Source organism: Mus musculus, chromosome 16 (assembly GCF_000001635.26).
Source record: "Mus musculus strain C57BL/6J chromosome 16, GRCm38.p6 C57BL/6J".
NCBI classification, from domain to species: domain Eukaryota; kingdom Metazoa; phylum Chordata; class Mammalia; order Rodentia; family Muridae; genus Mus; species Mus musculus.
In genome coordinates this window covers 49547116-49691294 of record NC_000082.6, presented here as the reverse complement: position 1 = coordinate 49691294, position 144179 = coordinate 49547116, and the positions used below count along the sequence as shown (strand labels likewise).

Below are 144179 nucleotides of genomic sequence, written 5' to 3'. Positions count from 1 at the left end.
GTATGTTATTCAAATCTTATTCAGTTTACAAATGCAGATTTGTTCCCACCAAACATAAGGGGTGATCACAGCTTATATATGGATTTTAAACTATACACAAATCTGCTGAACTTGGCAAAGCGATTCAGATACTGATAACGCTTCTCGGTCCGAGTAAAGGAAAGGAAGAGAGAAGAGATAAGTTCTGTTGAATATTCTAACACACAAACGTGGATACAAAGCTAATTATTTTTTTAATTACTTAGGTATAGCTATGGTTTGAATATGTACCCACAAAATCATGTTTTAGACTTTGTCCTATTGGGTGGTAGAGTCACATGGGAGGCATGTAGATGAGGGGGAGGCAGCCCTCCAGTCTCACGAATGAGTAAATGTCTAGTAGAGAAGAGAGTTTACTCTGTCTCTTCAGCTATAACGTACTTGCTTTTCTATCTTCCACTATAGGCTGATTCACCTGAGTGATTTTTCCAGATGTGAGGCCCCCAGGCTTGGCAGCCTATAGAACTGAACGATTTACTTTAATTACCTAATCTCAGGATTCTGTTACAGCGGCCAAGAGTGGATTAAGTAAATACATACAATAAACTTCAATCACAAGTTATTTTGTTTTTCTAATATTCCCAAATTCTGTATATTAGATATTTTGATATTAAATATGCACAGGCAATTTTTTAGCATAATCATTACAACTATGTCTTTGATTTTTCTTCTTATTGTACTTAGTGTCACAACTTTCAATGAATGGAATATGCTCAATCTTGAAAATAAACTGTCATCTTAAACTGTGACTTAGAGTTTCCCATCCAGTGTGCTGAGAGTCCTGGGTCAAATGTAGAAGAGATTCTTGTCCAAAGCACCAAGCCCTAACGTGCTCTATTTCCCTGAGTTAGAAAGGGAAATGATTTTATAACCCATTCCCTTGGGATTACTTCAATCTGCAGGCAGTTGTTTTCCACTAATGGAATTCTTCTAACCCCATTAAGATTACACTTAACTGTGTCAACTAATTTTAACTCTCAAGGTGGGTAAATATCACCCAGTTGCGTTATATTCTTCAACGCTTTGATGGGCTCAATGATTTAATTTTCTTATGGGAAAATGAACCATAAGTGTGAAGCATGGAGTATGTAACATCAGTATAAGTTATGGGAGTGATTATTTAAGGAATTCAAATAGACCTCTCTCTCTCTCTCCCTCTCTCTCTCTCTCTCTCCCTCCCTCCCTCCCTCCCTCCCTCCCTCTCTCTCTCTCTCTCTCTCTCTCTCTCTCTCTCTCCCTCCCTCCCTTCCTCCCTCCCTCTCTGTCCCTGTCTCTCTGTCTCTCTGTCTCTCTGTCTCTCTGTCTCTCTGTCTCTCCCTCTGTGTGTGTGTCTGTGTGTGTGTGTTAGGGAGAGGAGCTTGAGGTAGATGACTTTTTTCAGATTTTTTCTTGTATGAATATATATACATGTATATGTATACACACACACAGTTAGCAAATCTTAGGAGAAAGAACTTTTAATCTGGTATATATTCTAGGACATAGGCAGCACTACAAAGCTTCCCCAGAAGGGAGAAGAGTGCTAACATTTACATATATAACATATATATATATATATATATGTAAAATGTGTGGTGGTTTGAATAAGAATGGCCACCATAGGGCCCTAGTTAGAGTGTGTATGGCTTTGTTGGAGCAAATGTATTATTGGGGGTGGTCTTTGGAGTTTCAAATGTTCAAACCAGCCTTCTTCACTTTGCCAGCAGATCTAGATGTAGAACTCTCAGCTACTCTCCAGCATCATATCTGCCTGTATACTGCCATGGTTCTTGCCATGATGACAATGGACTAAACTTTGAACTGCAAGCCAGACCTGATTAAACACCTTTCCTTATAAGAGTGAATATGGTCATGGTTTCTCTTCACAGCAATATGACATTGACTGAGGCATAATATATGCCTTAGTCATATTTCATTTTCCTCTCCCTCTAACTTCTCCCAATTCCTCCAGACCTCCCCTTCCACACAGATCTACTCCCTTTCTGTCTCTATTAGAAAACAAACATATTTCTAAAGGATAACAAGATATAATAAGTTAAACAAAAACATTGGAATCTGACAAAACAAGCAGACGAGTAGGAGCCCAAGAAAAGGCACAAGAATTAAAGACTCACTTATCTGCACACTCAGGAAGGTAGATGACTTTGCAGATTGCATTTTAGTGCATGACCACAATGCACAAAGGGGAATATAGGACGATGAAAATTGATTCCAGGGAAAATATGTTCTTAACTGGGATAAGTGGCAACTAGAATTGTGGGAAAGGTGACAGCAAATCTTAGGAGAAAGAACTTTTAATCTGGTATATATTCTAGGACATAGGCAGCACTACAAAGCTTCCCCAGAAGGGAGAAGAGTGCTAACATTTATGGCTTTGTCCCCCTGTATGCTTTGAGCTTCTCCAAGCACCAATAAGTAAGGTAACTCATCGGTGAGAAAGATACAGCTATGAAAACATCATGCAATGCTCTTAATAGCTGGGGAATGGCAGCATGACCCCAGTGAAAGAAGCCAGTATCAATTTTTAAGACAGCAGTTGGCATTAAAAATTTAGGTTAGTGATGAATGAATGAATGAATGAATGAATATGTGAATGAATGTGTGCATCTGAGTGCAGAGGCCTACAGTGTCCAGAAGAAGACATCTGATCCCATGTGTCCTGGGAACTGAACTTGGGTCCTCCGCAAGATTAGAACATATTCTTAACTACTGAGCCATCTATCTGGCTCCAATAGTTGATAACAAATCCCTGTTACTCAAAATGGAAAGACAGGAGGATGTTTTGAGAATTCAAGTTCTGCCTGGTCCATATATTGCATTCCAGGTCAGCCAGAGGTACACAGTGAGAATCTGGCTCAAATCAGGAAGGAAGGAAGGAAGGAAGGAAGGAAGGAAGGAAGGAAGGAAGGAAGGAAGGGAGGGAGGGAGGGAGGGAGGGAGGGAGGGAGGAGGGAGGAGGAAGGAAGGAAGGAAGGAAGGAAGGAAGGAAGGAAGGAAGGAAGGAAGGAAGGGAGGGGGGATATATGCCCACCAAAGTCGATATTCTTATATGTATAAAGAAAACTGGTAAGATGTAAACTGTCAGACAGAAATAGCACATCAAATAACTCTCCAAATATTCAAATATTCAGCTTAAATCCCCAATGAGGCTTCCAATCCACCACAAATGATAGTAACACTTTGATTTGGTATATATTGGGTACTAACAAGCATTGATCTGATTTGTCAGAGTATTGAAGGTTAAGTAGAAACCCATTTATTTTTCAAGAGCCAGATTTAAAAGATCCAATTACTTTATAGCCAGGGACAGTGGTTTGTCTCTGGGAAAAAATTAATTTAAACTGAAGAGTAAATAATAAATGCCATAGTAGAAACCTCTCTTAATGAGGCTCCCTAGAGCCTAACAAAAATGTATGTTAAATGCTACCTCATGTGGAATTACATACCTTCTGTGTCCAAGCCTGGACCTCAGCGCTCAGTATGCAGGCCTTTCTGATTGGCTGTTTTACAAATAGTTATTGACATTTTGTCTTGGGTTTTAGAGTCCGTTTCCAAACTACCATTTTATAATAAAATATTAAATTTAAATGCATATTTTGTTCCATCATCTTTAGTGGGCATTGCTTTACTCTATACTTAAATGGTTTATGAGTAGAAAAAGTTCTCCTCTTTTGAATATGTGGGTATTAGAGCCCAAACTCATACATACATTGCCACTCAGTTGTTTTTTGACATTGACAGAGAGTGGGGTTTTTTGTTTGTTTTTTAGCGTTGTTGTCTTTCTTTTTTTTTCCCATTTTTTATTAGGTATTTAGCTCATTTACATTTCCAATGCTATACCAAAAGTCCCCCATACCCACCCACCCCCACTCCCCTACCCACCCACTCCCCCTTTTTGGCCCTGGCGTTCCCCTGTACTGGGGCATACAAAGTTTGCGTGTCCAATGGGCCTCTCTTTCCAGTGATGGCCGATTAGGCTATCTTTTGATACATATGCAGCTAGAGTCAAGAGCTCCGGGGTACTGGTTAGTTCATAATGTTGTTCCACCTATAGGGTTGCAGATCCCTTTAGCTCCTTGGGTTCTTTCTCTAGCTCCTCCATTGGGAGCCCTGTGATCCATCCATTAGCTGACTGTGAGCATCCACTTCTGTGTTTGCTAGGCCCCCGTTGTTGTCTTTCACAACAAAGATTTGGTTACAGATACTATGTTAGGCACTGGGGATAAACCATAGAAAGACTCATTTGCCTGGTCTCTGTGCCCAATAGTCATGTTTTATTGTGGAGATCTATTTCACTGGAAATTGCATTCATAGTAGTGTGTGGAGGAATAAGTCAAATGTGGTGAATATTTTGTCTTAGCTCCCTACAAAAGAGGTGTCTATTCTTCCTGTCTACTCCCATGTCTTGTGATATGACCTCCATTAATAATCTCAATATCTCTTCTTATTTCCAAAGGGTTAGAACAGTTAGAGGGATCCACAGAGTCAAACTTCAGAGCCAAGTTCTTGGATCCACCATTATGGTTATGTGCCCAGTGAGGCAGGAGGCGATGCCCTCCAGCCCTTAGCATAGGAGTGCAGGGCCATGAACTGACTTCTGTTTGTGTGTATCTGTAAACTTCAGTAAAGTCTGCAACACATTCAGCCAGATAGTTCTGTAACCTAGAAATGACAGGAATCTCTGATCTAGCCACCGAGAATTCAAATAAAAGTGTGTTTAAGTATATTCTAAAGAAAATTCTCCATAATAGCCCCAAATCAGAAGCATAAACATCTCTTCTTGCAACTTTATCACAACACGTCCTTTCGCTCAGTGTTTCTTTGGCATTTTCTGTATGCCAAGCATACACTGAAAAAAATATATAATGCAAACTCCAGGGGCATACTCATAATCTTGGCCTAAGATTTCCCTTATCCATGACACCCTGGGTAGAAATACTTTGGCAAGAAGAGTTTATAGCTGGTTGTATGTAGATTGTGTGGCTATCTAAGCCCCCAGGAAGATGGGAGAGCTTTCTCACCTGAGGAACAATAGCAAATGGCTTTTCCTTTGCCCCAATAGTGGTCAAAAATACGTAAACATCTACCAGCTCATTCCTTTTTTGAAATTAATGTGGAATTCTTACACTTATTTGGTCCATTTGCTGAATTCAGATTCCTAGTTAGCTTCAGTGAATCTTTTGGCTGAGGTCCGTAAAACTGTTTGTTTTCTTTTCTCTTTCTTTCCTTCCTTCCTTCCTTCCTTCCTTCCTTCCTTCCTTCCTTCCTTCCTTCCTTCTCTTGCTCTCTCCTTTCCTCCTTCCCTCCCTCCCTCCCTTCCTCCCTCCCTCTCTCTCTCTCTCTCTCTCTCTCTTTTTCTTTCTTTCTTTCTTTCTTTCTTTCTTTCTTTCTTTTTTTGGTGTGTGTGGGGCGGTGGCTATGCTTTGTGAATTTGAAATAAGATTGAATGTCTGGTAGAAAATGCACCTCTTCTGTGCTCTGTCTTCTTGATATTCAACATTTATTCATCCTGAAGAAGCCACATTAAGGAATGTTAAAATATATGTTGTAAATATACATTTAAAGAAATTGAATTTACCACCGAGAATGCATAAGTTAAACTGCCTCTCCTTTGAAGTCAGAGAATATCCACTGACAATTTGCCTACTTCTTGTTTTTAAACCGACAGTTCATTCTAAGACAGACACTGACCGTTTTCTTTAAGGTAGCAGTGTTGAATATGAAAACCTCACACTTTACTTTTGGAAGGCAAAGGCTGATTGTCAGAGTCTTTGCTCTGCTCAGGTTCTGTGAGGAAGTATAACACTTCCTAAATATGGTTGAGGAGGGAGTGCTTCCCCAAGTCATATTTGAAATCCCCCAGAGGAGTCGGCTGGTTCAAAGGAAACACCAGCTCCCTTTGTCAAAAATAAAAAAGCAAAAAAGGTCTTTATTCTTACTTGAAATACAATGATGACTTCCTCATACTTTTCCCTCTAGATCTGATCTTCTTTTAGGCTTTTGTCTACATTGTTCCCAAAGTAATCTTTCTGCAAATGCAAATATGGTCTTGCTACTCTCTTTTCATGGTCCCTCTATTCAGGACCGCGGCCAAATTTCTTAGCTTGTTATATAAGCCTCCCGGGACAAATTCAGGCTTTGTGAGGCCCGAAGCTCATACAACTGAGGGTAGGAATCATAAGAAGAAATACAAAATTTTGAATTCTAATTCAGCATCTGGGCTTTAGAAAAGGCCATTTTTTTCTAAGGATGAGCCCCCATAAGGCATTAATTCCACCAGTCTCCTGGTAAATCTTCTCTATTAAGGGAATCTCTTAATTATCTTAAATGAGCTGAGGTTACGGGATCAATAAATAATGAGCAGAATGAAGGGATAATGTAGGCTAGAGTAACTGACAAGCTGAACTTCCGGATAGCCCAGTTATTGCTACTAAAATCAAGTCATGTGATTGCTGAGTCTGGCCAGGGAATTTATCCCTAACACGAAAGAAGTGCACTGAATCTTTCTTACAGTTACCTTGAGAGAGGAGCTATTGGGCCCATCATTTTCTGACTACATTGATGTCAAATAGGATTGATCCCCTGCTTGCTTGAATAAAATTAAGTTAATTACGTCTCTACAACATAAACAGTCACAACATGCAACTCCCGGTAGCTTCTAACTTCCTTCAGTAAACGTCCACTCTCTGGATGAAAATAGTCTAACGGTTTTCCTAACAGTTCTGAGGAGCCACATTATTGGTAAAACCTAAATGATGGTTGATTAGATTTGATATCTCTTACAGTATTTTCTGGCTATGTAGTTAATGCAACTAACATCATGCTGACAGAGCCTGTGGTTAAGTCCTTCATACCAAAGGGTCTAGTTTTTCCCCACTTGAGGCTGGAGAGGGTTTAATGACAGGAGTTGCTAGAGCTATTTTATCATCATCTTTCTTCCTCCATATAGACATCCATTCTTCATTCTCTGACTCCTGATCCCCTGTTTGTTTTTCTCTGCAGACTTTTTTTTTAAAAATGAGCAGTGAATTCCTTATTTCTGTGGTGACTTTTCTCTAAAGTATTTATGCTAGCTTGGGTCCTCCAAGAAGCAGAGGCCAAAAATGGGATTAGACACATAAGAATTTTATTAGGCTGTATGCCTGAGATAGGAAATTGGAAAGAAGTTGGCAGAGACTAGGACAGCAGTCATACCCTGGTACAATACAGATGCCAAGAGAAGAATAAAAAGAAGGAAGTTTGGAGAGAACAGACTCTATGGTGCCAGGTGGTTTAATGACCTCATTTAGAGCTGGAAGCCTTACATGTCACCTTGTATGCCCACCAAATTAATATACCTATGTTTGGAATGTGTTGTCTCTAGAAGCAAAAGTGATTTCCAAATGTCTTCTTTCTTCATGTAGGAGATGTAAGATACAAAAATTTGTATTTTGCAGAGGTTGGAAAGATGGCTCAGTAGAGAATTGCATGTCTTACTAGCATGAGAATGAGAGTTCTAATCCCTAGTGTGACCACAGAAGCAAGGCAGGTGGGCTTGGTAGCTTTTCTGTAATCCCAGCAATGGAAGGCAGAGACAGGGCATCCTTGGGGCAAGATGGCTTTCTAGACTAGCAGGACTCATGAGATCCAAGTTCACACACACCCACACACCCATACCCACACATACACCCCCCCACCCCCCATACACACAGAGAGAGAGAGAGAGAGAGAGAGAGAGACAGACAGACAGACAGACAGACCCTGGAATGGAGGCAAACACACCATACTGACCTGTGATCTCTATATTCACATACATACACCCACACACATACATACATATACATGGAAACTAAATAAACTGACCTTTTTGTAGGGGAAGGAGTTGCATTATCATGTTCCTAATCACTGGATCCTTAACACTCTATTGATGTGACTGGTACAGTTTCATGGTTCAGTCTCTCTCTCCACTGTGCATGCACCTTAGCACCATATCCAGTCTAGTGACAACCTCTTGCTCCTTTTCCGTCAGCATTATGTCATGAATGTGATAGATCAATTAGATGTTCTCTCGGATGTCCTGTGGTATGGAATCCATGTGCTCTGTCTGTATGGCTTGCAGAGGAGGAAACATTTTAAATGAAGATTGTTGTCTATCTGTGTGAATGTAAGCTCTTAACTGAGTTTTTGGTTTCTTTTTTGACTTTCTTGGTTAAGATAGGATAGGATGCATTCCCCCAGATGCAAAGCTGCCTATTGTGTGTCTGAGACCACATCAATTTATTCTATCAACCATACCACCCCATAGCACAGGAGCTACAATCTGTGATACTTCTTGGCTACATTTGTGATAGTCTACAATAACTTTCCAGGTCAGTCTGGTTTGTAATGAGATTGGGCTAGTGTATTAAATGATGGTACGAACCACCATAGGAACCACCATGTGTGTCCCCAACTATGTAGTGCAGATACACCTTTTATTAATTTATTTTGCCATATCCCTCCACAAGACAATGTATTACTTTTAGTTTAGAATTTTAGAGCTCTTTCTGAGGTTCCGTTCGGCTCTCCCCATCGTGAGAGCTCTCTGCTGTCTCAGAACATGGTGACAGGAACATTCCACCTGTTAATTGTCTAAATCAGAGTGAATGCTTTTAGGGACATGACATTCTTTCCTCCTAGGCTTCATCTCTTTGTCCAGTCAGTGGGTTACGGATGTAAAAACGTGTCATGGTCTGAGGACTGGGCAGGCGATTATGGCTGTGTTAGGCAATCACTCTCAGCACCCTCTCATCCGTTCTTGTCTTCTGGCTGTAGTTTTAAAAAGCACGCTTGTTATCTGCCAGTCTGTTATATAGACATCCATGCTGAATTAACCATTTCAACCTCTCCCTGTAGGTCAAAGCTTTGCCAGTGATTGTGATAATTGCAAGCACCTGGAACACACAGGCTAAATGCTGTCATCAGGATTGTACTACTTGAAAACTTCATCATCTTCATGGATGTTAATCAGATGTGGCAGCTTCTGGGCTTATAGTCTCTGGCCTGTTGAAGGAGCATCACAGAACTCTGTGTCCCTGCCCTATCATCACATTCTTGATAGTCTTTGTAAAGGGTATGCTCTCAGGACCCTTCTGAGAAACATAATGTGATAGGTCTTCTTGCCTTTTGTCAAATATTTGTTCTACATATCAACTTTCCTTGGCCTTTTCATTCCTTTACCTATTATCTGCTAGGACATCTTAGGTATTTCTATGTGGTTGCTTATTGGTCAGGCTTCTTCAGCCACTGTAACTTTAGCCATTCTAAGATCCTTGCTTGAGTGTTAAATCACAAGTCTTAAGAATTAATCCCCAAGCCATTGAGTCCTTACATACTGAGTTATATATTCCAACTGCCTTGATCAAGCACTTTCAGGATTCAGTTCTGAGCGTCACTCCCTGGCTTCTGCTTGTATGATGTTGGCTTGTATGCATGCAGACATTCCTTCAGATGAAGAGGGCCTTTGTTGCTCTACAACGCTTTGCCACTAGCATCCTGAATTTACACTTACAATGATTAACAATGATTAAAGTATCGTTAGCTGATACTTTTCATTGACTTTTGTTTCTCTCTTCCACGTTCTGCTTCATCTGTTTCTGAGGTATTTAAGAGGCATCCCACCATCTGGGCTTCCTGTTAATTTACATATGATTATATACAATTTAGGACAATAAAATTAAAAGTTGATGTGGTTCAGTGAGTACCATGAGCGTTAACCTTCCTTTCTTTTCTCATTTCTATTAAATACGGATTGATGAAAAACAAGAATTACCCCAAAAACAAATCACAGGGAGCGGTTTCAGGATTCTTTTCTTCCCTTCGAGATGGTTGATTAACATTTCAACTCTAGGCTGACGTACAATTCCAAAATAATAAAACCCAAATTTGCCTACTGAGATGGCCTTTTCAAAATGGGAACTGGGGAACTGAGTTCCTATGCAAAAGCAATTAAATGGCCTTCAACAGGTAACTCAGTTTCAAGATAGCTTCCTTGGTGTATTCTAGAGCAATGAACTAAGCCCTGAATGAGAAAGAGAAGGGACAATAGCACTCTGTCCTGGAGGACACTTATTCTAGTTAGCCTTGCAATTGTCATATATTCCTTTAGAAATCTTACCCAAATATAAATGGGCATAAGATAATGACACAGATTAAAGTATTTAATTTCTGTCTGGGAATTAAAATGCAGCATAGCAGAAGAAACAACGGGAGATGAACAAGAACAAACCAAGATACACCTTGTGACCGGGCACCAAATCAGCCTTCGATTTGTTTAATCTTCATGTCATTTATACTTGAAGAGCTGGCTAATTTGCAATATTGTTTAGAGAACTCAGAGGTATCAGAGTGAAGCCAGTTTTTCCAAAGTAAAATTAGTTGGGAAGATAAGAAAATCCACCACTTAAAATAAATTGGCTCAGGGACTTGCTAAAACTCAGGACGGAGCTATATCATAAATTAAATCCTTCTTGGAAACTTAGCTTTGACTTATCAGTAAAGATAAAATCCTCATCTTAGTGGGAAAGCAAAAGATAGGAGTTACTTGTAACTTTGATTTTTCTGGCGACAATGGCACTGTTTGGTAATTAAAGAAATGCACAGAATTTTAAAGTGAAAGATACATTGAAGTTATAAAAATAACCAATTTTCATGCCTACCTGCGCTTTTTATTATTGGTTTAATAAACTAGCAGCTTTGCCTTAATGTATTCAAAATCTAATGTTTGAACTCTGGCCTCTCTTTCTTGAGATCTTGGATCACTGGTTGGATCACAAGTTATCTGCCTCGTGTTTGTGTCTTTCCTTGCCAGACTTGAATAAGATGAAGGAACCCTTATTCTTCATCTCTCCAGCTCACTTGGAGCAGGCCTAGTCAGAGAGAACACCTCATGGGGATGGAATGTAGATTCCCATTGCTTTACTCTAACTGCTACTGAATCAACAACTTAAAATCATAGTGCATAGTGCAATGAATCAAGAAAGGTCTTGCTGGGTAGGAACATCTTGATTAGAGATGGATTCTCAGTTATGAAGAGAAAGGAACTAGTACAGCTACATCCGACTTTGATGTAGTCTACGAGAAAGAGAAGATTTGGGAATTTAAGAAACCCTTGAGTTATTTGACTCAATAGCACAGGCATGCCCTGTATGCTTAGCTGTCTATGGATTTACATGACTGATGTGGTCAATAGCGTTTCTGGCAACTGTGTTGCTGTATGTATCAGTGATCATTATGTGACTGTCAGCAAACCCACCTGACATAAGGTGAAGGGAGGGATGATTTGTTTGGTGTTGGCTTTAGTGAGATTTCATCGTGGCAGGGAAGGTACACAGCGGGGACAGCAGCTTCTGTCAGTGTGTGGAGCCTGTGGCAGCCTGTCAACTGTTGACAGGTCGGGAAACAGTGTCTGGAATCAGTGTGCGGTAGTCATCTTCAATTCAGATGTCTGCTTCTAGGAATGTGCTTCTGCTAGGGAGGCCCTACCTCCTACTGGTCCAACATGCCCCACAACAGCGCTACCATCCAGGAAGGGAGTGCTCAAAACATGACTGTATGGAGGTACATCTCAGATCTTAACTGGGGAAGTACAATTAGCTAAGAAGCCTTTTAGGTACTTAAACTAGCCTTCAGTGTTCCTCTTTAGCAAACCTTTTACTACCTTTCATATTTCTTTTTAAATTTATGTATTCACTTTACATCCTGATTGCTGACCCCCTCTCCTGGTCACCCCCTTCCACAATCCTGTTCTCATATTCTTTTTCCTTTTTCTCCTGAGAGGGTGCAGGTCCCCTCTGAGTATCCCCGAACCCTGGCACATCAAGTCTTGGCGGTGCTACAGGCATCCTGTTCCACTGAGGCCAGCCAAGGCAGCCCAGCTAAAAGATCATATCCAACAGACAGGCAACAGCTTTTGGGATTTCCCTTATTGTTTGGGACCCACATGAAGAAGTAGCTGTGTATCTGCTACATATGTGTGTGTTGGGGGTGGCTAGCTTCAGCCTCCATATGCTCTTTGATTAGTGGTTCCGTATTTGAGAGCCACAAGGGTTCAGGTTAGTTCTGTCTTATTAGACATGCAGGCTAAGTGTCTTGTTGCTATGCAGACGTCTGATCCCATCAATCTGTAAGGATATTCTAACTTACAGTGTTTGGATGGAGTCTGTTTAAATACATGCTTAAAGTTGCTACAGCTGAGTTCCACATGTAGCTAGGAGTTACGCCATCCTCCCAAGAATGTTACTGGTTACTGCCTCTATCTAGCATCTTGCTGTTATGGATAAGAAATCATAACTACCATCCTGTTCAGGAATACTGCTTGCTTGTTTAACTACCCAGCCCTGTGATACCACAAGATGTAAATGGTATTCCCTTAACAACCATTTGGCTCCATCAATCTTGAGCGTTCCACCTTACCGTAAAACAATTTTTCCTTCTGAAGGAAGAACTCAAAATAAAATCAAGTGCCTCTGCCTTCTTTCACTCAATGGCTTTTTAAAACATCTTATTCTTTGAGCAAGGGGATCGGTCTTGTCTTTATTGCTATTTTCTGCAAGTCTAATTTTAACTTCCTGAAGCAGTCCTTTATTGGTTTTAGTAATAGCTAGTTTCCTGAAACCACATCTGCATTGTTTAGTCTGTCGCTATGCTTCCCTTCCTGAGCTTCTGAGGTGTGCTGAACCTCCTACCAGTCCCAACTGTCTCTCACCATGGTGGAATATCTGGCACCCGAATGCAACTGTTTTGTTGAGGTTTCCTTAGGACCTGGCACACTTTATGATGCTCCTGACATTCTTTTTTGGGTTGTAATAGATTTGGTTGCTTTTTTTCTTTTTCTTTATTGCCTTTTCCCAGGGTTTCTATTCTCTCCCAAATGTAATCATTTATGGACCAAGTGAATTTAATTCAGGGAGAAAATACACTTTTTTTTCTTTTTAAAGGAAGCTTCTTTTAAAAAATCCTGCTTCATTCTTTACAGAAGAATTCATCAGGCAAATAAAGGACTTAGTATATATCTTTTCCCTTCAACACTCTCTCTGCATAAAACACTGCTACATCAAAGTCAATGCAAACTTTTATGTAAATAGAATTTTTCTATTAGTCTGTACAATAGAAAAATAATTGGATCCAAATAGCATGTCCAGTGGTACATAATTAATATTCCATTAAATATATGGTGCTTACTTAGACAACACTGGAAAAGACGGTTGGGGATACTTAATGACAAGGAAAAATGCTCATGCAATCACAAAGAGGGTTTCAAGATTATGTAAAGAATACAATGTCAGTCTTCTAGAAATATAGCAAGGTGAATCATGTTAACAGCAGTACCACCATCAGATTATTATGGTATTTGTTCTTTTTCTTTCATTTTCTAAATATCTTGAAACTATATAGTATTTTAAATATAAAAAATTATATTTGATCATTTTTATTGTAGATACACATATATCCATCTTAGGTTGTTTCCTGGTTAGATTTCTCTTTTATTCTTATACCTGGTTTTAAAACCTATTCAAGTCTCATCTATCAAAGATAATGAAAAGGACAGAGGAGACAATTGTTTCCTAAGTAATTCTTGTGTTTTCCTGCTGGCTGGCATTTGAATCTAGTTGTATGGCAGGTACCAAGTACTCGGTTCTTTAGATATCAAATGTAGACATGATCTCACACTAGTCTTAAAAGGTATTTAGCATTTTGTAAGTGCAGACTCTGTAAATGTAGTTCATATTGTCTAACAGCACAGGTTGGTATGCCATAGGTGGCAATCTAGCGCCTCTAATGACAAACTCATAATCTTTCCACTCTAAGCCAAACTAAAATAATGTACCAGCCTCCAATGTAATGATGATATTTATTTTAATTTGTTATTTATTTATTTTTCTTCATTGGGGGTCCTGTGATCCCTCCAATAGCTGACTGTGAGCATCCACTTCTGTGTGTGCTAGGCCCCAGCATAGTCTCACAAGACACAGCTATATCTGGGTCCTTTCAGCAAAATCTTGCTAGTATACGCAATGGTGTCAGCGTTTGGAAGCTGAGTATGGGATGGAACCCTGGATATGGCAGGCTCTAGATGGTCCATCCTTTTGACACAGCTCCAAGCTTTGTCTCTGTAACTCCTTCCATGGGTGTTTTGTTCCCAATTCTAATAAGGGGCAAAGTGTCCACACTTTGGTCTTCGTTCTTCTTGAGTTTCATGTGTTTAGCAAATTGTATCTTATATCTTGGGTATCCTAAGTTTCTGGGCTAATATCCACTTATCAGTGAGTACATATTGTGTGAGTTCCTTTGTGATTGGGTTACCTCACTCAGGATGATGCCCTCCAGGTCCATACATTTGCCTAGGAATTTCATAAATTCATTCTTTTTAATAGTTGAGTAGTACTCCATTGTGTAGATGTACCACATTTTCTGTATCCATTCCTCTGTTGAGGGGCATCTGGGTTCTTTCCGGCTTCTGGCTATTATAAATAAGGCTGCTATGAACATAGTGGAGCATGTGTCCTTCTTACCGGTTGGAACATCTTCTGGATATATGCCCAGGAGAGGTATTGCAGGATCCTCCGGTAGTACTATATCCAGTTTTCTGAGGAACCACCAGACTGATTTCCAGAGTGGTTGTACAAGCTTGCAATCCCACCAACAATGGAGGAATGTTCCTCTTTCTCCACATCTGCTGTCACCTGAATTTTTCATCTTAGCCATTCTGACTGGTGTGAGGTGGAATCTCAGGGTTGTTTTGATTTGCATTTCGCTGGTGATTAAGGATTCTGAACATTTTTTCAGGTGCTTCTCAGCCATTCGGTATTCCTCAGGTGAGAATTCTTTGTTTAGCTCTGAGCCCCATTTTTTAATGGGTGTCTTAGTCAGGGTTTCTATTCCTGCACAAACATCATGACCAAGAAGCAAGTTGGGGAGGAAAGGGTTTATTCGGCTTACACTTCCATACTGCTGTTCATCACCAAGGAAGTCAGGACTGGAACTCAAGCAGGTCAGAAAGCAGGAGCCAATGCAGAGGCCATGGAGGGATGTTCTTTACTGGCTTGCCTCACCTGGCTTGCTCAGCCTGCTCTCTTATAAAACCCAAGACTACCAGCCCAGAGATGGTCCCACCCACAAGGGGCCTTTCCCCCTTGATCACGAATTGAGAAAATGCCTTACAGTTGGATCTCATGGAGGCATTTCCTCAACTGAAGCTCCTTTCTCTGTGATAACTCCAGCTGTGTCAAGTTGACACAAAACTAGCCAGTACAATGGGGTTATTTTATTTTCTGGAGTCCACCTTCTTGAGTTCTTTATATATATTGGATATTAGTCCCCTGCCTGATTTAGGATAGGTAAAGATCCTTTCCCAATCTTTTGTTTGCCTTTTTGTCTTATTGACTGTGTCTTTTGCCTTGCAGAAGCTTTCATACAACAAGAGTCACCATTCTCTTGCCCTTTGATGAGGCTTCTTTAAATCGAATTTTACTTTTTATCTTGAGATTAGTATAGATACCCATGCACTTGTAAAAAAATATAGTAAGGATTCAGTATCTTTTTACCCACAAAACCCCAGTTAACATTGTACAAAACTGGTACAAGATCATCACTAAGTTACTGACATGGATATGGTCAATATACAGAGCATATCCACCACCACAGGGATCCTTCACCTTGACCTTGTCTAGCCATGTCCACGTCCCTCTTAATCCCGTGGGACTACTGAGCTGTTCCAGTTGTATGCTGTCATAATGATGCATGCTGCCTGAATACAATTACACAGTATGAAACCTTTGGGGACTACGTCTTAAAACTAAAATTTATTCTCAGGACACTCACGTATACTGTTGTATGTAGCAGTTGTTGGTTCATTTTTATTGCTGAGTTGTATTCCCCTAAAGGATTATCTACATTGGTTCCAGGTTTGGACTATGAATATTGAAGCCTCTATACTATCATTGTATAGGTTTTTGTATAACTGTCAGTCTGAGATGAAATTTTAGTAGTAATTATTGAGTTGTATGATAGTTGTATGTTTTGTTTTAAAGAAACTAGCAAAAATGTTGTTAGACATCATTAACAGCAGTGTACAAATGACCCAGTTTCTTACTACCTTTCCCACAGAGTTGTCATTAGCTTTTATAATAGTCATTTTGGTTGGTGTATGGTAATAGCTCATATGTCCAATACTGTTGAGCATCTTTTCATACAAATTTTCTTACGTTATCTTTTATGAAGTGTCTCTTTGTGTATTTTGCCCATTGTATTATTGTGTTCATTGCTTTTTATTGTTGAAATGTGATATTCCAGATGCAATTCCATCACCACATAAGGGGCCTACAGAGAAATGCTTTTCCTTTGTCTCCCAATGTAGTCTTTTTCCAACTGAAGGGTTTACATTTTAACAAAGCCCCAATCACAAGATTTTTCTTTTCTGGGTCATAATTTCAGTGTTTAATCTAAGGAATGTTTATCGGTTATACCAAAGATTTCTCTCACATTCAAGAAAAGTGTGACAATTTTACATTTGATAAAATCATGCCTCATTATGATGGAGTTACATATTTGAGAAAAGTGTTATTAGGAGTTATTAGGAAACTTCATTGTTTCTGTTGTTGTTTTGTTTTGTTTTGTTGTTTTTTGTTTTGTTTTTGTTTTTGAGACAGGGTTTCTCTGTATAGCCTTGGCTGTCCTGGAACTCACTTTGGAGACCAGGCTGGCCTCGAACTCAGAAATCCGTCTGCCTCTGACTCCCGAGTGCTGGGATTAAAGGCATGTGCCACCATGCCCAGCAGGAAACTTCATTGTGAGAACACCAGAAAGTGTAGTATATAAGCCTGGATGGTTCAGCTTTTGGTATATGCCTGAACTGTCCAGTTTAGCTTATTGCTTTCATGACATAAGTCTGCACAATGTCCTACTGCGGTGGACACTGCAGGCAATGGTAAATATTTGTATACACAGGGAAAGAAAACGTAAAGGAAATATATTGTAGAGAGATGTTTTAAATTACTAAATATGCCAGGGCACTTATGAAGAATGGAGTTTCCATGACTAGAAATCATCATGAGTATGTGAGTGTGTGAATAGTGGGTGAGCACAAAAACCTAGGACATTACTGTGCACGGTGTGTGGACATTATATGCACTGTACCCTTGGGCTATACCAATTTTATAAATGAATCTTCTTTCAAAGTTAGTAAACTAACTTTGGCTTGCTATATATTTTGGCTTTATAAACATTTACATTTCAACTGTCTGACATAAACACAATGTACAGGTATGCAAAATATATTCTTTGTTATTTTCCAATCCACGGACTATTTTTCTAGTTCAATATTTTAATGGTTAATTTTTTTAGCATATTTTTTAAAAAGCTACCACAAAATGTGTTTCCTTTAGGCTACCACCAAATCAGGGTCATGGATCACTGATGTCCTTTGCTCTCCCTCCACATTTTGTCCTGGTGGAAAGTTTTCTTCAGGAGCAACTGTCAAAGTCATGTCCACGTTCTATGATGAAAGGCCTTTCTTCAAGAATGTCTCCCAACACACTTGGCTGAGACTGGTTTTATGTAAACGTTTTCAATAAACAGGAGTGGTTGACCCTGAAGATTAAAAGTATGAAATAGTAAATACAAAATCTGATAACATAGTTGTGTATTCGTATCATCAGCAAATACTGTGCAGTGGATGCCATGGCTTGGGGCTCTGTTTTTACATGACTGACAGCACAGTAGGCTTCCCTGAATCACTAACGCTGGTGTGATACAATGTGATGGTGTCCCTGGCCAAAAGCGATATTTCAGATCTACTGTAACATTACAGCATCTCATAATACACAACCTATCACTGACTCAAATGCCTTTTTTGCAGTGTGTGACTGTTTCTAAGTCATCACATCTTGGGTCATTTTAGCCTCAATGCTAGAATCAGTCATTTCTCAAAAGAACTGTGGTTGTTTTTAAAGTGGGTTTGAAACAGAGACAGGGCATCTAGATTGTTGCTGTCTTTGCTCCTAGGTTCTATCAGTCAACATGACAAATAGATCTGTGTTATACCTATCTCCAGACTAACATTTGCAAATGTGGGACTACACATATCATATGCGAGCATATATAGTTGTATTAATCTAAATGAGTTCATTATTGCATATCAAACTATGGTCTGGTCTGTTACCACACAGATAATTTTAGCCTTCTGACTTTGCTTGCATGAAAGTTCTCAGTGAAGAGACCTGGTTCCTGTTCTTATCTCTACTGTATGGGAATGATCTTTATGAACAAGAGTCCTGGGTGCTGGTTTGTTTGTTTGTGTGTTTTGCATTAGCATCAGCCTGCTCATTTCCTGAGTTACTTCCCAGTCTCTTCAGTGAGGGTGTTCTATACATTAGCAATACATTTTAGGCTCTCTACACAGTCTGCAATCTATACAGAGACTACTGGACCTTGTAAATATTTGTATTTGTGTATACATGTTTGTGTTATAAATTTCTGTGAGTTTTACAAATGGAATGATATGCACCTATAATCAAAATTATGCAGAAGTGGTGCCTAGAAAAAACTGTTCACCCATGTAACCTGCTTTTGTCTGGTAACCATGGCTCTTTTTATGATCTCTATCATTTGGGTCTTATAACTTGGATCATAATTATGTAGCTTTTCAGGCTAGAGTCTTCTATTTTTTTTTAGTAAGCATATAAGGTGCATCCAAGTCTTTCTGCGGTGTGTGAGAGTTCAGCTCTTTTTTTAATCCCTGATTAGTAGTGCACTGTCACACATCATGGTGGTTTACCTAACAACCTATTGAGGGATAACTTGGTTTCTTTCAGCTTTTTTTTTGTAACTGTGACTAAAGCTGCAATAGACACCGACAAGTAGATTGTTGTGTAAACATAAATGCAAATCATTTGGGTAAGCGTCTACAAGCATGATTGCTCGGTTATATGGTCAAACTATATTTAGCTTTGTAAGAGGATGTCAAACTGTTTTCCATAATGACAGTACACTTTTGCATTCCCATCACCAACAAGTAAGTGTTTGTTTTCTTCTATGTCTTCAGCAGTGGTTACTATTGTTAGGTTGTTTTTTTTTTTTTTTGCCATTGTAATTGATGTGTAGCTCTTACATTTTAATTGTTAAAAAATCAACTGGAAGACAGCTGGGTCTGTAGGCAATTCAGGAGAATGAAAACTAAGAAGTTCTTCTCAGCTACTTATAGACAGGTGTTTGGCCTTATAGAATGATGATTGCCCTCACTGCTAAGGAATGTCTTCTAGACTCATGCTAACACATGTTTTCAGGGTTTCCTTATCACAAATGTTTGGATATCAAAATGAAGTTCATCTATAATGTGCCTGGGTGTATGAGTTTTAAATAACAATACAATGCTTTATTACATTAAAGAAAAGATTTAAATATTAGAAGTAATTCAGTGTGGCAATGTGTGTATACCCAGCTCCAATTTCATTAAAGACAATCGAGCGGTCAGGTATTAATACCTTAGTCTTGAGCAAGAAAGCAAGAATAGCCAACACTACTCCATGACAGACAAGGGTGCCATGCGAAAGCTATGGCACCTCAGTCTGCTGTCACCACTGAGTGGCTTAAACAAACATTCACTTCGCCTATTCCCAAAGGCTTGAAGTTTCAGGTGAGAATGATAGTCAGTACAGTGGGATGCTAAGGGATTCCTTTTAATTTAAAGAATAAAATTCCTTGTGGTGTGCTCACATGCTGTAAGAGGGTCAGAGGGTTCTTGTGCTCTCTTTTATGAGGCCATTAATACTATTAATGAGGATTATTCTCTCTCTTCTTAAATTATTTCCCAAAGGCTCATTCATACCAGTGCATCACTTTGAGAATTAGGGCTTTGACATGCATTTCTGAGAAAGCCTCCACAATCAGGATGGGTAGATACTAGAATATATGGAAATAAATGTGCTCATCTTGTAGCCTTGTGCATGAGTAAAAAAGGTTGTTTTTTGTTTGTTTGTTTGTTTGTTTGTTTTGTTTTGTTTTGTTTGCATGCTAAGGGAGAGCCTTGCCTCAGTAGAAGTAGAAGTAACATGTCAAGCTAAATGTTTCTGAGGTGGAACCAATGAGAATAAGGTTCTTAAAAATGACAGCAGTGTGCACATGATGCACGAATTTTTTTCCTACTGCAATACGTGGTATGATGGTGTCAAGTTTCCTGTTTTGAAATTCTATCCAGGCTGGGACGTACATTTAGTCCCATATACCAAGTCAGAGAAGGCCGTAGTCATCCATATGCCTCTGGGACTATCGAGTAAATTCAAAAAGGACACTTAAAATATTGGGTGCTAAATGGTTAGAAATAGTGTTGAAGTGATTGCTGAAAAATAAACAACTCCAAAAACTTTTATTGTTATTTTTCACAGCATAAAGTTTTATCCTTGTACTAAACAAAAACAATTTAAGATGGCTAAGGATATAAAATTTTAATACACTTTTTTGTAGTGAAATGCAGTAAGCTTTCCATATGTTCCTCTAATTTGATAATATTTGGCATCTAGTCGCTTAAAGGGAGTCCCAAGTCTATGATACATTTGCAATCTGCCTGGAGTTTTCGCAGTAATTGCACATCTGCACTTTTAACTAATATGTACTTGGAAGTGCTATGCTACATTGAGTAGGTAGAAACCAGAGAGTAAGTCAATTATCCAATAGTTTAAAAATAATGCCTTTATCGTACTTACGCTCCTCTCTGTGCAATATTCCCTTAACTTACATTGACTTTTTTATGTATATATGTAAATTTTCAGTATTTTATTTAATAAAGTATTGACTTATTTTGTAGTAGATTTGACACTCTAGGGGACAGATGGACACACACACACACACACACACACATACACACACACCTCCAGAAAAAAAAAACAACCCCCCCAAAATGTACAAGAATATTTCCTGAGTTGGGATTTTCTTGTAGGTATTAGATTACCTGGAGTGCTTAGTCCTCTACTCACCAAATGCCTGAGTCTCCACATCTTTACCACTAATCATCAGAAAACAAGCAATGCTCCTAGAATACCAATATGTTCCCTAATTTAAAAGCCTGACTTGTTGATGGTCCCACAATTCAAACCCACGTTCCTGCCCTTTTCTGGGGGGAGTAGTGTGAGGTTTGTCTTTTGAGTCTGTTAACACTCCATATGTAGGTTCTCTGTTAACTTTCTGGTGGCATCAGGAGAGGTGATAAAAATTATAAAGGGTATTGTGATAAAGGTCCTTGAGGAGTATGCTAATTGTTAGCAAAGACTGTCAGCTAAGTAAAAAATTAACCCAGATCTTGTATTGTTCTTGTATTATTGGGGGTTTGTTGTTGTAACCTTATTTATAACGAGAAAACCAAGAAAAAAAAGTGCAGTGTAAGCATGTACTATATGCCAAAGGCTATCTTGATGATTCTGCCTCTAATCTTCATAAAAAAAGAAGCCTCAGAGGATTTTACTGTCCTTATGTAATAACCACTTAACAGGAGAAGAGACTGTTGGAAAATAAAATCTGTCTCAAAAGAACAAGGAGAAAAAGTAGACATTGGAGAGCTTGTGGAATTGCTTGTGGTCAGGAATATTGGGGAATTGGTCGGCAGTGAGCACTATTGATTCGTTTTTTTGTGTGTTTGTCTTTTTGAAGATACAAGGCATTTGTGAGATGCTAGATACACAGGCATTCTGTCTCCTCCTCTTGGTTCAGGTCCCATGACCAACTTGCAGGAATATTCAACTGTTCAGTCTTGCTTCTTGCTTCTAGGAACAAGTATGTCACCCAAGGCTCAGGATTTGTGACCCAACTGGAGCTGTCACTTGGCCACCATTTAATAAAGAGATTTACACACGTGCGACAATTAAATGTTTCAACTTGAAAGATGGAAGAAGGTCCCCTTAGCTCAGATTAATGATTTGGTGCAAATGAAATAAAATGCTTTCTGAGAGCCTGTGTACAGAAAATGTCTAAGTGTTTGTTTTATGCAACACCCTTGCATGATCTGTGTTTAAATCAGCTGGTCTGCCGCTTTGACTCAGGAGCCTCAAAGGTAGCATGTGGGAACACACTCCTAGAAGCTCAGCAAAGTCCACTGTGGAATTTTAAGAGCTTTGCCATCTGTTAATACAATGATTGATAGTGTAAAACCAGCCAGGACAAGAATAGTTATACCACAGAAATCAGCAAATCCGGCAAACAAAACCCACGCTCCCTCATCCAGATGCAATTGTTAAATATTTATCAGTAGACTAGGGTTTAAAGATTGATTCATTCCACTGTGGCCACTGGGCTTTATTTACTTATATGCTTAAGGGATCTTGGATTTATTAGGATTTCTTTCAATGATTTAAAATATTTGGCCATATGACAATTATGATATTAAGGTGAGGGAAGAAAGCCCATTGCTTCTTTCCAGGGAGATTTCAAGAGCAGAGGGCAATGCCCATCACCATGTGCCTTATGTTTTAAGTCTTTTATTATTTTAGTGGATCCTTGTTCTTTAATACTATTGTCTTCTACTGACATGGATTTGATGTTAATGTTTTGTACATATCTTTATAAAATATGTACTGCTCTACACATATTTGTTCACTTACAGAAATGGTTTAGCTTACTCTATTTCATATTTTTATTACTGAAAAATAGTTTTAACTCTTCTTACCTTGATTATTACTGGTGACTGATCGTCTCCTGGGATGATTGGGACAGTCAAGTTTCCCATCATACATTCCCATCAGCAAAACGATTCCCATTTGTCACATTCTTACCATCCTTTAATAATTAATTTTGCTTTCCATTTCCAGGCTAATGGGTGTAAAGTGATATCTTTTCCTAATTTACATTTCTCTGGTTATTAATGAGCTCAGGGATCATTTTATATTCTTGCTAGCCTTTGGGTTCTCTTCCATAAATTGCCTGTCAGTATATTCTTGGTACAGTTTTATTTCCCTCTTGGAGTTCCTGTCTCTTTATTATACATTTTAGATATTAATCTCTTATCAATATCTCCTACTGCAAGTATCGTAGAGAAAATAAATTAAAGGTCTTTGTTATCTAGCTGTGTATCTGAAGACAATAATTTCATAAATTCAACGTGCTCATTTCTTTCCTTCCTGAGATCCTTACCTGCCTCTTTTATCAGTCAAGATTGATTAGACTATGTTGCAGTAGCAAACATCTCCCAGATTTTTATGGCTTCGAACTGGCTGCACACTTGGGTGAGAAATGAACATGTCAACTATGGATCAACACGGGGTTTCTGCCTGTCATGGTCACTCAGGGCCTGATGGATAAGCTATTAACGTAAGCATTGCAGAGACAAAGGGAAGAGGGCGTTGAAGGTACTGGTATCTAAATTAATGGGTTGGCCTGGAAGTGATAGGTTTTGCCCACAACTTTCTGTCCAAGATGTGTCATGATGCCTTAGCCAGTTTCTAAAGGGGCCAGGAAGCAAAAATCACACCATTTCTTTTGAAACTGGTCACGATAAAAAGCACTAACATTAACCTCCATGGCACTAATACGGGACATTACCTTTTTCCTTGAAAGTGAGAGATTGTTGCCATTTCTTGAGAAATAGCATTGAAAAACCGATTCCAATCAGTTAATCAAAGTCAAAGTTCCTGCATCTCTGAATGAGAATCATTATCTGGAGAGTTATGACCAAAGATGACTAATTGCCCACTGCTCACATGGCCAGTACATCTTGAAGAATCAGGAAAAAGTGGCTTTAGTAAGAAGATGCTCAGGTGGGGAAGGGTGGAACATGGTGTAGAGCAACTCACAATCCTAATATCAACACGGGAATCCCACGGGTCCTGAATGCGGAGTTGGTAGTTTCTAGTTGGGACTCAGTGATACATCCTGGGGATGGGGACACCTGCTCTCCTGCCCTCAGCTTCACCATTGGGAAGTTTCTTCTTTATTCTTTGTCATCCTAGGCTGCATCTGAGGAGACTATTGCAGATTACGACCCCATTTTATAGTTGAAAGCTTTCTCAAACTTTGTTTTAAGGACCAGGTGCCTGGCTGGGTTCTCACTTGTTTGAGTCCAAGCAGTATTCTGTGCCAATAGACACATGCACAATTCTTAAAATTGGGCTGCCTTCCGTAAGTGCTGGGCTTGAATGTAGGTTTGGGTGTGGAAATCTAAGCCATCATGTCTTTTCACTGAAAACAAACTCTGATCTGAAACAATTGACCACTGACTTGGTTCTTCTTTGACAGTAAATTCTGAGAATTACTGTTTACCAACTAGAGAAAACAGTGACTCCCCAACTCTACTGCTCTCAGACTCCTTGAGATCCCTCCCCTTTTTTAATCACTTTGACAAACCAGTCAGTGCTCTCTTGAGTTATTGATTCCTTATGCATTAACAAATGCAGACAATGGTAAGCATTATTTTATTTTTCAACCTCTTCCCCACAGATGCGATCTTATCAAGTACCTACACAGTCTAAAAGCATCCATGGTGTCACAAGTGACAATTTTAGGGAGGGTCTCACTACACTATAGTATGAATTGCTACTTTTCCATGATCCAAAATTTACTGTCTTGTCAGCTAGCTACAGGGCCAATGACAAACCATTTGAAACTTTAGTTAGCACACCTTTATTTTTGAGTATGTACTTAGAGCATGATCCAGACATTCTTCCCCCAGGATAGATGGTGAATGTAGCAGATAAGTGTAAAGTCTCCCTGAGCACTATAGTATTTTTCTTTGACTCTCTCTCTCTCTCTCTCTCTCTCTCTCTCTCTCTCTCTCTCTCTCTCTGTGTGTGTGTGTGAGAGAGAGAGAGAGAGAGTGTGTGTTAATTGGTTGATTTTCTCTTAAAATCATGTATTTCTTGGTGAATGGCCAAAAGGTATCATATTAAACTATTATTAGAAGACTATCAAGATTGAAATTATTAGTATCTAAAACCAAGAATTGTAGCAAATTGAAAAACTTCTTGATATGATGTTCATATCATCATTTTTCATACTTGTATAAAGGATGGGTAACTTGATCATATCTGACTTTTGTCAAATTTACTTGAATAATCAGAAGTTTTCAAGGAGTTACAATGAAACTGCAATAGGCTTAGCTTTAATTTTTTTTTGAGAAATACTCGAGATAAGCGAAGCATATGATGCTCTTTTACTCTAGAGATTACAGTAGAAAATGGATTCTTCCTTAAGGCAGGTGGGCTCTAAAGCTAGTGTCGTGGCTAGAGTTTATTAAGCAGTCAGATTTAATGTAGCTCTCTTGGGCAAAGATGGCAGATGGAAATGGTAAAGAAGTCTAGGATAGATAGAGAGGGCCTATTTTAGCCCTACTTAATACAGCAATGAGCTTGGCATCGAGGAGACTCAAAATCTCTAATAATTCAGGTGGTGAACACCAATAATTAGGTATTAGAATACCCTTTCCACAGAACTGGACCTGATGGGGTCTGATAGGCTCTCAGGGACAAATGTAAAATTGTTCAATTTTTGCAGACATATGCTCTCTTTGTTTGTTTCTCTATATTTTTCTAATTCTCAACTGTTTAAACATAGAAAGTCAGGTTATAGATCATACTTGGCCACGAGATACCTATCTCTGATATGTTAGGTTTTTATTTGTTGCTGTGACATAGTACCCTACATAACCGATTCAGAAAGAGAAGAACTTAGTATTAGGCAAACCTTTTGGAAAGTCTGGTTTAGGATTGAGTGTTCCCCTTATTTCCAGCCATGTACAAACTATGTCAAGAGCATGTGACAGCGAAAAGCTGCTCACTCATGGTCAGGGAGCAAAAGACAATAAGATACAATAGGGGTCTCAGGGTCTCTAAGGACCTTTTCCTAGGTCTTCCCTCTTAAAGGTCTTACCACCTCACAAAAGAGCTACTGTATGGATCCATCATTAACACATAGACCTTTGAGGTGTTGTCAAGATCTAAGATATAGTTTAAAACAGCCAGGTCTTCATAGAACAATAGAAAATGAGAGCCTACAAGGCAGGAGAGGGGCAGTTCTGGCTAAAACTCACCTTATACGATAGAATGCCTGCTAAGAGATCTAGCCTTAGACTTTTCCAGCTATGCAGAGACAGGCAGAAAACACACGTATTTTTTTTTCTTCTTTCGCCCCACAGCCAAGTGACATCATTTCTGAGAAACTCAAAACCGAGGAGAAGCCCTTCAAATTGGATCTTTAAACAGGAATGCAATTAGGTGATTTTGAAGTTGGCTGGAAATAATTACTGAACTGGATGACTTTTTTTCTGTATCCGGGCAGTCGTGGGGATTCAGCACGAAGATGAAACTGGTTATAGAAAAAGGGTTCCTATTATGTTATTTGCGACTTGGCTTTCAAATCCGCACCTGGCATACAGAGATGCTTGGACAACAGCCAGTGGAATTAGAGGCACTGAGCATACATCTCTCTGCCGGTGTCACCTCCGGCTGTCAAGTTTGCATACTGCTCATTTAATAAGTCTCTTCTCCATGTATATATCCAAACATATGAGAAGTGATAAAGTTGCTTCACAGTTCCCAGATATTTTTTCTTAATCTCTACATACAGCACAGATAAGATTGTAATTTTTAAAATATTTTTTGAATAATTTTTAAAGTTTGGATCTTGGATGTCCTTCAAGGTCTCCTAATGTAATATTTATATCTATCTCTATCTCTATCATCTCTATCTCTATCTATATCATCTATCTATCTATCTATCTATCTATCTATCTATCTATCTATCTATCTATCTATACTGTGGGTTCCCAAGACAGTAGAGCATTGCCCATGCCCCAGTCATCACTCAGAGAGCAAAGCTTGACCAGCTTGGTCAGTCAACAGGGTCTCAAACGAGGGAGTGTGGATTGAAAAAGAAAAACAGAGAAAATGATAGCCTGACTCCAGCCTGGACTGAGGCTGCAGCTGTTTTATTTCTCTACAGCCTGCTTTTATATCATTCCAGGTACATCCAAAAACTATGATCAGTTCTTAGATCAAAGACAAAGTAATCAAGCGAAGTAGTGAACAAGGAGATCACACAAGAAAGTAATCAAGCAGAGTAGTAAGCAAAAGGATCTCACAAGGTAATAGTTAAGTAAAGTCGTGAGCAAAAGATCGCATAAGGTGGTAGTCTAGCAAAGTAGTAAACAAAGCCCCATGGTCACTGTTTCTAATAGTCTTATCTGAGCCCACTTCCTTGTCCAAACCAAGTGACAAATACCGAATTCCTAGAAGCGGCACCAAAAGCTCTCAACACCTCCGTACTCACCACTTCCTGAGACCTTGCTCTCCACATCTTTTGCATCCTCTGCATCCTGAGGCCACAGGTGCACAGTGGCTGATCTGATGGGGACTCAGGATCCACACAATTCTTACTTCTGTTGCCTTGCTTGAAACTTAGTCACATTTACCAACCTGACTAGCACAGTGGCTTTTGTAGACTCTGAAGAATGTCTGTGTTTTAAGCCAATGCTGATGATACCAAACCCACAGCTTATTATCATCAATATTTATGTGGTTGGTAAAAAAGTTTACACTCTCTAAGGTATAAGAAGAAGAGGCAGGAAAATCCATTATGATTATTGGAAACACTCAGATTTTTTTAAAAAAACATTAAGAGTTTAATTATAAAAATGAATTTCAGAAATTTTTTGTATTTGCTGTTGGTTGTTTTCTTAAATCTACTTTTATTCTATATGTACAGGTATTTTACCTGTGAGTGTGTGTCTGTGTTATATGCAGGCAGTACATGTGAAGGTCAAAAGAGGGTATTGGATTCCCAGGAATGGGTCATAGACAGTTGTAAACTACCATGTGGCTGCTGGAAAGCAAACCTGGGTCCTCTGGAAGAGTATGTAGCCAGTGCTCTTAACTGCTGAGCCATCTCTCCAGCTCCTGCTGTTAATGATCCTTGATGCAAATACCAAGGACAAAAATACCCTCAGACCTTAAACTAATATGTGTAAAAATTTATTTGACTCTTTTAATGTCTTGTGGCATTTGTTTTATTGTTATTGTCCTGTTTTGATAAGCAGGAGCAGCAATCTTGCACTTCACATCTGATACATAATAATGCTGAAGAGAGCCTGCTAGGGCTTGGTGCTCCAGTTTATGTGCCTTTGGTCTTTACCTCTTTTCTGTTGAAAGGCTTCATGGGAGGTTTTTTGGGGTTTGTTTGTTTGTTTGTTTGTTTGTTGTTGCCTGCTGCATACACCGTTCTAGCAGAGGTGTGCTGGTTTGAGGCAGACTGGTGCATGTGGATTAAAATAGGTTGTATCTCATGCAATTCTTAGGGCCAAGAAAGACTGGATTCCTGGATGTAGAATGCAGCAGTCTTGAGAGCAGTGTGCATATCATCCTTTCTCACAGTGTGCGTGGTGTGTGTGTGTGTGTGTGTGTGTGTGTGTGTGTGTGTGTTACAAAGCCCCTCAGGATCTAGTTCTGTTTGGAATGTTTTTTTTAGTGCTATCTCGTTTCTCCTTTAGAGTAGTTGAGTCTGATCCCTTAATACAATGACCAGCAAGATGTTATTAGGGCTTGTCAGAAAGGCTTGTGCCTACTTCTCAGAGATTATATTTCAGTATAATCGCTTTCCATGGAATACCTAGGAGTCGAGAGTAGCTACATCAACCATTCTGCCTTGGTGCCCCGTCTGTCTAGTTATCTCACATTGCTCACATTTATGCCATAGCGGGTATGAAGATTAGACTCTAGAAATTGAAGTTAATGGAACTAATTGCTTGATGGCATAAGCTGACCTGAAGGTTTCCCGGGGAATGTCACTGTGAGGTCTATCATGGTTCAGAGTCACTACGAATCTTGCACTTTCCCAGAGGATTGGGAGTAAATAAGGAGAATGAAGTTTCTGAATAAAGGATGGCCTGCTACAAGGAGACTCGCCTTGTCCTTGTTAGAGCGAGTCTGGGAATTCTTCAGAGTTCTCCGGGGAACTCCTCTCCTTCAGCCCTTAACAAGCCTGTCAGTACCACTCAGCTAGCTTGTGCTCTGATTTCCCTAATTGTCATCCTAAAATCCTAAACCCTGGGGCTTTGGGTGATGTAGACAGTAAATGCTTTATGAGGTAAAGCCCTTGGATCCTTCAGAGCATGCATGCTTCCCTTAATGAAAAGCAGCAACTTTCAAGGTCAAAATTGTAGTTCAAGAGGCAGCGTTGAATGATCTTATTAGGCAGAGGTTCAGAATGTCCTCAGAGCCATAGCTCTCAGGGACAGCCATTTCCGTCACTTCTCCCAAAACAGGACCTTAGGGTTTCCTACTGGTTATCAATGTTGAAACTGCCCTGTAGTCTTATTTACCTTCCTCCCATAGTGAGATCATGGATGCCATTTTGCAGTAACTATTAAGTCCTGCTTTCCTTGTCTGCCTAGATATAATTAATTTTTAAGTGCTCAAGTTGCCCCACTGCCGTAAAGGATGAGCATTGTCTCATATAACACGAAGGACGGAGAACTCAACCCTCTGATCACAAGAATCTTGGATCCAAACCTCTTGTTACCTGCTCCCTGTGATTGCTCCGGAGAGCCATGGCGTTAGGTTGTATTTTCAAGGATGACGTCATGAGGACAGAGATGGAAATAGCGTTTGTTGTATTGTTGGTGATACTTTTGATGCTTACGAGGGAAAGTGAGCACTACACTGTTTTACTGTACTGTGTTGTGTTAAGTCATTGGCTTGGGATTGTTCAGGTAAGGCTGTCTTCACTCAAACACCAATGGATCACAAAGGCACAGAGCAAAGCTTGTTAACAGACCACACTGATGTTTTTTTTTTTTTTTTTTATCAAAGAGAGACCTGAAAAACAACATTTGAATGTTTATGTTGCCAATCTATGGGCATTGTTTAACATTGTGGGCTTTCTATACCTAGAACTGCTTCCCACCCAATTGAATGGTATTTATTTAACTTCATACAGCAAAATTCTTCTTCTTTTTTAAACTATTTTTTCTAAATTTTAAGTGCATTGGTGTTTTGCCTGCCTTTATGTCTGTGTGAGGGTGTTGGATCCTCTAGAAATGGAGTTACACAGTTGTAAGCTGCCATGTGGGTGCTGGGAATTGACCCAGGTCCTTTGGAAGAGCAGCCAGTGCTCCTAACGGCTGGGCCCCACTTCTCTAGCCCCTAGCAAAGTTCTTCTTAATGATGCAAAAAAAAAAAAAAAAAAGGAGATAAAAACTGGTCAGGCCCAGGGACCCCAGTGTGGCAGTTCTTAGAATATCCTTTGTGGACAACAGGAGTGCTAGAGGAGAGTTCTGGTTGCTGGTTCTTTGTTATCTCTTTGGCCTGGAAGCAATGTCTGAGTAGGTAACTAAGACTAAGAGGAGGCCCCTGGAAACCTCAATGGCTGTGCCAACTGGACTAACCAGCAGCCCTCTCCTGTCTTAGTCTCCCTTTATATTGCTGTGATAAGACATCATGACCAACCTGGGGCCATTGAACTACATCAAGTCCAGCAACCTAATTCCGAGTTAAAGAATACTCAAAAGCAGAGACAGGTTCTGTTCTTTTTTTTTTTTTTTTTTTTTTTTTTAGGGATTTTCTTCATTTACATTTCCAATGCTATCCCAAAAGTCCCCCGTGGGCCCCCCCCCCACTCCCCTACCCACCCACTCCCACTTCTTGGCCCTGGCGTTCCCCTGTACTGAGGCATATAAAGTTTGCAAGACCAATGGGCCTCTCTTTCCACTGATGGCCGACTAGGCCATCTTCTGATATATATGCAGCTAGAGACACGAGCTCCGGGGGGTACTGGTTAGTTCATATTGTTGTTCCACATATAGGGTTGCAGATCCCTTTAGCTCCTTTGGGTACTTTCTCTAGATCCTCCATTGGGGGCCCTGTGTCCCATCCAATAGCTCACTGCCCTGCTCAGGTTTTGTTCTTAAAGACACCCCAGCTTTCTTGCAGTACCCACTTCCCCTTTCTTTAGAATATCTCTAGATATAGATTACTCTTTTCCTCCCTCTAGTGATAACACACCTTCATCTTCCATCTTCCACGTTACATGTTCCATCAGCACATGTTTCTGTTACCCACTATCTTCTTTCTCTCTCTTCCTCCAGAGAACCTGAGTTGGACATATTCGGGGGGTTCATTCTATTAGCCATATCATCTATTTTACATGTGTACATCCATCTTCCTGGGTATGCATTGGAAGTCTCTTCAAAATGTACTTCAAGAATACACAGAATGAAAATAAGATGAATAAGCCTTTCCAAGTTCTTATTCTGAATTTGACACACTGGATTCTTATTTCACGCACATTCCTTATGATTGCATGTTAAATCTGTTGGTTCTAGTTCTATCTGTACAATAGATGGCCAGCTTGCTTTTCAGAATCTCTGTTGCCTTTCATTCAGACTGATAATTGTAATGCCTGGTTTTAGTTCATAGCATGTTTTCACTATCAGTTTTTTTTTTTTATTTGTATCTCGATGTGTGTTTGTGTGTATGTTCAACGTCACTGGAAGTTTACTTTTATAATTTTTAGACTTGAAGCTAGATGTCAGTTCTTCTGAGAGAATTGATGCTTGTTTTGTCAGTATCAAGAGGTACGACTTATCCAGGACATTAAAGTCTGTACTTGGAATTTTCTTCAACAACACAGATGACCTGCATTTCTCTATCAAACCAAGAGGCAACTGTGTAGTTATGTGTTCTCAGGGACAAATGAATTTCCATTTTGCTTTATTTACCGTTAAGTGCTGCTACCTGCACAGCTTTGAGACTGAACTCAACAGATACACATACAAAAAATCTGGGATCAGGTGGCCTGAGCTGGTGGAGCTGCAGCAGCTTGGGAGAAATGTCCTGGCTTTATTATACGAAGTCAAAGGAAGAGGCTTGTTAACTAATCTTGGTATGACATCTCTGTAGGGAAGCAGTTTTAGCTACAGTCACTTGCGGTGGAAGAAGCTGCTGTCAGTACTTCCTGTACATGCTGTTGACATTTGTACCAAGGGAAACCCTTGCTACTCCTATTGGGATGAGAGACTGGTGTCCTTCATATGGCTATGCTCAGAGGCACACTTTGGTACATGGTACACTTGCTCCCTACAACTAAGTTTGAGGATGTATGTTTTCTTGATTTTATCTTTTTTTTCTCCCTTGGTGCTCTTTCTCTTTGTATCTTAAAGGTATCAATATTTCCTGTTGGATTCTCCAACTGCACTGTGCATAGGGCTTAGTAAGCTCCTTTACTCAGAGGAAAGCACATAAAAGAAACCCAGGAATCCTCACAGACCAGCAGAGACTGTTAAATCAATTGTGGTACCATTCTTACTGTCCTGTATTCTTTATTTTAAATGATTTGGAAGTTTTATATTCTCTAATTTTGTACCAGTTTATTGATGGTTCATGAGTGATTTTTATGTTTCTATTCGCTTTCTTATGTTTAATTGAAACAAATTGTTTAGGGCATTTAATCAACATATTAGTACAAATATAAATGTTGGTAACTATTATAATGCCACAATTTTCCAAGAGTTTCCTACTAAAAATTAAGATTGTGTATGGGTACTCAATTAAGATTGAGAAATGGGTACTTTAACAGAACTAATTAAAACTCTATCTTATCCCAACTTGGAAAAGCCCTTTGTGGATGAAAAATATCACGAACAAATACACAACCCATCGACCCACAACAAAAAAAAATTGATATCAAGTCGTATAAGGGTGTATGATTTTTCTCACTGTCTTCTTGGAGCCGACTTGCTGCTTGCTCTAGTTATGTTTCATCCCTTTCTGGTTCACTCATATTGCATTCTGCTACTACCTTAGTGTTTCTTTTATTTTTCTTTCCCCTGTTACCTAAAGTACTAATGTTAGGCTGCATGGAAGGTTCTTATGGAAGGATTTGGTCCACTAGAAAGTAGGCACGTGCATTTCTAAGGCTCACGTTTATCCTGTTCCAGTGAAAGGTGCTGAAAGACTAAAAACTTTCCACACATTCCCATCAGAAGACCTTTGCCTCAGCAGCTGCCTTGGCTGTATCTGCTGACTCTGAGGAGTTTCCCCTACACACTAACTTCAACCCCAGCCCTTACATGTCAGCCAAACCGGATGTGATGCTCCTGTGAACCACTTTTGTTCTTTATTTTCTAAAATCCCTTTCTCGTTAATATCATTCAATCCATGCTATTCAATGACTGCCAATGAGCCAGGGTGCTACGGTGATAATGGTGACTAAATAGGACCCCTTTCCTGGAAGGGGCCTGCTAAACAAGTTAAAGAGAAGTATCTGACTTCCCTGTGATTGAGACATTGTTTACATCCTTTAGTAACCAAAGAAACAGACTCTCAATTGGTGGTGAGCCTGATCTCTTTTTTTTTTTCTGTTTCTCTTTTTTTTTCCTTTTTTTTTTATTATTAGGTATTTTCCTTGTTTACATTTTCAATGCTATCCCAAAGGTCCCCCATACCCACACCCCCAATCCCCTACCCACCCACTCCCCCTTTTTGGCCCTGGTGTTCCCCTGTACTGGGGCATATAAAGTTTGCAAGTCCAATGGGCCTCTCTTTGCAGTGATGGCCAACTAGGCCATCTTTTGATACATATGCAGAGTTCCCGGGTACTGGTTAGTTCATATTGTTGTTCCACGTATAGGGTTGCAGTTCCCTTTAGCTCCTTGGGTAATTTCATTGCATACACTAGCAAGATTTTGCTGAAAGGACCCAGATATAGCTCTCTCTTGTGAGACTATGCCGGGGCCTAGCAAACACAGAAGTGGATGATCACAGTCAGCTATTGGATGGGTCACACGGCCCCCAATGGAGGAGCTAGAGAGCCTGATCTCTTGAGAGGAATAGGGAAGCAATAATGTCAAAGGTCATCAAACTCATCTGCAGGTGGCAGTGTAGCATGAGAATAAGGTAGAGCGGTAAAGTGTAAAGGCCTTTTGCATAGCCTTACACCTTGGCAAAGAGGTAGGCTGGAACATTCCTGCCAACGGTCAACTAAACCTGGCTGGCACCCCTGGCAAAGGTATGGCAGGTGTAGACTCAGAGGCACTTCTAAGTGTCTGAGAGTAATCCAAGACTCATTAGAATACTAATACTAAAATAAATGCTAACTAAAATATTTTTGGGTGGAGCTTCAAGCTGATAATGGGACATATAAAGTGTAGACTTGTATGTAACAAAACATGAACTAAAAAGTCAATGCTATGCAATGAGGCAAGAGTTTAGACTTTTGGGACATAGACACACAACTCCATTCACTAAGGAATGAACAATTGAGATATTAAACTTTCTCTCTCCTGGGGCCTGCCTGCTCCCTTGAAAGAATATCCTTTCTATGTCTGTTCTCTTACTTTGCTTACCGCTGTCTAATTTGCTACTGAATTCTTTATGCCAGACACAAGAACCTGGAATTTCCTGCAAGCACTCACCACATGCTAAGGTCAGCCATTTTCAGTGAATGTCAGTAAGATTGCATTTCTGAACACTAAAATTCCCTCTTCAATATGCAGAAATAGAGACCATTGATGTCTGAGCTCTATACAAACCACAACATTCTTATAGAATCTCAACTTTCAAAGTAGCGAAAGAGACTATGGTAAATTTCTAACTTAAATAAGAAATGGCCACATATATGTTTTTATTATTTATGAAAATTAGATATTGAAATTTGATGACCAGTGTAGTAATCAGATGCCCACCCAGCACCTCCAATGCATGCCAGAATCTTCCTCTGAGATTTTCTTGGACTTGTTAGAATCCAGAAACTGAATTGACCAATAATCTCAGGGTTATGATCATATGCCTTGCAATTTCCTAGTTCTGAGACTCTGAACTTTTAAAAACCATTTAATAACAAATGATTATTTTTCAAAGCACATCACATGTACTCTACCATTATAGAGGTCTAATTAAAACAAATGTTTTTCACGAAATGATGAAGAGAGGAAAATAAGTTCCATGTGACTGAGACAATCGTCACATCCTCTGGAAACCAAAGAAATCTACTTCCCACTCCGGGTAGCTTGGGCTCTAGAAAGAAATAGGGAAATAAGAATGTTGAAGGGCACCTGATACACCTGCACATGGTAGTGTGGGAGGGTAATAGGATAGAGGATATGTTCTTCTAGAATATTAGCTTCTATTGCTTATGTGCAGCTCTCACTCAGTAGTTCAACCTAAAGACATATGGCTTTATAGCTGTACAACGTATTGGCTATGTATTCCTATTCGGTTATAAAGGAGAGTCTGGGTTATAACTTCAAAATGGGGTCCTTAGTTGTCCCATAGTGGCTAGAATTCTCATGCAACATAGTCCTGGATTCTTTGGGCAATTCTTTTTACTCATGTTCTGCTTGCCTCCATGATCCCCAGCTGTTCCTTGCTATGGAACAGGACATAAGAGAGAAAAAAATGCTGATAAAGATGGGATGCTATTGAGGTGGCCTGTGGCACCTTTGATGTTAACCCGGAGAGCTTCAATTTCTCCCTCCTGGCAGCTACAAGGATGGACCCACTATCAAGGCTGGTGTCACAGGAGGCTGAATGGAGATTCTGGCCTTTTATACCCCATCCCAGGTTGTAACAAGAACTCTATGCCCTCCAGAGCTCCCCAGGGCATTGATGGAGACTACGCTGGGATGTCTGGATGTCTGCCTGTAGCATGCAGTAATCAAATGCCTTCTTGTTCTTCCCCTGCTGGAGTGGTGTCAGAAAAAGGCAGCTGAAATACAATGTAAAAATAACCGCCAGAGTCTCTTAAATTAACTGGTTTTGCTCTGCAAAACTCTCTGTTAAAAGAATATAAACACAAACTATAGAATGAGACAAAATATTTGCAAACTCTCATATCTGCCAAAGGATGAAATCTGGAATATATAAAGAACCTTCAATTCCCAACAGTATGAAGACAATCCAATTAGGAAATGGGCAAAGACATGCAGAGACATTTCACCCAAAAGCATATACAGATGGTGAATACGCACATGAAAAGATGTTCAACATTATTAGACATTAGGGAAATGCAAATTACAACCACAACAAGATACCACTACACACTTAACAGAATGGCTAAGATAAAAAATAACGACAATATCAAATCCTGGTGAGGACTTTAAAAGTTGGATTGCTCCAGTTATTGGTTGATTTTGCATATTGTTGCTGAGAGTGTAAATAGTAGAGAGTTCTGGGAAAACAGTTTGGCCTGTTCTTTAAAACACTAAATATCAATTGTACACCTGGGCATTTTTCCCAGAGGGAAATAGAAAAAATTATATTCACTCAGAAACCCGGGCACAGATATTTATGGCATCAAGACTCATATTTCCATACTCTGAAGTTAATCCAATGTCCTTCAGTGGGTAGACGACTAAAGAGAAGTGTATCACGGAGCACCACCCAGCCATAGGAAAAACAGGACATAGGTGCGTCTCCTGACAGTTTTACTGAGTTAAGTAAAAACCCTTTCTCAAAACCTTACGTACCAGGATACTATTTAAAAGATGGCATGGAAATGATAAAATCACCAGGAACAGATGAATGATTGCCAAGGTTTAAATGGATTGAGGGGAAGAAGGAAGTGAAGCTACCCAAGGTCAACTTGAGTGTCTCTATGGTGATGGAAAGGCCTGTCTTTGCTGTATTACCAGCAGTAACCTAGTTGTTCCGGGAAAAACCATATATCCCCATCCAAATCCCTGTATCTCAGAATGGGACCATATATATCGTTAATGAGATATTTAAATAAACAAAAAAATGGTCTTTGGGGTGGACCATAGTCTAATACGAATGGATTCCTTGGAAGAAGAGCGATTTTGAATGGCAGGCACTGAACAATGCTATGAGGAACATGATAAAACAGTCACCTGCAAGCCCAAGAAGAATGTCCCTGAAGAAATAACCCCTCTGACATCTTGTGTTTGAATGTCTAGTATTTAGAATCATGAGACATTTTGTTCCTGTCAGTCAGCCCATGGTCCTTTGCTATAGCAAAGGAAATGAATAGAATGTTAGGATACTCCACTACAGTTTGGAGAAAGGTTGCTTGCCTGAGAAACTGAATAAAAAGTACATGGGATAATACCTATATGATTTTTAAACTGTTATATTTTAGTTTATTTTGAAAAAAAGGGAGGAAGGCCTGACTGACAAGCAGCTGTACAGCTGCTAGTGCCCAGAGGAAAATGAGACGAGGAGACACAGTTCCCTTCCTCCCAATGCAGTATGTGCAAGCACCACGGAAACTCTTAACAGCACATGTAACACAGGCTTTCAGCAAGAGCAAGTCCAAACAGCATGAATGAGTATTGAAGAGCCACAGGGGTTGGTTGTCCTGGGAACTGCATGTTAGAAAACTTGAATCCATCCCTACAGGTTGCTGCCCACCTTTCCTGTGCATCACTGCCTCTAATGCTCATCCACGTGCCCGAATCTTGGCAATTTCAATGCACTCATTGCTCAGTATCTCCACTGGTCAGGTTCAGGCTCTGTCTCTGCCCAGGAGGTTCTCTTTGCTCTCAGAGGACCTCAGCATCCTCGATACTACTTTGATGTTGCCTTCAACTCTCCAGCGGCCCATCACTTGGCAATCCATCACTGTCTGTACTCTGGTGGTCTCACAATCACGGGTGGAGTACTCCTGCAGTTATCTCTGATGACCCAAGGCTGCGGGGAAAAGCAGGCAGCAAGCTCTCCTCTAGGCCTGGGATCCTTTTCTTCATTCTCTTCTGTCCCCAACGTATTTTTACAGTGAGAGTCTGACTGTCCCTGTCAGAGCTATGTCTGACTTTTAAATGAGGCTGCTTCTACAGTGTCAGCAGAAGATGGGCTAGGCTCAGAGTGACCTGCAGGGGGTATTCTCAGGAATCTCCAGAGCCCTGCAGCTGCAGACTCCAGCAAGCACTGCTGTCTTAAGGACCTTTTGATCCTGCTTCAGATTCTGCTCCAAAGAGGATACCAATTTACCTTTTTAATCCATTGGTAACTTGTGCGCTGATAGGTAACACCCATACTGACATTAAACTCTGCCAACCAGGGGACTGACCTTCAGCAAATTCTAAGTGTAAATATTGGATCTGCACCCTATGGATTGCTATGTAAGGCTCCCCGAGGGACACCTGGTACCACTGAAATGTCTGGGAATGGATTTTTCCTGCGGCTTCAGGCAGCTGGAGGAGAGAACTTTCCGCAGAAGTCCTCAGGGGAGGCAAGCAAGATGTGTGTCTGGAAAGATGTGGGATGAGTTTCAGTCCGCTCAGCCTTCTGGATGAAGGGACCACTGTTTGCAAATGAACTGAACACTCATTAGCTTATTGGGCAACCGGAAAGATGAAGAACCAAGGACTGCTGCGGATGCGGCAGCAGGGCTTCTGGGGATGCTGAGGAAGAAGCACAGGGGCTGAGGGGCGCCAGACTATGCTCCAGGCTGAAGGCTGGGAGGAAGCCAGCACCACCTCTCCACCTGATAAAGTTCCCACTTCCCTGCGGACCTCCAGGGGTGGGGGTTAGGGCCTTGGTCAATGACTTGATGGGTCACCACACTGCCGGGACAACTGCATGGCAAGAGGCTCAGGGTATCTTCAAAATAAATGTTTAAAGTATTTATAGGGTTCAAACGCAAGTCTGCTGAGAAAGCATGTGCTGAGAATCCACCTAAGACTTTTGACCTGCGCCTGTGTCCAAGGATCGTTAATTCTGAAGCCACGGCAGTGATTCGAAGTATGTCTTCAAACTCAGGAGACTGACGTGGGTCCTGACCTAAGGCCTAGCTCTGATGGGTCCAATAGCAGAACTCCACAGAGCTTTCTCATTTTCCTTATTGCGGGTCAGAACTTTGTGGTTGCTGCTGTCTCTGGAGTAATGACCCGGTTTTTCAGACCCAGAATTTAGTGGGGAGTGGCTTCTGCTATCATTCTCTTCTGTAAGAAAAGAGTCTGAGGCAGTTGGCACCACATCATGTTCTGAGATTTTTTTTTCCCTAAAAAAATCACACTGAACAATTTTGAGTGACATCATTTTGTAGTAATTAGGGGAATATTGCTTTTAAAGTAGGTATTTTGGTACTGCGTGGTCCCTAAACACAAGTTGACCATGTCAAGTCTTCACTTGAGAAAATAGCAATTTATTTCTATCCTACTTAATTCTTTTTTAATTGAGATAGAATTGTATCACTTTTCCCCTTCCCTTTCCTCCCTCCAGTCCCTTCTAGATACCCTCCTTCCAACCCTTCCTGTTCTCCCTACTCTCACGTTGGTACCTTTCTTCTTCATTATCATTACACACAAATGTATGTATATATGAAAGTATGTATATATCTGTGTGTGTACAAATATGTATAAACAGAACTTTTCAAGTCCATTTTTGTTACTTTCATGTAAATGGTTTCAAGACTGATTGCTCTGCACTGGACAACAGCTAAAGAGCCTCATCCCTTTCCCGGGAGAAACTTAATTTCTCTCCCTGCAGTTATCAGTTGCCTGTAGTTCTTTGGTCAAGCTTGGGAACGCAGAAAATTTTCTGACTTCTATGTTAACACATCTACCCATATGGCTATTGTTCTGGCCCTGCTTATATCCTTTGGGGCTGAAGCCCATTTCACAGCAGACTTCCTGGTATTCTGGCTCTTATAGGAGTTCCACCCTCTCTTCCACAGTGTTCCCTGAGCCTTAGAGACAGGAGTTAGGATGTCGACATATTCATTGGCCTAGGCTCTCCATGATCAGCTGGTCTCTGCATCGTATCCAGCTGTGGTTTTCTGCCATAGTCTGCATTTGCTGTAAAGAGAGGCTTCTTTGCTGAGGGTGGGAGCTATATTTACTTGTGGGTATAAAGATATAATTTAGAATATATTTAGGAACCATGCTGGTCTAGCAAAGTGGCAGCGGTAGATTCTTTTCTAAGGTCCAAGACCTCCCTAGTCCCAGGAAACTTGGCTAGGTTTCTGGTACCAGGTATGTTTTTCTTCCTGTTGAGTGGGCCGTAAGTCCATTTAAACAGCTGCTGGTTGATACAGACATGCAAGAATCACGGATTGCACATTCATGTATATCTTGTCATGCTGGCAGATGCCATGGTTCATAGGTGTTGCAGCTGTGTAAGAATTAGTTGCTTCCTCCCTTGCAGCTTCTATAGTATTTTCTGGAACCATAGAAGCTAGGCTACAGGAAAAAAGAGGTTTTCAGGTCCAGTCCAACATATATTATACAAGTCTTATGTCCTATCCTAGATATGTAGTGTCTCCATGATCAGGGCCTAACTCTCAGCCCCTGAAAGGCAACCAAAAGTTTCATCTATAATATTTGGTTTTGGGAGTCACTTGGACTAGCTTGAACAATCATTTGAAAGGACATTTCCTATGCCTGGTACTGAGCTTTGTGTTCCTTTGTGATTATTGTAGGAACCACTGTCAGTCCAAGTGGCTTAACTATAATATATAACATAAAATATGCATACACATGCACAAATTATATGTACATGTATGTATATAATGATATATCATATATATGTATCTTAATTATATACAGTTATACATATCTTATATTTTTAACTATATATAAGATTTAAGATATATTTAAATATATATATATATATATATACTAAAACTAACTACTAACTCTACCACTCCCTAATATATGCCTAAAAGATTTGAAATCCTTCTCCACAGAGATATACATTGCCCCTATTTATAAGAGCCAGGAAATGGAAACAACGTAAATGTTCATTAATAAATGAATGCATAATGAAAATGCCGTATACACACAATGGAATGCTATTTGGCTGTAAACAAAGATAAAATCCTGACATTTTCAGTTAAACAAATAGATTTAGAAAAAAAATTATATTGAGTGGGGTAAACCAGACCCAGAAAAACAAATGTCTCATACTCTCTTTTGTCTCCAGTTCCTAGCTCCAAATACTCAGATATGCATATAAGCAGAAACTAAGAAATTATAAAGGGACCATAGGTTGGGGGCACTTGGGGGAGGGGAATAGCAGGACACAGGTGATATGGAGTTGGGATAATAAAGGGAGGTCTCCAACTGGGGAGGAGGATGGGCCAATAAAGGACAAGGAAGGACAAAGGACAAATGACACCAAGGTTATTTGATAAAGCCTCAATGAATCATTTTATAATTTGAAAATTATATACAATATACACAAGTACATTGTATACATACACACATATACACACATATGAAAGAAAATAGTAATTTTTAAATATATAAACTCTCCTGCTCCTGTCTGGTCATTATGTAGGAAGAGATTTTCACAAGGAAGTTTCAGAGGTAATTCTGACATTGTGAATATTTTGCTGACTTGAGAAATTAACCTCCTCATAAAATCCAATCCCACTTTGCTATTTTGACACTTCTTTTGTGTGAAAGTATTCATTAACGTTTCACATAATTGCCCTGTTTCTAGAGCAAGTATATAATTTCCCCCAGAATGAAGACTTCATAATGCATATCCAATAAAGTCCACCCTGTCTGCCGCTACTTGACATCTTAGACTTAACTTGAGTTTGAAAATGATTTTTCCCCCCACTGTTGATCCTGCAGGATCCTGTTGATCCCCATTGTTCATCTGCAACCATTTAAAGCTGCCTAGCAGCCAGGGCCATTTGTCATGTCTGCTGTTCACTTTTTGTCACTGCCTCTCCCATGGATGCCGGGATCTCTTCTGAATATATACTGCTAGCGACTAGTGACAATTCTGTATGTACGATTTTAATCTCACTGATGAGAGTACTATCACAACTTCGCCTTTGCTGCAATGTTCTTGAAAACAGCAATTAAATTTTAATAATAATGCTGGAGACTACAGAAAGCCATGATAAGTATGAGAACTTGCATTGTAATAGAACATGAAATAGTTGGGGAGTAGACTTGCAGAAATAAAAGGATTTCATTTTCTTAGTAAATTGCATGGTGATGCAAAGACTCTCTCTCTCTCTCTCTCTCTCTCTCTCTCTCTCTCTCTCTCTCTGTGTGTGTGTGTGTGTGTGTGTTTACGTTAATGAGTTAGTATGTAAGGAGGAAAACGTTCAACCTTAGGTGATATTATCTAGGTGCTGAGTACCGGTTTCAGAAATGGAGCCTTTTATTGTCCTAAAAACTACTATTTTGGCCAAATTTTGATGACCAAGTAGCTCCAGGAATCTGTCTTTCCCCACCTCCTCAGCCTTGATATCACAAGCATATGGGCTGCTGCATTCATTCCAGATTTTTTACATAGATTCTGGAAAACCTACTTAGGCCCTTATGCTTGTGTGGCAAATGCTTTATATATTGAACAAGCTCTCCAGCTCAAGGTCAATTTCGCAAACATGTTTTTGTAGTTTATTAATCCTCTTATGAATTACTGTTGCACAGTTACCACAGAGAAAGTCATCATAGAATCTTTGCTTCTGCTTATTGTTAGTGCCCCCACCCCCGGCCTCTGCTGTCCCCTGGATACCATTCATTTTACCTCTGCATTCTTCTCTCTGATTTCTTGAAGGGATGAATTCTCACACAAGCCAAACTTTGCAAGTCAGTGTTTGGCTCATTTTCCTTTGCATAATCCAAGTAGCCAGTCATAAATAACGTCAAAGGCTATTCGTTGTCTTGCCACCACCAAAATGAGCTCTGAATCCAATTTTAAAGATGAAATCTAGGCTGGTCTATACATTTGGGCTAGTTTTCCTAAATTACTGTCTTAAGTAAAAGCCATCAATAATTGGTTTCCTATGCAGTAGTTGGTTGGTCATGAACTTCTGCACCACATAACTTGTTCATGATGGCTGCAGATCCCCAAGGAGCTAAGAGAAAAAGAGGTAGGAACAATTTATCTTTTAAAGCAAGTACACAAGGATCCAGTAGTGCAGGCCTGTAACTCCATCAATGTCGTAGGCTGAGGCAAGAGGATCACAGGTTCAAGACCTGCCTGGGCTCCTGAGTAAATTAAATCAGCCTTGGAAATGTAGTGAAACCCTGTGTCAAAGTGAAAAAAAGGACTGGAGATGGACTTTAGTGGTAAAGCCCTAGATCCTGGGGTCAGTTCCTAGTACTGTCCAACAAACATGGAGACAACCAAAATTCTAAAATATGTTTTTCCCTAAATAATTAAAAGTAATTATGAATTTTTTATCCTACTTTTTTTCAAATAAAATAATTTGCTATTATTTTTTTTATGCTCTGGTAAAGTGCAATCAATCTACAACAAATGGTAAACTCTAAACATCAATTATATGTTCTTACTCAGTTATTTTGTATCAAATTATTGATCATATGGTCAGTTCTAGTGCCAATTGCATGAGCTAGTGGCTGGAGAGGTCTCTATTTTATGCTTGCTTTGAAAGAACAGACTTTCTAGATGTTCTACATAGATTAGATGTATTTTTTTTTATTTTAGGAAAATCCCAGAATAAATATAGTCTGCTATATTAGAGTAACAGGCACTTTAATTAATATAGGTGAGATCCAAGACTCCTGTTTCTTCCCCTGTGTTTTCACATATAACTTCTCACTCTTGTGAACAAACACAGCAGTGTTTGTCTGCCTTCATATGTCTGCTAAAAATGTGTATTCTAAGTGACCTTTAGGAGCTCTTATCTCAGAAGCAGTGCGATCAACTAACCCGATAGCCAGCATGATGAATAGAATAATTTCTTTTGGGCTTTTATATTTAAATTTATCCGTTCTAGGTCAAGAATAGAAGCTTCCCCCCATTCCTATGTTATACAGCATGCTGATAGCAACACGATATTTCACCTCAGATGCTTCGTTTATTTTTCTCAATATCCTTTTTGTACAAGAAACAAACAACCATGAGCCCACCAGTAAAACTTTGAGGAGCAAGTCTCAATAAACACACACATGTGTATATATAATTGCAGCTGGTAAATGTTGATGTTATTTCTATTATAAGCCTCGGATCTATAAAGATATTTTTCTGTTTTCTCTGTTTGATGAGGCTGCTTAAAATAAGCCATGCACATCTAAAATAAGAAGCCATAAGAATAAAAGTCTGACTTCTTATTAGAAAACTCAGGATAAAAAGGAGCCTGCCAGGAAGCCTTATAGACTGAAATGTCACGGTGTAAAGATAGCTACTCCAACTCTCTGGTGTTGTCTGCAGACAGGCTCTGCTTTTATACATGTATTCATCCTAGACAATGCTTGCCTTGAAGGTAACCACAGTTTTCTATAGTTAGGCACCTAATATATGCAAAGCATACAGGACATAAAGAGATTAAATGCTTCATATTTAAATATTAAATCTTGTTGCCTTCTCTGAGATTGAAATGGGTATAATAAGCATTGACCTTTTAGATCTGGTGATTGTTAGGGTAAAAAGAAAATGGACCGGGAAATTGAAAGATTATGTTTGTATCCCATTTTCAATGAGGGTACTCCAAGGAACATGGCCAGGATATATCTTTAATACAAGTACAGTCTTTTGGAAGTGAATTCAGGGAATGGAGGGAGAGATCCTGAAAAATTTCAGGATGGAGGAAGACCAAATCTAAGGGTGAGTTACTGAATTGGCTATCTCCATGGGCAACAAGTACCAGGTGGGAAATCATGTTGAATATCCTTGAGGGTTGTTGACTAGAGACACAAAATAAGGATCAGTCTGACCCCTATAGGCTGGCACTAACAGCAGAGGTTATCAATATCAATGCTATCTTTTTCAGGAGTCCTATTATGAAGTAAAGAATACATAGGACAAAAAGGCAGGACAGTCACACTCTATAGCTGAGATAAGATGTCAAGCATTCATGTGGGGCTAGTCAACTCAATAATAGGTAGAGCAAAGACTTGTATCAACGGAATATGACAGGGCATGAAGATATCACCCTAAAAGAGGCAGGGGTGTCTTTTGCCTTGCCTGTTCATCACAATGGTCCCCTCCAAGAACATTGTGAAACTGTTTGACAGAAAACCCATTACAAACTTAAAAATTTCTAGGGATTTTTGTAGATCTATGGCATAGCCATAAAACAGGGAAAAGGTGAGAGAAAGAATGGAGAAGGCCATGGGAACTCCTGCCTTAACGTGGCAGTTCCAAAACAGCAATGGACCAGAACATAGGATACATGCAAGTGTTAACAACATCACACTTAGCATTTTGGGAAGCACATGTGTAATTCTAACATATCATGCTTTTTATTAATTTGAATACTAGGAGAATGTTTCTTGCTAGAGTTAATATTAATTGATATATACGCTTTAAGTGGCTAATACATGAAGAGGACAACACCTGCACACCTCAAACCCACTTAAGATCTACATTTCAGTCATGATTCCCTTCTCAGCTTTAGACTTCAAATTCACTTTCTTCTGCAGTGCTTTGACAATTGAAAGCCTCCAGTTACATTATTAATTTCAGCCCTTTTTGATCACTGAGACATCAACCGGCAGCTCCCCTGCCCTCCTCAAGTGGCATGACAGTAATGCTTTAATTCCTTAATAATTTTTATATATTTAATGAAGGTTAAACACCAATGCATCTGTAAATTCTCCTCTGGCACATAGGTGTATGGGTGTGCACATTATAGATATAATCACAGTTAACAATATTTCATATGGCACCCCTTGAAGGGATTAAAGAGCTACTTTGCAGACGAGAACTCAAACTGATGTTTGAAATGATAATGGACTTCAGTGACTGACAATTGAACTTCTGCCAGATATGGCCCTACAGGCTCCCCTTATGTAACTCCCCAATGGTCCGTCTAACTTTTCTTCAGGTACCTTTTACTGGTGGTTGTAGCTAACACAAGGTACAAACCCTGAAGCTTCTGACTTAGACTTCAACATTGGTATGGTCTGATTTATCTCTCAGTCATTGGTATTTTTAAAAACCTTAGCTCTGTTTTTAGCCTCAGTCGGAACAATCTTTGCATACAATATATCTCTGGATGTATACAGTATTTCATTCTAAAACTTCAAACACCTTCAAAGAATGTCTAGTTCTTCTATTTTGAGATTCCATGAAAGTATGTTTCCCTTGTGGTGACACTTTAATACTTTAGGATCTTAGATATTTCCCTAGACTAACTCAAGAGTGGCTGTGATGTATCAGGAACTATATGGTTTTCAAGGATTCAGAGGTGGAAGCTAGGACTGTCTGCATCCTTCAAGGAAGTTCCAGTTTGATCTTGTGTCACAATAGATCTTACTAAAGAGTAATAAAAGTTATAGTGGATGACTGTGGGGATTTGGGGACATCTACATCAATATTCAATTGGCAATGGAAGGCTTAGAACAGATGACTCCAGAATAGAGCTGTGGAGGGAGACCTGGATAAGAAGATGGGAGGAGTTTCTCAAATGTACCTTTCCTCTAGCATGTGTGACAGGTGGATAAAGTGGGCAGTCAGTGATGTGCAAAGATGAAGTCATGCAACAAAGAGAATTGTGTGCTATCCAAAGGCTCGGTGCAGATAGAAGACTCCTGGTGTATGTCTTTACACTTCTTTTCGTTGTTGTTGTTGTTCACTTTGTAGTTTTTGTAACATGAACTTTATCAAGCAGCCTACTGCAAGAAGTTGTGTTGTTCTGATACTATGTCATTCTGTTTATTACTGGCTGTCTCCCATAGCAGGAGAGACAAACTATGATCACATGGATGTGCCTTCTTACTTCTTGTAAAGTCACTGTTGGAATCTGGACTTTGGAATCAAAGAGACTCAGAGCAAGGATGAAGTTCCAAGAAGAGAGCTCTTACGCTAACACTTTTCATTCATCATTATACTTTGCTAGTTATGCATCTAACATTTGCCCCTTGGATTGCCTAGCATTTGACTAGAAGGTATGAAGTTCTAACCAAGGTAAGGCTTTCATTCTATTCTGTTTATATCTAGATACTAGAGTTGGGCATGATTAAGTCAAATGTATATTACTTTTACTTGACACTTTAATTTCATGTTAGGGGAAAATGTGCCTGATCTTTTAAATCAATTCAGTACACACACAAACACACACACACACACACACACACACACACACACACACACACACACACACACACATGTACATATACATATTACAAAACAAACAGTACGAAGTTGGCATGGTAGATACTACTGGTTATTTTAAATATAAAAATAAAGTCCTAATGTTCTGATAAGATACAGAAGGCAGAAATAAAGAATACTTGTTTTAAAAGATATCCGAGGACTTCTGATTTCAGTGGGTATATTCTGTACTTATTGACTACAATATGGGGCTTGTCAGCTATCCTAAGGATCTAACCCAGGTTGTCAGGCTTGGTTGACAGCAGGCTCTTTTACATATTGAATCATCTAACTGGTTCCATTTCCTTGTATGATATATTTTTAAAAAGATTTTTATTTTGCTTTTAATTGTGTGTGTGTGTGTGTGTGTGTGTGTGTGTGTGTGTGTGTGCGCGTGTGAGTAGTTATACCCAGATGAGAGAGAGAGATGTCTTCAAAGGTCTGAAAAGACCATTGGATCCTCTAGAGCTGGAGGTAGGGGCAGTTATGAGCCACCCGACATGAAAATTCTAAGCATATTTTTGGATGTATTTGTTTTCTTCTAGAGTTACAGTTTTACAGTGTTTTTTTTTCCTAAGGTATCTCCCGTTTGACTAAAAAACAAAATTACTTATTTATTTTTTCTATTTTAGAAGCTGAGATGCACCTCATCTTCTTCTCCTGGACCCCAGGTTTTCAAGATCTTTGATTTTTCATATCCCTATTTTTTTATTTTGGGTGATTTGAAAGACTGCATTGTTCCTCCTTTTCTTTGGGGGAATTTTGAGGATGACCTAGCATGGCTTCACTCTGACAAATTCCTTCAAATTTTTTTTCCTATACGAGTTCTGTCTCTGTCTCCATCCACACAAGCAACCTCAAGGCGAGTCAATCTTGCAGTTCTTGCAAGCAAGCAACACCCTTTGTTTCCCTTTCTCTAAGTTTCCTACCTTAACCTTTCTTCTATCATTTCTCTTGACCTAACTTGAATGAGCCTTATTTCTGGCACACCTCCCTCCACAGTGAGGTCAGTAGTCAATGTGTTGCTTACTCATTAGAAAACGCAAAGCTACTTTAATCCATGAGTATCCTCATTCAGAAGACAATTGAGTTGTGTGGTAGGTTGAGGAAACAGACACCTAACAAGCAGAGATTTGATTTCTACCCTGGCTGTCTAGGATGCTCATTGTCATACACAATCATACAATTAATAACTATGTTGAGCTCATGTCCCTAGTTGGAAGATGAATGATAATATGATGGTATAGCACTCTTACCTTTATGGTAACTTGAGACTGAAAGAAAAATCATCTCCATTGACTTTGTTTTCCTGGTTGAATGTGGTTAATTATTTATTTCAGATCTGCAAGTGTCAACCCCAGAGTAACTAGAAACCTGTGAATATTTCACTATCCCGAATTCAGCCTCCCTCCCACTGTCTTCCTGAAAGAGTGTTGACAGATACAGACTCTTTATCAGCCATCTGACAGAACTTTTTCCCTTGCCAACATGGCTTTGATTTGTTCAGGTTATTGGTGAGGAGTTCTGGCTTCTGACAACCAATGCCATTCATTCTTTTCAAGGCAAGTGAGAAGGCTTTTCCAATCATGCATTTGTCTTGCCTTTGAGTTCCAATGCCTTTTCAAGTTTTGTCCCCTGTCTTCAGTTTAAGTCACAGTAACATCCTTAGCATTTTCTGGTCATATGGAATTTTCATAAGTGGTTTATGTTATATTTCAGATAATGTCTATTACTAGATTTTGTTGTTTTCATTTATTAGTTTGGTTTTTTTTCTTTGTTGTTGTTGGTTGTTTTGTGTGTGTGTATGTGTGTGGTTTCCTAGTTTGAGGCTTCACTAAAGATATTGTATATTGTACAAAGGAAGAGGAGGAAATGAATTCACTTCATAAATAGTTCCTTCTGGTGCTGCTTTTTCTTTCTGATGTTTGCTCCCTCTATGAAAGCAGCATGGAGTCACAGAATCAGCAAATCTCCCTGTCTTCTGTGTAGAAACTAAAGGTTAGTTTTTCTTTTTCTTCCAATAAAATTCTCCTCCTCCTCCTCCTCCTCCTCCTCCTCCTCCTCCTCCTCCTCCTTCTTCTTCTTCCTCCTCCTCCTCCTCTTCTTCCTGTTCTTCCTTTCTCTTCCTCCCCTCCTCCTCCGCTCCCCCTCCCCCTCCCCCTCTTCTTTTGACGTTCAAATGCTTAATTAGTACATATCTAGGTCCTGAGTATGCTGGATTGACTTTTACTGGAAGTCAGACTTACTTTGAGTAAAGTGATTTGATTTTATTTTCACTTTAAGGAATACTTCTATTTTATTTGTGTATCAGCTGCTTCATTTGATGGCTTTTTGCTTCAAGGCTTACAATTGTGTCCTAAGCATTAACCTCATTGATTCTATTCATCTGAAATTATCAGGCTAGTTCCAACTTCTTCTGTTTCAAGACTGGCTTCCAGTGGAGTATCTTCTGTGCTTTCCAAGTTCTGTATTCACACTGGTTTACCATTAACATGATCATTTCCTTGGCTTTTAAATATTCTCTTGTCTTACTATTTTGTTAGGTTTGGCTTTTGTTCTTGCATGGCTGTGTACATATTCTGCCCATTACTTTTCAGTAATGTTATCCCAAATGTCTATACCTTTTACAGACTATGGCTATCTTTGCTTAGCCAAATTGGTTTGATATAGTATAAATGTGATAGACTTATGCTTAGTTGTTTTTGGCACTGCATTTGAGACTTTAAAACTCATGATGATAGCTGTAATTGCTATCACCTTACATCATAGTACTCTCTGAGGATCAAATGTTCTGTTATATCCATTTTCTCTCAGCCTGAATTAGTTGCTATGGGTGGATATTAAGCAGTGTGTGGTTTTGTAAGATGATTTGACTGATTTTTTTTTTTTTTTTTAGTATATATCAAAACCCATGTTCCTGTTTTTAGACCATTTCATTGGCTATTGTGTGTCAAAAGGTTTAATGGGACTTTGTCTGATTTCCCCCAATTTGTGTATAGTATTAGTGTAAGCTATACTTCAACTAGAGTCAGCTCCATGATCCATGTTTCATCTTGCTTTAGGATATCTCATACTTTAGAAAGAAAAAAAAATTGTTCTCCAAATGTTCCAAATTTGGGTCTGTAATGGGTCCTAGGTCCCTCATCAGTATGATGGATTTAAAGAACATACACGTTGTTTTACAGTTCTGAAGCCCCAATGTCTTTAATCTTGTTTCAGCGGGGCACGCAGTCCTTCCAAAAGCTCCAGAGGAGAAATCTTGTTTCCTGCTCCTTGATTCTATCATGTCCTGATCATGCTGATTGAGGCAGTGTAATTCTAGTGTTGATCTCCATATTCTCATGACCTTTCTTACTGTGTGTCTGTGTTCTTTTCTGAAGCTTAATGGGATTTAAGGTATAGCCAAACCCAGGATAATCTCTCAGACCTTACCTCCTTCCCTTCCACAAGGTTCCTGTCTTCTATATATGACATTAAGTAGGCAGGATCCAAGTCAACCTACTATTACATATTAGGAAAGACTTTCAAGACTTGTCACAAACCAGACTCAGTTTATTGAGTCTGAGTGTCTGTTAAAGCCCTCTCCCAGAACCCTACCTAGCAAACTTCCACAGCCTGTGGATATGCTAAATTATTCTTTCAGCCTAGAGTGCTAGAGTCTGGTCTTCCTGCCTTTAGGGGGTAGGTCATTTGTTCACGTTACTTTCCCTTAACCCTGCCAGCAGAATATTTTGGTTGTTTTTGTTTTGTTTTATCTTAAACTTTTCTTTATTTGTGTATATATATGTGCATAACTGAGTTTATGTGCATCAGGTGTCAACCCACACTCCTAGTCAACATGAAATTCTTAAGGTCAAATTTAGCAACTGACTGTGTTTGTTAAGCACTATGGTACTGAGGTATACCTCCATCCTTGTCATTTGTTCTTAATTTCCCTAATGGGTTATTAGTTTTGCTGCCCAACTAGGACTCATGTCTGATTCTATGTCCTTGACCTATAGCATTTCTACTAATTCCCTGCATAGAACTTTGTTGCAGTTTTTAAAGATTTAGCTTTTATCATATTAAAATGTATTTCCTCATAAAAATGGGGCTAAAATAATTATTTTTGCAAACTTAGTTTTTCTGCACATATTCAGATGATTGGTTTTCAATTATAAGCTGTTCAATTATGAGCCTGTGTGTTCTCTCTCTCTCTCTCTCTCTCTCTCTCTCTCTCTCTCTCAAAAAAATGAACCTGAGGCGAGGATTAAAATGTTGGTCTTTCATGTTCAAGGTGAGAACCCGAAGCCGCAAAGAAAGAAATGAGGCTGGATGGGTGGCTCCGTGAGAGATGGCTTTCCATGTTGGTTACTTCTTTGTGAGCAATGGAGAGGAGATTTGGAGACCTTTGTGGCAGACAGTTACATTCGCTCAGAGTGATGGACATTTTTAGAGCCTGAATAGAGAGCTGTGTCTCCTGAGAATGAGGGATGACAGACAGAGAAGGCATTCGCCTGCCACATCTATTATTTTCTTTCCATCAAGATTTATTATGCAGTGGCTGGGAAGATGGTTCAGTGGGTAAAAGTCCTTGCTGTGCAAGCATGAGGTCTTGTTCTGGAATCCCCAGAACCCTTGTAAAAGAATGATCTGGCTTTCTAGAGACCTAGTTCTAGCATGTCTAATTCCAGTCGTCTACTGGGAGACAGGAAGCAGATAGAAGAGAATTCTCAGAAGCTTGAAGGCCAGCTTGTCTGCAATATAAAGTAGTAAAGTGAGAGAGAGCCTCTACCTAGAGGGTGACAATTGACACAGCCAATTGTCTACTTTGACCTCCACAGGCATGGCTGAATTCACATCAAGTGCTATTTGTGTGTACATGCGTGCCCCCCCCCCCCCATTTACACATGTACACACAGATTTAGCATGCAGAGGTAAACCATCCTATATGTCCAGACTTCATCATCTAGTCCATTTGATGACAGTTCAGGATGTCACATCCCAGGCCCTGCAGTAAAGTGTTTCATTTCACTCCAGAAATATGAGGAAGAGCCAGGCTCTCCAGGTGTGGAGCTAGATGGCTTAGCTCTGAAGTGATGTTCAGAGAAAACAGTCTGGCACTCAGTACAAATGGCTAATAAGCTTCTCACAACCACAGTTAGTTAATAAAACAGTTAAGACAGTGCAGTCTAAAGAGGCTCATGAGATTTGCACGCAAGGTGGTCAATCACATTTATAAATATTTCTAATACTAAACCTTTTTTGACCTTCCGAGAAAAACACAACTTTGTTATGTTGGCAGGCATGAAACAGGGCCAGATGTCCGGCTAAAGAATAATTGTCTGGTAAGCCATTTGTTGTTTTCTAGATCTGTCATCATGCTTGAGTCCTGGATATGTGAGCTGATACTGAGGCTTGGCATTTTCCTCTACTTCTGAGCCCAATGGCAACACTAATAACACATTCAATGATGTGCGATGCAGGACCCCTCTAAAGGGTGACAGGCACAAAGGCTCCCTGAGTAGTAGTTTATTTTATAACTTCTCCTCTCCCCTTCTTTAACAATACTGGTGGAAGGTTGTGTTTACTTCAGTTTAAGCTCCCTTAGCCCTCCAAGGAATTTCCCTAGTGGAATTTCCCCATGAGAGCCTGTTGCACATCTTTTCTGTCCTGGGGTAGGCTTCTTTGAGGAGCACACTCCAAGAGCATTGCTGTATTTGCTTTTCGTTCATCTTACTGTAGTTTGGTTTCTGAAGAAAAGCTTTCTTTGTTCTACTGTTAAGTTTCTCATCCCCTCAAGCCAGCCCAGTATACAGTACAGTTACATACATGTTGCTTTGGTTCTTGTGGCGGGGGGGGGGGGGGGGGTGCGGATAGAGTGCCATAGCTGAGTACTAGTGACCTCTATGTAGCCATCTGAACAATTCTTCAAGATCACATAAAGAATTGCATTTTGCCTATTTACATATGCAGCATTTTTATTTTGTCTCATTCATTTTTAAATTGTAATTCTGAGTTTCTAAATAGTTTTAAATTTGAGTATTAAATAAATCTACAAGAACACAATAACATTCTATTTACTTTTCCAAGGTTTCCTTACATCTTAATACTCATGTTGCATTGCTAAATATTTAAGAAATTTACAATGGATTAATACAATGCAATAATTGCAATACAATAGCATAGATACCTACACTATCAATTTTATTTGAATTTCATCTGTTTGTTCCATATTTTTTCCTGTTTTAGGACCCAATGAGAATACCTCAAAAGGCTTAGCAGATCTGTCTTTCCAGTTTTCTCTAGACTTCAAGTTCTTCGTCTTGCTTTGTTTGTTTGTTACCTTGACAGTTGGAGGTTGTATTGGTTAGGCAATTTATAGGTAAATTGATTGTAACTTTAGCATATAGTTTTCCTATGGTAAGAATGAGGCTGTGTCTTTGTGGCAGAATACTCACAGACATGGTATACTTACCACATGTATAATGTAGTACACAGCTGCATGATGACATTATCATGGAGTCTTACCACACATATAATGTAGTACAAGATTATATCATGACACTGTCATGGGTAATGTTAACCTGCTTGCTTGTGCAAAGCAGTTTGTCAGGTTTAAATTGTGATTTCTTCCCTTTTATACTCTAGCACTATGACAGACCACGCCCAGTCTGTATTCAACAAGTGAGCTACTAGGCTTCACTTGCCATGAGGAGTTTGTGTACAGATATATTCTCTGGAATTATTTAGTAACAGAAGCAGTTCACCCTACCATGCATTTGTGTCACTGTGAGTCGATATTATAGTTTGTATTGCTGGTTACAATTTCCAACCTTGGCATTGGGGGTCAGATTGAGGCCCTTGCCCTTTGGTCATTGTTTCTGCTTTTCAAAAACTTAGCACGGTGTTGCTTTTCCTTCTTTGTAGTTCACCAACTGGGGCTTGTCATACTGATGCCATCTAATTCAGCCAGAGAAGGCATGATTTTTTTTTTTCCTAGAGAAAGTCTCGCTAAGCCCGGAGGAATTATTTTATCCCTGTTTTTTGATTTTTGTCTTTTGTTTTTTGTTTTTGTTTTTTTTTGAGCAGGGTTTCTCTGTATAGTCCTGGCTGTCCTGGAACTCACTCTGTAGACCAGGCTGACCTCGAACTCAGAAATCTGCCTGCCTCTGCCTCCCAAGTGCTGGGATTAAAGGCATGTGCCACCACCTCCCGGCTTTATCCCTGGTTTTGATATTTAAAAGAAAAATAAACCTTACACTGAGAAGAAGCAGTTGTACAGTTTATAAATTGCCTTCAGGGGTAAAATACCTTAAAAATGCAAAATTCATCAACACTCTGTTGACACACTTGTGTTATTATCATCAATCATATTCTGCTGACATTAATGATATATTGTTCTTCTCTTACTAGAAAAATCAGCTGGCTTAATTGTTGATTTTTTTTTAAAGTCCTTGGCAAGTCAGAGTAATTCATTTGGATTTTCAAGGGAAATTTTTACAGTATAATGATCTGAATTCTGATTCTCAAAAGTTGTTAATCACTGAAAATGAACTGCATCCCACATGCGTATTGGCAGTGGGGATGGATTTGCTTGTTTGTTATGATTGTGGATTTGATTTCTCATCTCAGCAAATAGAGAACTGGATGCCCTTATGGTGCATCTCAAGATTGATTTGACAGCTTGAGAGGCTATTTAGAAAGAGGGTGTAGGGAAGATGTAAGTGCTTGATATTGCATTTCACTCTATGTCATTTTCTCAAGTGTATAAATTCCTTGAGAACTGAAACTTTTTAAATGCAACATTTAAGAGGAGTATTCAGTCATCACTGCCAGCACAAATAAAGTCCCGCTAACTGTGTGCTGACGTACCTGGGTAAAAAGACTATTTATTGCATAAGCTTGTACTTGTCTCCAAAATCCACTATAGGCTTGGTAGAAGGTTATAACTTACAGACTTTTCATGCTGCTTTAAAGCAATATAGAGTCAAGAGTGCTGGCAGAATTCAATTGATCTTCTTCACTTTACCAAGTAGCAACAGGGTAATGTCTTCCGATAGTACTTGTAGACTTGAGAAATTATCCCACTCATAGCAAATCCATGGTAGTTGCTCCCACCCGCCGCTGTGTAATTCCCACACGGTAGAGAACAACACCTAAAGGCTTGGCTTTCTCTCATTCCCGATAAGCCTCTAATCACTTAGTTAAGTCTCCTGGGATGGTCTTTGTCTCAGCTGTCTCTTGGGTGATCTGAGTACTGTTCTAGTGTGAAAAAGAATAATTAAAGACACATGTAAATGTGCTAGCTAAACATGGACCTATGGCCAATGCTTAATTATGTTCTTCAGTGCCTCGTGAAATGTCGAAAAGAATATAGTTATTGATGCTTCCTGGACTGACCCTGGACTGTTGGCCCTGTCTGCCGGCTAATGTCGGCAAAGGCCCTCATGTCCTTCCTGCATCTCCCCCATCCACTCTGCCACTTTCAAAAGCTTGAGCTCTTTCTTGTTTCTCTGCTTGGTTCTAATTTGGGGCTGGGAATGGGCATCCAGTAGAAGCGTCGTTGTCAAGATTGGTCTTTTGCACAGTTTGGGAGCTAGGATCGGAGCCAGAGAAACAACACATGGTACATATTTGATTGCGCTAAGTGGGACGTGACAAAAATGTGATTACTTCTATTTTAATCTAAAGAGATATGTATGTCCCCAAACTGGTTAATTCTATAGAACAGAAGAAAAATGGCTGCTGGGTAAGCATACAACTTGCTTAGTGCGAGCAGAAGTCTATGCATGTAACAGAGGAATGGCATTAGTATCACATATTGGCTCTTGTTCTTTCTGCCCTCCCCTACTCTGCTGTCAGTGAGAAAGAGCCACATTGTCCGGGCTCCCTTCCTCTATGACATCTGCATAGACTCAGCTAATAGGAGGTCCAGGCAGAAAATTGAAAGTCAAGTGGGCAGTGAAGAAACCAGACTCTTCTCCTCATTTTTACTTGCTGCTGTGTCCTCGAAGAGGTTTCCTTTCTTCTGTACCACAATACTTTTACAGAACAAAGAAGACCCTCACTATTACTACAAAGTTCTTCGATTGGCCTTCTTGGCTTGTAGCAGCTTCTCGTTACTGATAATGACTGGGTAATTTTTACTCATTCTGTTATGAAAAACGTAAAATAAACAAGCAAAGGAAACTCGTGGCTGTTGCTGTTTCCAGACTTGACCCTGTTACTACTTGTTATGCCTTTTGTTAAGTGCCAGCGTGAGCAGTAGCCCCTGCTATGTTCTACACAGATCTGACTGGTGCACCCAAACTCTGTATGTGTTTGCTGCTAATGGCTAATGATGGGCCTGCCCTTGCTCTGAGGAGCCTGGGAATCTATGCCATCTGACCAGGGGTAAACCCTAGCTAACAACTGATATACTTAAAGATGCAAACAATCTCTTACTGAATCAAAAGGCAAGGCTGCTATACGATTCAGCCTTCAGTGCTTCAGTGCAAAGTTCACCTATCAGACATCCTTAACACGTGATGTTCTGAAAGACAGAATCAGCGAGACGAAGCACCATGAAACTTCAGCCAAGCCTAGCCTGCTGGGCTTCTTGCTTTCTCTGCATTACCTCCTCATTTCTTTATAACCTGTTCTTGGATGTTCATTCCTCTCAGTGACCCTGCTGTTTTAATCCCCATCTCTGCCTCTGCTACTTGAAACTGGAGTTTATAGTGTGTTTACAGAGGTAATAGAGAAAATCTGTTCATCTGATGGGATGCATAGATGGAGGTTAGGGGCATCATTTCCCAACAGTTTGAACAGTAACAGGAAGGTGAAGGCAACAGCAGGCAAACATCCAGAGGAATGAAAGGTTAGTGGAAAGTTGATGATTTAGAATTGAAGCGAAAAGGAGATGTACTAAGATGCTTAACAGTGATAGATAGTATAAGAGTTTAGGATTGTTAGTGAGCTCTACCTCCGGGGATTTCTGTGAGACTGTCCCAAATGATTAGACCATGGGGGTTCTGGCATAGGGAATGGATTGCTCCATTGATGTGTTCATCATACAATAACAGAACAGGAAGCTACGAAAGGTAGAAGGTAAAGCCTTCTTGGAGGAAGTGGGTCACTGGGATCTAAATCTTGCCCTGGTTTCTTCATGTACCCCTTCCCCTTTTCTCTGTCCCCTGCCTATCATGGCAAAGTTCACCTATCAGACATCCTTAACACATGATGTTCTGAAAGACAGAATCAGTGAGACGAAGCACCATGAAACTCTGAGCCAAAGTAAACACTTTCTCCTTTACATTGTTTCTGTAAGGGTTTGCTCACAGGGAAGAGAAAACTAATATATTTGCAAAAGTCAACAAGGTGCATTGAGGCTAGAAAGGTGATACTGCGCCTCTGAGTCTGGAGTTTTCAGCAGTATGAGTGCCTGGGTGGCAATTAGAAATGAAGTCTGCAGCAAGGCTAGAAATTCAGACTCTGAGATAATTATATGAAGTCAGGCATCCTCAGAGTTGAATCATACTTCTCCTTTTATGGAAAAAGGCTAGCATGTGTCGTCTTGTGGAAATGCAAATAGGGCTGTGTAATTTAGTGGGAGTAGAACCAGGAATAACAGAAGCAGCTAAACAGAGCTGCACCATGGGTAAAGTCACCACCGAAGACAGTGCGCAACTCAAGGGGATGTTATTTTGAAGAAGCATATTTGAGAACGATTTACCAGGAGGAGGGATGGGATGCACTCATCCATTCCCTCCCAGTATTTGTGTGGATGTAGCATTCTCTGCAATTCCGTTTTTTATGTGCTGGGTTGGCAGAGTGATGTTAGAATTACTGAGATTCTCTCTCTCCCTTCTGAGGGCTCTAGATCAAGGCTTGCTCTCACACTAAATACATCAGAATGTAGTCATTGGACTATAGTCTTCCCTAGAACTGGTTTGTACAGTGTAGCTGCAGGAAGAAGTGGGCAGGTCGATGAAAATCATGCATAAGAGTTGATCATCAAGCACATATGCATGGGAGGTTCAATGTGTTCACACCACCTGAATATAGTTTGTCTTCGTATATAGGGTAAAGAATAGCCATAAAATGGACAAAAAGACCTGACTTACTGCAGACTCAAATCTGACCACACATAGAAATTAAGCTCTGAGACCTTGAACACACTGATCCTAATTTACTGGTGTGGGAACTGAGCATTTAGGAAGTGCTTGTCTTTATAGCTCTTTGCATCATTATGATAGGTTTTCTGCAAACTCAGATTAAGTCCTCCTTAACTTGCATAACTCCATTATTTCCGAGAAAGGGTAGTTGTTCCGGGAAGGGCTCACTTTCTCTGCTGAGTGCCATTGTTTCCAGTCTAAGTCTAGATCCTTCTCAGTGTGGCGTACACCTTGCTTCTGCTGGGCTTCTCCGGGTGCATGCACATTGGGTTTTTAATCAGGATACGAACAAGTTGGCAGTAAGCTTATACTAACAATCATGTCTTTAGAATACTCAATGCAGAGAAAGATGCTAAGGGAGGAAAGAAACAAAAGATGCTGGTAACGTCCATCAGATGAGAACAGTGTCCTGTGTTGTCCCTTGAGAAACAAAACCATGTTCAATCTCATGAAAACCATCTTATGCCCGGGGGGGATTGCCTTTTCCTCATTTGACACATTCATGAGCTAGAAGTTTGGTCCCTAACACCTCCCTCCCCAATGGAGGGGTATTGAAAGGTGATGAGACTTTAAGAGATGATCTGTTAATGATGACTGGGTCATGATGTCTTTGTAGGTGTCAGTGCTGCTCTCCTCTTGGTTGAGCCTGGCAGGAGTGGATTCATTCTTAATAAAGCAGGCTGTCAATGCGCAAGCCTGGCATCTTCTGGCTCTGCTCTTGCTGCACATCTTTTAGAAGAAGGAATTATTGGATTATAGTTCCAGGGACAGAGGCTATCATGGCAGGGGAGAGGGGGTACCAGGGGGCCAGGCAAATGCAAAGCAGAGAGAGCTAAGTGGATATGGGACAGAGGCAATAAACTCTCCAAGTCTGCCATGGGGATGTATTTCCTATCATGGTTCCAACTCCTAAGGGTTTTACAGTCTCTGCAAACAATTCTACTAATAGGGTCAACAAGTGTTTCAAAAGCATGGACCTATGAGGCAGTATTTCTCATTCAAAGAGCCACACCATGTGACCTCCTCAGCGTCTGCTATTGGGGGTCCTTCCATTGTTCTGACTCATGGGTCATTGCTATGACCTGTTATGTGCTAGCTAGAAGTCCCTCATGAGGGGCTGAACAGCTGGGGGTGCTCAAGTTTGAAATTTTAGCCAGCGAAAGCTGTGGCCTAAATAACGATGATGGTGATGGTGGTGATGGTGATGATGATACTGACGATAATGATGGTAAGGTAAGAGTCTTGTCTTTTCATAAATTTCTCAGATTCTCATTTGAGAAGTACACAATAGACAAAGTGGAGTGAGGGCAGTTGGTATCCATCTAGTAGAAGTCAAACTGGGAGGTAACTAAAGAACAGCAGCACTTGTAGAATGTGAACTGATATTATAGGTTTATTATAAAGTAAAAAAAAATCTATTAGGTTGCCATAAGAATTAAACCAGCAACTGGTACCTGATACCCCTCTATGTCTACATATCACTGCATGTATAATAGCGTCCACATAATGGTATTGTTGGTCATTTTGGAGCTGAAAGTGAGAGCCAGATCTGACCCTACAACTCCTGCTCCTGACCTGGCAACAGTGCTCAGGAATCCTCACTGTCTAATGAGGCTGATGCTCAAAGTCAGGATTGTTTTTCAACTCATATGAATACAAAAGTTGCTGTGCTTCCCAAGCAAGATGCCAGGCTCTGTGCCAAAGCTGCTGTTCTTGCTCTTCAGGAGAGCGAATGCCTTTATTTTCCCAGATGGGTTGAAAATGGCGTGTTTTTACTCACATTAAGCCTTTTATCGGAGGTGCTTGCCCTGTGGAATTAGACTAAATTCAAGGTAGCTCATCAAGTGTGTGCCAAGGGTGTGTTCCCTGCCCTCAGAAGAGCCTCCGGCTCAGAGCTGAGTACTAGCTGTTTTATAAAAAAGCTGTGCATACTGATTGAGTGTGCTCTGTGTCTTCGGGGACAAGGACATCGGCAACTGGAAAATACTCAAAAGATGATAACAGAGATGATCCCCTGGCTCATGGAATGCTTAAGCATGTGCCAAGGACCAATGTTGATTTCTCCCTGAGCTGTTAACCTTTCCTTTGCCACAAGATCCTTTAGCTTGCCCTCTGTGCTGTAGGTGTAGAGGAGGATTCTTAGCCTGGCTGTTTCTGTGTAGCCCTGGGCCAGTCCCTCAACTCCTGCTACACTTTGTTTAACATACATGGGAAAGGATGGTGGTGCCTGGGACTCTGAGAGGTTTTGTATCTGTTTGGAGGATTCTGGCATGTTTGGACAGGTGAGCATTAGACAAAATTCAGATGGTTTATCTATCGTGGGAACTTTCCCTTTTTGAGCTTTTCCCCAAGATAGCAAAGCAATGAAAGATACTGCCTGTGACATCCTTAGAGGAGGAATGAAGGCAAATAGGGATTATCAGTCTCTGTGTGTTTTGGATTAAGTCTTCTTTGTTAGAAAATAACGTGGAATTTGAGGCTTAATTGAGATTTGGTCCAGTTTTAAGTGTTATTTACATAGCTTGGGGGAGCCAGTCTGATGGTTTAAGAAGGCTAACAGCAGATCTGCATAGGTTCAGGAAGCAACAGTCTTGTGCATCGACAACATTTATGAGAAATAACTTGGCTGGCAGCTGGATTTCTTGGTATTTGGAAAGGGCAGGTAATATGCATAAATAGATTTGGTGGCTTTCTTGAGGTTGTTTGTTTTTAAACTAGAATGCTATACCTGTGTTTTCCTTTCTCCTGATTTCAAATATCTATCTGTTCCTCAAAGCTACCTGTGCTCCGAAGCCTGATGTGGTTTGTGTGGTTTGCGTGAGGTTGATGTTTATTTGAATAATCTGAGGCAGCAGAAAAGGAATACGTTTAATCATCTAACCTTTACAATGAGGAACATTTGAAATGTCAGCATTTTATTTCTGGAACAGGTGAGCTATTACATTTATTAGGCTTTTATTTATTTATTTACACACCACAGCTTTGGGGGAAAGCATCTGAAACAACCTTGAACTGCTTCTAATAAAGGATGAAAAAAATAAGCAGAAAGCGATGAAAGAGTAAACAGAGTGTGGAAGCGCAGAGAGTTTCTGAGATGTATCTAAGGGTGTGGAAACAGGGCCAGGGCAGAAATTACTTGTGGAATCTTTACTAGTCAAAAGAAGAGAACCCAATCTTCTGGTTCAAAGCCCACAGCAAACTTTATATTATAAATATTGGTTAAATTCATTCAGCATGTACTTAAATACATGGTAAATAGTCCCTTCCTGTGTCAGGTGCCTGGAAGCAAAATTACGCAGGTTCAAATACTCTTCTCAGAATGCTCACAGCAGCAGACGTGGTGAGTGCTGCACTTGCCAAAGTTTGAGCCAGTTGAACTTTGCTTTCATCTAATTTGTGGAAATAGTAACAGTTCTTAAAGTTTCTTAGAACGCTTCCCTGGCCCTCTAGTCAGACACCCAAGAAACAACAGACATCAACCAAGTGAAGGAAACAGGAGAGGCAGCCAGATGGACTGAAAACACTATACAGAGCCATTATGCTCAGAGAGTCAGAGAGGAGCCCGTGCAGGCTAGCAATGTCAGCTGGGTAGGATCAATCATACTTTGGTTCTTCCAGTCAGCTTTGTTAAACTTAAAATGGGACTAGTTTTTTTTCTGGGTTTATCCAGAAAATTATATAACAACATAACAGGTTTACTAAGTAAATTATATAAAGTCTTACATTGTTTTTCAACTAAAATTTAGTAACCTTATGTCAATTCTCCCAAGCTTTTTTTTTTTTTTTAAATAAAATGTGTTTGAGGAATCTTAAAAGCTAGAAAACTTTGCTCCATTAAACTTTCAATAACTCTAGCTGAAGAGACATGAAGTTAGTGGGAAATGAAGGTTAAAGCATGGTCTAGTTACAGAACATTGTCCTGTGACTAAAGGGAGGATTTTCAAAACATACAAGTAATGGCTTCCCTGAACAATCATTTGGGTTGAACGCCATGCTCAGTCACTGGGGTTGTCGGGTGAGTAGAAATTGCATCCAGCCCTGTTTCTGTTACCAGGCCGTGTGCCTGGATGATGGTGGGATTCAACTAGAAGAAAAGGGCAACCTTTGCTCTTTATCGCAAGATACTGGCTGGTTGTAAGGTATACACATCCAGTGGTCTAATATAAAAACCAAGCTTAGCAGTACCCCAGGAGTCTATGTGTAGACTGCAAATAGGATGTGACATTCATTTAATGAGACACTTGTTTAATGAGTAGGCCTGTTGTTAGTTGCCTATTAGTAGAGCTCCACCTGCCAGCTACTACTGAATTATGATGCACCTATAGACTTTAGAAATTAAGTTGGCAAGAGGGACAATGTAAGAAGGATGCATCTTGACATCCCAGTTGGCACTGGGATGGTGGGCATTCCCTCATTTCACAGAACTGCAGAAGTTTGCCAATAGAATTCTGTAGAGAAACAGAGATGTAAGGAGATTGCTTTTTAAAGAAATTAGAAATGTTGGGTTATCTTTAGCTACCCACAAGACCCGCCACGGGATCTTAAGGCCTCTGGTGAGTGGAACACAGCTAATGCTCCAATCCAATCGTGCGGGACCTGAGACTGCATTAATTAGGGAAGCAGAAAACCAGACCTGATCAGGGGAACAAGTCCCTTTCGGTCCACGCCAGCACAGGGGTACCTTGGGCATAGAGTCTGCAGACACCAGTAAGGTATACACAGGACCCTCCACGGGATCTTAAGAACTCTGTGAGTGGATCACAACTTCTGCCAGGAGGCAGGTTCGAACACGAGATATCTGGGCACCTTCCCTGCAAGAGGAGAGCCTACCTGCAGAGAGTATTCTGAACACTGAAACTCAGGAGAGATCTAGTCTCCCAGGTCTGCTGATAGAGGCTAACATAAACACCTGAGGAACAAGATCTAACCAGAAACAACTATAACAACTAACTCCAGAGATTACCAGATGCCGAAAGGCAAACATAAGAATCTTACTAACAGAAACCAAGACCACTCACCATCATCAGAACGCAGCACTCCCACCCCACCCAGTCCTGGGCATCCCAACACACCTGAAAAACTAGAGCCGGATTTAAAAGCATATCTCATGATGATGGTAGAGGATATCAAGAATGACTTTAATAACTCACTTAAAGAAATACAGGAGAACACTGCTAAACAGGTAGAAGACCTTAAAGAGGAAGCACAAAAATCCCTTAAAGTATTGCAAGAAAACATGACCAAACAGATGATGGAATTGATAAAACCATCCAAAACCTAAAAAGGGAAGTAGACACAATAAAGAAAACCCAAAGTGAGGCAACTCTGGAGATAGAAAACCTAGGAAAGAAATCTGGAACTATAAATGCAGGCATCAGCAACAGAATACAAGAGATGGAAGAGAGAATCTCAGGTGCAGAAGATTCCATAGAGAACATCGGCACAACAATCAAAGAAAATGCAAAATGCAAAAAGATCCTAACTCAAAACATCCAGGAAATCCAGGACACAATGAGAAGACCAAACCTACGGATAATAGGAGATGAGAATGAAGATTTTCAACTTAAAGGGCCAGCAAATATCTTCAACAAAATTATAGAAGAAAACTTCCCAAATCTAAAGAAAGAGATGCCCATGAACATACAAGAAGCCTACTGAACTCCAAATAGACTGGACCAGAAAAAAAATTCCTCCCGAAACATAATAATCAGAACAAAAATACACTAAATAAAGATAGAATATTAAAAGCAGTAAGGGAAAAAGGTCAAGTAACATAAAAAGGCAGGCCTATCAGAATTACACCAGACTTTTCACCGGAGACTATGAAAGCTAGAAGATCCTGGACAGAAGTTATACAGATCCTAAGAGAACACAAATGTCAGCCCAGGCTACTATACCCAGCCAAACTCTCAATTACCATAGATGGAGAAACCAAAGTTTTCCACGACAAAACCAAATTCACACATTATCTTTCCACGAATCTAGCCCTTAAAAGGATATAAGAGAAAAAAAAAACCACAATACTAGGACAGAAATCATAGCAAGAAAGTAATCCCTCAACAAACCAAAAAGAAGACAGCCATAAAAACAGAATGCCAACTCTAAAAATAAAAATAATAGGAAGCAACAATTACTTTTCCTTAATATCTCTTAATATCAATGGACTCAATTCCCCAATAAAAAGACATAGACTAACAGACTGGCTACATAAACAGGACCCAACATTCTGCTGCTTACAGGAAACCCATCTCAGGGAAAAAGACAGACACTATCTCAGAGTGAAAGACTGGAAAACAATTTTCCAAGCAAATGGACTGAAGAAACAAGTTGGAGTAGCCATTCTAATATCGAATGAAATTGACTTCCAACCCAAAGTTGTCAAAAAAGACAAGGAGGGACACTTCATACTCATCAAAGGTAAAATCCTCCAAGAGGAACTCTCAATTCTGAATATTTATACTCCAAGTGCAAGGGCAGCCACATTCATTAAAGAAACTTTAGTAAAGCTCAAAGTCCATATTGAACCTCACACAATAATAGTAGTAGACTTCAACACACCACTTTCATCAATGGATAGATCATGGAATTAGAAAGTAAACAGGGACACAGTGAAACTAACAGAAGTGATGAAACAAATGGACTTAACAGATATCTACAGAATATTTTATCCTAAAACAAAAGGATATACCTTCTTCTCAGCACCTCATGGTACCTTCTCCAAAATTGACCATATAATTGGTATAATTGGTATAATTGGTCACAAAACAGGCCTAACAGATACAAAAATATTGAAATTGTCCCATGCATCCTATCAGACCACCATGGACTAAGGCTGATCTTCAATAACAACATAAATAATGGAAAGCCAACATTCACATGGAAACTGAACAACACTCTTCTCAATGATACCTTGGTCAAAGAAGGAATAAAGAAAGAAATTAAAGACTTTTTAGCATTTAATGAAAATGAAGCCACAACATACCCAAACTTATGGGACACTATGAAAGCATTTCTAAGAGGGAAACTCATAGCTCTGAGAGCCTTCAAAAAGAAACTAGAGAGAGCACACACTAGCAGCTTGACAACACACCTAAAAGTTCTAGAATAAAAGGAAGCAAATTCACAAAAGAGGAGTAGACAGCAGGAAATAATCAAACTCCGGGGCGAAATCAACCAAGTGGAAACAAGAAGAACTATTCAAAGAATCAACCAAACGAGGAGCTGGTTCTTTGAGAAAATCAACAAGATAGATAAACCCTTAGCCAGACTCACTAGAGGGCACAGGGACAGCATCCTAATTAACAAAATCAGAAATGAAAAGGGAGACATAACAACAGATCCTGAAGAAATCCAAAACACCATCAGATCCTTCTACAAAAGGCTATACTCAACAAAACTGGAAAACCTGGATGAAGTGGACAAATTTCTAGACAGGTAGCAGGTACCAAAGTTTAACCAGGATCAAGTTAACGATCTAAACATTCCCATATCCCCTAAAGAAATAGAAGCAGTCATTAATGGTCTCCCAACTGAAAAAAGCCGAGGACCAGATGGGTTTAGTGCAGAGTTCTATCAGACCTTCAAAGAAGATCTAATTCCAGTTCTGCACAAACTATTCCACAAAATAGAAGTAGAAGGTACTCTACCCAACTCATTCTATGAAGCCACAATTACTCTGATACTTAAACCACAGAAAGATCCAACAAAGATAGAGAACTTCAGACCAATTTCCCTTATGATTATCAATGCAAAAATACTCAATAAAATTCTCGCTAACCGAATCCAAGAACACATCAAAACAATCATCCATCCTGACCAAGTAGGTTTTATTCCAGGGATGCAGGGATGGTTTAATATATGAAAATCCATCAACGTAATCCATTACATAAACAAACTCAAAGACAAAAACCACATGATCATCTCGTTAGATGCTGAGAAAGCATTTGACAAAATCCAACACCCATTCATGATAAAAGTCTTAGAAAGATCAGGAATGCAAGGACTATACCTAAACATGATAAAAGCAATCTACAGCAAACCAGTAGCCAACATCAAAGTAAATGGTGAGAAGCTGGAAGCAATCCCACTAAAATCAGGGACTAGACAAGGCTGCCCACTTTCTTCCTACCTAATCAACATTGTACTTGAAGTCCTAGCCAGAGCAATTTGACATCAAAAGGAGATCAAGGGGGTTTAAATTGGAAAAGATAAAGTCACAATATCACTTTTCCAGATGATATGATAGTATATATAAGTGACCCTAAAAATTCCACCAGAGAACTCCTAAACCTGATAAACAACTTCAGTGAAGTAGCTGGATATAAAATTAACTCAAGTCAATGGCCTTTCTCTACACAAAGAATAAACAGGCTGAGAAAGAAATTAGGGAAACAACACCCTTCTCAATAGTCACAAATACTATAAAACCTTGGAGTGACTCTAACTAAGGAAGTGAAAGATCTGTATGATAAGAACTTCAAGTCTCTGAAGAAAGAAATTAAAGAAGATCTCAGAAGATGGAAAGATCTCCCATGCTCATGGATTGGCAGGATCAACATTGTAAAAATGGCTATCTTGCCAAAAGTAATCTACAGATTCAATGCAATCCCCATCAAAAGTCCAACTCAATTCCTTAACGAATTTGAAAGAACAATCTGCAAATTCATCTGGAATAACAAAAAAACCTAGGATAGCACAAACTCTTCTCAAGGATAAAAGAACCTCTGGTGGAATCACCATGCCTGACCTAAAGCTTTACTACAGAGCAATTGTGATAAAAACAGCATGGTACTGGTATAAGGACAGAAAAGTAGACCAATGGAATAGAATTGAAGACCCAGAAATGAACCCACACACCTATGGTCACTTGATATTAGAGAAGGAATCTAAAACCATCCAGTGGAAAAAAGACAGCATTTTCAACAAATCGTGCTGACACAACTGGTGGTTATCATGTAGAAGAATTCCAATTGATCCATTCCTATCTCCTTGCACTGAGGTCAAATCTAAGTGGATCAAGGAGCTCCACATAAAACCAGAGACACTGAAATTTATAGAGGAGAGAGTCGGGAAAAGCCACGAAGATATGGGTACAGGGGAAAAATTCGTGAATAGAACAGCAATGGCTTGTGCTTTAAGATCGAGAATTGACAAATGGGACCTCATGAAACTGCAAAGGTTCTGTAAGGCAAAAGTCCCTATCAATAAAACAAAAAGGCCACCAACAAATTGGGAAAGGATCTTTACCTATCCTAAATCAGATAGAGGACTAATATCCAATATATATAAAGAACTCAAGAAGGTGGACTCCAGAAAATCAAATAACCCCATTAAAAAATGGGGCTCAGAGCTGAACAAAGAATTCTCACCTGAGGAATATCGAATGTCTGAGAAACACCTGAAAAAATGTTCAGTATCCTTAATCATCAGGGAAATGCAAATCAAAACAACCCTGAGATTCCATCTCACACCAGTCAGAATGGCTAAGATCAAAAATTCAGGTGACAGCAGATGCTGGTGAGGATGTGGAGAAAGAGGAACACTCCTCCATTGTTGGTGGGATTGCAAGCTTGTACAACCACTCTGGAAATCAGTGTGGCGGTTTTTCAGAAAATAGGACATGGTACTACCGGAGGATCCTGCAATACCTCTCCTGGGCATATATCCAGAAGATGTTCCAACTAGTAAGAAAGAAACATGCTCCCCTATTTTCATAGCAACCTTATTTATAAGAGCCAGAAGCTGGAAAGAACCCAGATGCCCCTCAACAGAGGAATGGATACAAAAATGTGGTACATTTACATAATGGAGTACTACTCAGCTATTAAAAAGAATGAATTTTTGAAATTCCTAGGCAAATGTTTGGACCTGGAGGGCATTATCCTGAGTGAGGTAACCCAATCACAAAAGAACTCAAATATGTATTCACTGATAAGTGGATATTAGCCCAGAAATTTAGAATACCCAAGATATAATTTACAATTTGCAAAACACATGAAACTCAAGAAGAATGAAGACCAAAGTGTGGATACTTTGCCCCTTCTTAGAAATGGGAACAAAACACCCATGGAAGGAGTTACAGAGACAAAGTTTGGAGCTGAGACAAAAGGATGGACCATGTAGAGACTGCCATATCCAGGGTTCCATCCCATAATCAGCCTCCAAACTCTGACACCATTGCATACACTAGCAAGATTGTGCCGATAGGACCCTGATATAGCTGTCTTTTGGGAGACTTTTGGGATAGCATTGGAAATGTAACTGAGGAAAATACCTAATTTAAAAAAAAAAGGAAGGCTGTTCTGGTGAAAAATATCTCTTCACACATCAAAAAAAAAAAAAAAAAAAAAAGAAAGAAAAAGAAAAAGAAATGTTGGGTTAAAGAGATCCCTCACTATCTGGGTAGTGGTGGCACATGCCTTTAATTCTAGCATTTGGGAGGCAGAGGCAGGCAGATTACAGAGTTTGAGACCAGCCTGGTTTACAGAGTGAGTTCCAGGACAGCCGGGGCTATACAGAGAAATCTTGTCTCAACAAACAAACAAAGAAACAAACCAACCAAGAGATCCCTCGCTATTCAATATTGACTGCTCTCCAATCCTGATAGCCTGAGTTCGATTCTCTGAATCAAGTAGCCATGATGGAAGGAGAGAACTGAGTCTCCCTTACATGTGCATGCTGTGTGATTGTGTGATGCATGTACCCACTCACATTCATGTACATATGTTCATGTATACGCATGGTAATCATCAATGATGATGGCAAACAAAATTATAGCATCTTAACATAACCAAATTTGAATGGAGCCTTTATTGGACAATGCTTTCTTTTAGCCCTCATTATAAAGTAGAAATGATCCTAATCAAAGAGCTTTTGAGGAAAATCTAGACCGCCTCATTTATGGCCAAGGCAAAGATCCTAGCTGAGCATTCTGCTATGTCTTGCAAGTGCCCCCTTACAAATGCCTACCAAGATAAATTAACTACAAAACAGGTCTGAGGGGTGCAGGGTAGATTGACCAGCTCCAGAACACTCTTTTATAATTGACCAATTATGTTGGAAACTATGCTGAAAACAAACACTTTACTTAGCTAATGTTCACTCTCCTTCCTGCAAACAAGCAATTACCTAAATCATTTCTCTTCCTCTGTGCCAGTTTGTGCTTTATGGGAGAAAATCAGAAGGTACAAACAGAAAAAAAAAAGAGGGGGAAAGAAAAATTAGACAACAAACAAAAATCAAGCCATCAACATATTGTATTGTGCAAAGAAACAAAACGAACATTTTATTTGCGCTGGCACTTCTTTTCTACCCACATGTACATTGTAGCTACAGAAATTTTACGTAATATGTGAGCTGTGCTGATCATATCTCTTATGATAGGGCTCAGTCACCTCAAGTTGCATGAGAAGTTTAGTGCATGCCTCTGGAATGTAGACTCATGTTTGTTTTTATCAATATCAGCCCTCTCCCCTCACTTTTCCTCCTTGCGGGCATTTTCTTCTGCCCCCTCCAGCAAACGCTTCTCTTTCGCATTGTTGCTGACAACCTGTATCACTCATAGGGACTTTACATCCCCCTGGCCACTGACTACCTGTTGTTAGATGTACTGACAAGTTTTGTGTCAACTTAGCATATACTAGCATCACCAAAGAGGGGGGAGCCTCAACTAAGAAAATGCCTCCACAAGATGTGGCTGTAAGGCATTTTCTTAATCAGTGATTGATAGGGGAGGACCCAGTGCACTGTGGGTAGTGCCATGCCTGGGTTAGTTATTCCTAGGTTCTCTAAGAAAACAGTGTGAGCAAGCCATGAAGATCAAACCAGTAAACAGCACCCTCTATGGCCTCTGTATCAGCCAGTACATCAAGGTCTGGCCCTGTTTGAGTTCCTGTCCTGACTTCCTTCAATGATGAACAGAAATATGGAAGCATAAGCTGAAATAAGCTTTTTGCACCCCAAGTTGCTTTGCTCACTATGTTTCATCACAGCAATAGTAACTAAGACTAAGACACTGGGCTTTTTCTCAGTACATTTCCTCTGTTCTTCCTGACTTTTCATATCCCATATTCCTTTCATTTCTTACTTCCAATGCCTTAGGGAATTGCATTAATAAAATAGGAGGAGAGTTAAGAGTCCAAAGGACTAAGTAGAAAGGAAGCAGGTCTCAAACAATGATAAAGTCAGCCAATAAAGCAATGTTTTGACTTGTTACTCTAACTCTCTCACACATTTGATTTTTAAAAAGTGGGAACCATGGTATATTTCTTGAAACTGGCCTGTCCAACTGTTTTACTAGGAACAGAGTTAATTCAATGTGCCCATTTTATAACTAGCTCATTATTGATATTTAAAATTTTTTAGTTATGTGTATATATGTGTGCCATGAGTGTGTATGTGTACATGCTAGTGCACATCTGCAGATGGCAAGAGAAGGCATCAGAACCCTGGTACTGGAGTTAGAGGTGGGTTCTGGTGACTGAACTCAGGTCCTCTGCAAAAGCAATGAATACTCTTAACCACAAAGCCATCTCTCCAACTCCAGATTCCACATTATAGTTCTCTATAACCATCACATTCTTTTTCATGTGTGTGTGTGTGTGTGTGTGTGTGTTGGCTGTTTAGAGTGTTAATATGGACACTCATAGTCTCTGTTCTAAGTGGAGTGACTCAGCCTGCCTTATGCCACAGCTATGGCAGCTGTGTTAATTAATACTCAGGCCCTCTGCTAGGGGAGCATCAGTGCCTGGCAGTGCCAGCTTTTAAGCCTCTGGATCCATTGCCTCATTGCTCTTTTCCCATGGCTGCCCCAGCCAGTTGCTCAGGATGATTAGGGATATTAGCACATGCCTTTAACCATAAGATATGATCCCTCTGTGGGAACTTAATCTGTGGCTACTCCCACCTAATACTCTACTTAAAAACTCCAATGAGCTCTGAAACTTATAGAGGAGAAAGTAGGGAAAAGCCTCGAAGATATGGGCACAGGGGAAAAATTCCTGAATAGAACAGCAATGGCTTGTGCTGTAAGATCGAGAATCGATAAATGGGACCTCATAAAATTGCAAAGCTTCTGCAAAGCAAAAGACACTGTCAATAAGACAAAAAAGCCACCAACAGATTGGGAAAGGATCTTTACCTATCCCAAATCGGATAGGGGACTTATATCCAATATATATAAAGAACTCAAGAAGGTGGACTCCAGAAAATCAAATAACCCCATTAAAAAATGGGGCTCAGAGCTGAACAAAGAATTCTCACCTGAGGAATACCGAATGACTGAGAAGCACCTGAAAAAATGTTCAACATCCTTAATCATCAGAGAAATGCACATCAAAACATCCCTGAGATTCCACTTCACTCCAATCAGAATGGCTAAGATCAAAAATTCAGGTGACAGCAGATGCTGGCGAGGATGTGGAGAAAGAGGAACACTCCTCCATTGTTGGTGGGATTGCAAGCTTGTACAACCACTCTGGAAATCAGTCTGGCGGTTCCTCAGAAAATTGGACATAGTACTACCGGAGGATCCCGCAATACCTCTCCTGGGCATATATCCAGAAGATGTTCCAACCAGTAAGAAGGACACATGCTCCACTATGTTCATAGCAGCCTTATTTATAATAGCCAGAAGCTGGAAAGAACCCAGATGCCCCTCAACAGAGGAATGGATACAGAAAATGTGGTACATTTACACAATGGAGTACTACTCAGCTATTAAAAAAATGAATTTATGAAATTCCTAGGCAAATGGATGGACCTGGAGAGCATCATCCTGAGTGAGGTAACCCAATCACAAAGGAACTCGCACAATATGTACTCACTGATAAGTGGATATTAGTCCAGAAGCTTAGGATACCCAAGATATAAGATACAATTTGCTAAACGCATGAATTTCAAGAAGAACGAAGACCAAAGTGTGGACACTTTGCCCCTTCTTAGAAATGGGAAAAAAACACCCATGGAAGGAGTTACAGAGACAAAATTTGGAGCTGTGACGAAAGGATGGACCATCTAGTGATTGCCATATGCAGGGATCCATCCCATAATCAGCTTCCAAACGCTGACACCATTGCATACACTAGCAAGATTTTGCTGAAAGGACCCAGATATAGCTGTCTCTTGTGAGACTATGCTGGGGCCTAGCAAACACAGAAGTGGATGCTCACAGTCAGCTATTGGATGGATCACAGGGCCCCCAATGGAGGAGCTAGAGAAAGTACCCAAGGAGCTAAAGGGATCTGCAACCCTATAGGTGGAACAACAATATCAACTAACCAGTACCCGGGAGCTCTTGTCTTTAGCTGCATATGTATCAAAAGATGGCCTAGTCGGCCATCACTGGAAAGAGAGGCCCATTGGACTTGCAAACTTTATATGCCCCAGTACAGGGGAACGCCAGGGCCAAAAAGGGGGAGTGGGTGGGTAGGGGATTGGGAGTGGGTGGGTATGAGGGACTTTTGGGATAGCATTAGAAATGTAAATGAGCTAAATAACTAATAAAAATACATTAAAAAATAAAAATCATATAAGGGATGCTGAAGTAAAAAACAAAAATCAACAACAACAAAACAACAACAACAACAACAAAAACTCCAATGAGGGGGCTCAATATGGAACCAAGATGCATTGTGGAGATCTAGTAGTTTATTAGAAAAGCTATTAGTACCAAGGAAAGATGGATGAACAGATTACAGCAAGGCAGAGGGGTTCTGAGCTGCGTTCAGGCTTCAGCACCAGAGATAGGCAATAGGGCGGGGCCTTGGGGAGAGGAATAAGGACCCACATAGATCTTATATGTTTCTGAGGTTGAGGGTGGTGAGCATACATCTCTAGCTGGGCTCTCGGATTCCCTTCCAGGAGGCAAGGAAGGGACAAGTGCCCACCAATATTTTGTTTCATGTAAACTCAGTTCCAGTTCTGTAGGTGAGAGATCTGGCAGCCGGAAGTCTGTTAGCTAGAGACTCACAGGTCTCAGTAGGGTACATGTCAGCATGTACGAGGACATTCTTGTGCCTAGGAGTCTGGAGTAAGTCTTCACCATTGGTCCAACTAAAACTTCTTTGGAACTCTGCTGATATCTGAGACCTTTCTTCCCTGTCTCACATCACAGGTTCATCCTGTCCTCTAGAACCACTTCCTTCCCCTAATGAGTGTTCCCTCAATATTACCTGCTGCATCAGTACATCTGCTTCTCAAAAGAACCCCAAGTATGGCATGCATTCAGCAAGCGACTATTAAAACCCATGAACTCTATTGGTGGCAACCCTGTGTCTACCAGCGCTCTGATCTCTTATGGACTAGATGTTCTTTGGGAGAGGAAATCCCTAGAGGAAACCACTGAAATATGCTAATCGAAGTACTCGTAGAGTCACAGGCTTCTATTACATTTCTATGCAGGAACAGATGTGTTTGTTCATTCACAGGTGAAAACATGTTCTGAACATCTCTTATGCTAGTTAGCAAGTCCTTCAATATTGATAGAATTAATCGTCATTAAGGCACTTGTATTAGCAGCTTCTACAGCGCAGTCTCCGAATGCATGTTCTGAACAGATATTCATCAGTTGTCCTTGGGGAGTAGAGGAAAAGCAACGCATGCACTGATCACATGAGCTGTGGCGTTAGCTGCATGCACTCATCACGTGGGCATTATATAATGTGATAATGTATATATCACATTAGTATATAATGTGAACTTGACTTATGTCAGTGAACTCCGTCTCTCGTGGTAAAATGGCACTTTGCACAAGCATTAAATATGAAAGGCAAATTTCGGTTTCTATTTTTATAACCTATAGATTTCTGGTTTAACGAGATCTTTATATTTTTATACACTACTTTTTATCCAAATCTCTACAAGTAGTATTATTGTGTTGCCAAGTCATACAGGGAGTTTCAATTTGGACTCTGGGCATGGCTGTCTGCACAGGCTTCATTCCTTTCATTGTTTATTTTCTATAGGTGAAGTGATGTGTAAAACATTAAGTGTACAATCCAAAAAGTGATAGATGACTTTTGAATCATCCACAGAAGTTATGTTCCAAAATTTAGAATCTCCCCGAGAGCAGAATTTAGGATGTCTCTTTAGCTTTCTCATGGTTTCTTGGTAGGTTCATGATAAGGTGGGTGTGTTTCTACATGTAATATATAAAAAAATTACATTTGGAAAAAAATCTTAAATTCAGTTTTATGAAAAGAATATGGGTGTTACTTTTACGTGAGAGTATCCAGGGTAAGATGAACTGGGTCCTGTGAGTTTATAAGAGTTACAGATATGTAGGAGAGACCCTGAGTTGAATTTTAGGAAATTTCAACCCAATTATCAATGATGAGTTTGAAACAAACAAACAAACAAACAAACAAACAATACAAAGCAAGTACTAAGCACAGATTGGTAGGGCTGTCCTGCATCCCTTGTTTCTAAGCTCCCAGGATCCTTTTCCTACTCTCGGAAGTAAGCCAGAGCAGAACACTTTGCAGAGGAAGATAAATGTTCTGTACAGCGGGCTTTGCCAGCGAGACCTGGAAAAGACAGCAGGAGATTTTTAACCTGTTCTCAAGATCACCAGCTTCTTATGTGGGCCTGCCTGTCCAGAGCTTTCCCCCAGGCGTTTGAAAAATGGTTCTATCACCAGACAGTCTGTCTGTCTCCATTCACCCTGCTCTATTCTGGGCTGTTTTCCAGACCACACGTTCGGATGTCTGCTTTCTCTCCTGGAGATCATTGGCCTGTGGGGACTGCTCTTTCCCAGGCCATTCCTTCTCTCCTTTCTTGTTTTTACATCCTCTTTGGCGGAGCGCTTTCTGCGGCTTCTTCCGCAAGGGGACGATGGTTATTTTCTGAAGACTGTGTAAGTCTGAACATGTCGTTCTGCCCTCATACGCTTTGAGTTGGAGGTAATTCTGGCTTAGATGTCATCTTCCACTAGAATGCCCCATGGCACGGTATTTCCCTTTGGCTTGAAAGTCACGCTGTTGTGAAGGGGAAAGCCATTATGATCCGCGATCTTTTTCTTCCAGGGAGTATGTAGAGTTTTTTCCCCCTTGTGTTCTGAAATATCAGAATGAAGACTCTTGAGTTTTTCCATCGACTGCTTCTGTTCAGTAAGGTTTTTCCTGTCTTTGTATTTTAATAATAGAAACTTTACTTTATACCTTCTGGGAATTTTGGGTAGTAGTTTATCATCACTTTCTGTTCTCTTTCTCTTTCTCTTCTTTCTGCCCCTCCCCCAGCTTTTCGGAAGCTGTCAGCAGCGTTCCTTTTCTCCGATTTTGTGCCTCCGTATCTTTTTCCTCTACTGTCAAGCAGCCTTCCTCTGCTTTCTCCTTTCCTAGTGATTTCAGCGCTGCTCTTGTTTCCAATCTTGAAACACGTGATGTGCTCCTTACACTGGAGGCAGCATTTTTATTCTCCCTGGGGATGTTCACGGCAGTTTTGTCTCAGGCAGTCCCATATTTGTTGATTTCGTGCCTACATATTTGTTTAACTCAGGGTGTCTTTTGATGGAAGATACTCTCGTGTTTTAATTTCTGTCTTCCACGATAGCTTCCCTCCTGGTACCTGGAAGTCACTGCATCGTCTTAGTATTAAGAACGGGAATCTGAGACGCTCATAGAAGGCTACAGGAGCCTGTACTCTGGACCACGCTTCTCATCCGGGTTTGTTACAGGAGGTTCAGGCAGGGGAGTGCCAAATACCCCTCTATTCAGCAGTGGATTCGTTAACTATTCGATCTTATTAACGCGGATATTCACGTTTTTAGGTTTTTATTTTCTGTAGGGAACAAGCCTCCAGATATCTCCCAGAGTGGGCACAATGGCTTGGCAACATGGATGGAGGAAAGGACCAAGAGAGAAATGTCCAGTTATTCCCTCTTAAATGGTATAATAACATCTGGTCCTTTTTGTTTGTTTGTTTGTTTGTTTGTTTGTTTTGTTTGTTTTTTAAACTGTAGGCAGGGTTTGGCATTCTGGACCTCCCTATGCAGACTAATGTGTCTTCAAACTCACAGAAGTGCACGTGCCTCTGCCCTCACAGTGCTGGGATTAAAGGTGTCTGCTATTTTTCCTGGCTTGTCTCCATTTTTAAAAATCTCTAACAGCTGAGAGCCTTCCCTTCCACTCTCCTTCAGCCAACTGGTGAGGAAGCATTCTGCGCTCCTTCCTTTGGCACAGCAGAGGGGTCAGACCATATGGATCAACTCTTCTACAAAGGCATCTCTTAGTACAAAACATATCTAGTTCATCCTCAACTCCCTCTCCCACCACTGACCCTTCAAGCAAATTCCTGGATAGTTTGAGTGCTACCCAGCTCGTCTTAGGGAGGTCAATGATGATGATGGTGATGATGGTGGTGATGGTGATGATGGTGATGGTGATGGTAATGTTGATGCACTTTTTCTTTTTTCTCACGTGTAGATGTTATCACCAGGCAGGACATAGAACCTACTTTTTAATTTTTTTGAGCATTTTCAAATTATTTCTTTTATTGTATGTTAATACATTTTTCTAATTACACCATCACTTCTCTTTCCTTCCTTAAGCTCTCTCCTATACTCCTCACTGCTTTTTTTTTCAACTTCATGGTCTCTCTTTTTTCATTAAGTGTTGTTATGCATGTGCGCACACATACACATGCAAGCGCACACACACTCCTAAATATAAGCTCTACCTGCTCAGTCTGTATAATATCACTTGTATGTATGTTTTCAGGGATGGTCATTTGGTGTTGGATAACGCATTGGTGTGCACGTTCCCAGGAAAGACTTTTTTCCAGTCTCTGCGTCCCTTAGCTGCCTATAGTTGTTTGAATAAGGTTGAGGCTTCTTGGGCTTCTCCTCTCCTGTTTGTCCATTGCTGCCGGCCTTGTTAGCTCATGGTTAGGCAGTCATTTTGGTGTGACTTTATGGGTGTAGCTTCTGACATTACTAGGAGATTCAACCTCACAGCACCTATTAACTGGGAAGGACGCCTCTTTTAGGTATTGGATGGCTATAAGAAACTGTCTTCAGAGAAGGCCATTTTCTCTTAATTTTCCTCTCACACCCATCTTCCCTAACCAGATCCAAAAATACCATCTATGACTTTTGGATGCCCTCACACAAAGTAGTTGACTCTCTCGTATATCTTGTACTATATACATATTATTTTCCCTAGGTCTACCGAGTCAGCTACTTCTTACCTGTTTTGTTAAACTTGCAAATTTCTGGTGCTATTCTGTCATTTTTTCCTCTTTTGTTTTACTGCTGGGTGTCTTTTAAATGTCTTTGCTAAGCAGTTATTGAATTAAGGCATGTGTCTCCTGTGATGTTGGCTCAGAGGTACTCTGTGGCTCTTTCTTCACATACTGTGGCTACTATCATCGCCTTACTGCTGAATCCCTGAAGGGCATACAAATTTTGTTCTAAGTCCCTGAGGTGCATACAAGCTTTGTTCTAACTGCTCTGTCAGTGCAGATCATCTGTATTACTGGATTCTGATGCAATCTACCATCCACTAGTGTATAATTTCACAATCTACAGCTGACTCTCCAACTCAGCCATTTGGTTCACACTCAATTTGCTTTCTGTTTATAAATATATAGTATAATATGTGATTATATGATATAAAATAGAATATAGAATATATGTTTAGGTACTCATGTTGGTGAGTCTTTATGGGTGTAACTTGTGACATTACTATATATCATATAGTCTGACACCATTATATATTATACATTATAATATTATATATTATATCATATATCATGTATTCCATATCACATATCATATATTACAATAAATATTACTGTCCACCATAATATAGATGCAAAGCCTCAACCAACAGGCTAGAAAGAAGCTACCCTTAATGGGAATTAACTACTTATCTGGTTTAAAAATCTTGTTAAAAATATAAGATTAGCTGGGCAGTGGTGGTGCATGCCTTTAATCCCAGCACTGGGGAGGCAGAGGCAGGCAGATTTCTGATTTCGAGGCCAGCCTGGTCTACAAAGTGAGTTCCAGGACAGCAAGAGCTATACAAAGAAACCCTGTCTTGAAAAACAAAAAACAAAACAAAAAAAAAAACCAAATAAATAAAAATAAATAAATAAAATTTTAAAAATGTAAGGTTAGGAATTGAAAATGCAGTTGTTGGCTTGAAAATAATGATTCCGATTCCACATATTGGTGACCTTATTTTGTTTTCATGGTTAATTTGTAGATGACTAAAGTTGTTTTTATGGTTGAAATACAGTTCCAAAGTAATCTGCAGAATAAAAGCATAAAGATGCAAATTAGTTCTTCTTAGCTACAGACACCAGAGTCAGTGAGTCGGATTAAATGTATTATGTATCTTTTTAAAAAAAGTCTATGATATAATCATGCATATGAGTATGTGAGCTTTAAGAGCACAAAGAAAAGCGTATTTTACCTGCTGTCCTGTACTATATTGTACTTAACTGGGCTTCTGAAGATTATTTTATAGTCACACAATCACATCTGCCCTATCCCTTTATTGGGTTTTGTGAGATAGAATAGAATTCAGAGACATATATAAAACGGGACATAACTAAATAAACCACCACAAAGTAAAAGCCTCTCAGGCCAGCCAAGCTGTGTAATATTCTCAAGATTTTGCAAAGTTCCTTCAGGTCCCTTCCAACTCCACTTTTCTCAAAGGATACCTCTTCTTACGGTCTGTGGAGACTCTTCACATGTTTAATGTTCAAATATTTAGCCTTATGCACTATGACTAAGGTTTTTCTGCTTTTATAGTTCTAGGTAGTTGGGATTAAACACTAGGACTTGCTCTGTGCCTGACTTGCAGATTCTTCCTATTCATTGTCTCTATTCTCCTGCCCTGCCCAATCTTCCTTCTGCTGGGACCTTACCAATAATTTATCTTTCCACTTTTCTGTACTCACTGTATTAGGTACTTTTCCTTTGGCTGTGACAAAATAACTGAGAGAAAAAGGAAAGAAAATTAAAGAAGGTTTTTTGGCTTCACAGTTCCTGTTAGGGAACTCACAGCAAGGTGAGCTTGGGACGGCTGGTCATGTTGTATTTCCAATTGGGATGTGGAGAAAGAAGAAAGCTTGTATCCGGCTTTGCTTTCTTCATCTTACTCAGTACAGGACCCCAGGCTATGGGATGACATTGCCCCCATCTAAGGAGGAATGAGGTAATCTCATATAGATGTGCCTAGAGATGTGTTTCTATGGTGATTGAGAATCCCATAAGGTGGACAAGCACTATTACCTGTCGGCTCCCTTATGGTCTTCAGCAGGATTATTCGCTGCATCCTTGGTTCTCAGGAGCACATGTCAGCTGGAGTTTTACTGTCTTCTTAAGAAACGGAACCAGCAGAGGATTTTTGGTTTTTGTTTTTGTTTGTGCCTTTCCTAAACTTTTGAGGCCACTGTTGTCCCTTCCTATCTTATTTCATATTTAAAATACAAGTGGCAATAATGTGTTCAGCTTGCATTTCAAATGTTTGCACTTTAGTTTTATTGGCGTCATTGCCACTGCTATTCAGGTTTAAATTAGCCTCATGCTTGCCAGCTGACTAAGCTGGAAGTTACTTTCTTTTAGCACTTAGGAGATATTTATTATTTCTTATCATTTTATTTCTATTACTTGTGTTTAAGAGTCAAGCAATATTTACTGTTTTGGAACAGATTGTCTTTTTTTCTTTTTTTGTCCTTTCTGGTTATTTGAACATTTTCTTTTCCTTTGTAACATTTTACTATGGGGTAAATTAATTTTTTATATTTGAGGGGCACTATGCTTTTTGGACCTTAATGTCTTTAAGTTTTAGAGAATTTTTATTAATTATTTATTCATGTAGTTTTATATGCTCTGTTTTTCTTTTTCCTGGTCTCTCTCTCTCTCTCTCTCTCTCTCTCTCTCTCTCTCTCACACACACACACACACAGATTTTCTTTCTGTTATGCATACATTTTTACACATAGTCTCTCTTTCATATACACACAACCTCTCTCTCTCTCCCTCTCTTTCACACACACACAAACACAGAGCATCCATTGTTTTTTGTCTTCCATACTAATGTCTCCATCATTTTGTTTCTCTTTTCTTGATTCAGAGGGTTCCTCTGACTAACCAGCACTCTAGTTATTTTTGTCCCGTGCTGTTAAATTCACTAGCTTTGTTTCTTTGAACAAACCCAGCAATTATTGTAAATGTAAAACCTCAACACTTGAAGATTTTCCGATCATTTGGTTATTTTCCTGTCCCTGAATACTTGCTGTTACATTTTTTTATGGTGTGTCACAATATATTTGCAAAATAAAAGAATAATTTTCAATCTTGAATAACATCCCTTAAAGAGGATTTATGTTCTATTTTGCTGGGACACTCATCCTCTGGAATCCAGTTGATCTAATTTCATTCACACAATATGTGGGAAAATACAAACTTGCTAAAGGTGGGATGGTAATGCCTCTTTCAAATTATGCCCAAGTCCACCAGGTGTCTTCTGTAAGGAGTTGGGAGATAAGTAGTCAGAGTATGATTTGTATAGGTATTTATTTTATCCATACATATGCATGTCAGATTTTAATTGCTTCCCAAATATCACTAAGGCAACCCTGAGAGCAATAAATCTGAGGCGGTTATTATAATCATCCCAATGGTTCTGAAGTGAAGCTGAGGTAGAAAGAGATTATGAATTTTGGCCATGGAAGAATTTGGGCTTCCATTCCATCTATCTTATGATCATTATGGCAGAAGAACATCTATTATTTATGCCAATTCTTCTCAACTTAACTATATTCCTGGCTTCCCTGGATGTATTTAACTAAAAGGCAATATTATTAGTAGAATGATATGGGTTTTTCTTTCAGGGGCAAGTTTTGTGAATGGCCATCAAGGTAACTAAAGATTGAATTTGTATTGTGACTTCTACCCACACTTGTTTCCACACAAATACACACAAATAAAAATTAGAAGTTTGCATTCTCACATTAAAGAGAATGCACAGTATTTATCTTCCTGAGCCCATGTTACCTTCCTTAATATAAGATTTTCCAGTTTCATCTACTTTCCTCCAAATTTTATAGTCTCAGTAGTCTCAATTTTTTATGGGTGAATAAGGTTTCATTTTATATAGGTATGGCATTTTTATTACCCATTCGTCTGTTGATGGAAACATCTATTCTAATTCTACCCCTTCCTTTAGATACAGAGCAGCAATGCTCATGGAAGTACATTCATCTCTGTGCTAGGATGTACAGTCCAGTCCCTTGTGCATAAGCCTGGGAGTGCTGTAGCTGGGTCATATGAGAGTTCTACTTCAGGTTTCCATATTTAATTCCATTGTGGTTGTTCTATGAAGCATTCCAATCAACAGGTCTTCATGGCAGGGAGCTGGTTATGGAGAGTGGTGGAGAGGAACAGAGCACGTGTTACACAAAAGAAGAGAGGAGAAACCTGAAGGGTGTAAGTGGTGGGAGAGAACATGGGGAGATGAGGACAGCTGGTCACCTAAAACTAAGCATGTACAAGGCCACAAAGAAACATATAGCTTATATGCCAATTGGAAAAAAAAACAGAGGTTGAGTGGGCACAATGCTTTGCTCTCACAGGCAATTTAGAGTTAGGGTAGCAAATTATTCATCAGTCCAGAAGCAGTAAGAAATAAACTCTTCCTTCCTTCTTTCTTTTTTTAGTTTTTTAACTTTGTCCAATGAGTATAAGTTTTAAATGTATTATCTACATGTCACCTTTGCAACTCCCAGAACATTAGTGGATTGCTTTTGTGTCACTGTGCCTAGAACAGTTAAGAGGAACAACTAAAAGGAGGAGATGTTTTCTTGTGCATGATTGTAAAGGTATCCAGTCCCTCAGATCTAGTAAGGCATGCCAGAGTGGTTTAAGTACTCAGAGTGTTTAAGTGCCACAGAAGTTTAAGCGTACAGATGTGGCTTGTTGACATCTCTATGGATCAAGAAGCAGTGAAGACAGACCTGACACAGGAGCGGTTTTCATCTTCACAAACCTATGTCTAGTGAATGGCTTCCACCATCCAGGCCTTCCTAAAAATGTTGCATCCTTTAAAATGACCTTATATGTGTTGATTAGGTGGCTCAGCCAGGAAAAGTATAGGCTACAAACCTTAACAGTTTCAATCCTTGGGACCCAGATGATGGAAGAAGAGAACTGATTCCTGCAAGTTATCCTCTGACCTTCACTTGTAAACAAGAGTCCACAGACATGTTTGTACACACATGCACATGCACAAGCATGCTCATCTTCTCTCACACTCACACCCAGACATGCACACACACATACTTATCAATAAAAAATAAAAGCAAAATCAGAGCACAATAAGCTGGGTGCTATGCATTCAAATCATTAACACATTGGAGACATTTCAAACTCCTTAAACTATAATGGATACTTAAGAGAAAGGACAATATTATCTGTTATATGGAGAAAGGAACTCACTGGTAAATAAGTTCTTAATTTGTTGCAGTTTCTCACTGGGAAGAGGGAAATTTGGGGACCGAGTGCATGCTCCTAAAGACTCCTTTGCACTGTGAGCAACAGGATGGGGAGATTGCATCTTGGGACTTGGAAATTCTTGCTGGATTCTTGTGTACTGTTTGTTTACTGTGTTGCTTTCCACAATGACTGCTCAGGCTGCTTCAGCTCAGATGGTTGGCTCAGTACCCAGAGAGTGTTTGATTAACTATGCTAGGAAGCAAAACGCCATCCACTGTAGAGGAAATTTACCCCAGAATAAATGCAGGTTGTTTAGTCAAAATGCTATGTTTTCAGCATGTTAAGTCTTCCCTGGGAGAAAATGCCATAGAATCTCTCTTAGAAGCCCAAATAAACAAAACTCATTTTCCCCCTACAAGGGAACATAAGTGTAGCCTAACATGCGATTCCGAATCAGCTGACTCGACCTTGGAGAGAAAGAGACCATTAAGGAATGAGGCATGAAACTGATTTCGGAGAGAATGCATACCAGACAGAACCCTTCATTGAATGTGACAAAAACCAGATGCAAAGCAGCCTGATCACAACTATCAAGATGGAGAAGATGAACAAATTGCAGTCTTTGGCTTGGTCATGCTGCATATCAATATGAACTCATACTTGCTGAGCTGAGGAGAGGGCCAAGGTTTCAACATGTTTTGAAGACTATGAACTTAAAAGTGGAGAAGAGGTCCTGATTCAGGGCACCAAGAACAATGGGAATGACACCCATTTACACTTCATTAGGCGTTGAAACAAAAGATAGCCCGGTTCTTGTGTGCAACCTCTGTTTCATCTTGGCTTTTCTGTAGATGCCTTAGCTTTCACTGTATACTCTTCTCATGTTCCCAGGGAAGAGTCACATGAGTATCTTCCATTCTTCCTCAGATTGCTGGGGCAGGAAGCTTGCTAATTATTGTTATGATATCTACCTGAAATGTCCAACAAGAGCTAGGAGCTAGATGGGCTTCCCATCTAGTAATGCTGTTGAGAGATGACAGAATCTTTAGGAGATCAGTCATTCTAGAAGGAAGGTCATGAGGGGTGTATCGTTGAAGTGACTATCAGAACCCTGGCCATTTCTCTTTCTTTCTGACTCTATGCCATTCTGAAGTGATGAAACTTGCTCTGCTCTATGCTTCCTGCCACAGTCCCCAAAGCAGTATGGATAACTTGATTGGAGCTGTTAACTATAATATGACAGAATATATTGTCCCTCTTTTAAGTTGATTTTCCTAGGTATTTAGTCATGGGTGATGGCAGTTGACTAACATGGTTATTTACTGCTGCATAACAAATGTTTCCTGGAGGCAGAGTCTGTGAAAAGCATAGATAGATGATTATGGCTCCAGAGTCTCTTGTGGTAGGATGTGGGATTTGAAGCGGTTGGAGAAACTGCTTCTGAGCTGTTCATGTAAATTACTATGAAGTTTTAGCTTTCCTACTTTGTCATGGGAGTCCTTCCATAGGGTTGTTCACATATGTAGTAGCTGGATTCTCCAAAACGGAGTAACTACAGAGGGCAGAAGATAAAAGAACTTAATCTTTCAAGAGTCGATTTATAATTTCTGCTCTATTTCTTTTTTATGTTTAGTATGTATCAGGCATACATGCATCAGATGTGGGTGCATGTGTGCATGCCTGGGTGCATGCGTGGGTGGGTGCTTGAGTGTGCATGTGCATGCAAGTGTGTGTGTGTGTGTGTGTGTGTGTGTGTGTGTGTGTGTGCGAGTGTGTTCCACTCATCTCTAACTCTGTGCTGCTTCACTGACCAGAGGAATATTTCTTCTAATGAGACAGATTCCTAAAGTAGGCTTTGGAATCCTTGAAATGGGCATCACTTCACTTTGAAGTCCAAGACAAGAGGTGAACAAATGGTACAATGTAATGGATTCTAAAGTAGCACAGATTAGTGTCATGCAAAAGACAAGAGACTGCAGACTCCAGATGGCGATGGTCACGTATCCAAAGGCAGTTTAGTATTCAGTGCTTAGGAAACACCCCAAAGAAGCAGAGATTTCTGGCTCTAACTAAATATAGGATCTTTGGGGACTAATTTGAGCCCATCTTTAAAGTCTCTGTTTATTTATCTTTACTTTTGGATATGAAACAAAAATTTTTATTCTCCAAGTGTCATGAATGTTGTATTATGGCCAAAACAAAATAACTAGAAAGGAAAAGGATATAAATACCCACATGTCCATCCTTTTATGCTTTATAAACAGCCTGGGATGTGGTACTGTTTCTCATCTACTAGTTTGAAGAGCAAACAAATAGCTGCCTCTTGGCTTTCCTAATATACTGCATTTTTATACATATAAAAATGCAAGGTACTAATTTGGGGACTCAGAATGTTGGCAAGAATAGACATGTAATCAAAGAAAAACATTAATTATAGCCTCGTGGGTACTAGTAAAAATGGGGTGGTTGATACACAGGCAATGTACCCAGAAAAATATTATTCACACCAAGCATGTATAAAAGAGGGAATTTAATGCAGGGACATGGGTTAGGAAAGCTGACAATCCAGTAGACTATGACAAAAAACCCAGATGTTGCCTGACTTCTCTAGAGAAGACATAAAGAAATAAGTTTTCTTCTAAAAGGTTAATGACATAATAAAAGAAAGATTGCATCCAAGTTTAGATAGGTGAACTGATGAATTTAATGGGGATTAAATATAGGTTGACTTAGAAACAACGATATCACAGAAAGATTGCACCCTAGTGTGGGTGATAACTCATGAAATCTTTACCCCTAAAGTTTCACTTCTTAATCAAACTCCCAGCTCCTATGTATTCTAAACCTTCCAAGGTCATGCATAGATGGGGGATGGGCAAGTGGGAATAGAAGATGGAATCTCAAATAAGAGTTTAGTGATACCCTTGCTACTAGAGCATCATTATTATCATTTCTATAAGCTTAGTTCCTATAACGTATTGTTTTGTTTATTTTATTACCATGATATAAGCCAAAGTATTTGATATACTGCTGAAATGATCCACACAAAAATTTAAAGGATACCACACTTATTAAGCCAAATAAGAGTATAAGAATCCTTTATTTTGGGCTAGTACCTCAGAAAGACTCTTGTTTGGGAGTCTTTCTCAGGGTATGACATTTTTAAAGTCAGAAGACCAAAATTAAATCAATTTTAAATGAAGATCAGAGTAACCTTGTAACATCTGTCTTCACAAAACATAGTCATTATTTCAGACACATGACCATTAATTAAGATTTATACCATTATCTGTTATTTTAGTTAATATGTAGCTTGTATAAACATTAATTATTTTGGTTAATACATTTGGACCATGATCCGGGCAGTTGTAGCTATTAAGGGGAGTTGGGCTGAGAAGTGTGTAAATAGACACAAAAGGGAATAAGGACAACATGGTGTTACCTCGTCACTTCATCATCATAACAAACTAGCCTTACGATTCAATCATCATGTCACAGCCATTGGAAATAGCTTCACTACAACACTTTCCTGTCTTCTGGACCTTATATTAACTCTGCTCCTTTTTACATTATGTTCCCAAAGCCTGTGATAATGTGCATGTGTTGAGTGCCTCTGTGTGTGTGTGTGTGCCTGTGTGCCTGTGTGTGTGTGTGTGTGTGTGTGTGTGTGTGTGTGTGAGAGAGAGAGAGAGAGAGAGAGAGAGAGAGAGAGAGAGAGAGAGAGAGAGAGAATGTGTGTATATGTAAAATGTATTGGGTCGCTATGCCCCAGAAACCATATAGTCAGCAACAACAGTGTAACAGTACACCTTATAGACCACAAAAAAAGACAGTATCAGCAGCCAAAGTTTCTGAAGTATCACTCACTGCCAGAGGGGGTTTTCTTGTTTAGAAGACAATTTGACAAACACATTGTATTTATTTAACAAAACAATATCAATACCCTTCTCAAAGGGACTTATGATTTTTCACAATCACATGTTTTACCCTCAAGTGTAGTATCAAACATGAACTCTCTTCTAAATAGCAGGTCCTAAATCTGATCAGAAAGTAATTGGTTTCACCTGTAATGGTAGTGCCACTATGACCCCAATAGGCACATATTACCTTATATGCTGATTGAGTCACATATGGTACATGTGATTTGTTGATAGTACCGTAAGGAAATAAGGCTTAACCCACAGGAAATAAGGCTTCAGGTTAGTCCTAGCTTCTTTTCTATGTGTTCAACTAGAGCTTGGGGATTCTCCAGCAAGGAACTTAGCATCTAATAGCTGTTCCAATAGTGAGTACTCTGTAGTAAACCTCAGGGGTTCTCTACGGCCAACAACTCAAAGGAAGGAAATTGAATTGGAATCCATCCCAGGCCCACCAGTCATCCTACATGGTTTTTGTAGGCAGACAGACAGACTACTCCTCAGGTAAAGAAGCAAGTGGGGTTATTTCATGCCATGAAAACTTCTTCCTTTGTAATAATTGTCTGTGAGAGCAGTATTTTATCCTATAGAGGTGAGGAATGAGGTGTGTGTGTGTGTGAGAGAGAGAGAGAGAGAGAGAGAGAGAGAGAGAGAGAGAGAGAGTGAGAGAGAGAGAGAGAGAGATGGGGATTGAGAAGAGTTGCAAGATACCGTTCTGACACAAAGTACACGTGTCCTTTTTCAATACTGGGGTAAAGGGTTACTTGTCTTCTTCTCAGATTCAAGATGGCTGACTTTTTTTTCTGAGTGTTTGAGTCCCATTATAACGTAATATATTTATCACACAGAGAGGCTTTTGTGATGAGTCTGCAACTGATGTCATGAGAGTTTGTACAAATGGTCAGGGTCTTCCTGAAGCTGATCTCTAACTCCCCAGATTCCTGCTATGTCCTGCCTCACTGCCACAGAAATAGAGGAGTTGGTGGGATCACCTGGACTTCTCATTCACCTCTTTGGGGAATTACTGTTCAAGCTTTAACGCCTACCAGAGGCTTACAACCACAGGTCCTGGCTGCCTGTCACCATGTCCCCTAGAAATACTTGCAAAACATGAATTTCTTTTCAAGTGACCAGGACTAACCTTTTGTTTACTTTCCTCTTTTCTCAGCTCCTTTAGAATGTTCTACTGCCTCACACATCCAACAGTTCTGCCTCATCATCTGAGTGCTATGGTTATAGTATATGCCATGATCAGCGACTTCATTTTTACTCTCCAATGTCTGCCCTGGTATATGGACATGAGCCGTTGTCTCTCTTGTGACTATTTTGTTTATCGTATTCCCTCTGTATTGTCCCATTACCTGCTTTTCTTCAATGGCCACAGGGATTTGACCCTCAGAAGGGGTTTAATCAACACAGTTTTCATTGTCCTGTTAGCCTTATACCCTGTCCCTAGCCAGTACCTGAACCTCATTTTCTCTCTAATCCTTAGCCTCTCTTTTTCCTGATAAGTATCAGTGAATAATAATCAAGATTCTTCCCACATGTCTGTTTTTATTATTCAGAACAGTTCCCTCTGGCTAGAAAAATCAACACCACTTGTTATGGTTTATGACGCACAGCAAGGGCCACATAAATGCCACACCAACTTGCTTATAACCTTATTTCATAGGTGCTACATTCAAGGCTTATAATACATTACTTAGTCCACCTGAAAGATTGAGGGTATGCTCATAGTCATATGGCAGTTCTCATTCACCATGGAAGTGTGCTACCACATTCTACATAGAAGATGTACTAGGATTCAACCTGTAGATATGTGACCCTCAAACAGATCAGCCTCAATTACATGCCTTATGACTCACAGCAAGAGCCAGGAAGCTGCTCCACCTAGACTTACCTTTGATGTTGCCATGTCCCTATAAGGATGCCAATTTTTAGGATGTAATTTCCTAGGGATATATGAAAAAAATCATTTCTTAGGGCATTGGTCACCTATGCGTAACATGGCAAACAAATGCATTTATTGGGTTTCATAGCTAATGGTCATGTCATACTCAGAAGAAATTGCTTCACTCCAACACTGGGCATGTGAGGAAGTCACTTCCAAGCTAAAAATCATTCTATCAGATTTCAAATGTGAAATTATGTCAGGGAAACTAGGGCCCCGATAGGAAATTGAGCCGTGACAAAATAAAATCTTCCCAATATAATTATTTAGTCTGGTGTTGATTCTCCTTGAAATTGTTATTCCATATGTTACCTCCTTAATAGAGCAAGTTTATGCAGTGACTAAGGCAGATCCAAATGCTAAAAGATGCCTCTGGCAAATCCTATTAGCAGAATTGCAACACACACTCTCAGATTTTAGAGAAAGACTGCTACCTTTTGCAGGGGCTATTATTTTTAGAAACTTAACTGATTCAGACTCTGAATCAAGAAGATACTTGAATTTTAAATTCTGTGGAGACAAATCTAGAACCATAATAAAGTAAAGAAGGACAAAGATGAATTTTCCTGACAACAATTCGTCAAGCCACAAAAGACAAATAGGTTTAATGAGCTTATTGGTTTCATGTCTACTGAGACTGCCATGCTGGCAGTCATTTTTCACCCATTCCTTATGGCTTTGTGAAAAGATTCTTTGAAAAATTGTGGCATGAGACTAACAAGATGGATCAAAGAGTAAGTATTTGGTTTACAAATAGGTAATTTGAGTTCAATCGTCGGAACTCGCAAAAGAGAAAAGGAGATCATTGTTATCCTCTGATACTCCTTATAGTGGTTTCCATGAGAATGGCCCCATAGCCTTGTATATTTCAATATTTGGTTCCAAGTTTTTGGACTGCTTAAGAAGGAATAGGGGATATACAGAGGTGGTAGAATCTGCCTCAGCACTTAAGAAAAACCAAGGCCAGGCATGTGGCAGAAGAGTCCCTTTATGGAGGCCCAGAGAGGCCATTGCATGAAGCTTTGAAAGTCAAGCTTAGATTGCATTGGAGATTAGAAGATGTTTGAGATGTTAGAGCCATGAGATACCTCTCAGGAAAAGCTACAGACAAGATGTGAAGTCAGTCCTAGAGAGAGATGTATGTGCGTGTTATTTACAAAAATGGACAGAGTAGATGACAGGGCATCAAGTGTCAGAATGTGAAGTTTGTCCTGCTGGGTTTCAATTTTGCTTTCGCCCAGCATTTCCTCTCTGTGTTCTTTTTCTTCCCTTTTGAATGAAAATGTTTATGCTGTACCATTGTATATTGGAAGTGTGTAATTTACTTTTTTTGATTTTTACAAAGGATTATCATTAAAAAATTGCCTCAGGCCTTAGGAGAGATGTTGGATTTTGAAACAGTGTTGAGACAGTAAAAGACTAGGAAGTGTTGGAGTTGGACTAAAAGCATTTTGCATTATGATGTAGCCATAGGCCTATAAGAGTCATGCAGTAGAAGGAGGTGGATTAGATGAGAATGGCTACCATAAGCTCATATGCTTGAATGTTTGGTTTCCATTTGGTGAACTATTTAGAAAGGATTAGGAGGTGAGACCTTGGAGGAGGTGTGCCACCAGGGTAGGCTTTGATGTTTCAAAAGCCCAAGCCATTCCCTGCTGGTTCTCTCTCTTTTTCTCTCTGCCTCTTATCTCTCTCTGTCTCTGTTTCACTCTCTCTTTATCTTGGTCTCCTGTCTGTGGATGAAGATGTGAGCTCTCAGCTACTGCTCCAGCACCATGCCTGGCTGCCTGATGCTATGCTTCCTGCCATGATGGCCATGCACACACCCTCTGAACCTATAGGCAAGCCCTAAATTAATTGCTATCTCTTTTAAGTTGCCTTGATTATGATATCTTTTCACAGCAATCAAACAGTACCTAACAGATCCTTCTAATGTACACACACACACACACACACACACACACACACACACGATAAATAATAGTATAAAATAAACTATGGCATAGGAGAATGACTTTTAAGAATAACAAATGTCATCACTAAGCGAAGTGTCTTCACTGCCACCCTACCCCCAGACCTCTTGGCAGCACTACCCCAGAAAGACCATAGGTGATGGAGGAAAACTTGGAAGTAGATATGATATTAAATATTATATCTCATTGTAACTCTTCTTGATGAAAAAAGCATAAAGATAGGCCCAGTATCCATTCTGGGACCTATCACTCTAGGAAACGGAAAACTGATTGGAGGACTAAAGAGAAAGCAGAAAGTGTGGGTCACTTAGAATGGTTGAGAGTATAAGATAGCCCTGGTGCCCATTGAGCAAGCATGTGAAAGAGGCATAGATGAGCTGACTCTGCTAATGCCCCCTCACACATCTGATGGCCTCTTTTGCAATGGGGCCTTTCTGATGAACAATGAAGTGGGACATGGAAGATGCAGCCACTGGAGTAGAAAGAGATTCTTCGTGTACACTCCACAGACAGCATTCCTGTCATCCAAGCAGACAATGCTACAGTCCTATGTGGGTTATCCTCCTGCCCACCTTCTAGACCTGCCCACATCTCTGATACAGCAGCACAGCATCACAGCCAGCTCCATGTTCAGTATACTTAATTGCTCCCATTAGAAAAGGCAACTGTATTCAATTTTCCTTCTTTCTCCTGGCTACATGTATGCAACAATTGCCAACCACAGACTTTTCTAAATATTCCATACTCAATCTTATTATTCCTCTCAAGCTGGCTGTGAAGGGAGTTCCTTAGTCAAAAAAAAATGAAGTTGATAAGCAAATTCAAAAGTAATGAATTGCTTCATCTTCTCTATTGATAAAAGTGCTAGTTTTCTATGTAGGTCACTGGCCTCTAATATTATGTCTTGGAATCTCACAGGACATCCTTTACCTGAGAATACAGCAAATTGCAGAATCCAAGTGAGAATCTGACTCTAGTCTTAAAGTGCTCTTTCCCATAGATAGAAGACATGGGGTGAAGAGAAAATGACACACCCAACAGTTCCAACCCTTTAACTTCTTTGCAAAATATCGACTGTTTCTTTTAGTGTCACTGTTCAGTAGTATACATGGGAGAAATGCTATCTTTCATCATGGAATAAGTATGATCCTTCTAACCTAGAAGATAAAATGGGTCATTTGGGCTCCATGGGACCCGAGAAAAGTGGCAGGAAGTGGTATCCAATCCCATTTGTGGTGACTGAGGTTGCTTCATAAGGGGAGGTGTATGTGGATCTGGGAGGGTTATGATGAGATCGTAGATCTTTTCCTCTTCCTAGTGTACTCAGTGATAGGAATTCATAGGAAATTCTCTCACCCTAATATGGACAAAGTCATTAAGAATGGACAGAACTCAAGCACCAAGGCTCCGGTTACTCTACTGGGGAGATGGCTTAGGCATGGCAGAAGTCAGCAATCACAGTCAGTAAGACAAGGGGAAGATAGTATCAGTGGTCCTGGCTTAGGCATACATTACAGAAAAATTGAGACTGTTTCCTTGCTTGCTACACTATAACTTAAGATAAACACCATCTTTTGTCTCCAAATGCTGCCCAGAAGGTAGTGGTGGTGTAGGTTGCCTCTTGGACTATAGTATAAAGCAGAGTTGGAGCAGGAATGAACATCACCTGGAGCAGTACAAGTTAAAAACAGAAATGGTTTGTAGGCTGGCATCAGGGCACAGATATGGATTATTGCAATATTACTCTCACATTAGTGTTGAAAATTCTGTGCTTATTGTATGTTATAATAAATTGAGGTTTGCAGAGGATGCTCTTCTTAGTTTAATTTTTAACAATTCATGTTTATTACATTTCCCCAATGATTTTGCCTATGGCATATTAGAAACAAATGCGATTGTCCCCTTTCTACAGGCGGCTTGAGAAGCACTGACCTTCGTGAACAGCAGCTGTCTGCACAACAGGCCTTTGATTCTTGATGCAGTAATAGTGTGGAGGTTCTGGTTCCCATTGTGATGGTAGTAAGCAAGTTTGCCATGTCTATCAGAGTATTTATCAGTGTTAGTGAGGAATCGAGGAAACTCTGGCAGAAAGAGAGAGGGGGGGCAGGGGGGAGGCAGAGGGAGGAATGAGTGTGAATCGGGCAGTTGAAGCTAATGTACAGAGGTGCAGTAACACTGTAACATCTGTCTTTGTTGCTTTCTCTCTTCCTCATCTCAGTAGTTGACGGATTAGCCCTGGTTTCCTTCCCAAATCAGAAATGCATAAACCAATCTTGGTCTCTAAGAAACCTATAAAGTGGAACAGAGATACAACAAAGTAGCAGTTTCCTGGAATCCAGTGGGTCAGAGCTCAGTTGGTCTCTAGTGTTCCTATTGACAGTTCTGGCTTTGTCTGGGTCTCTGCTGGGGTTGCTTCTTAATTGATCTTCCTTCAGTTCCAGAGTTTCTTAAGCTAAGAAGACATAGTTCTTTCTTCTCTCCCAATCTTTCTCTCTCTCTCTCTCACACACACATATCTCACTCATATGTGCTCTCTCCTTTTTTCCCCAAATCTCTTTACCTTTTACTAAACCCATAGAAATGATATTGTCTTAGTTACTGTTCTATGGCTGTGAAGAGACACCATGATCAAGACTCCCTAAATCCTTCAAACATATCTTAAACAGTGCCACTCTCTTGTGACTAAGCATTCAAATATATGAGCCCTCTCATTAAAACCACTGCAGATAAAAGGGATTTTGAAGTTTTAAAAGCACTTGTTAAATTTCTCTAATTTACTTTTCAAAAAAAAAAAAAATCAAAATTAGCCCATGTCGTTATCTGTGATATAAATGACTATTTTAATGTATTTCCTGCAACTGAATATTATATATGAAATTATTATACATATGAAGAAGTGAGCAGGGTTAAACATCCCTAATTAAAAATTTTGAAATCTGAAATGAAGTGTTCTAAAAACAGCCACAAGATGCTACAGGCAGAAAAAATTGCCTTGTGAAACTTTGTTTCATGTACAAAGTTAAAAATTACATTGAAGATATAATTATGTGTGTGTATATATACATATACAAATTAGTTTCATGTTTAGATTTGACCAATGTCTATATTCCATATACACCAAAATAAGAAAAACTGAAATAGAAACTACTTTAAGCATGAAGCATTTTGGACCAGCCTGTAAGTCCCCATCTATCTATATGTGTCTTCGACATTCTTCTAGGTTAGAGATGGGGCATTATTTGCATTTTTTCATATCTTTGCACAAATCATTGAAGAGTGAACTTGGGGTGGTATGAAGTGTCAGAATATTTTTATCTGCAAGTTATAAAACTAAATTCAAATTAAATTAGACTGAAAGGGTCTTATTAGCATATATGCAAAGATACCAGCATAGTTGATAAGAAATGAATTTAAAAGTACGGATTCAAGTCAGGAGAGCACGTCTATTGGGTCACCCTTTGGCTCATTCTGGTATATGCAATCATTTGCTTTCCAACAATCAATCACTGAAGCTTTGGTGTTCACTCCTCTCATTCCATGTAGAAGGCGATTTTATTTTGTAGGAATTATTGCTGTTGCGAAATATATTTTGCTTAAAGTTTAGTAGTGGCTTGACTCTTCCTGAATCACTTACCTACTGCCCAGAGAGATGGGTTGCCATGATTGTCCATGCCTGACGTATTAGCCTATCCTCAGTTGGAATAGTAGGACAGGAGATTTCGATTAACTGAGATTAATGATCCTTTTTAGAATGAAATGAAAACTGGAGAAGAAAGGCTGAGTTGAAGGCAGTGTTTCTAGGTAAGAAGAAACTTCTCCTACTTCCTTAGCTGGGGCTTTGGATTTTCGAGCAGATGGCCACAATATGAATAAGATCATCTCATTCATCATCTAAAGTGGGGCATTTTGGAGAAGAAAAGAGGCTTGAGTGAATAATTAATGGAATAGACACATCCTATCAGAAGAAAACTCAGCAAATGTAAGGAAGGCTATTGGAACGACTGCACTAACCTTGTTCCTGGTGTCTAAGACAAGATATGGCTGAAAAGCCATATAGAATTTCACAATCACCACCTACCACTTGCTAAGAGAAAATAACTTCTTAGAACATGGACAAAGACTCAGAAAATGGTCATGACTCACAAAAGATTAAGCCTGTGCAAGAAACTATCAACTTGATGATTGACTCTCAGAGGAATAATTCTGGGGTAATGAATCATGCTCTCAATGTGAGGTTTCATAGCAGAGTGGGTAACAGAAGGCTCCAAATTCATGAGCCTGATGCAATTCAAAATTTTGACTGACATTTGTCAAGTGTGACCTTGAAGAAGTTATTTTGTATTTTTAAATTCCTGAATTTGCCTATAAAATGGCAATTATAGTATGACACATGATTATTCTTAGGAATACATATTGATACTGCATATAATACATATAAATTACTTATAGTTAAATATTATTGTATGGTTAGAGTTCTGAAAGGTTAATGTACCCAAAATGGAATAAAGAAAAAGAAGGTTTAGTCTCCTAGCAAACATTGTTTATGCTAATTCTTTCATTTATCTTCATTTAGTTAAAATGCCAATTGCTTCCTCCAAGATCACTACAAAAACAAACAAAAATCTACCAAAAGATAAAAACATGAAAGAATGGCTGAATTCCTCTCTTGTGGTTTAAAAATGTCTTTGGCATTCTATATTTTATAACTAGAAACTTTCAAAGAGCTTTCAGGATTGATACAAAGAAAAGTCTCTTTTATAAGACTTTGTTTTCCTTTGTTTGATTATTGCAATTATCTTCATTGGTAATTAAAGATTGGTCACCCTAATTATACTGGAGAATAGAGGAACAAAATATAGAAATACGGCACTGTGGCCTGACCACTCTCTGTGTACCACCTGGATATATGCACCAAGAACATCCAGGTTAGATCCCTCACCCAAATCTTCCAACTGTGTACCCAACTGTCCTGAACTTCATAGTGTTTGTCTGAGCTACCTGCTCCATACTCCCTCACCAGGCCTGCTGAACCAGGATCATTCAGGTTGCCCACCCATGGAGTTCTGCATCAGAAATATTCAGGTTAGGCCTCCTTCCTAGAGACCTGTTAAACCAAGAACACCCAGAGAGAACCAGCTGGCAAAGGGACAGTGTAAGAATACAATCTACAAGAGCCAGGGCAACATGGAAGCTTCAAAGCAAACCTATCCCACTATAGCAAGCCCTAGATGTCCTAAAACAACAGAAACACGAGAAATTTTTCTTGACCTTAAATCCAATCTTATAACAATGATAGAGACCTTAAAAGAGGAAATGAATAAATCCCTTAAAGAACTACAGGAAAATACAATTAAACAGATGAAAGAAACTTACAAAACTGTTCAAGTTCTGAAAATGGAAACAGGAGCAATAAGGAAAACACAATCTGAGGGAATCCTGGAGAGGGAAAACATGGAAGAGAGAACAGGAACAACTGACATAGGCATCACCACCAGAACACAAGAGAAGGAAGTCAGAATCTCTAAGGTAGACTTGTTAGAAGAAATTATTCATCGATCATAGAAAAATCTTTTTTTTTTAGAATTAATTTTTTTATTAGGTATTTTCCTCATTTACATTTCCAATGCTATCCCAAAAGTCCCCCATACCCTCCCCCCGACTCCCCTACCCACCCATTCCCACTTTTTGGCCCTGGCGTTCCCCTGTACTAGGGCATTTAAAGTTTGCAAGTCCAATGGGCCTCTCTTTCCAGTGATGGCGGACTAGGCCATCTTTTGATACATATGCAGCTAGAGTCAAGAGCTCCGGGGTACTGGTTAGTTCATAGTGTTGTTCCACCTATAGGGTTGCAGATCCCTTTAGCTCCTTGGGTACTTTCTCTAGCTCCTCCATTGGGAGCCCTGTGATCCATCCAATAGCTGACTGTGAGCATCCACTTCTGTGTTTGCTAGGCCCCGGCATTGTCTCACAAGAGACAGCTATATCTGGGTCCTTTCAGCAAAATTTTGCTAGTGTATGCAATGGTGTCAGCATTTGGAAGCTGATTATGGAATGGATCCCTGGATATGGCAGTCTTTAGATGGTCCATCCTTTCGTCACAGCTCCAAACTTTATCTCTGTAACTCTTTCCATGGGTGTTTTGTTCCCAATTCTAAGAAGGGGCACAGTGTCCACTCTTTGGTCTTCGTTCTTCTTGAGTTTCGTGTGTTTAACAAATTGTATCTTATATCTTGGGTATCCTAAGCTTCTGGGCTAATATCCACTTATCAGTGAGTACATATTGTGTGAGTTCCTTTGTGATTGTGTTACCTCACTCAGGATGATGCCCTCCAGGTCCATCCATTTGCCTAGGAATTTCATAAATTCATTTTTTTTAATAGCTGAGTAGTATTCCATTGTGTAAATGTACCACATTTTCTGTATCCATTCCTCTGTTGAGGGGCATCGAGGTTCTTTCCAGCTTCTGGCTCTTATAAATGAGGCTGCTATGAACATAGTGGAGCATGTGTCCTTCTTACTGGTTGGAACATCTTCTGGATATATGCCCAGGAGAGGTATTGCTGGATCCTCTGGTAGTATTATGTCCAATTTTCTGAGGAACCACCAAACTGATTTCCAGAGTGGTTGTACAAGCTTGCAATCCCACCAACAATGAAGGAGTGTTCCTCCTTCTCCACATCCTCGCCAGCATCTGCTGTCACCTGAATTTTTTATCTTAGCCATTCTGACTGGTGTGAGGTGGAATCTCAGGGTTGTTTTGAGTTGCATTTCCCTGATGATTAAGGATGTTGAATCTCTAAGGTAGATTTGTTAGAAGAAATTATTCATCAATCATAGAAAAATCTTAATTAAAAAAAAATCCTGACACAAAACATTCAGGAAATCTGGGACAGTATGAAAAGACCTAACCAAAGAATAAAAGGAATAGAAGGTGAAAAGTCCCACCTTCAAGGACCAGAAAATATTTTCAGCAAAATCATAGACATACAAGAAGTGTACAGAACACAAATTAGATTGGACTAAATATGAAAATCCTCCTGCCACATAATAACTAAAGTATTAAATCTACAGAAAAGAAAGATATTAAAAGGAAAAGGCCAAGTAACATACAAGGGCACACCTATCAGAATTATACCAGCTTCCCTTCTTTTGTTTTTGCTGGGATGGAATTACTTATTTCCTATGTTTTGTTGGGTGAAGTCAACTTCCTTGGTTAGGACTTTTCCTTCTATAATTTCTGTAGGGCTGGATTTGTGGATAGATATTGTTCAAATGTGAACAATTTTGTCTTGGAATATCTTGTTTTCTCCATCTGTGGTGATTGAGACTTTTGCTGGATATAGTAGTATAGGTTGACATCTATAGTCTTTTAAACTACAAAATATTTGTCTAGGCCCTTTTAGCTTATAGAGTTTCTACCGAGTCAAAGGACTCAATTTCCTAATAAAAAGATTTAAGCTTTGGATTATATCTTTTGAATGGATGTGTAAACAGGATTCACCATTCTGCTGCAAATAATGGTCATACTTCAGCAACAAAGACAGAAATTTCCTCAGAGTAAAGAGCTAGAAAAAAGTTTTCAAAGCAAACAAATCAAAGAAGCAAGCTGGAGTAGCCATTCTCGTATCTAATAAAATATACTTTCAACCAAAAGTCGTTAAAAGAGATGGGGAAGGATACTTCATAAATTGTCAAAGGAAAAATCCAACAAGATGGCATCTCAAGTATGAACATCTATGTCCCAAATTAAATGGTACCCACATTTGTAAAAGAAAAATTAGTAAATCCTAAATCATACATTGAACTCCACATATTAATAGTGGGAGACTTCAACATTTCACTCTTGTCATTGAGATAGAAACTAAACAGAGAAATAATTAAATTAACATAGGTTATGAATCAAATGGACCTAACAGATATCTATAAAACGTTTTACCCAAATACAATATATCTTCTCAGCACATCATGGAACTTTCTCCAAAATTGACTATATACTTGGTCACAAAGCAAGCCTCAACAGATACAAAAAAAGAAAGAAAGAAAGAAAGAAAGAAAGAAAGAAAGAAAGAAAGAAAGAAAGAAAAAAGAAAGGAAGGAAGGAGGGAAGGAAGGAAGGAAGGAAGGAAGGAAGAAAGAAAGAAAGAAAGAAAGAAAGAAAGAAAGAAAGAAAGAAAGAAAGAAAGAAAGAAAGAAAGAACACCCTTTATCTTATCAGACCACCATGGATTAAAGCTGGAATTCAGGAAACAACAGAACAAAGGAAAGCCTACAAACTCCTGGGAACTGAACTACTCTTTACTCAATGATCACTAGGCCAGGGAAGACATAAAGAGAGAATATAAAGACTTTCTAGAATGCAATGATGAATGAAGATGAAGAAACAACAGGCTCAAACTTATGGGACAAAACATAAGTAGTACTAAAAGGGAAGTTCCTTCCTCTTATGCCTTCTAAGTACCACTTAGTGCCTTCATAAGAAATTGGTGCATTTGCATACCTGCAATTTAAAAATACATCTGAAAGCTCTAGGGAAAAAAAAACAAGCAAGCACACCCAAGAGGAGTAGATGGAAGGAAATAAACAAACTCAGGGCCGAAATCAATCAGTTAGAAACAAAGGGAACAACAGAAATAGTTATCAAAACCAAGAGCTAGTTTGAAAAAAATCAACGACAAAAAAAAAAGTAAAATAAATAAAATAAACCCTTAGCCAAACAACAAGGCAGAGAGACAGTTTTCAAATTAACAAAAGCAGAAATGAAAAGGGAGATAGACATTGAGGAAATTTCATGCACCATTAGAACTTATGTCAAAATCATGTCCTCCTCAAAACTGGAAAATCTAAATAAAATGGAAGATTTTCTAAATAGATACTACTTATCAAAGTTAAATCAAGTTCATTTAAACTATTTAAATATTCCTACAACCTCTAGGGAAATAGGAGCAGTTATTAAAAGTTCCCAACTTAAAAAAAAAAAAAAAGCCCAGGGTCAGATGCGCTATCAAAGAAGAGCTTATAACAATACTCAAACTATTCCACAAAGTTGAAATGGAATGAACATTGCTAAGCTCATCCAATGAGGTCACAGTCCTCAACACAAAGACTCAACAAAGTAAGAGAATTTCAGACCAATTTTACTTAAGAACACTGAAAGCAAGAACACTCAATAAAATATTCACAAGCTAAATCCAAGTATACAACATCAAAAACATCATCTACCATGATCAAGTTGGCTTCATCCTAGGGATGCAGAGGTGATTCAATATATAAAAATCCAATGTAATCCACCATATAAACAACCGAAATTAAAAGAAAACACAATTACTTTATTAGATGCTGAAAATGTGTTTGACTAACTACAACTTCCCTTCATGTTAAAAGTCTTAGAGATTTCTGGGACTAGCTGGAAATCTGGGACAGAGGAGACTTTTGGGAATCTAGGGGGGTGATCCTAGTTGAGACTTCTAGCAGCATCAAGGGATACGGAGAGTGACCTGGCTACTTTCTGCAGCCAGATGGGATTTGCAGTGAAGGACAGGCAACATCAAGCCACCCACAAAATCTTTTACCCAAAACTTGCCCAACCTATAAAATGTGCAGGGTTAAAGATGGAGCAAAGATTAAGGGAATGGCCAATCATTGACTGGCCCAACTTGAGACCCATCTCATGGGAAAGAGCCAATCCCTAATGCTATTAATGATACTCTGCTATGCTTGTGACCAGGAGCCTAACATAACTGCCTCCTCAGAGGCTTCCTTCATTCATCAGTAGATAGAACAAGATGCAACAAAGACTCACAGCCAAACATCAACTGAAGCCTGGGGAGTACTGTGGAAAAGTTGAAGGGGTCAATGACACCATAGGGAGATCTCAGAATAAACTAACCTGGGGCCATAAGGGCTCACAGAGACTGAACTACCAACCAAGGAATATGCAGGGCCTAGACCTAGGCCCCCTACACATTTGTTACAGATGTGCAGCTTGGACTTCATGTGGGTTCGCTAATAAGTGGAGTTTGGGCTGTCTCTGACTCTGTTGTCTGCCACTGTATCCCCATCCCCTAACTGGACTGCCTGGTTGAGCTTAGTTGGTGAGAATATACTTAGTTCTGGTGATTGTCCAGGGTTAGGTGGTAACCAAAGGACATAATAAAGGATATAATAATTAGATCATAAACAGTAGAGATAAATCAGGGTAGAGGGATACCTAGAGTACCTTATGTATGAGTAAATATATTTTAAAATCAAGTAAAAAATAATCTAGACATGATTGTATAAATTTGTGAAGAAAATATGGTAGTTTGATACATGGATATCTTGTGCAGTGATCAAATCAGGGTACCAAGGATTTATATCTTAAATATTTAACACTTCTCACTGCTGGAGAAATTTGAAACCCCTTTGGTACTTTGTAAAATGAGTAATTAATTATTATAAATGCTACTCACCTTACTGTGCTGTTAAACACTCACACTGTGTCATGGTTATCTGTTATTCAACCACATCCCATCTCTTCTACCCTTGCTGCCTGTAGGAAGTTGTGGTCACAACTCCTCTTTACTTCTATAAAGTGATCACAATTTGTCCTTTTGGCTTATTTCACTTAACATTTCATTTATACTAACACAAATGACAGAGTCCCCTTCTTTGTATGTATCTGAATAGTACACTTTTATGTATAGACCAATATTTTATTTGTTTAAATAAACATCAGTCATAACTTATAAAGTTGAGACAAAGAACCTAGATTTACAGCTCTAATGATATCAAGTATTTTCCATATACAACAATTTATAATTCATGAGCTCTAGTCAATTTAATATGTCTAGACTACAGTATGTCACAGTTTTTGTCTATCTATTGGTAGGCACCTGGTTCAAATCTGTACCTTGACTCTTTTGAATAGTGGATCAGGAACATAGGAATACAGCTATATGGCTAATTCATATTTATTTTGAATTCAAACTCATTTTGCAAGGGAGAGGACATGATATGGCATGTGTGTGGATTCAGAAGACAACTTGCAGGAATCAGTTACTTCCTTCTACCACATAAATCCCAGAGATGGGACTCAGGTTGTCAGGCATGACAAATGTTTTGCCTCTGAGCCATCAGGACACTAATTTATATTTGAACTCAAAATATGCAAAAATTTCTATTTTTAATCATCATTATCATTATTTTTTTATTTTTGATAATAGCCAGACTACCAAGATTGAGATTATATTCCACCATTGTTTCAATTTGTAGTTCCCTGATAATAATTTTAAGTAGTTTTTCATAAGATTGTTGACATTTCAATAGCTTCACTTAGGAAATGTTTATTCATGTATCATACCTCTTTAAAAACTGGATTATTAACTCCTACTTGGGATCATCAATGGTTATAACTGATCTGGACTTGGGTAGGCAATTTCCACTCTCCTTCCTATTTACCAGTCCCTAGTACTTAGAAACATATAGGATACCCAGTGACCATCAAGGGAGGAACAAGGAAAAAATGGAAAAGAGGATCTCGGGTCTTGAAGACAAGTAAGAAAAAAAAAATGGATACCTCAGTCAAAAAATATTAAATGTAAAAAATTAGGCAAATAATATCCAGTAAACCTGGGACACTGTGAAAAGAGCAAATTTGTAAATAATAGAATTAGACGAAGGAGAAGAAACTCGGGTCCGAGCACATATTTTCAATAAAATCATAGAAAAGAATCTAACCTAAGAAAGGAGGTGCTTATCAAGGTCGAAGAAGCACACAAACACTAAGGAGACTGGACTAGAAAAGCAAGTCCCCTCGGCATAGCATAACCAAAACACTAAACTTACAGAACAAAGAAAGTCTCTCAAAAGCTGCAAGGGAAAAAGGCCAAGAAACATGGACAGATACATCCATTATAAAACATCAAACTTCTCAATAGAGAGTGTGAAAGTCAGAAGATCTTAGAAAGATGTCTTACAAACGCTAAGAGAGCACAGATACAGCTCAAACTACTATGACCAGTACAACTATCAATCACTATGGATGGAGATAGAAAATATTCCACATTAAAACCAAATTTAAGCAGTATCTATTTACCAATTCAGCGCCTCAGAAGGCATTAGAAGAAACAGTTCATCTTAAGAGATTAAGCACACCAAAGAAAACAGAAAAATAAATAGTCCTCAAGGAGTAAATCAAAGGGAGAAAAAAATTGCACTATTACAACAAAACAACAGGAATCAAAAACACTGTTTACTGATAATCCTCAATATCAATGCCATCAATTTCTCATAGAAAGACTCAGCCTAACAGACTGATTTGAAAATAGGATCTATCTTTCTGTTGCATCCAAGAAGTACACCTTAAAATCAAGCATAGATAAGAAGAAAGCAAGTGTAGCCATTTTAATATTTGACAACACAGATTTCAAACCCACACTACCAGAAGAGATGGGGCAGATTACTATATATTCATCAAAGGAAAATCTATGAAGAAAATATCACAACTGTAAGCATGCCTATGACCCCCAGTAAAATAGAAGCAGTTATTAAAAGTGTCCCAACAACAACAACAACAAACAAACAAAAAACAAAATAACAAAACAAAACAAAACAAAAAACCCAGATGGTATTAGCATAGAATTCTACCAGAATTTCAAAGAAGAATTAATGCCAACACTCCTCAAAATATTCCACAAAATAGAAACAGAAGGAACATTGCCCAATTCATTTTTATGAGGACATACCTACCCTGATACCCAAACTGTGTAAAGATCTAACAAAGAAATAGAATTACAGACCAATTTCCTTGTGAAAATAGATGCAAAAATACTCAATGAAATACTTGCAAACTGAATCCAAGAACACATCAAAACAATTGTCTACCATGATCACTTTGGATTCATTCCAGAGATAGAGGAATGTTTCAACAATGTAAATTAATAAATGTAATCTTACCTCATAAACAGACTGAAAGACAAAAACCACATGATCATCTCAATAGATGTAGAAAGGCCTTTTACAATATCCAAAACCCCTTCATGATAATAGACCTAGAGAGATGAGGCATACAAGAGATATATTTCAATGTAATGATGGTGGTTTACAATAAACCCACAGCCAGCATGAACCTAAACAGAGAGAAACTCAAAGCCATTTTACTAAAATCAGGGACAAGAAAAGCATGTCCATTCTTTCCATACCTATTTAGTATTTGTTGTCTTATGTAGAACAAAAGACAACTGAATGAGAACAAGGGAACATAAATAGGAAAGCAAGAAGTCAAAGTATATTTATTTGCAAATGACATGATTTTGTATATACAAGTGGCCCTAAAAATTCACCAGGAACCCCCTACAGCTGATTAATATTTTTTTAAAAAGTAGTAGAAATTAAAATCCCCAAATTTAATTAGCACCCCCAAAACATGTAGCCTTCCTATGAACAAATGACAAAGAGACTAAGAAAGAAATCAGGGAAATAACATATTTCACACTAGCCTCAAATAATATATCTTGGGTAACTTTGGTGAAGCAAGTGAATAACTTACATGTTAAAAATGTTAAGATACTGAATAAATAAATTGAAAGAGATGTGAGAAGATGGAAAGATTTCCCATGATCATGGATTGGTAACATTCATATAGTTATAATGGACATTCTACTAAAATAAATCTATAGGTATAATTCCCATGGAAATTCAAACAGTAATCTTCACAGACCTTGAAAGGATAATTTTTCAGCCTCATATGGAAAGAAACTAAAAAAAACAAGATAGCTAAAACAGTTCTGAGTAATAAAAGAACTTCCAGTGGTATTACAACTCCCATTCTTAAATTTTACTATAGAGTTATAATAATAAAAACAACACGGTGCTGGAATAAAAACAAATGCATTGATCAACAAAATCAAATTGAAGACCTCCACATAAGTCAATTCACCCTTGGATACCTGATATTTTATAAAGAAACCAGAAATACACACTGGAAAAAGATAGCATTTTCAAAAAAATGGTGCTGGTTAAATAAACTTGATAGCTACATAGAAGAATCCATATAGATCTATACTTACAACCTTGCACAAAACTCAACTCCAAGTGGATCAAGAATCTCAACATAAGGTCAAATACACTGAATCTGAAGGAAGAGAATGTGGGAAATAGTTTGAACTCATTGGTAAGAAAAGACTTTCTCTTCATGAAATTGAAAAGCTTCTATATGGCAAAGGACATCATCAACATCTGGAAATAGCAGGCTACTGAATGGGAAAATATTTTTACTAACTATATATCCAATAGAGTGCTTATATCCAAAATAAATGTATATTAAAAAGTCAAAGTCAAATAACTCATTAAATATTGGGTGCAGAACTGAACTGAGTTAAATATTGAAACATCAATAACTAAGAAACATTAAAGAAAAGTTCACTGTCTTTAGTCATCAGAAAAGCAAAATTATTCTGAAATTTTATATTATACCAATCATAACGGCCAAGATTAATAAAACAATTGACAGCTCATGCGAGGATGTGAAATTAGGGAAATGCTCATGCTTTCCTGGTCAGAGTGAAAACTTGTTCCACAACTATGGAAATCAGTGATGTATATCCCCAGGGAGCTCAGAATAGATTTACCTCAAGATCCAGCTCTACCATTCTTGGGTATATGCCTGGAGGATTCCATGGCGTATTACAGAAATATTTCTTCAACCATGAAAACTTGTGCTCTATTCACTACAACCAGAAATTGGAAACTTCAAAGATGCCCATCAACAGAATAATAGATCAGCAAAATGTGGTATATTTACCAAATAAAATATTCTTCAGTTTTATAAAAATAGAGCATCACAGGTAAATGGATGGAGCTAGAAAAAAATTCTCTTGAGTGAGTTAACATAGACTTCAAAAGACAAATATGGTATTTATTCTCTTATATTTGGATGTTAACTTTCAAGCCTCTGGTAAGCATCCTATTATCTAAATAACCACAGAGGTTAAGTATATAGATTAAGGAACTGTGCAGGAGGGAGAGACAGAGAGAGAAATAGGAGGGAGTCTGGAATGAGAGGATTAAACAGGGAGGGAGAGAGGAGAGGGCTTCAGGGAGAGAATATGAGGAGGGACTACTTAAACTCTAAGGGCCACTTGAGGGATCATACAGAAACCTATTACAGTAGAAGCTTCTTAAGTACACACACACACACACACACACACACACACACACACACACACATGATATTTGAGTGGAATAGAATCATCAAATCATGAGGGAGACAAAGCCACAAATAGACATCTCTTCCCACCAAGTGAAATTTCCAGTGCCAGGAATGAGTTACAGCTAACTGAGATTTTGTTCAAAGGGGCCCTATGGAGATCTCTAAACAAATCAGACTAGTGGTAAGGGTAGTGGTTAATCTCCATAAACTGATAGGGCCCTATTGCTGAAGACAACACCTATATGACCTATTGAAGATCAAGTCAAGCTGTTGGCTACCTATAAACTTAACCCTAGTGACTAAAATTCATGGTAGTTTGATCACATTATCAAAGGAGAAAAGTGGATGTCAACTCTATTACAAACCCTTCTATCTACTATGCTGACTTGCTTGTATGATACGGTGGTGCAATATTTTGGGTTAACTAACCATTATCTGACTGGATTAAAGACCCACTCAGAGATGGAGCCAATTCTTGACCTGGTGGGTGGGGGGAATCAAATGCTATTTTTCTAGTAATGGAAATTAAGTGATAAAATGACAACTAACAACATTGTGCTCTACTCATAGATAAGTAACTCAAGTTATAGTCTTCAGTAGATGAAAACTAATACAGAGACCAACAACTGGACTATTTTCAGAGAGTGAGAGATCTTGGAACATTTAGTCATAAATGGGATGTCTTTATCAAATCCCTTCCCTCAGTGCTCAGTAAGAGGCAGAAACACTTTAAGAGTAAGAGGAAATGAATGATACCAAGGAAACAATGTCTTCCCAACACAACAGAACTGGTTCACATACAAACTCACACAGACAGTGACAGCATGTGCTGGGCCTGTACAGGTTCAAACAAGATGGAGTCTCAGAACTAAGCTGAGGAGGTAGACATGAAATCCCATCCCCAACCAAAAAGCTATCTCCAATTAATAACTTCTTCCAACAGAAAAACTAGTTTTTCCAGTGGTGTCTTACTAGGTAAACAGGTACACTTGGAGACAAGCTTCATGCTCAGCCATAGATATCCAACATAGAATGAACTTAATTGGAGATATTTTGTGTCTCATATTGCTTTGGGTATTTTCAAAGTAAATTAATTAATTAACTTATTTAACTCTATTGATCTTTTTCTTGTATGTTACCATTTTTGATTTTGTGTTTTTAAGGGCCTTTTATGTGTGTGTCTGCATTTCTCTTTCTTTTTTTTTTCCATTTTTTATTAGGTATTTAACTCATTTACATTTCCAATGCTATACCAAAAGTCCCCCATATCCACCCACCCCCACCCCCCTGCCCACCCACTCCCCCTTTTTGGCCCTGGTGTTCCCCTGTACTGGGGCATATAAAGTTTGCAAGTCCAATGGGTCTCTCTTTCCAGTGATGGCCGACTAGGCCATCTTTTGATATATATGCAGCTAGAGTCAAGAGCTCCGGGGTACTGGTTAGTTCATAATGTTGTTCCACCTATAGGGTTGCAGATCCCTTTAGCTCCTTGGCTACTTTCTCTAGCTCCTCCATTGGGAGCCCTATGATCCATCCATTAGCTGACTGTGAGCATCCACTTCTGTGTTTGCTAGGCCCCGGCATAGTCTCACAAGAGAGAGCTATAACTTCTTTAGGTTGGAGTTTTCCTTCTCACACCTTCTGTAAGTCTGGACTTAAAGTTATTATTTAAATTTGACTTTATTATGGAATATCTTCTTTTTTCCACCAGTATACAGTGACTAAAAGTTTTGCAGGAAATTGTAATCTGGGCTGGCATTTCTGGTCTCTTAAAGTATGAGATACATCTGTCCCTGTCCTTCTGGCTTTTAGAATCTTTACTGAGAAGTCTGGTGTAATTCTCATAAGTTCGTCTTTATGTGTTACTTGATCTTATTTCCTTGACTTTTAAATATTTTTTAAACTTTTAAATATTCTTTCTTTGTTTTGTATATTTAGTGTTTTGATTATTATGTGGCAAGGGGGACTTTCTTTTCTGGTCTAGTCTATTTGGCGTTCTGTAAGCTTTTGGTATCCACTTATCAGTGAATACATATTGTGTGAGTATGTATTCATTGCTAGCTCTGTAAATGGTCTCATGGCATGTTTGCATCTCAAACAAGATATCACTCCAGATAAAGCTCAGAAGGGAGGCAGTTGGGAATAAGAATGATACACAGAAGGAACAATAGGGCCAAAGAGCCTTATATTGTGTGTTTGTAAGTATAGGAAAGAGTCTCTAAGTGAGAATCCTTGTTGAAGAACAGGATGGTATATGGAAAAATGGTATCAATGGATAAGACTAAGATTCAGCAGACATATTTATCAGAAGTTGGGTTTGCTTGAGAGAAAAGATAGAGGTGGCAGATGGTCTTTAAATAATGAGACTGGAAGCTACCACAAGGGAAACACAATCATTTTTCAGCAGCAAATCATGCCAGGTGGGAATCTCACTGTCAAAACCTAGGTAAGCGCAGGTAAAGATGCCTCCGTCATAAAGCCCTGCATCCCATCTGTTAGTCACTAGTGGCTGATCTTGCCTCTCTCAAAACCCTTGCCTGAATTTGCAACATCTTTCCTGAGTCCAGAAAATTCAGCAGCATTTCTAATTTTAGAGTGGAATGGAACTGGCTAGAGTTTGGCTGGTAGGCGCATTGGGAAATTTAATTTGTATGAATGAGCCTATCTGTTTGTCAAAGTAAGTGGAACTTATATTCTGTTTCTGAAAGTGAAAACCTATTCACCAAACTAGCACTTTTACATCACCTCTCTGAAGTCTGAGCTGATTAATTCAACGCTAAAGTTATGGCATTGAAGTACAAATCGTTATTTTGTAAAATGCCAGGTTCATTATTCCTGTTATTTACTTTGAAGTCATTTTACTGTTTATAGGCTTATTTGTATAATCCTCTTGTAAACAGGAATTTGCTTTTTTTTTTTTTTTTTGGAAAAAAACAAAAAAAACAAAAAAAAACAAGATTTCCTGGAGAGTCAACTAGGCAGCCCTGCTCTTTTCTGGTGGAGCAGAAATCTCTCATGTTTGTAAAATGATGCTTCAGTTGAAAATCAGTATTTTTCTTTTTATTGTTTATACTAAAAGTGAATGGGAACTTTTTTTGGTTAGAAACCTTCCACACACAACATAAGGTGCATTCAACTAGCTATAAAATTCCAATGGCTCATAGCTAATGTTTGTTGCTTCAAATTAAATGTTACTTGCACTATTATCAAGCACATGAATGCCTCTTTATTCTGGTAAAAGATAACATGGCTTCTTTCAGCATTTGGCTGAGATAGAAAAAGAGATGGGTTATTTGTTTTGTTTTTCTATACTTTGTTGTATAGAAAAACACAAGGTCTAGCTCTTGTGCTAGAAAAGCTTTAGCTATTTTTCTTCACTGATTATTTTAATTTTATGTCACTTCTAAACACCTGGAGACATCTAAGGACTCATTTCAAGGTAATTTAAATGTATTGCTTAATTAACTATGGAGGGGGGTAGGGGGCTCAGAACAGCTCGGAGGATGGACTCAGAAGTTATAAAATCTAGATCCTCTCATTGTTCTGTCCTATTGTCTATCTCCGGTTGACTTTTAACTATTTACTCAGTCTCTCATACCTGTCATATGGGTACTGCAGCTCCAGGCACCAAAGCAATGCTTAGACAACCGAGACAGGGAGCAAAGCGACAAGTTACTGTAGACATCCTCCTAACAGCAGACTCTTTCAATCTCATTGCTCAAATAGTAGCTGCTGTTTTTCAAATTGACTTCCGAAATTTATTGGGGAAGGGGGCGGAGCACTGCCATATATATTGAACATACTTTCCACTATACTAACTCTCTTAGACTCAAAGTTATAAGTAGGAAAGGGTGAATATGTTAGGCATTGTGGTCATGGCTCCACAGTCAAGTATCTTATAGTGATAGTCAGTCGGCTTCTTCTTCTTCTTCTTCTTCTTCTTCTTCTTCTTCTTCTTCTTCTTCTTCTTCTTCTTCTTCTTCTTCTTCTTTTTACTTTTCTTTTTTTTTTCTTTTTTTGTTGCACATTTTTTATTAGATATTTTCTTTATATACAAATTTCAAATGCTATCCCGAAAGTTCCCTATACCCTTCCCCAGCCCTGCTCCCCTACCCACCCACTCCCACTTCTTGGCCCTGGTGTTCCCCTGTACTGGGACGTATAGAGTTTGCAAGACCAAGGGGCCTCTCTTCCCAGTGATGGCCGACTAGGCCATCTTCTGCTACATATGCAGTTAGAGACACGAGCTCTGGGGGTACTGGTTAGTTCATATTGTTCCTCCTATAGGGCTGCAGACCCCTTTAGCTCCTTGGTTACTTTCTCTAGCTTTTCCATTGTGGGCCCTGTGTTCCGTCTTATAGATGAGAACACCCAGGATACAATTTGGCTTCTTATTTTTAAGAAACTTGAGACTTTCTGGTTGGCTTGCACCTTTTACCTCTGACCCTGCTCAACTTCAGGGTGAACAGAAGCTTATAGTTTCCATTTCTAACTTTGGAGGACTTCAAGTCCTGCTTTGCACCAGTCATGACCATCTTGGTGAGCATTCATGAGCATATCAGTTCTCCAGTTAGCTGGGAATGGTCACCTCCTACACAGGACTGGACAGAGTTTTGCTTGCACAGAAGCAGAGGGATGGTGATGTTGTGTTTCACATTCTCCTCAGTTTACCCTTTTCACATTAGTACGTTGCTTTGGAATCATTTCCTGTTGCAATCTTAGTCACAGGCCGGCTTCCTTTATCAACCATTACAATTGTACTGGTACATCCTGTTTCAGGAAATATTAAAAATGAATGGCATGATTCCCGTGCTACACCCTGCTACTCTTTGCCCAGTGGTCTCGCTAGCCCCAGTCAGCAGTTTCCCTTCTCTCCTTAATCTGCCTCAGTGCTGCCCGTACCTTCTCAGCCTTAAACTCCTGTGGTTGGCGGTCCCAAATTCTAGTAACCCAGTAAATCAAAACTCTAGATGCTTATAATTAGTCAGTCAGATTTAGTTATCAATAAATTCTCAATTCACAAGATGCCCACACAATAATTTCAGAGCCAATTGATAATGATACAAGCTTATCACTTAGATTAGACAAGGTATGCCAATTATTCTATCCCTATATGATATTATAGCTACCTGTGGCTATATAAAGCCACGTGGAATCTGAATCGTCCTGTTCACCTGAAAGACCCACAACGTGAGGACTCCCCCACGTCCTGACTCAGGAGAGGTGACACCCCAAAATCACCCACAAGAAACGGTCTTGCTTCAAACTGCAAGAGGATTTTTATTCAAGAGCGCTCTCGGGCCCATGGTCATACAGCACGCAGGGGTAGAGGACCGTGGCACCCTGAGTAGCTGGGTAAGGGGGTAAAGGGAGAAACCACAACTCAAGGAAGTGGGGAGGGCGTTGTTGGAAAATACCAAAGATACCAGTTAAGAGTCACAAGGAAGAGCAAAGTCACAAGTGTCACAAGGAATACCTGGTAATTGTGCAGGTTATCTCTCAAGACAGTTTCTAAGAGCCCCTAACAATAGCACATTCTTTGAATGAACACTCTTTGAACCCAGGAACTGGGTGGGTGGAGGAATGTCGCTATTTGTTTTATGATTAGCATACCTTGGAGCATTGAGTCACAAAGGTCATATTCCCAAGCCTGGGCCTAAAGGTCTAGAATTTTGTTTTTACGTTTTACTTTTTCACACCCTCCATCTTGGTTCTTCCCCTTCTCCTTACTTACTCCCTGTCTTGGTAACTCTTAGCTCTGCCTTCCTTTTCCAAATCCAATCACAAGGTTCTTGTTGTATTAATATTTAAAGTGATTGGATAGGGAAAATTCTGCTACAGTACCCTTTGTAAAATGTGACTTCCTAATTAGCTCTTATGTACTTAGTCTGAATTCCAAGGATGGCTGTGATATATCCCTTCCACACCTTGCCAGCATTTTCTCTTCCATGTGGCTGCTTCGTGATATCACTTAAGATTTATGTGTCCATATGGCTGAAGCTCTGTTCTGTTTTCTGTTGGACTATCTAACCCCTCTATTCTCTGTTCTTCCTTCTGGGTCATTTTCTCCTTGTTCTTCAAAACGGATGCTCTGAAAGCCTTTTCTAAGTACCCTACCCCAGCAGGCTCTCGTGTTAGTGAGCACCCCGTGAGGGCTCTTATTGCTGCTCATCTCTGTATTGTGATTTATTTGTTTCATAATCCACCTGTCTTTTGGTACTACACTGAGCTTTTTGAGATTAAGAACTGGCTGGCTCTTCCGTGGAGAGTTTATGACCCGTAGGTGATGTTCAGCCTGTATAATTTTAGTGATCCAAAAGATGTCAGATTTGCTGTGTGACAAAATCTTAGTCTTGTTTCTTAGGGGATCAGGATAAATGTAAGGTACTTGTGCTTGTATCTTAGAATCGTAACATTTTTCTACTCTAACTTAGGGAGGGATTGTGTATACAGTACAGGGCGGCAGACACAAAGCTTTATAAACAAAAGTTATTTGGCGGAGTTGACCCTGGGTGTTACAGAAATCTCACTGGCACAAAGCAAACATGATAACCACTGTACTTTAGAAGTGATTAACTGAGCTGTGCAAGTAGTTTTTCTTTTCTTCTGTACCAGGCAGTCAGGTTAGCCGCAGCACTAAATCCTAAGGACAGGAAGTCACTAATCCATAGGCAGAAGTGCTTGCTGAAAGTAGTCTATCATAAAGCATCATGGGATAGAAGTTCTAGGCCATATACGTATTTAGGAACAAGTCTCTTCAGGATTGGTTTGAGCCTGCTCTGCACCCCAAATCTTAGGCTTTGATGTTCAATTACAGTTCGTCCACACCAACACCTCAATATGGAGATTCAAGGAAGAGCTTTCTACTTCCCGTTGAAGAGAGGACATAGGGATTAGTATGGAATGATTAAATTCACACTGAGAAACGGGGTGCACTGAGTCTATCACTAGGCATTCCACAGATGTAGCTGTATGTTAATGCCTTCGACCAGCATAGGATGAAACTCTAGTGTGGAGATTAGGTGGCAAATCTAAATAAACCCAGGAAACATCCTGGGTCAGTGTGGCCTGACTCCTCAACCCCCACATACTGCTGAGCCTCCTCTTTGACACTTTATGTGTAGGATTTGGGACTGTTTGTCACTTCAGTTGAAATTCTTACGTCTGCATTATCAGGCCCAATAGTAGTTGTTGTTGGTTTTTTTTTAAATATGTAAACTAATTTCTGAATTTATAAAATTAAAGGACTGGGTTTCTGGGGAGGGGAGAGGCAGGCCTTGTACTGGATATGTGAACCAACTGCTGTTTGATGGTTTTCTGAGCCTCCTTTCTTGTACTTTCCAAGTCTATAATGTAATATCCCACATCTTCAGTGCTGATTCCTTGAAAATGACCAGAGATCTTCAAGAGACTCCAGCCACTTCTAGGATGCTACAATCTCCCTTCGGTCTTTTGTCATTGTCTCTCTTAGATTTTATCTGAGAGCAGATTTTTTTTAATTCCTCTTTTTTTTTTTTGTAACCTGCTTGTATGTCCTTCCCTAAACCTGCATCCTATCCAGCTTCCTTGTTGCAGAAATACTGTTTGTTCTTGTCTTTCTGCAAAATTAAAATTCTGTTACACATGGTTTTGTTAAATTATTCAATGAGCTCAAGAGAGCAGCCCTGTACAGCTATGAGACCTTGGCTTTGCCCACACGTTTAGTGTGCCGTCGGCATTACTGACATGTTTTAAAGGGGCAGAGGTTACTCTTTTTAAGAAGTTTTAGTCTTCATATTTGTATACAGTCAATACTGCTCCTAATGGAGTGTTCTTCAATTGTTTCCTGCTTTTATGTGCTCGACAAGGTGCCTGCTGTCTATTTTGTTCCCCATGATGATTTCCTTTGTCTGTTTCTCTTCCTGTGATTTTACAGCATCCTTGGTAAAAACAAAAAAGAAGAAAAGAAAGGGCCACTCTGTCTGACTATATTCCTTCTTCTACACAATGCTGCTGTAGAGGGTTGTATAATTGACCTCTTTCCCCCAAAGCAGCATTTCTTGAATGATTAGAATCAAAACTGGGAACTGGTCCTTGAAGGCACTGAAGCCATGACCAGATTCTCTCAGGCTATTGTCTCCCATCCAAAAGCTTTGTCTTGGGCTTTGCTTCCAGTGTCCCAACCTTACCTGAGAGGAGATCTGTGAACAAGAAGCCAGGGTGATCCCACCTGTGCTCAGTAAGGAAGGGAGGGCAGTGATAGGTGAGGCGGAGATAGTATCGAGACAAGGGTGTCACTTCTGGGCAAGACTCAACCTTCTGGCAGGCAAGCTCTGGCCTGCAGCAGGTGTTTTTCATTAAACCTACCACTGCAGTAGGCAGCAGAGAAGCGATCCAATCCCCGGCTTACTGCTTCTGCCATCCAGTCACTGTCTTCTGAAGAACTTTGCAGCTACAGAACAGGCAGTAGCAGCTGGATAATTCACTTACGAAAGCTAAATTGATCGAAGCAATTGTAAAGGACCTGGGCAGGCCATTAAATGCTTGCTAATTAGAAAAAGATCAGAAATTAAATGAGTACCTGTCCTGGTTAGGGTTTCTATTACTGTGATAAAGCATCATGACCAGCAGCGAATTGGGGAGGAGAGGGTTTCTTTGGCTTCTATAAGTCTAGCCATGTCCATTGACTGTGAATGAAGGAAGTAAAGGCAGGAACTCAGGCAGAGATCAAGGAAGATGCTGTTTACAGGCTTGCTCCCACTGCTTGCTCAACCTGCTTTCTTAAACAACCTGCTCAGGTAGTTCCACCCACAGTGAAATGGGCCCTCCCACATCAATGGTCAGTCAAGAAAATGTACCACAGGCCAATTTGGTGATGCATATTTTCCCAATTGAAGTTCCTCTTCCCAAATAACTCAGGTTTGTGTCAAGATGACAAAAGCAAGAAAACAAACAAACAAACATACAAACAACCCCCCTCCCCCAGCCAACCAACCAAACATGGAATGAGAAAGTGGCCATTTGCTTTTCTTGTATCTGCTGCCCATTCTTGTTTGAATCCCTTTCTTCCATCCTTGATTCTCTACAATTATACCTCTCTGTCCCTTCCTTCTCCACCGCGCTCCCCCCAGAATGTATCAGCACAGACTCTTAGCCTTGTTTCCAAAACCAAATAGAAATCTCAACCAATAGATCCAAAGACAATAATGGTACCCCCTGGAGAGTCAGACTTTCAGTTTAATCTATGAATCCCCAATGTGGTGGAGTTTTGTTGTAAAACAGGGAAGATATTTGCATAAAGAGAAGGCAACTCTAGCCCCATTCTTTTGTTCTTATTCTGTCTTAACAAAGTCAATGCTATTAAAATCTAAGTAGATGATAAGGAGAAATCCCCAGGATGCTGCAAAGAGTTTTCCTTCTGTTTCCATTTGTTTTACAAATTGGCTCAGCGCCATGGACCCTGTGGAGAGACAAGTTTTAAGAAATGCAGAGGGGGGAAAAGTAGCCTGGAATTTACTTTTCCTCAAAGAAATTAAAAAGGTAGAAGGGGCCCAGTGATGTGTGGTGTGCAGCTCCTTTGCAGAACAGAGCCACTGACTTGCGCTGTGGTTTCAGCTGGTTGGAAACCAGTGTTAGCTTCATGTTGATAATGGACAGGTTCAAGACTCTGGTCTGACCCCTAAGTGATGTGCAGCACTATTGTCAGTTGGTAGTGACAGCTCCTCATCCCTTTGGCTGGTAGCTGTTGTGATGAGTACATGCTAACTCATCTCTCACCCTTATGTTACCATTGTAGAAATAGCTTTTGGCTTTCTCCTTTGACCAATTGCCTTTAGCATCTGGATTCCTTTTCCTCATAGTCTTTACAGAAGTCGGTATCTGCTTTTCTCTCACACATCTGGAATCTAGCCAGCGTATACCAGAACAAACAGCTTCTAACATTTGAACCCTTTTGTAAGTGTGCTGATTGCAACTTGGACAACCATTTCCACCCAAGGTAGAAGCTTTCTGCTGCTTTGAGGGGGAAAAAAAATAAATGTCTAAAAATAAAACCTAGGCATAAAAATAGGGCCAAATACTCATTAACTGCCTCACTTAGCTGAATGCTGAAACAATTTCTACAGTGTTAAATCAAGCTTTTGTGTACTTTCTTCATGGTGCTTTATCTTAGATGATAAGTAGGTTACTGTAATTAGTCATTTTATTCAAAATACAGGAATTAAATTGTCTCAAGGACCCAATTTTCACCTCATGCTTAGGCTGACCCTTGGACTGGAGTACTTGTGTTCATGAATCTTTGAGAATATACATCATGGGCTACTGTGGGGAAGGTTGAAGAAGGAGTCGGAGCACAGAGAGCTTAATATGCAGGGAGAAGAATTTAATTCTTACTCTTGGTCGTAAGAAGCCACTGTCAGATTTAATTAGAGTAATGTCACGGAATGACATACATATTTGACAATATGGTTCTTGACTTTTGTGTTGACAGTGAGCTATAAGGAGGCAATGATAGTCATCCAGATACCTATTTTTAGATTTCTGCATAAGAGGCAGTAGTGCTTTGGAGCAGCATGAGGACAATAGAGTGGGAGAGAAGTAGAGTCAAGTCAATGGACTTGATATGGAGCTTGAGGAAGTGAAAGAAACAAGCTTAATTTTTGGCTTAAACAAGTGGGAGAATTTGGTGTCAGTTACTGAAGTGAGTACTTGAGGAAACACACTATAATTCTTACTGTTTAGCTTTGAAGAGAGCGGAGTGCAAAGCAATCGGAAGGGAAAGACACTTATTGAAGGCTCACACTGACTTAGTGATGTCTGTAGAATAATAGCACAGGCTAAATGATGTTGACTCGGTAGAAATGTTCCAGAATCTTGGTTCACAAGGTTTCTAGTTCCATGAGCTCACATACAGAGGGTGTGGGTAGAGAAAGCAGAAAGTTTGGGAAAATTCTGTTTCTATGTTGTCAGGGCAAGCAGAAGAAGAACCCTCAAAGGACCAAGGGGTCCTATGGAAAGAAATGTAGGGAAACTCAGTACCTTGAAGCCAGAGCAGAATAGTTCATGGGAACTATCAGTCAACTGTCCTGAGAGTACTCAGGGCTGAATAAGATGACAAATGATATCATATGGAAGTTCTTGGGGACAGTGACAAAGGCCATTTTGATATGGCCTACAAACAAAAACCCAGAGGATAAGGGAAGCCTGCTAAAGGAAAATGAAGACAGTTACTTAGGGAATTCTTTTAAGGATTAGTGAAGCTAGAAATAGGTAGATACATATACATGCATACCTACATACAGGTAAAACACTCATAAAGATAAAATTAAAAATAAATAAATCTTTAAAAAATGAATTTACCAGTTACTTATATTCTCATTCATAGATTGTCATTGTGATGTAACGTATAACGTATATAGTATATATACTATCTTATATATGTAGGTATATCTGCAAGAAGAAATGCATCTTATTTTAAAACTTAATGCCATTTTATAATGGTTTTCACTTTACCAAATAATTTAGCTCTTTCTTTGAAGGGATGAAAGCTAACAGTCCTATTATGAAAGTTGATCTTGTTTATATTTTAACACTTGTGTTTTTCTTTATTGCTTTTCTAATTATTATATAAATGTTCTTTAATAAAGAAACAAACAAGTTTAACAGAAAAATGAACACATTTTAATAGAAAATCAGAAAATGAGTCAAGTTGAAGAAACTCTGCAAAAGTTGCAAATCCAATTATTTCCTTCTAGCATGTAAAATGTAAAATTGAAACTATAAATTATCATGCTATTGGATTTTGTTTTGATGGAGGAGTCTAATTTAAATTTTTGGAATAATCCTAATCATTCTAAATTTTTATATCTTATGGCATATTTAAAGCACATTCTCAATTGTACAACTGCCAAATGGTTCTTTAAATTTTTCTAGCGATTTTAAGACAAATTATAGGCTATTCTTTAAGACACTGTTTCTCAAAGAGAAAAAAATTAACTGTAATCTCATCATTCAAGAAAATCAGTTCTATTTTCCTTGAAAGTATGTTGTGTGTGGACAAGTAGCTAATCATCTGTATGAGTTACTTGTCTGTAGCTGTGATAACACACAAAGAACAGAAGCAACTTTTGGAAGAAGGATTGTATTTGGACTTACAGCCTTGGGGATAAGTGTTCATCACATTGGGAAGGCTTGGCAACAGGTGGCAGGGACAGCAGCAGGAGCAAGGAGCTGAGAGATCTTTAACCAGAAGAACAAAAGGGGGCAGTGAGGGGAGAGCAGGGCCAGACTATAAACTCTCAAAGTCCATACCCTACCTAAGTGACATCTTCCTCTTCCTCTAGCAAGGCCATGTCAAGCAAACCTCTGCGAAGAGGACCACCAACAAGGGACCGAGTGTTTAATGACCAGACCATGTGCAACATTTCACATTCAAACCAGAGACATTGTGTGCTCCACTGCCCCCGTTTTCACAGCAGCCTTGTGGTTTACACTGAGGTTGGTGCTATGCTTTGGCTGTTTTCATATGCAATAATAAACAATGCCATAGTTATCGCTGGCATTTAATATTGAATTGAATTTGGTTTTAGTCTATTTTACTATAAAGGCAATGTATTCATGCTGTAGAGAGCTTTATAAATAACAGCTATTGTCTAGAGAGCCTCTGTAGGATCGCTGCCAAATCCCTATTCATTCAACAGCCATTCATCAGCGACTCACATACAGCACACCCGGCTCTCCATGTGACGTCAACCCTTTAGCATTAATATCATAATGTAGACGTGGCGATGGATCCTGCTCGTGTCCTGTATGCAAAAAAACAAAACAAACAAACAAAAAACAAAAAAAAATGCGGTCTTAAAAGACAAACAGACAAACAAAACCAGGAGCATGGTATTTTAAAGTTGCATTATAACTGGATTTTCTCTAATGCTGCAGGAAGAAGTTCTTTGCCACTGAATTTATATAATACGGTGTGTAATGGCTATGGCAAGTTATCTGTGTGGCTGTATAATAAAGTAATCTCCTGGAGTCAGACACTGTAGTTCTTTTCAATCCTTGTTTGTAGTTACAATCCATGACATGCTTTCTTTTTTCTTTTTTTTCTTTTTGGCCTCTCCTCTGCAGCACAGTTAAAACAGTTAACATGACCTCTGAGGGAAACGAAGGCCCAGGCGCTGCTCCATTTTGTCTCTGTTATCACACTGTTTCCCTGGTGGCTCTCAGGGTAACTGCTTTTGTAATCCGGGTGTTAGTCATTTGTATCATCTGAGATTAACAGTAACAGAAAAAGTAAATGGACTATAGATTGTGCGTTCTTTATTCAAACTGCTTCAAGATCTAAAGCATTTTGAGCGCTGACGTGACTCCACAGTTGGGATCTTCTACAGCTGGTCTTCTGTGACAGGTCACAGTGAAAACACAGATCAAAAAATAAAAATTAAAATAAAAATTAAAATTACCATTAGGTTATGTGTTTAATGTGTGCATGGAATGTAAATGAATGGGACTTAGTGTTGGGTGCTATCCCTAAGTCATCTCATTATGTTTGTTGAAATATTCTGAATTTGAAAAGGCCCAAACCAGGCCTGATTTTATCTATGGGTACTCAAGCTTTATCTCCTCAGCACTGGGGACTTTCCTGTGCGATTGGTTTGTTGATCAGCAGAAACAGCAGGCCAGAAGTCTACATGAATGAAAAAAAAATCATATTTTCTTCTGTGCACTCATTTAAAGTTCTTTCTAATATGTTGTCTGCTACTAAAGTCCTTAGAAAGGGGAGTTTGACTGATTCCATTCCAGAGGAGAAGTTTGGTACCCCAGCTTGACAGATTTTCAAGGTTCCATCATAGAGATTCCATTTTATTTTAAACCATCATTAACATTTTTATTTTAGAGAATGCCATTGAGATAAACTGTTTTCATAAGCATCAGATCTTAGAAGGCTTATCACACAGTTAAAAAGAGGCAGCAATAATTAGCATCAGAGCCGAACTCTGCAAAAGTCCCATATGAATTGAATCAGCTTGTGCTATGGAAGTAAAATTCAGAAACTTGAGTTCAATAGGCTAACTGGACTATCACACTAGCCAAAATCAAAATGTTAGACGGCTTACAAATCTAGAGAATGGTTTCATTACACAAATAGACTTTTGGTAAATATATATATTAATGAAACATTTGTTCTTTTAGTTGAGAATGATTTATATACAGTATATTTTGATCCTGAGTCCTCTTCTCTCCTCTCTTCTCAGAGCTTCCTCACATTCCTACCCATCCAATCCCATGCCTTATTTATCTTTTTAGAAAACAAACTAGAAATAATAATTATAATTATAATAAATTATAAAATAAAGAAAAAGTATGAATAACACACACACAGCCCAGTGAAAACACAAAGTCAGAAACCATATCATATAAGTTAAAGTCCAGTATGGTTAAAAAAAAGTTCAAACAAAGAAATATGAGGTAAATAAAAAGAAATTTCCAAAATTACCATTGAATTCTCTTGTATTGGCCATCTACTGCTGGACATGGGGTCTGCCTTTATGTGTGTTAACATATCCATGGAAGAAAAGTAATTTTTCCTTTTAAGTAGTTGTCATTTAAAGACAGCTTCTTGGTTAGGGAAGGGAGCCCGTTTTCCCTTCTCTCAGTATTCAGACCCTATCTACCTTGGCCTCAGGAAGGACTGGTGCATACTGTTATTGTTTCTGTGAGTTCATATGTGTGTCAGTCCTGGTAAAAAAGGGTTAATCTTGTCAGGACAGAGGGTTTTTTAAATAGCAAGATCATCCAGATGCCAGATCCACTGCACCTGAGTATAGTGAAAACAGCCTTTGTAGGCCACTTTGCCCATGTGCAACATCTAAACTCTTAGGTTTTGTAAATATATAAGATCTAGATACACAGCTAAACAGCTGAAAGTCACAGGTGTTGGTTGAAACAAAAATCATTTTAAAATAGCTGCTTATAGAGCAGTTATTTAAAAATCTATAACCCAAATGGATTCTTGAATGAACCTTTACCTTTTCATTGGTTTTATTTGTTCTAAATACTTTTATTAATTCCTTGAGAATTTTACACAAGGTATTTTGGTCAAATTCACTCCTCCAACACTTCCCATAGACACCTTCTTCTCCTCCTTTCTCACCTAACCTGAAGATGAAGGTTAAGCGATGTACTGATCTACAGTTTTAGCAATATGTAATTAGGAGTCATTTAGCTGACTAATATTCAATTATGTAAATATATCATATATTCGTTACCTGATCATCAAGGGATGGACAGTTATGCTATTTCTACTTTCTGGCTATTGTGAGTAGAGAAGCAATGAGTCCTGAAGCACACATACCTCTGTGGTAAGATACTCAGTGACCTTTGAGTATCTGTGCAAATGTGGTAGAGCTGGAACACATGGTAGATCTATTTCTAGCTCTCAGAAAAACCTCCACACTCATTTCCATAATGGCTCTACCAGTTTGCACTCCTAGCAGCGATGAATAAAATGTTCTCCCTTTTCCATATCCATGCCAGCATTTTATGACTTATTTTTAAAATCTTGGCCATTCTGATTGGAGTAAAGCAAAATCGCAGGGCAATTTTAATTTGTACTTTAATGATGGTGAGAGATGTTGAATGTTTTTTTTTTTTATTTCATCTTTTACTTCCATGCACAATTTTAAAATTTTAACGTTTTTTTGATGTTCAGTTTTGTTTTGTTAAGTTATTTGTATATTAAAGATACCAACCCTCTATAATGCTTCCCTGGTAAAGATTTTTCCCTTACTGTAGGCTGCCTTCTTTGCTGTACAGAAGCATTTTCGTTCCACATTGTCCCAGTTGTCAGTTATTGGAGTGAAGCAGTAGAGAGGTAGGTCCTAGCAGCTATCAGCCAACAGTCACTTCTTTCTTCCCCACTATTTCATGCTGGTTTCTTAACATAATGCCACATCTCTCTCATTTGCTAAGGAGACTCTAAGTCTCTCCAGGAGTCTGATAAGACATGGAGGAGAGAAACATCCACAGAGGGGTAAACAAGATGCAAGGGCATAACAGAGCCACACCTGTGCCCAGTTGTTCAATCTTAAGCAACATTGATAAAAATCAAAAATAATTTCTTCCATTGTCCACAATAGGTTCTTTCTCATTTTAATATCTTAGAATTCAGAGAAAAGAATAGGACCTACTTACATTTTGCATGATTACTCAAAGAATAAGGTGTTTTCAATGCTATAATGTAGTTAAGTAAGTTTTCATTACAAAACCCTTACTTGTACTGAGTTATTTTGATTTTTGAAATCTTTTCACATTCGCAATAAAACAACAACAAAATCTGATAAGTCAAGAGAAATAAAATTTTATATTTATGTCCAGAATAATATTCCCCAAATCTCATTTGTCTGACTTACAGGTTATTGTGAGTGTGGCCCTATTGGGATTTGAATGTGAATTGTCCCTTACAGGTTCATATGTTGAATGTTTGGCCTCTGACTACTGGTGTTATTTTTCGAGGTTCTGAAAACTTAGGAGATGGGGACTGTAACACATATTCTATTGGAAAATTTTTATGTATGTATGTGAGGAGGTGTAGAAAATAAACAGATGAAAAGGCTGCTTCATAGTATGGTTTAGGGGGAGGTTTTGATTGAGAATAAGAGAAAGAAAATATCCAGAGGCATCTGGATGGGTCCAGATCAAGGAGAAAGAGATAGACTGAGCATTACCAGGACTGTCTAAGAGAGATGGGAGACGAGTAGGAGAGAATGGTGGAGAAAGTGAGATAACAAGAGATACCAAGAGAGCAAGGAGATAGATGGCAGAGAGAGAGAGAGAGAGAGAGAGAGAGAGACAGAGACAGAGACAGAGAGAGAGACAGAGAGAGAGACAGAGACAGAGACACAGACAGAGATACAGAGAGACAGAGAGACAGAGAGACAGAGAGACAGAGAGAGACAGAGACAGGGACAGAATAGGAAGAGTGGCTGGGTGATAAGAAGGATGAGTAGGTAGGGGAGTTGGAGGAAGGTCCAGGAAGCTAGCATAGATTTTGAAATTTTTAACAAGGAGTTGTAATTAGGGACTGAAGGACCCTAGAGGCCAGCATGTGTTTTGATCCGCAACCACAGGTACATGTCAATAGAGAGCCATATGTCTCTTCTGCCAGAGGGAAGGGAAATGACTTCTTCTGGTAGATGGGAACTGTATTCACAAGTTCCCCAGGAATGCTGGCTTTTATCTAACTACTAATAGTCTTTCTGTAATCTAGTGTGAGCTCATTTCTGGATATATGAACTTCTAAGACCTAACAGTGTGCTACTTAAGTTTTGTTTTTTGTTTTTTTGTTTTTGAAACTTGGTTCTGAGAGTGTAGAGACCCTCTTTGTGTAAGACTCAGGCATGGTTTTAGTATGTGCCCTCTAAAATCCTGTCCTGAGTCAGGCTGGCTACTGGGATCTCCATAACAGAGAGGGAACAAGCAGATGAACACATTAAAAACATTGTGTTCTTAAGAACAGGTAGAAGACAAACCATTCCTTACAGATATTACTATTGTTTATCTCATGATATAAAAATGCCTCCAGTGGAAAAAAGAGTTTATCAATGGAGAGAGCCTCGGTCGGGAATTCCAGCAGCGATGCGATGGTGTTAGCTCTGTGTACTCTGTCCCTCGGACTTCTGCAGTTATTTCTGTTTGATGTTACATGCACCTGATTGATGACACTCTGCTCTCGGCCGTGGTTTGTGTCTACCTGCTGTTTGCTACTTGTATTTTTACTTTTGTTTGCTATGTGCTTAATAAAATCACTTAATTGAAGCTGAAGGTATGGCTATTGCAGACCACACTGAACAAGGGCTTCTCTGGCAGGAATAGGACATTGTGTATATCCTTAGGAGTTGTACCTTACTTTTGTCTCCTCTCCTTTTGTCTGTTTCTGCTGGCAGATGTTCCTATCGTTATGATGTTTTGCCTCACTTCAGACCCAGAAACAAAAGAGTTATCCAGCGTGGACTGAGTCTTATGAAACAATGCGCTCAAATAAATATTTTCTCCCTTAGGTTGCTTTTTATCAGGCGTTCTCTCACTATGATGAAAAATAATAAACATAATACATATTCTAAAGCCAAAGTCAATATATTACTTCATTTCTCTTTTTGGTCTCCTGGCCCATGTCGTCTTGGGCTGAGACTAGCTTTCAGACTACTAACAGATTGTCTTCTAAATGCTCCATATACTTATTGACTCTGTAAAACTATTTTTCCCTCAGTTTTAAGGCCTTGTGGCTCTAGCTAATTTCAAAAACTATTAATATAACAGGAGGTATCAAAGCTGAATTCAGTCATATTCAATCTTTCCTGTACCTCAGTAGTGATTTGGAGAGAGACGGACTTTCTCTGTTGTTGGACAAGTGGGTTAGAAACTAATATGCTTATGCTTTGGACAGTTGCCAATCTCACCGTTACTTTGATTCAATTAGATATGCAACTAAAGGGGAAGCTACTCCATCACAGTGTCAGGGCTTGTTTCCAATGACTAGCAAGCCAGGGCTTTTGGAAGATGTGGTCATCAGGCTATTCTGAGTGGAGCTTCACTCAGATAGTCGGGCAGACATAAGCCCTGACAAGCACCTGTCACTAACCCTTTTCATTTTATCTCTGCTCCTAATGATCGACATTCCCAGCCATCTTCAGCCACCTTATTAGTAATAATGAGCAACGCATTCTTGGACAATATGATGAAGATGTAGTTTTCTCTTACCCATTTAAGAGTGCGTCTCAAGTTGTAATTTACTTGAAAAATCAATAAAACCATGTTCACAGTTACCATCATGGCATAGATCACTTGGAGACACAGTATCTAAGATATGCAAACAGGACCTCCCTCTTTCATAGTGAAGTTCACGATGAGAATGTCTCTCTTATTGTCAAAAGATTCAGCGTTCTAGATGAAGAAATTTGTATCTGCTATGTGGGAAAAACAAGTGAAAATGTCAGAAACAAAGTTGTGCTAAAAGTGGAGGTAAATGAATATGTAAATCTTAGAAACCCCAATAATATAATTTGATACAGTTCTGAAACAGCTTTTTTTTTTAAAACTTGATATTCTAGTATCTTCCTTTAAACTCAATTCCTATACATCTGCCTCATTGTTTTAATGCTTAATATCATAGACAGTGCCCATTGCATAATATCTCATAGTATGGGCACATAATGATTAATATAACCATTTCCCCTATTAGTGGTATTTGGGACTTCCAGAGTTTACCATCACAGACTCTGTTGTGATGCATATCTTTATAGTTGTAGAAAACAATGACAAATTATCTGAAATCAAAGTAGCAGAGTAAGATTTTAATTTTCCAATGACATCAGCGGCATAAGAACAATCATTTCCCCTGTAGATCTATTAGCACTGAAAATCATCAGTCTTAAAAATTTCTTCCAACATGGTGACTAGAAGTACCAAATTAAATTTAAATCGCCTTTTTGTAATTCAAATAAAGTTACTGTTGATATTATTTTATTTTATCTGCTCTGTAGTAACTATAATGTAATTCTAACCATATTATATGATTAATGTATTCATGGTTGCCAATGGTCAAGTCTGTGTTTAATTGAACTGGCATCTAATTAAAACATATGAAACCATTGAGATAGTTTCATTGCCTATTCATAATTAATTATACTACCAAGAATTCTTGTTGATATGGTAATGTTAACGATGAGTGTGCTGATCTCATGTGGTATGTTAGACAGTATTCTTTGTTTCACAGTCATTCTTGCACTATTATGAACTTACTCTTAATGCGGTTGTATTTTGTTATTTTAACGTACACTATTTTAATTTATATAGGTATCAAAGGTATTTTTATCATATCTAATCCCCGTTCCCTATTTCCAGCTTCTCTTGTACCTATGTACCCTTCCCAAATGTAAATTTATTTATTTATTTCTAAATAACCTATTGAATCTAATCAGTGCTGCTCATACATGTATGAATGTGGGGCCATCAGTTACAGCATGGCCAACCTACTAGGGGGGTCATACTCCTAACAAAAACTACCCCTTCCCAAGCCAGTATCAACTGTCACTAGTTCCTCAACTAGGCATGGAAGCTCATGTGCCTTGTCTTCCCTATTCTGGAATAATGAATGGCTTGATGTTCGGCAGGTCTTGTGCAGGCAACTATAGTTCCTGTAAGTTCATGGGTGCAATTGTTTTGCCACATCCTGAAGACACTGTTTTGCTACGGTCATCCCAACCTCTGGCTTCTATTCTTTCTGCCCCTTCCTCCATAATGATCACTGAGCACTGAGAGGAGAGTTGTATAGATCGCCCATTTATGAATGAGCCTGTTTTTCAAGGCATAATGCTATTACAGAGCATAGTGTACTGACATACACTTGTAATTCTAGTATTAGGGAGATTGAAAAAGTTGGATCCATGGCTTGAGGCCATATTGGACTCCATGAAAAGAACCTGTTTCAAATGAAAGAAAGCAATTATAAGGATATTACATATGTAAGTGACAATATATAATATAGAACTGCTTTCATATGTGTTAGAAAACCATAAGCATCATGTGACTATTCTATTGTAATAGTTTCTGTAGTGTAGTAGAACAGAAGATAAATTACACTGTTTCTGAGGTATACTGTCAAGTGAGCATGACTGCGTGTAAGTGTGTAGCACAGTGAGGGTAAATAAAAAAAAATTTCCAAGTTTTTCTTTCCCAGCCCTGGCTCCCAGGATGACAACCATGAGATTATTTATTAATAAATGCCTAGGCCCAAAGCTTTGGCTCATCCCCTGATTAGCTCGTAACTTATTTGAAATATTCTGTCTACCACGTGGTTATTTACCTCTTTGGTCCTGTCCCACTTCTTCGTTCCTGTCTCCTCAGCATCTCACTTGAATATATCCTTATTCTGACCTGGGTTCTGCTACCTGCTGGTTTACCTTAATCTCCTCCACCAATCCCTTGAATCTCCCTGTGTCTCCTTTTATTCTTTTGCTATTTCCCAGAATCTTCTCTTGTCCTTCCATTGTCCCATCTCCTGTTTCCTACCTTAACTCACTGGCCATCAGTTCTTTTTATCGACAGACAATGCTTTTAAGGGATTCTCTCTACAGAGGGTATTTTGTGTAACAGTGTTCTGTATTGTATTGTGTGCTTTGGGAGATAATTTTATAATATGTTGTCTTATATGTTTCTTACTCCTTCTTCCTCTGACTCTTTTAAGTGTTTTATATCTTGATTCAGAATTGTATGTTAAAAAACAAGATTCAAGTAGGAAGAGTCAGTAGCTAAAGGGTACAGAGTGCTACATGAACTTTACAGATTTTGACTCTATTTTCTTACTCAGTGAGGCCATTAATTTTGTCAGGTAAGTTTAGAGAATAGAAAATGTTATTCATGGTGAACCTAAGCATATTGTTTCTTTTCTTCATGGGTAACAATACCTGATATTAAGCTTTTAGAGTTTTTGTTTGACTTTAGGTAACTGGGAGATCTTGCTCATAGAGACTAGCTGTTATTACATAGGTATTGATAAGGAAACTACTGGCCACATTTCTTCATAGCCTACTCTTTCTCTTGTGCAGCTTTCCACACACCTGTAATGAAATATGTAAAAAGGAACATAGAGGCCTTTCTGGTATGTGGTATCCTGGGTGTTTATCCTAGTTCACATATTACCCTAGAAAATGGACAATACAGGTGTGTCTGAAAGCAGTTCAGAAGAAACTGGGGCTCCTGGTCCATTTCATATTAAGAGTACACAGAATATTACAGGATCAAACTCATCTTTTGAGTGTGCTATTGAACGTTCTCTTCTAAAGCAAATATGGAGAAGAGAGTGGGTATTTGCAGGTGGGCTCCATTGGATGTTTTGTGTACAGGTGCTATGTGCACGGCTGGGAGGTGCTTGGAACGAATCTACAAAGAAAAAAATCAAGAAAGAAAAACTCATCTGCAGCAGGGATAATTTGGCTACATTGGTTTTGAGCATCAGCTCCTATTCATAAAATACAAGTACCTACCTTACAAGGTGTTTTACACTGAGTAAAAACACAGGAAATCTGTCCACGAATTGTTGTTTATCTCTCTATGGCTCCTCCCCAAAGAGGATTTCCTATGTGCATAGGAATACATATCTCTTAGCAGATTACAAGTTCTGATTCTCCCCAGTTTTAAGATTTATTAACTTGGACTACTAATATTGCTGAGTTTTGAACATTAATCTTCAAAAATATTTTTTACTATACTTATTTGGGGAATGTAATGTGACAATGTGCCTGTGGAAGTCAGAGAATAATTTGTGGATATTGGCTCTATTCTTTTACCATGCGGACACTGGCTCTTGAACTAAGGTAGCCAGACTTAACACTAGGTGCAGTGTTTCAAAGTGACTCTTCAGGTTGAAGGAATTATGACCCAGGACATTTCCCCCTGGAAGATCTCATCCCAGGGCAACTTGAAGGCCTAATCTAGTTTTAGAGGGAAAAAATAGAATAAAGTAAATAAGATAGAATAAGGACAGATTTTCTTGTATGTAATTCTAGAATACAAGTATCAGAAAGCTTTCCCCACAAACATAAGTATTACTTACCACTTGCATTCCTTCCTAGTCACAAGGATAATTCAGAAAATTCACCTAACAGTTTGGTCTTCACTTATTGTTTACTTTTTGTTTCTGTTGTTAGGTACTCACTGGAGAAATCAAAGGGAGACCATTTCACTGGTGTGCAGTCAGGAGCAATTTTCTTGACCAAATCAAGATTTCCATGTTCCTGGGTCTGAGGTAGAAAATGGGAGATACTCTATCTTGGATTGGCATATAAGCTCATCACAGGATGCAATGGCTACTAACCTTCAATTCTCATGGAATAAAGAGCCGATAGATCACAGTTCATCATGACTTTGAGGGATCTTCATGTGTGAGATAGTGAGGAATGCTTGTGAAATGTTTCTTCAACTGAGTATACTTTTCTCACTGTCCACGGGCTGCATGTGGGTAAGATGCAAATAGGATTGGCTAATGCATTTTGGATGTTACAACAAAGGTTTCTTAAGACTTTTCAAAATGTTTACTAATGGTGGTAGGAGACACATCATCTTTTGATCAATTACTTGCAGAAGATTTCTTTTTTTATTGTTTCTGTGTTTTTAAATGAAGGGTCACGTGCACATTTTGGTGGTTCTCAGTTAAATACCTCCAATTCCTGCTCACTGCCCTGTGTCATATACACCCTATATGTCTTGGTTTAGGAGCTGAAGCTGTAGGCACAGGGGAAATTAGAACTGGGTACTGCTGGATGCTGGGAAACATAGCACTGTCTATTAATTTAGTGAAAACAATTGTGGGGAGCGGGTGTGGCGGCAGTCCCAAAGGCGCCAGGGACTGCAGCTAAGTCATATGACTTGCACCTGACTTCCTCATATAAGACATAAACATCTTGAGTGCTGCGCAGGTGTACCAGGATACAGGTGAATCCAATTTGGTGGAGATTTGCCCCTGCTGCCCTGATTAGCTGAGGCCTCGTGACTGGCGAGGGGGCGTGGCCTGCGGTGCGTGGATGAGAGAGAGTATAAAAGGAGTGAGAGGCCCAGGGTTCGGGGGAGATATAAACAAGAAGAATCAGGACTGAATAAACTGCTGTTAGAAGGACTGGTGGTCGCGTCGTTCTTGCTGGTCGAGAGCGGGCGCGACAAACAATGACCACATAATATATGGAGCACATTCTTGATGTACCTGGGTCTGCTCATTTTTCACTACTGCCAGTTGCCAAAATCTCTGTTTATAAGGAATGACTCTAGTCTACTAACCAGAGTCAAAGAATGTGGGCCATGAAGGTGCCTTTCTGGGTGCGGTGGTTGATTTCCTCACCCTTACTCTATGACCTTGGCACAGAGAAAACCCTAACAGTTCTCTTTCGCCCCTTAAAAAGGATATTTGATATTATGAAAATTACCATGTGTCTCAAGAAGTTTTAGCTGTCCATGTGTTATGTGATGTTCAAGGAAAGCTTCTATGCTCAGTGATAAAATTCCTTTTGATGATACAGAATGGAAAAATAAGGATGCATTTATAATTCCTATTTTTTTCCCAATAAGGGTGTTAGTTTTATGTAAAATGCAGTGAAGCCCAAATTCTATTTTTAAAACCGTTGCCTCATATTGGATTCATTTTGGAGTATAAAAACAATCAGGAAGTTGCTGTCGGAATACTACATATGCCCCATCTCCTGAAGCAGAAATTTAGATTTCAGTTCACCAAAAGTAAAGCATCAGGGCAATTCCAGCTCCGGAAAAGATTTTTTTTCCAGAAACTCTTATTCTCAAATAAACTCTGTCCAGTGCAGCCTGGAGAGATTCTGCCCACATTCCTCAAGAAGAGGCTTGTAACAGGAATATCCCAGCAAAGAAGAGATCAGGATGAACAGTCATGGTACTAGATATGAATTTTTAACTGAGATCTGCTTTCTTGGTTCTCTTTCTAAAACACCATGACCAAAGCAACTCATGAAAGAAAGCATTTAATTTGGGCTCACAGTTGCAGAGTATTAGAGCTCATGGCCATTTTGGCAGGAATTATACCAATAGATAGGCTTGCATGATGCTGGAGCAGTGGCTGAAGGTTTGCATCTGGTCCACTAGGAGGTAGATAGGTAGATAGATGGATGGATAGATAGATAGATAGATAGATAGATAGATAGATAGATGATAGATAGATAGATAGATAGATAGATGATAGGTAGATAGATAGATGATAGATAGATAGATGATAGATAGATAGATGGATAGATAGATAGATAGATAGATAGATAGATAGATAGATAGATAGATAGATAGATGATAGGTAGATAGATAGATAGATGATAGATAGATAGATGATAGATAGATAGATAGATAGATAGATAAGTAGATAGATAGATAGATAAGTAGATAGATAGATAGATAGATAGATAGATAGATAGATAGATAAAAGAGACAAGTGAGATAATGTAACTGGGAATGGTGTGCTTTTGAAATCTCAAAGCCCACCCCAGAGACACATCTCCTCCAACAAAGCCACATTTCCTAATCCTTCTTAAACAGTTCCAGCAACTGGGGACCAAGCATTCAAATATAGGAGCCTATGAAGGTTATTCACATTCAAACTACCACATTCCATTCCCTAACACCTAAAGGTGTGTGGCCATATTGCAGTGCAAAGTGCATTCAGTCCTATGTCAAAAATCTTCAGAGTCTTCCAGTTTCAAGACTGTGTAAAAGTTCAGTCTTTTCTGAGACTCAAGACAACCTCTTAAGTGTAAACTGCTGTAAATTCAGGACGGAAACTCAATAGGGTAAACTCCAAATCCTTTAAGAATGATGTCAACGGGCTTAGATGGCTCTGCTTTTCTAGCTTTGTTGACTGCAAAAATGCTTCACTCTTTTGGAATTGTTCCACTCTCTGTAAGTAGCATTCCTTGGTAGATATCTCATGACTCTAGCATTTGCAGCATCTTGGGATCTCCAACATAATCCAGGCTTCACCTTCTGAGCTTTATCCAGTGGCCTTTTTAGGCCACCATGCTGGGAGTCCCCTGCTACATGTCTGGTTTCAGCAGTTTTCTTTAATGGCAAAAGGAAATTTCTTAACCTCTTAGTCCTTCACAACTCTAAAGCCAGATCCACCTGGCTAACACTGCCAAGTTCTGCTGTGTGCTTGGATGAAGTCTGCCCCGCTCTTGAATGTCAGTTGCATAAGCTTTCGTTTGTTGTGAAGTTAGACAAAAGGCTTCCCCCTCCAAAAAAGTTGCTGGATTTGGGGTGAAGTCTTATCTTTCAAATTACTACTATGATAACCCACTAAGTCTTGCTTTCAGTGTTTAACCATTTTCATAGTCCAAATCCCAAAGTCTTCTCCATTTCTTCAAGAATAAATCAGCATTACCAGGCTTGTCATAGTATAAGAGCTCATACCCTGGTACTAACTCTGTCTTATTTACATTTCTGTTAATGCACTAAGATATCATGACGAAGGCAACATATAGAAAACAGTTTACTGAAGGACTTACAGTTTCAGAGGTAAATATCATAGCAGACAAGTAGGCATGGCACTGAGCAATAGCTGAGAGATTCCAGCCTCATCCAAAAGCATGAGGCAGAGAAGTGGAGATGGGAAAGAGAGAGAGAGAGAGAGGAGAATTAGGAATGGCATGAAATTTTCAGTCCTCAAAGCCCACCTCCAGAAACATACCTCTGACAATAGGCTTTACCTCCTAATCCTTCCTCAACAGTTCAACTAACTGGGGATCAAATATATGCACCTACGGGGGCCATTCTGATTCATACCACACTTTGATTTCTATCCTTAATTATAAACTTCTATTTGCTGCCTTGCTAGGAAATGTCACAGCATACAAACATGCCCAAACTGTGGCATTTGGGATTCCTAATGTTTAGATCTGCTCAGTGAAAACTTCCTTGAACTGAATGGTCCTAAACAATCTTTTCTAAATTGCCCTGCTGAGTTATTATGTGACCTTGTGTCAAGTTCTTCGATTTGGGCAGGGACTGAGGGTCACAGATAAGGCTTGATGCAGTTGTATTGCGCAGGGTTATTTTCACGAGGGAAAATACACGAATGGAGAATCACTGTTCCCTTAGGACTGTCTTCAACAAGTCAGAGGGAAAAGTACCTGTGCCTTCTGAAGGTCTAAGCAGAACTACCAGCTCACACAGGTTTCCATTCTTAATAGTTCCTTTATTAAAAAAAAAGGATGTGTTAATTTCCTGATGTAATATAAAATATTGGAAAATTAAAAATGCAGAGTAGAGTCCTTGAGCTTTGAGTTTTCAGACTCCTTTCTTTCCTAAGTATATTCTTCATCCAGACCCAAATTGGTTGACACTATAGTGACCATAGGTTTTTTGTAACAGAGCCTGGGACCAGACATATTAAACTAATAGTTTATTTATACTAACTTTGGAAAACGTTTTTGAGGGCCCTTTCATTGTATGAAATGTTCTTCATATTAGTTCTGTCCCCTTTGCAATAAAACCCAACCTAAAAAATAGACATACCATACTGGTACTACCCTACCCTCATTACATACCATACTAGTACTAACCTACCCTCATTTGTCGCACTTGGTGAGTTTCCTTCAGTTCAGACTCTGTCACTGTTTTACTTAGCACTGACTCAAGGAAGAGTATTACAAAGAAATATTCCTGGATTTTGGTTACCCCCTTTACTGTTACTGATAGTGACAGCAATACTCTGCTGTAAACTGAGAAGAGACTCCTATGACCCTGCAGGTAATATGGAGAATTTGGCTTGGCTAGTGGCTTTCCATACCCTTACTATTAACAATGTATGTAGGGAAGCACACCTCTACACTGCTGGCTGTGGATGTAAATATCTTACTTTTCTGAGAGTCATTCTACGATTTATGGAAATCCACTAACAGGCTGGCATTTTCACCTAACTATTCTGCTTCCTAAAATTTGTTCCAAGCAAGGTGATCGGAGGCACACTAAAGTATATATGAGCACATTCCCTGTAGCTCACTCTTAATAGTGTGGGTTTTTACTATTTTAATCACTAGTAGGTAAGATGGTTCAATTAACTAAAAAATCATGTGTACTTAAAAAAAAACCAGTTCCAAAATATTATTTAAAATAATCAACAGGATGAACCAATCATCTTGTACTAAAAAATAGCACTTTAAAGAGTTGTCTTTGGAGTGGTTAGGTCAAGGATCTCCCAGCTTCCACCTCATGCAGGAAATTCCTTCCTGTCCCCGGGCTCTGTCATCTGCTGCGCAGACTTCCTTTTACATTTGGTACTTCCAAAAATTGCTATAATCTTGAGTTGTTTCTTGAAATCCTTAACACATCAAAACCACTTTTTCCCTGATTTCTATGAAACAAACTTGTATTACCAAACCATCATTTAAAATGATGCCTTAAGAAACTGTGATGTCCGCCTGACACCCGCAAGGGCCCACACAGGATTCCACAGGAGATCCTAAGACCTCTAGTGAGTGGAACACAACTTCTGCCAGGAGTCTGGTTCAAACACCAGATATCTGAGTACCTGCCCTGCAAGAAGAGAGCTTACCTGCAGAGAATACTCTGCCCACTGAAACTAAGGAGAGTGCTACCCTCCAGGTCTGCTTATAGAGGCTAACAGAGTCACCTGAAGAACAAGCTCTTAACAGTGACAACTAAAACAGCTAGCTTCAGAGATTACCAGATGGCGAAAGGCAAACGTACGAATCCTACTAACAAAAATCAAGACCACTCACCATCATCAGAACGCAGCACTCCCACCCCACCTAGTCCTGGGCACCCCAACACAACCGAAAATCTAGACCCAGATTTAAAAACATTTCTCATGATGATGATAGAGGACATCAAGAAGGACTTTCATAAGTCACTTAAAGAATTACAGGAGAGCACTGCTAAAGAGTTACAGGCCCTTAAAGAAAAGCAGGAAAACACAGCCAAACAGGTAGAAATCATTAAAGAAAAACAGGAAAACACATCCAAACAGGTGATGGAAATGAACAAAACCATACTAGAACTAAAAGGGGAAGTAGACACAATAAAGAAAACCCAAAGCGAGGCAACGCTGGAGATAGAAACCCTAGGAAAGAGATCTGGAACCATAGATGCGAGCATCAGCAACAGAATACAAGAAATGGAAGAGAGAATCTCAGGTGCAGAAGATTCCATAGAGAACATCGACACAACAGTCAAAGAAAATACAAAATGCAAAAGGATCCTAACTCAAAACATCCAGGTAATCCAGGACACAATGAGAAGACCAAACCTACGAATAATAGGAATTGATGAGAATGAAGATTTTCAACTTAAAGGGCCAGCTAATATCTTCAACAAAATAATAGAAGAAAACTTCCCAAACATAAAGAAAGAGATGCCCATGATCATACAAGAAGCCTACAGAACTCCAAATAGACTGGACCAGAAAAGAAATTCCTCCCGACACATAATAATCAGAACAACAAATGCACTGAATAAAGATAGAATATTAAAAGCAGTAAGGGAGAAAGGTCAAGTAACATATAAAGGAAGGCCTATCAGAATTACACCAGACTTTTCACCAGAGACTATGAAAGCCAGAAGAGCCTGGACAGATGTTATACAGACACTAAGAGAACACAAATGCCAGCCCAGGCTACTATACCCGGCCAAACTCTCAATTACCATAGATGGAGAAACCAAAGTATTCCACGACAAAAACAAATTCACACAATATCTTACCACGAATCCAGCCCTTCAAAGGATAATAACAGAAAAGAAGCAATACAAGGACAGAAATCACGCCCTAGAACAACCAAGAAAGTAATCATTCAACAAACCAAAAAGAAGACAGCCACAAGAACAGAATGCCAACTCTAACAACAAAAATAAAAGGAAGCAACAATTACTTTTCCTTAATATCTCTTAATATCAATGGTCTCAACTCCCCAATAAAAAGACATAGACTAACAGACTGGCTACACAAACAGGACCCAACATTCTGCTGCTTACAGGAAACCCATCTCAGGGAAAAAGACAGACATTACCTCAGAGTGAAAGGCTGGAAAACAATTTTCCAAGCAAATGGACTGAAGAAACAAGCTGGAGTAGCCATTTTAATATCGGATAAAATCGACTTCCAACCCAAAGTTTTCAAAAAAGACAAGGAGGGACACTTCATACTCATCAAAGGTAAAATCCTCCAAGAGGAACTCTCAATTCTGAATATCTACGCACCAAATGCAAGGGCAGCCACATTCATTAGAGACACTTTAGTAAAGCTCAAAGCATACATTGCACCTCACACAATAATAGTGGGAGACTTCAACACACCACTTTCTTCAAAGGACAGATTGTGGAAACAGAAACTAAACAGGGACACAGTGAAACTAACAGAAGTTATGAAACAAATGCCCTGACAGATATCTACAGAACATTTTATCCTAAAACAAAAGGATATACCTTCTTCTCAGCACCTCATGGGACCTTCTCCAAAATTGGCCATATAATTGGTCACAAAACAGGCCTCAATAGATACAAAAATATTGAAATTGTCCCATGTATCCTATCAGACCACCATGGCCTAAGACTGATCTTCAATAACAACATAAATAATGGAAAGCCAACATTCACGTGGAAACTGAATAACACTCTTCTCAATGATACCTTGGTCAAGGAAGGAATAAAGAAAGAAATTAAAGACTTTTTAGAGTTTAATGAAAATGAAGCCACAACGTACCCAAACCTAAGGGACACAATGAAAGCATTTCTAAGAGGGAAACTCATAGCTCTGAGTGCCTCCAAGAAGAAACGGGAGACAGCACATACTAGCAGCTTGACAACACATCTAAAAGCCCTAGAAAAAAAGGAAGCAAATTCACCCAAGAGGAGTAGACGGCAGGAAATAATCAAACTCAGGGGTGAAATCAACCAAGTGGAAACAAGAAGAACTATTCAAAGAATTAACCAAACGAGGAGTTGGTTCTTTGAGAAAATCAACAAGATAGATAAACGCTTAGCTAGACTCACTAAAGGGCACAGGGACAAAATCCTAATTAACAAAATCAGAAATGAAAAGGGAGACATAACAACAGATCCTGAAGAAATCCAAAACACCATCAGATCCTTCTACAAAAGGCTATACTCAACAAAACTGGAAAACCTGGACAAAATGGACAAATTTCTGGACAGATACCAGGTACCAAAGTTGAATCAGGATCAAGTTGACCATCTAAACAGTCCCATATCACCTAAAGAAATAGAAGCAGTTATTAATAGTCTCCCAACCAAAAAAAGCCCAGGACCAGATGGGTTTAGTGCAGAGTTCTATCAGACCTTCAAAGAAGATCTAATTCCAGGTCTGCACAAACTATTTCACAAAATAGAAGTAGAAGGTACTCTACCCAACTCATTTTATGAAGCCACTATTACTCTGATACCTAAACCACAGAAAGACCCAACAAAGATAGAGAACTTCAGACCAATTTCTCTTATGAATATCGATGCAAAAATCCTCAATAAAATTCTCGCTAACCGAATCCAAGAACACATTAAAGCAATCATCCATCCTGACCAAGTAGGTTTTATTCCAGGGATGCAGGGATGGTTTAATATACGAAAATCCATCAATGTAATCCATTACATAAACAAACTCAAAGACAAAAACCACATGATCATCTCGTTAGATGCAGAGAAAGCATTTGACAAGATTCAACACCCATTCATGATAAAAGTCTTGGAACGATCAGGAATTCAAGGCCCATACCTAAACATGATAAAAGCAATCTACAGCAAACGAGTAGCCAACATCAAAGTAAATGGAGAGAAGCTGGAAGCAATCCCACTAAAATCTGGGACTAGACAAGGCTGCCCACTTTCTCCCTACCTTTTCAACATAGTACTTGAAGTATTAGCCAGAGCAATTCGACAACAAAAGGAGATCAAGGGGATACAAATTGGAAAAGAGGAAGTCAAAATATCACTTTTTGCAGATGATAGGATAGTATATATAAGTGACCCTAAAAATTCTACCAGAGAACTCCTAAACCTGATAAACAGCTTCGGTGAAGTAGCTGGATATAAAATAAACTCAAACAAGTCAATGGCCTTTCTCTATACAAAGAATAAACAGGCTGAGAAAGAAATTAGGGAAACAACACCCTTCTCAATAGTCACAAATAATATAAAATATCTTGGCGTGACTCTAACTAAGGAAGTGAAAGATCTGTATGATAAAAACTTCAAATCTCTGAAGAAAGAAATTAAGGAAGATCTCAGAAGATGGAAAGATCTCCCATGCTCATGGATTGGCAGGATCAACATTGTAAAAATGGCTATCTTGCCAAAAGCAATCTACAGATTCAATGCAATCCCCATCAAAATTCCAACTCAATTCTTCAACGAATTGGAAGGAGCAATTTGCAAATTTGTCTGGAATAACAAAAAACCTAGGATAGCAAAAAGTCTTCTCAAGGATAAAAGAACTTCTGGCGGAATCACCATGCCACACCTAAAGCTTTACTACAGAGCAATTGTGATAAAAACTGCATGGTACTGGTATAGAGACAGACAAGTAGACCAATGGAATAGAATTGAAGACCCAGAAATGAACCCACACACCTATGGTCACTTGATCTTCGACAAGGGAGCTAAAACCATCCAGTGGAAGAAAGACAGCATTTTCAACAATTGGTGCTGGCACAACTGGTTGTTATCGTGTAGAAGAATGCGAATCGATCCATACTTATCTCCTTGTACTAAGGTCAAATCTAAGTGGATCAAGGAACTTCACATAAAACCAGAGACACTGAAACTTATAGAGGAGAAAGTGGGGAAAAGCCTTGAAGATATGGGCACAGGGGAAAAATTCCTGAACAGAACAGCAATGGCTTGTGCTGTAAGACTGAGAATTGACAAATGGGACCTAATGAAACTCCAAAGTTTCTGCAAGGCAAAAGACACCGTCAATAAGACAAAAAGACCACCATCAGATTGGGAAAGGATCTTTACCTATCCTAAATCAGATAGGGGACTAATATCCAACATATATAAAGAACTCAAGAAAGTGGACTTCAGAAAATCAAATAACCCCATTAAAAAATGGGGCTCAGAACTGAACAAAGAATTCTCACTTGAGGAATACCGAATGGCAGAGAAACACCTGAAAAAATGTTCAACATCCTTAATCATCAGGGAAATGCAAATCAAAACAACCCTGAGATTCCACCTCACACCAGTCAGAATGGCTAAGATCAAAAATTCAGGTGACAGCAGATGCTGGCGTGGATGTGGAGAAAGAGGAACACTCCTCCATTGTTGGTGGGAGTGCAGGCTTGTACAACCACTCTGGAAATCAGTCTGGCGGTTCCTCAGAAAATTGGACATAGTACTACCGGAGGATCCAGCAATACCTCTCCTGGGCATATATCCAGAAGATGCCCCAAAAGGTAAGAAGGACACATGCTCCACTATGTTCATAGCAGCCTTATTTATAATAGCCAGAAGCTGGAAAGAACCTAGATGCCCCTCAACAGAGGAATGGATACAGAAAATGTGGTACATCTACACAATGGAGTACTACTCAGCTATTAAAAAGAATGAATTTATGAAATTCCTAGCCAAATGGATGGACCTGGAGGGCATCATCCTGAGTGAGGTAACACATTCACAAAGAAACTCACACAATATGTACTCACTGATAAGTGGATATTAGCCCCAAACCTAGGATACCCAAGATATAAGATATAATGTGCTAAACACATGAAACTCAAGAAGAATGAAGACTGAAGTGTGGACACTATGCCCCTCCTTAGATTTGGGAACAAAACACCCATGGAAGGAGTTACAGAGACAAAGTTTGGAGCTGAGATGAAAGGATGGACCATGTAGAGACTGCCATATCCAGGGATCCACCCCATAATCAGCATCCAATCGCTGACACCATTGCATACACTAGCAAGATTTTATTGAAAGGACCCAGATGTAGCTGTCTCTTGTGAGACTATGCCGGGGCCTAGCAAACACAGAAGTGGATGCTCACAGTCAGCTAATGGATGGATCATAGGGCTCCCAATGGAGGAGCTAGAGAAAGTAGCCAAGGAGCTAAAGGGATCTGCAACCCTATAGGTGGAACAACATTATGCACTAACCAGTACCCCGGAGCTCTTGACTCTAGCTGCATATATATCAAAAGATGGCCTAGTCGGCCATCACTGGAAAGAGAGGCCCATTGGACTTGCAAATTTTATATGCCCCAGTACAGGGGAACACCAGGGCCAAAAAGGGGGAGTGGGTGGGCAGGGGAGTGGGGGTGGGTGGATATGGGGGACTTTTGGTATAGCATTGGAAATGTAAATGAGCTAAATACCTAATAAAAAATGGAAAAAAAAAAAAAGAAACTGTGATGTCCAATCCTTAGACCTCTGTACTGAGATGTATGTACATAAATGATCAGACCTTGACCCGGAAGGAATCTGTACAAAGTAAGGATTTCCACATTCCAGGAAATGTGAATCCTGGACGGTGTTCAAGTGCAAAGCAGGCTCACAAAACAGGCCTGTGGGACTGCATCTATCTCCCTGCCCACTAGCATCAACACCAACACTAACATAGACCTCCCAGAAGTCCTTCCTCATTTTGCCCTGCCTCCAAGAAAGCCCCAGGTTTCCTGGGGATTCAGATAAATCTCATACCTCTTGCAAATACAAGATTTTAGTTACCGGAAAACCATTATTGAGAATGAGGTTTTCAGGGTGACAACAAGAGATCATTTCTCCAACCTTGTGATCGTTCAGTCTAATAGGTAGGCTGGCCTCCTTGCTTGTTATGAATGTCTCTTAATTGACCAGAAACAGTCAGAGAGGATATATCTCAAGTAGTCTATCTTGTTTCCAGATTCATTTTCTGACCTAAAATAATGATCCCGTGGTTGGATTAAATTCAAATTATGGGAGATGGGTTGTCACATGCTACTTGATATTGACAGGGTGTACAATGAAAGTCAGCCCACATCCAGTCCCGAATAAATACACAGAACATTCAGAACTGTTCAGAGTTACCCAAAAAGATAATGGATTCAAGCCCCAGCTACCACATCTGAATCAGAGCCAAACTTAAACTTGAGGTGGCAAGGAGAGAGAAGAGTTCCCTAATCCTGAAACCGAGGCTTCAAAACAAATCACTCCTGAATGGAGAGTGACCTTCAGTGAAAAGACACAGCCAGAGGAAGGAGACTCTACAGGGAAAGGGTTGGGGGAGATGCAAACCTACTGAACTCTTCCTCTGATCTCCAATCAAACCAGGGGCAGAAGAAACAGATACTCTGCTGCTGATGCTCAGTCTTACCTGGTTCCCCTGGCAGAGGAAGAAGTGAATTGGGGTTCTGATGATGTCAGCGAGCAGAATTCAGGTCAGGTTATATTCCTTTTGATTGTAAAAAGAAACGTTCGATATTTCTACAGCTAGATGTAATGAAAGCATATTTGGAGCTGTTATACTAAATTCCATAAATTCTTACCTCTCCCCAGGTTTCTGGTTGTTGTTTAATTTACTATGATTCGTATGCTTTGATTTTTAATTCCGTTTTCTATTACTTAAGATACCTGCCCTCTAGGCTATGTTTAAATGGTCCAGAGTTTTTCAGCAAGGCTAGGCTTTTCTGACAAAAGTCATCTATTCTTGTGCTGTAACTGCCACTGTCAGCCCTTGCTTGGCCACGACATTTCCATTGTTAGTAGTCAGTGGAAGCCTGGCCAACAGCTGTAATGAGCCAAGAATTGCTGATTGGTTGGCTTGTATTTATTTTCCCCTTTGGAACACTTGAATCAATCATAGGAATGTATTGCTAATTTGGATGCCATGTTTTTACAATGAATGCATTTTGAGTATTGTTTGTTGGAATAAGATGTGGAAAGGGAGGTAGTAAAGGTGACTCTCACAATTACACAGAGATGTAATTCTTACGAAGAGAAATTTATTTTGTTTTCTCTTTTAGAAATCTGCTCTGTCTCTGTCAATCAGGTTAGCGATGATGATAACTCCACTGGATATGATGTAAGTCATCATTTTCTTTATTAAGCCATTCTCATTGTAAAGATGTGTAAAGGGAAAGAAGGAATGAAGAAACGAGCCAATGAAGGAACAAAGTAACAGAGAGAGAGAGGGAAAGGGAGGGGGAGGGGGAGGGAGAGGGAGATGGAGAAGAGGGAGAGGGAGAGGGAGAGGGAGAGGGAGAGGGAGAGGGAGAGAGGGAACAGACAGACAGACAGACATGGACCTGAAGTCTATGATCCTGGTACTTAGGAGGTAGACACAGGAGGCTCAGGAGCTTGAGGTCAGCCTAAGTTTTATAGCAAGATACTGTCTCAAAAGGCATTATAAAATCATTTCTACCACCAACAACGAAGGAATTGAATTTTTCTTTACTAACTTAAATATCATTATATGAGACTTGAGGAGGGGTTAGGGCAAGGCAAGAGGAATTGCAGAATAATATAGTGGAAAAATACAATTAGGTTTTTGGTTTTTTTTTCAGTGAGTAAGATCTTTTTATTTTGAGACAAGAAGATTTACTCTTCATGTCTCCTGCTGTTATCTGTAAAGATATCTGGTGGCATTGCATACCTGGATGCTTACTAGAGTCTGTTCATGGGGCTTGCTCTTCTGATAAATATGGGGTTGTGCTATGATGGAAAAGAAGAGACTCGAATAAAAGTTGAGGCAAGTCAGTCATGGTTTTCATCTGGGTCCAGAATTCTGGCTGTCCACACTTTCCAGATATTTCTAGGTCCCTGGGTGGCTAATCCGTCACACACAGTGTAAAGTTTGGCTCATTTTGCTGCATCAGCCTTTTTGACTTTGTATGTCCCACTAGTCAGAATATAAGAATATAAGTAAGGGTGAACTGTGCTGGGCTTGTTTTTGAAACATTTAAAGCTCAGTAACTTCCAGTAAGCACATTAAAGTAGACCGACGTGTCTCAGACTGTGTCGCTGTGGATTTCCTAACTGCCTCATGGACCTACGATCACAGACGTAATCGACACCTTGCATCTCATCATCCCCCATTTTATCTAAAAACAAAACAAAACAAAACAAACAACTCCGGTAACATTAAATGTTTAAGATAAAAGTGTAAAACAGGCACTGATTTATTTACTTGCTTCTCATCTCCTTCAGAACAGTCATCCAGCAAGTGAAATCCTACAAAAGAAATCCTACACCTGATTCACTGCACTTACTGAATGTTTACTTGATAGACATTATAATCTCACCCTTCTTCACTGCCAGTCCAGACAATGACTTGTAAGGCTGGACAGTCCCACTCTTGTGAAGACAGTCATTTATTTCCTAGGCACGGCTTTGAATGTGGCCCTACAGCTCATGCATTAGAAACCATGTGTAACTTTACTGCAATACCAATCAAGGACCTCCAGAACTACACTGACTCCTCAAGGTGTATGCATCAATCACGGATCTGCTACCTCCAATAAGACGATGGGTACCTGTGTGCAAAGGATTCCAACCCCACTTAGGAAATAATTGTTGTACTAATGTACATCACTGTTGCAGTCAGCCTAGGTAGTTACTGTGAGTTCCCACTAAGAAGTCAATAAAATTGTATGATTAGCCCTGCTAAGAATAGGTGGGACATTTGAATAAATCATAGAAATGTATTACTATTTTGGATGCCATGCTTCTCCAGTGAATACATTTTGAGTATTGTTTGATGGAATAAGATGTGGAAAGGGAAGTAGCAAAAGTGACTCTCAGGATTACACAGAGGTGGAAAAGGAGACCCCAGGCATGGCCTAGAAACAAGTCAACCAGTGTGATACAATGTAATACCAACGTGTATATTATTACCTAGCTTTAGATGATGGTTGTTTGAGCATATCTGATTAGAATTGGGGTGGTGAGTTACAGGTTCCAGGAGAGCAAGGTTGTCAGCATCTCCAAGACTGTTTTAGGGACCGAGGTGTTATCATCTCTAAACTGACCAGTCTGAGTTACAACTGGCGACACCAGACTGGCACAGCTGCTGATAGCTAGCTATGAAGACAATTTGTGGTAGGCTTCAGGCTCAGGCGCCATTATTGTTCATTAGCTTTCTAAGAGGTTAAGAGCACCCTGTAAATGTTCTGCAGGGAGAGAATGAGGAGCTTGGCTGACATGATGATCTGCTGCCTTCATTTTAATAATCAACTTAGAGAAAATAGACTGATGTCAGTACTTATGAATTTGTTGACATAACTGGGCTTATCTGTGACCTACATCATCAGGTTTTGAAGGCTGTAGTTCATTGGGAAAAGCAAATTCTGAAGTGTGGTGTGAATGTCAGCTATATACACTTCTCCACCAACTGATGTTAGGTTTCCCTACCTTGTAAATGGTTTTGGTAATGTTTGTATACTGCTGTGTTAGATACTCATAAACAGTACTGTACTAAGGATTCCAATGTAAAGAGAAACTCCACTGAGATAATAATGTAATTGGATCAATTATAATACCTCTGCTACCTAATGAGGTGGGAGAATAGAATGAGTAAGTGAGATTAGCGAATGAAAAACTGCTTTAGATATAACTGTGTCTCCAGGTCAGTCCTTGGTGCATGTAAGGACCTAAAACCCCTGTAGTGGTGTCCTTCAGGCTGACAGTAACTGGTCATGTCAGGTGGTGAGCTAGCCAGGATGTAAGATTTGTGTTTCTAATCTCTTAAACTTCCAACTCATTTTGGGGTGAGTGATAGGAGCTGCTTCAAACTGTGAGCAGGAGGAAGGGGTAGTCAAGGATTATTAGGGCACCAGTTGCTTAAAAATTACTTGGACAGGATGCTCTGGTCACATGCCAAGGTTAGGAGTTGATCTTCATCAAGGCACACCTTGCAGAACAAGACACTGTCCCACTCCGGTATCAGCTCCCAGGTAAGGACAAAGGAACCTTGAATATTTCCCTCACCTCTCTCCCTGATGGCTATCCCCCTCAGCCATCTTTTCCATTCACATCCCTTGATGGAAATAGTTGGTGGGATGGGGAGGGGCTGTTAGGGTGCTTA

At 39.4% G+C, this 144179-nt stretch overlaps 1 long non-coding RNA gene and 1 pseudogene across 1 annotated transcript; both read left to right on the top strand.

The window, feature by feature from the left end:
• The first annotated feature begins 46642 nt into the window (after positions 1-46642).
• Gm31494 lies at positions 46643-118976 on the top strand. The gene is made up of 5 exons (XR_384884.2): positions 46643-46820; positions 47639-47677; positions 94178-94228; positions 117935-118088; positions 118719-118976. It is a non-coding gene; the product is annotated as a predicted gene, 31494 (long non-coding RNA).
• Gm35938 (predicted gene, 35938) lies at positions 124299-127442 on the top strand (annotated as a pseudogene).